The sequence below is a fragment of the Astyanax mexicanus genome, chromosome 5, assembly GCF_023375975.1.
Source record: "Astyanax mexicanus isolate ESR-SI-001 chromosome 5, AstMex3_surface, whole genome shotgun sequence".
Taxonomy (NCBI): Eukaryota; Metazoa; Chordata; class Actinopteri; order Characiformes; family Acestrorhamphidae; genus Astyanax; species Astyanax mexicanus.
The window spans coordinates 8,109,012-8,253,190 of NC_064412.1; the positions used below are offsets into that span (position 1 = coordinate 8,109,012).

General features: G+C 37.0%; 2 protein-coding genes across 6 annotated transcripts in view; one reads left to right on the forward strand and one right to left on the reverse strand.

Moving 5' to 3' along the window:
- Positions 1-477: 477 nt before the first annotated feature.
- necab3 (N-terminal EF-hand calcium binding protein 3) lies at positions 478-85,990 on the forward strand. The gene is made up of 13 exons (XM_049479500.1): positions 478-812; positions 11,443-11,467; positions 41,413-41,521; positions 48,073-48,098; positions 50,941-51,038; positions 67,227-67,363; positions 73,284-73,405; positions 77,867-77,946; positions 78,917-78,970; positions 79,270-79,382; positions 81,218-81,295; positions 83,059-83,150; positions 85,053-85,990. Exons 1-13 carry the CDS (start codon positions 696-698, stop codon positions 85,079-85,081), a joined length of 1,080 nt encoding a protein of 359 aa, XP_049335457.1. The 5' UTR covers positions 478-695; the 3' UTR covers positions 85,082-85,990.
- Positions 85,991-111,604: 25,614 nt separating this feature from the next.
- Positions 111,605-144,179, reverse strand: part of cbfa2t2 (CBFA2/RUNX1 partner transcriptional co-repressor 2) — a 49,139-nt gene continuing 16,564 nt past the window's right edge. Inside the window, exons 1-11 of one of the 5 annotated variants that reach the window (XM_049479528.1) lie at positions 141,706-142,252; positions 128,635-128,778; positions 127,906-128,147; positions 127,055-127,144; positions 123,062-123,243; positions 122,098-122,345; positions 120,250-120,335; positions 118,942-119,149; positions 117,357-117,428; positions 115,832-116,022; positions 111,605-114,418 (exon numbers count right to left, since the gene is read on the reverse strand). In XM_049479528.1, coding sequence (XP_049335485.1) covers positions 114,131-114,418; positions 115,832-116,022; positions 117,357-117,428; positions 118,942-119,149; positions 120,250-120,335; positions 122,098-122,345; positions 123,062-123,243; positions 127,055-127,144; positions 127,906-128,147; positions 128,635-128,752 — 1,725 coding nt within the window. In that variant the 5' untranslated portion in view covers positions 128,753-128,778; positions 141,706-142,252 and the 3' untranslated portion in view covers positions 111,605-114,130. Of the gene's footprint in view, positions 114,419-115,831; positions 116,023-117,356; positions 117,429-118,941; positions 119,150-120,249; positions 120,336-122,097; positions 122,346-123,061; positions 123,244-127,054; positions 127,145-127,905; positions 128,148-128,634; positions 128,779-141,705; positions 142,253-144,179 lie in introns of those variants that run through there. The other 4 variants (XM_049479527.1, XM_049479526.1, XM_022675619.2 and 1 more) reach the window with 4 other exon arrangements.

Below are 144,179 nucleotides of genomic sequence, written 5' to 3' on the forward strand. Positions count from 1 at the left end.
ACAATCAAGAAAAACTGTAAAATGCTCTTACAATTTTCACAAATGACACGTTGAAGAATGAGCATTTATAATTTCTGCTTGAACATTGACACACACTATTTAACAATGACTCAAAGGCCATTGTTTTTATGAATGGTCCTGATTCAAATCAGGAATGGCTTATGAATTCATAATAAATCTATAATAATAAATGAGACCCCTTGTAGCATGGGAAAGACCCCTGAAAGGGGCAGGTCAGGGTATCTCTAGGGGCAGGATACATAATCACCGGGGGAGGCTGAGCAGTTATGCTTTTTAATTGGATGCTCTGATGTGGTTAAGAAACGCTGCGAGCGCCTTAATGAGGCCGACTCACATCACAGCGTGGCTTTCTATTGGACGAGCCGAGCTGCTGGGTCGGGCTGGGGTCCAATCAGCGAGCAGAAGGGGCGGTGCTTCAGCTCCATGAAAGTTCCCCAGTAGCCTGGCGTTGGCTGAGAGGAGGAGGGAGCGACAGCAGCAGCAGCTTCAGCAGCAGCAGCATCATTTCAGTACAGTATCTGTAACACAGCCTGTGCAGCATCAGCACCACCAGTCTGAGATTGAGAAAGCAGTTTCAGACAGCACAAAGAAAAGGCTCCTGCCCGCCGAATCTGACCAATTACATTACCCTCTGCTTCTCAGACTCCTCAGTAATCTTCCAGATCCTCCTGAAGATGCTGGCCTGCACAGAGATGATCACTATGTGTCTCCAGTCGGCGAAGCGAGAGCATCTGCGCTCCAAGCAACAACAGCAGCTGCAGCAGAACCATGGACTTTCCATTTTTCACGACGTGAGTACCACACACACACACACACACACACACACACACATATATATACACACACATATACACACACATGTGCTTTGTTCTAGCTTTATTTTCCCACAGTCTTTACTTTGCCATTTAAAAAAATGACTGAATTTATTAATAATATAACAATATAATATTATAATATAATGACAAATATGCCCAGAACTGCCCCCTACAAATGTACAGCCTGTTCTGGGCAGGTGCAATCACCTACCATCCCATTAACTGAATGCTTTACATGGGCAGTAAGGGTTTAATGCACGCACGGGCTGTTTGTTGATGTCAGGCTGTTGTGGGGTTAATAACTTGGTAGAAGAGGATAATCAATGATTATTGATCTCTGAAACCACTTAGAGTACCTTGAAAAACAAAAATACTAAGATTTTTTTATTCTGGAAAGGTTTCTCGTCATGTGGTTATGGTTGTTCCTGTGTTATTGTGTTACTTGAGTTATTGATTTAGCACTTTGCATAAATAGATTTACAGATATACTGTATAGGATACATGCTTAAATAAAAAAAAAGATAGATAGATAAACAAGGTAACAAAATGCATTTTGCATCTACCAGAAGTACAATTATTATTATTCTTATTGTGCAAAAAATAGATGCTATTAACAGAAGTACAAGAAATTAGAATGGCCTAAAATACTGGTTTTGCATTGATATTGCAGTGTACACAAATGCAATGGTCACTTCACAATGTGCAAATATTGTCAAATACACATTTTTCTAAATGTTTCTGCTCTTTAATACAATGAAAAGTTCACTCTTATCCACATTTCCTGACAATATCTACCTGATTATTGATTATATCTAGGTAATACAAGTTATTTTACTCTAATTATTGATGCACAGATTGCAATATTAATAATTTGCATATTGCAATGTATATAAACATATATTGCAGATTATTGATTTTTCCAATATTGTGCAGCCCTACAAGGAATATGAATATATACAGTGCCTTCCAAAAGTATTGGAACAGTGAGGCCAATTCAATTTTGTTTCTGCTGTAGCCTAAGAAACACTTTGGATTCGATATTAAAAGATGAACATAAGACAAAAGATTAAAATTTCAGCATTTCCAGGTTTTTGCATCTGGATCTGATATACAGTTTAACCAACCCAATGTTTTTTTTTCTCTTTTAATCAAAAGTATTGAAACATGTGACTATCAGGTGTGTTATTTTGCCCAGATATATTGGTTATTCAAACAGTAATTTGCACTAAATGGCTATGTTCAGTTTCAGATTTGGGTTTTGCCTGTGCGGACTGGGCATTTACAATTAATAGATTAACCAACATGGGTGAAAAACAATCAATTGTGAAAATGAGAGAAGATGGAAAATATTGTCCATAGCCATTACAACCTCTAGGATAAAAATGGTATATATATGTGTATATATATATATATATATATATATATATATATATATATATATATATATATATATATATATATATATATATATATATATATATTATATTATTGCACTTTAAAATGATATATATATATATATATATATATATATATATATATATATATATATATATATATATATATATATATATATATATTATTGCACTTGCCATATTTGGCCTATACAGTTGCTGCCACTGCGGAGCAAAATGATGTGGTGTATGATAGAGTGTGTGTGCATGTGTGTTTAAATATAGCATGTGGCTGTATTATATATTAAATATGGTTCCAGTTAAACCCCTTCCTGCCTCTGGATATAGAATGGTGCACAGTGAACCGTGGCACAGGGGCTCCAGCAGCAGATTGGGAAGATATGCAGATGTTCTCTCTGCATGGCTAAATAAGCTCCCATAGAGGGGGTCTGACAACTGCACGGCAGAGAGTGTGTGTCAGCCCAACTGATTTGGGAAGAAGGGATGTGAAGGATGAGTGTGTGAGAGGGATGCACATGCTATATGCACTGATTTATGAAAATCCTTATTTCTGCAGTTCTGTCCTTCTGCAGCTGAAGCCCTTTGTTCTACTCTACTCATGCAAGCTTGTTAAACTCAGATAGAGAACAGATTACAGCGAGAGTGAGAAAGACAGGAATGTCTTTATCATCATTTAAGCTTAATAACACTTAAATGGAATCTTTTTGATGAGTCAGAGTGGCTCTGCATCTGCAATACATACATTTTGTGGCTCAGTGCAGTGCTGTGGGAGAAACTGTATACAGTTAATCCCTTTTAGCCCAGGAAAATTCATTCTGCTGAAGCAGGCAGAACAGGCTGACTAAGCATATACATATGGAATTACTATATAGAGCTGTTTAGCATTAGAGGAGAATGATATGTAAAGCTGTTTATTTGAGTTGGGTTATCTGAAAGCATCTTAACACATCAGTGTTTCTTAAATGGTGGAGCGTTTAATATCTATCACAATCTAACAGTCTTCCAGTCAAGATAGTCACAATGCTAAGGTGGTTTTGAGAAACCTTTGAAGGTTCTTCATATGTTTACATCCCTATTACAAAAGTAATAGCTCAATATATTAGGCTCTACACTATTAAAAATAAAGGTGTCTCAGAGGGTTATTTGAACAGATCTTTTGGTTTCACATTCAACCTTATTTGTGATGGAGATGTGTCATTGGGAAAAACCTTTACATCAAAAAACACATCTCTGTTACAATCTTTGGTTGTTAAAAAAAGTATTTTTCTAAATGTAAAAATATGGTTTTGGGGTTAGTCCCGATATTCCTAAAAAATAAAGCCTCTATCATAGGATATATAAGAATGTATTGGACAACAGACGTTGAAGTGTGATAAATGTGAAGCCAAAACATGGTTGGAGTAGAACCTTAATTCGCATCCAATTTTTTGCCAGTTGTGTCCTGTTAACACATTTTATAAGAGCTATTTGGTGATATTTAAAAAGGGGTTAACATAAGGTGACAGCTTTGCTGACAAGTTATTGAAAAGCTAATACTGGTCTTAGGAATTTCATGGGATTTTAAGAATAAATATCGATAAAGATTTGGTGTGCAGTTGATTGAGATATTTATACAACATTATATACAATCTATGGGTGCTTTCTTGGAGAACCATGTTGAATGACTCATTAAAATAAAGGTGATATATGTGATTCTTTCAGTGATGCACAAAATGAAGCACCTTTGGTTAAGTTAAAAATGTGATGAAAATGAGTGATGAACCTTTAATTTCAGTTGAAAACCTTAGGAAAGTACAGTAAACAGGGATTATTCAGTAGGCCTAAATATAAATATAAAGTGAATAGAAGTTTTCTTACAGTTCTTTTTTCGTCTGTATGTCAGTGGTTGACTCTGGTATGTCTCTGGTTGTCCTCATTGGCCCCCCTCTTGTCAAAGCCCACGAGGGCGAGCTTGGATCATAGCGATGAATTTCTTATTTATACATCCATCTTCAGTAGATAGAATTATACATGATGATTCTCAATAATGCAGGGAGTCTATCTGCCGTCCTCCCTTATCGTCCTGTGCACCCCATTTCCATAACAAACCTCAGATTTATACACCTGCTCCCCCGCGGAACGCAGCCAAATCAAGATTGCATGTGAAGCGGCTAATCGGGATTATGAACAGAAAATCGATTTCACCCAACCCGTTTGGAGAGAATCGAAGAACAAGTTCTGCTAATGAAAAAAATTCGAATTTAATTAGGTGGGCAGTTGTTTTGTCCTCTATATCTTCAGGGCTAAAGCTTGAAGATGTTGGTGGCGAGTGCTGGTGCTTATTGCTTTTTGTGGAGGAGGGAGCTGCTGTTTGTGGGAGTTATTACTTTGAGCTCTGCTGCACGCTTTGAGGCTCATAATCAGCGGCTCCATCTGGGTCTATATTTTCAAATCTGTAGAGCCCACTGACACGGCTGAGAGTCCTGGAGAGCTGTTTAAGATCTCGTGGCTCTTGTTAGAAGTAATACTTGTTTAATGGTAATGAAATATTAGCGCTAGGAGAGAAAAGGCTTAGTGTAACTAATGCTCTCTGTTCTGTAGAAATTCCAGTTCATCGTTACCTCTGTCCGTTCTCTTTGTTCCAACCATTCAATTCTTGTGTGCTCATTGCCCATGAGCACACTGGGCAATATTCAACCTTACTTACAAGATATTACCTCACAACTTATACTGTACATGTGTGGGTTGTTTTTCCAAACCATCTCCTGAGGTAACACTATATAATCAACAAATCTGTAGAGCCGACTGACACGGCTGAGAGTCCTGGAGAGCTGTTTAAGATCTCGTGGCTCTTGTTAGAAGAAATACTTGTTTAATGGTAATGGAATATTAGCGCTAGGAGAGAAAAGGCTTAATGTAACTAATGCTCTCTGTTCTGTAGAAATTCCAGTTCATCTCTCCCTCTTTTCCGCCTTTTTTCTATGTTCCATCCATCCAATTCCAATTCCAATTGTTCTTTCTCTTTGTTCCAACCATTCAATTCTTGTCACCTTGCCTTGAGCACACTGGCCAGTATTCAACCTCACTCACAAGATATTACCTCACAACTTATAATGTACATGTGTGGGTTGTTTTCCCCAAACCATCTCCTGAGGTAACACTATATAATCAACAAATCTGTTGAGCAAACTGACTCAGCTGAGAGTCCTGGAGAGCTGTTTAAGATCTTGTGGCTCTTGTTAGAAGAAATACTTGTTTAATGGTAATGAAATATTAGCGCTAGGAGAGAAAAGGCTTAGTGTAACTAATGCTCTCTGTTCTGTAGAAATTCCAGTTCATCGTTCCCTCTGTCCTTTCTCTTTGTTCCAACCATTCAATTCTTGTGTGCTCATTGCCCATGAGCACACTGGGCAATATTCAACCTTACTTACAAGATATTACCTCACAACTTATACTGTACATGTGTGGGTTTTCCCAAACCATCTCACTGCTGTCCCATGACTTGAAAGCTAAATAATGCAGTCACATTCTTTTATAAAGAACATTAAATATTTGATTAATAATAGTTGTATTACTGGCAATAATAAAAAAAAATAGGTTATGTTGGCTCCAGTTAGGTCAATATTTACAGTATTTACAATATTGTATTTACAAAATTTACAATATTACAATCTTTAGAGACGACTGACACGACTAAGAGTCTTGTAGAGCTGTTTAAGATCTCGTGGCTTTTGTTAGAAGAAAAACTTGTTTAATGGGAATAAAATATTAGCACTAGGAGAGAAAAGGCTTAGTGTAACCGATGCTTTCTGATGTGGATAAACTCCAGTTTATCTCTCCCTCTGTCTTTTCTCTATGCTCCATCCATCCAATTCTTGTCACCTTGCCATGAGCACACTGTCCAGTATTCAACCCCACTCACAAGATATTACCTTACAACTGTCTCCTGAGGTAACACTTCATAATCAACATACACACTGGTGTCCCATGACTTTTGGAATGTCAATGTCAAAGCTAAATAATGCAGTCACATGTTTTGTGTAAAAGAGCATTGAATATTTGATTAATAATAGTTTTATTACTGGCAATAATAAAAAAATAGATTTTGTTGGGTCTATCTAGGTCCATATTAACAAATCTGTAGAGCCGACTGACGCGGCTGGGAATCCTGGAGAGCTGTTTAAGAAATACTTGTTTAATGGTAATGAAATATTAGCGCTGGGAGATAAAAGGTTTAGGTTAACTGGCCAGTATTCAACATAATCAACATACACACTGCTGTCCCATGACTTTTTTCCTAAATAATGCAGTCACACCTTTTTTTTAATGCAATGAATATTTGATTAATAATAGTTTGGAAGATGTTTTATTAATGGCAATAAAAACAAATAGGTTATATTTACTCCATCTGGGTCTATATTTTCAAATCTGTAGAGCCAGCTGACTCTGCTGAGAGTCCTGTTGAGATGTTTAAGATCTCGTGGCTCTTGTTAGAAGAAATATGTAATGTTATGGTTATGGTAATGAAATATTAGCGCTGGGAGAGATAAAGCTTAGATTAACTAATGCTCTCTGTTCTGTATAAACCCCAGTTCATCTGACCCACTGCTACCTCATCCTCCCCCTCTGTCTCTCTCTCTATCACTCTCTCTGGCTTTCTTCCTCCCTCTCTCTATGAGGAAAAGAGTCAGTGGGACCTGGGTATCCCCACTGTCTCAACACCTGCCAGAGAGCTATCACAGGCAATATCTCTCTCTGGGAAGCTCATGATGACCTTTAAAGCAAATTGTTAATGATGCATTATCCTGCACTTAGCTTCTAAAATGCATTTACTGCTAACCAGAGAAGCGACAGTATGACATGATGTCTCATTATATGTATCGGTGACTTAAAATGACCACATTCTGCAGTGATAAAATAAGAACTGTCAGCATTGATTGTTTTAGATATTGATTATTTTGGAACTGTCCCATTTTTTAACAAAAAGCATGGGCAGTAATGAACAATGTGTATAACCTTTTAAAGAAGGACAATAAGAATAGAGAAAGGTTTAGTTTTTTTTATATATATAATATGACCCCATCTGCCCTCTATCTCTCTTCCCACTTCCTGCTCCCATTCCATCTCCTCATATTGTGCAACTAAAAAATTTCAATCTAATTCAGTGCTTCTCAGACTGTGCTACATGTACAGCTGTTGGTATGAGAAGCATCCCAAAGTGGTGCAAAAAATAACCTCAGAAAAAAGTCTTAACTACAGTAATATAATTAACTGGAGCCTTATACATTCTGTATAATGTGGATGTGACTTATCTTCACACAGACAATTCTGGTTAGTGTTCAACCTCACTTACAAGATAGCACCTCACAGCTTATACAGGTGTGGGCATTCCCAAACTGTCTGCTAAGGTAACACTTTTGCAATGTCATTGTAAATGTAAAATAATTGCAATTGGAATTACACTGTTTTTAACAAGTTTTGATGGACAGTTTTTAAGTTCTATCAAATGTTTAAAGGATGTTTTTAAATGTGTCTAATCTGTGTTTATGGAGTAAGACTGGAGTAAGACTGGGCAACACATATCAGCCATACATTGATACATCAATAGATCCCAGCTAGGGATGGGAGATTTGGCCCCTAAAATAGTATCATGATATTTCATGGTTTCAGGTGTTTTATTTTTAGATTTACAACAAAACATTGAGATTTAAAAAAACTGATTTCAAGAATTTACTAGTAGCACATTGCTCTCCGTGTCACTCCTTGTCTCCGTCCTTGTCTCCCGTGCTCCCACCTGTGTTCATTTGTAGCTCCACCCCCTCATTACTTGTGCCCAGGTGTTTCCACTTTTCTGTTCCTTCTATGTATGTTTAAGCCCCTGTGTTTTCAGTGTTAGTTTCTCTGGTCTTGTGCATGTTACACGTCAGTCAGTTTGCTGGTTTTTTTTTGGTTTTCTGTCTGTAGTTTATTCTGTATTTATTCTTGTAGTCCTTTCTGTTCTTGAATCTTGTTTTGAGTTTAGTTTTGGTTTAGTGTTTGTTTTCTTGTAAATAAATTACCTGCATTTACATCCACCTTGCATCCTCCATGCTGAACTGCTGACACTACGGCAACAAAATAATTGCTATAGTTTTATTTGTTTCATACACTAATATAAATGTTAAAAAACACATATAAATGCTTGTCTGTTTCAAAAAAAAAAAAAATATATATATATAATTATAGTGTAACCAAAGAAAAAATTAAATTAAAATAGTAATATTACAACAAAAAAAATCGACCACAAACTAAAGTACAGAATATTTATTGCACATATGTAAATTGCAAATGACCAGTTAAATGTAAAAATAATAAATAGGAAAATTAATACAAAATACACTGCTTTTAAGAATATTGCTTTATCATGATAGGGAGTTTTAATTGGGTGATATAATTGGATATGATACGATGCGGCACACCTCTCATCCCAGCCATACTTCAGCACCATGATTAGCGTAATGAGAAATCCCATTTATGCGGTGGTCAGTGGCCTGTATCATCATTAATAATCTCTCTGTTTGGGCCAAAATCGAATCAACCTCCAGTTTGAGGTTATGCCTTTGGTCAGTTACTTCATTTTTAGTGGAAAGCCATAACCTGGGTTTGTTAGAGCGTTTAAAGCTGATATCTGAGGACCATAGTGGCAGAAAGGGGCGGTTCAGCACAGTCTCTGCTTGGTTGTTAGGATATTTAAATGGCAGTTCTGACTCACAGCTGCTATATCAGTATCAGTATTAATGTCAGTAACCTGAGTCATTGCTGCTCACCTATTAGCTTTAAGCAAGGACTATTATATTATTATATTATTATTATATTATATTATTATTATACTATTACTACTATATAGTTCTTATACTGCATATATTACAGCAGTCTGTGTTATTATGGGGTGTCTGTTTAGTGGCTGTTTACAGTTTTGGCATGGTTTGTTCTGGGCTGGGCGTCTGCAGTTGGCCGATACACGTTCACACACGGCGCTGTGTTAGCAGGGTACACATAGGATAATCACCTGGCAGCTGAGGCCTGAGCTACAGGCACCGTCTGTCCTTGAGAATGTGGCTATAGTTTTCCCTAGCTGTGGGGCGCATCAAAATGTGGGATTGCGTAAGACTTTTGCGTGTGTGTGTGTGTGTGTGTGTGTGTGTCCTTTGTAGATGCTCAGATGCATTAGGTACATCTGATCAAGGACAGCTGCAGTGATTTATCTCACACTAAAAACCTCTGATTTGATAAAAAACAAGTAGAAAAAGAAATCTGACGATGGCCTTGAAGCATTGGTCAAACACCATGTATTCAATTAAATAAAGACGTTTATTTATGGTACAGAACAAGAGTTACGCCATTCTTTATGTAGAGGCTATTAGAAAAAAGTTTTAGCACAGTGTGGTATGAGTTGTCTCTTAGATATACTGTACATAAAAAGAAATCGGTGGTGCAAATTCAATGGTACTGAAGAATTTTGTTAGTTAGTTGCCCATATTTGAAGACAAGGTACAAATAAATATCATGAGTTGTTTTTTATTTGCATTTCATATTATTCAACATTTGCTCAAGTGAGGAAAATGTGGCCTCATCTAGGGAAGAGTCGGAAGATAAATTGCTAGAAAATATTTGCCTCTAAATGGCTAAACATTCGAAATTTGCCCCCAAATCATTAAGCTCTTGTTCAAGTCACAGACCTCAGTGGTATCAAGTGTGTAATAACAACTTATGTTTAAAGAAAATACATTTTATAGATTTTCTTTTCAATATTTTAAGTTAATTAAAATTGTTCATAGATCAAATTGCTCATTGTAAAGAGACAAAAGATTTCTTTAGAATGCAAGTATAGAGCTTGCCTATTCCTTACCACCATTTATATATATAAAAAAAATATTAAAAAAAAACTAATTTGGCAATGTATTAATAACCATTCTGCGTAAATTATTTTCTCTAAAACAAGGCCTTTCATTTCTAACCTTTTCAAAGAATTAACTTTGCTTCCATCTTAAAAAAATTGTTTTTCAGCTTCTAGTGAAGCCTCAGTACTTTTGTTCATGAAGTTTTCAAACAGTTTTCAACCCCCTCTGGAGGGGTTGTTACTGATATCAATAACAGTTGTATTAGGGTTTAATATTTCTGTCATCAACTGCTGTGGTTTCCCTTGGTCTGCCTGTTCAACATCTATTACTTAGTACACCAGTGATGACTTTCTTCTTCAGGACATTCCAAACGGATACACTGGCTAGCAATGGCATCTTGTACAAATAAAATAACCAAAAACAGCTCTCTGGTTTTCAGGTTTGTTACTCTATAAATGTTGGTACACTATAAATACACAGTCTGCACAGATAAAACCCAAATCTGAAACTGATACAGGCTATTTAGCACTATTTATTTTTTTTAATAATCAGATTATTATTATCAGGTTAGGTAGGTGGGTGGGTGAGTAGGTAGGTAGGTAGGTACTTCATTGATCCCAAAGGAAATTTCTGTGCATTAGGACACACCTGGGCACAGACACACCTGATAGTCACATGTTTCAGTTCTTCACATGCTCACAAATAAAATGGGTGCGTTCAGACAGAAGGTATTACCTTCTGAACTGTGTATCTGATCCAGATGTAAATACCTGGAAATAAAAAGTAAAATGTTGATTTTTTTGTTGTATGTTTATCTTTCAATTTTAGACCCAAATATTTTTAATCTACAGCAGAAATGTAGGGATTTGCCACACTGTTTCAATACTTGGAGAAAGAGAGAGAGAGAAAGAAATCAGTGGTGTAAATTCAATGTTACTGACAAATTTTGATTTTGAAGTTAGTTGCCCATATTTTAAGACAAGGTACAAATAAATATCATGAGTTGTGATTTTATTTGCATTTCATAATATTCAACATTTGTTTAGGTATAAGTGAGGAAAACGTGGCCTCATCTATGGAAAAATCTAAAGCTAAATTGCTAGAAAATATTTGCATTTAAATGGCTAAATAACTTGTTGTATGTTTATCTTTTAATTTTAAACCCAAACATTTTCAGTCTACAGCAGAAATGTAGGGATTGGCCTCACTGTTTCAATATTTGGAGAAAGAGAGAGAGAGAGAGAGAGAGAGAGAGAGGTTAAAGAGAAAGAGAGAAAATGTGAAGCCCCTAACTGTCTCACTGACTGTCTGCTTTCTCTTTTTATCTCTCCGCAGATTTTCCGGCGTGCAGACAAAAACGGTAAGTCTGACTGAATTCTTCTATTAAAATATTTAGTTTCTCAGAATGTAAGAGATTTACATGGACTTCCAAACATTTCAGCTGCCTGGTGTTTAAAGTTTGTTTTTTTCAGTGTCTGTCGCACAGCGGTTTGGAAAGGTTCCCTGATTGGGTTCGCTTCAGATTTAATGTAAGAAAAAGAAAGCAAACGGATTTTCGGAACTTTTTATTTTCTCTTTTGTTCTCGTCTGTTTTGCTCAGCCACCACGAGCGAGCAATTTGCATATTACTTCACAGAGACGGGCTGATTCACCACTCAAATGTGTCTCAAGGGGAGCACATGAATATCAGCGCCTGCATTTAACAGTTTGATTAATTAACTAAGTCATTAGTCAGTAAACAACAGTGTTCAGTGCTGTTTACAGGCATTAGAATATTCGTTTTCCCTGATTTTCAGCAAGAACAAACAGAAGCCATCAGAGATTTTGAAGACAGATGACATACTTTGTGAGCTTGTTCAACAAAAGAAAAACAACAATAGAGAAAGATGTGTTGTGCACACTGTATATGCAAAACGTCCCAGGCTGCTCAAACAACATGATCTTTTTTACCCTCCCATTACATCATACTGATCATCTACCAAATATATTAATATACCAGTTTTACACGTCAATGGAAATGTATTCAATTAGGTCACTTAGTACTGGATATGTGTTAATGCTGGCTTGCTAACAGCCAATTGTGCCTTTTAAAATAATTCACATTCACTTTTTATAATACATTTCTTAACAATTTTAATAATTAACCCTTGTGTGGTGTTCGGGTCTGTGGGACCCGTTTTAATTTTTCATCGAATGATACAAAAAATATTTTTTTTCTAACTCAAACTCATTGGCATTGGCTCATTTTTTGTGAAAAACACATTTTCAAAACACATTTTCGATAAACACACACACACATTTATATTACATACAGTATGTTTGGCCAAGGGCTAATAAACATTGCTTCATTTGTAAATTTGAAACTAAACAAATTTTCTACTCATATCTTGAGTTTAATTCATTTTCTTTTACATTTTATTAAAAAACTAATAAAAAAAGAGTAGCACTTTTTGAAAGAAATGTAACATAAGAAAGGTAAAGGGCAAATATTAACCATGTAAGCTGTTTATATTGCTTGCAATTTAGGTGAAGTAAGCATGTGTAAAGCATTTTAATGTAAAATTGCTTAATTGTGCTGAATTAAATACAAGTAACAAAGTAAACGAGTAACAAAAATATGAACACCACACAAGGGTTAAAGCAATATAACAATATGACAAAATCACAGCTGGGAACAGAACTGGCTTAAATCCCCAATAATTTAGGCCTCATTAGATATTAAACTTCCTTACAAAACATAATTCAATAATGCATATAATTCTACTGAAATACTGCTCTGCAAAAAATAAGAGACCACTTAAAAAGGATGAGTTAGTTTGATTTTACCAAATTGAAAACCTCTGAATTATAATCAAGAGGAAGATGAATGATTATAAGCCATCAAACCAAGCTGAACTGCTTGAATTTTTGCACCAGGAGTAAAGGCATAAAGTTATCCAAAAGCAGTGTGTAAGACTGGTGGAGGAGAACATGTCAAGATACATGAAAACTGTGATTAAAAACCAGGGTTATTCCACCAAATATTGATTTCTGAACTCTTAAAACAATATGAATATGAACTTGTTTTCTTTGCATTATTTTATGTTGTTTCAGCCATTTCTCATTTTCTGCAAATAAATGCTCTATTATTTTGTATTTATTAAAGGGAATAGCAAGTGACAGAAACACACCTATGATTAGTTAAGTACTTTAATACATTGTAGCATGTTTTGAGCTGCGCAAGGTGTACTTTTCCCATTGTTACAATAGCAAAGACACACCGACACGCTGCATGGTGACGGCTCGCCCTAGGACTTCTGTTAAAAAAGACCTTCAGAGATCTTCATTAGGTGTCTTCATTGTATGATTACAGGCATTTTTATAGTTTTAATAACTCTAAAAATGTGAATGATGTGTTTAATGTAATTGCTTGACAACACCCTTTGATTAAGGGATAAAAAGAGAACGAGAGCGACGGAGAGAGAGAGAGAGAGAGAGAGAGAGAGAGAAGTAAAAACAATCCGCTGTCCAAACAAATCGGAAAGGAAAGCCTGTCGCCGGGGCAACAGCGTCTTCCCCGTGGTCTTAATCACCTCACCAAAAACAACAGTTACCTTTCCACTCCAATCATCCCTTCATCGCAGCGAGGATGGAGGAGGGCTGAGAGAGAGGAGGAAAGAGAGAGAGCGAGAGAGAAAGAGGGGGAGTCTGAACGCTATTTACTTGCTAATTTGAACAAAGTCCACTTTAACACCTTTGACTGGCTGTGGGAAGGCAGTGAGTGGCAGATTGGTTAGTGTCTGACACATATGCACTCTCAACTTTAACTAGAGCATGGTTGCTAAGTAGAACATGGAGTGTAAAAAGAGCGTGTTAGATGTGAGAAGTTGGCGTGCAGTCTCCTCCTGAGACTGGGTCTAGGCTTTAGTTGGGTTTTAGCCCCTCCTCTGAGAGCTGCATGCAGGGCTCTAAAAGTCGAGACAAGTTTATTTAAAGAGGTTTTGAAACTGGATACTGGAAAAAGTCACCAAATAGGAACTGACTATGTTCAAAGTCTGTCCTAATTCACTTAAATCAAACTAGTATGATCTGTTGGGCTTTCGCTTGAGTTCTATATTTAGAGTTGTTAGGATGTAGAAAGGCCTACAGAGCTTCTCCTTTTTATTAAGAGGGGTATGAACCTATTCGGTCAGCCCGAGTAGGATGGGTTCCTCTGACTGAGTCTTGGTTCCTTCCAAGGTTTCTTCCTCTTAAAGGGAGTTTTTTCTTGCCACTGTGTCACCATAAAAACTGGCATCTCTGTGGTGCTGCTCATAAGAGGCGTGGACCTGATTTTCTCTGTAAAGCTGCTTTGTGACAACTTTTGTTGTAAAAAGCACTATAAAAATTAAATTGAATTAAATTGAATTTAACATAAGAGCAAACTGGGTTTGCTAAGGGGTGGCACAGCGCCATTTACTTACCCAGAACTATAGATGGGCTGCCGATGGGTGGCCAATGGACTACTGAAACCCATTAGAGAAGCAATGATTTGGAAAACTGCTCTAACAGTCAGAAATTTGGCTGCACAGAATATGGTTTCAGGATCACTATCGCATTGTGAGAATGCATAGTAGTCACATTGCAGGATGTACAAAGACATCTCTTGACACTTTCTGCTTGGTACAAGAGGAAAATTCACAAATTACTCATTATCCATGATTATATTATATTCCAATATTCAACATACGTATATACATACATATATATATATATATATGCATACATTTTTTCATACTATTCAGTACATCTTCACTATATATATATATATATATATATATATATATATATATATATATATATATATATATATATATTTTCAATTCCCAATAGTCCTAATTTAAAAACAGCAGCAATAGTAAAGATGTACTGAACAGTATGAAAACAGAAAGAAAGAGTAATACATTGACTGGAATTAGAAAGAGGGTTATTTAAAATGCATCTCACATATTTTAATAATGCTAAATGAGACAGATTGCCACAACATTTATTTGTTTATTTATTTATTTATATATATATATATTTTTTTTAAATGTCTTTTAAGTCATATTGTGCTTGGTTGGTATGTCTGCTGGGAAGTGTTCAAAGTATTTTTAAGTTATAGTTTTGTAATTGCATTTTCTTTTAAAAGCAAGACAAAAGTACATTTATAATTAGTTTATAATATTGCAAAAGATGACAGCAGTGCAGAGCAATCACATTATCTTAATTTCCTTTATTTTTCAAAGCAGTGAAATCACAGAATAGAGTTGAACGCGTGCCAAGTTCAGTGGGCGGCACAGTCACTGAATGACCTTTAATAAATGCAGCATAAAATGTCACAAAACGCAGAGTAAACCCGAAAGGAAACTCCCACATGGTTCCCGCTCTTCACATTTGCAGACTTTACCCAAATCAAATATATTTAATAGAAAATTAAATAACCTTTTTTATTGAGTGCAAGACTGTGTATATGGATAAGAGGGTTAGCATAAGGATTTGTAAATTCCAAATCAACGGCAGGAAATCCTATTAGAGAAATACATGTTTGGTATAAATTAGCCATCCAATGATTGAAGGCTAATAGCTAATCCAGTGCACTATTATGGCCACAAATTAGCACTCTGCAAACTGCACACCTACATTATCATCACTGTAATACTGTATTCACCTTGAGTTTGTTTCTTTTTTATCTTCATGTTAGAATTTCCGTCCAATTCATATCAATTTTTTATTAGTCATATTGAAAGTTGGGATTTAGCTAGTTGTGGTATAGATAACACAACTACAAAGATAACAACAGGCTAGCTAGCTTTCCAACACAACTTAATTTAAAAATGTTGTAGCATTGTGGGGCACCATAACTTATCCACCACCTTCCAGAAAAGAACAACTGCATCTATTTGAGAAGCTGAAACATTTACAATATCCACAAAAAGTCCAAACATTTGCTCTTTATTAGAGGATAAATCCGCTAATCAGGAAAAAGGCTGTCAGGAAAGTCATTAGCTAAAGAGCTAAAGTAACAGCCACACAAGGTCCAGACAAATCTGCTTTAACAAAACTATTTAACTGAGCTGTTTCTCTGGGTACGGGTGTTCTAGTGTTGGTTTGTCCTCCACAAAATATTTGGGAGATTTGGGTTCTTTTTGTGTGCTTTTGTATTTCCACTTGGGTCTCGACTGCCCCTATAAACACTCCAAGCAGGAAAAAAATCCACCTGTTTTCTATGAATCTGAAGCTGAAAGAGTTTGATGTTAGAAATCATATGCTTCTATAAGATTTTTGAATTTGTACGTAGAACCAACCTGGCAACCGATCATTCCCCACCAGAGTCCACCCACTAGATCAGTTGAAGAATTGCCATATTGGCTAAGGAACCTTAGAACAAAGCAGGATAAGCCAGCAGACTTCGTCTGAGGGAGGGATCTGTACCTACTGTCCAAGGCAAGTCAGCAGATGAGGGAGTACTTTTAAATAATGAGTTTTGTGCTTCTATCACAGATAAGCATGAACTAATTTGTTCGTGTTTTGACACTTACCACAAGCTAACACTAATGTGTAGTAAATGCTAAGCATATAAGGGGCGTGGCCAGCAACCACTAATTTGCATAAAAGTGACAGAGCCCTTAAACGACTCAGTATGAAAGGGACAGAAACTGGCAAGAATAGAACTAGTGAGATCTCTTGTGAGTGTTTTGTGCTGCAAAGAACTTCATGAATATGTTTGGTATGGTCTGTAGACCAATTCTCACTTTAATGGTCTGTGTGACCCAGCTTCTTTATACTGGAAGGTGGTGGAAATGAGTGATATGGTGTCCCACAATGCTTCAGTCTTCTTTAACACTCTTCGTGTTCATAACACTGTTGCTGAAGTGAAATCTCCCTCTTATTCCTTTTATTGTGATATTCTCTATGTAATTATATCATGCTACTCATTTTGTATGTTTATTATCGCTGTTCAGAGTCTATATTTAACAGAGTTTTTTGGGTTTTATGAATCAATATGTCATATATACAATAAGCCAGACAAGCAGTAGCCAGTTTTCACCAGTAGCGTGGGAAAATGCTGCAGGTGTATTTAGCAGAATATATATATATATATATAGACCCAAAGATTAGGGCTTAATATAGCCAACACACTATCCTATATAATAAGCTGGAATTGGATTTGACTCTGATCCAGGCTTCTCTAATAGTCTCTAAGTCTCTCCCCCCCCCCCCCTTTTTCCTCTGCGTGTAGTGCATTCTTCAGTGCAAATCTGAAAAAACAAGAACAAACGTGTCTTGGCACATGGTTGTCAGACTGTGTTTGAGGGCTGTGCGGATGGACACGGCACTGCAGATGTGAGAAGTTGGCGTGCAGTCTCCTCCTGAGACTGGGTCTAGGCTTTAGTTGGGTTTTAGCCCCTCCTCTGAGAGCTGCATGCAGGGCTCTAAAAGTCGAGACAAGTTTATTTAAAGAGGTTTTGAAACTGGATACTGGAAAAAGTCACCAAATAGGAACTGACTATGTTCAAAGTCTGTCCTAATTCACTTAAATCAAACTAGTATGATCTGTTGGGCTTTCGCTTGAGTTCTATATTTAGAGTTGTTAGGATGTAGAAAGGCCTACAGAGCTTCTCCTTTTTATTAAGAGGGGTATGAACCTATTCGGTCAGCCCGAGTAGGATGGGTTCCTCTGACTGAGTCTTGGTTCCTTCCAAGGTTTCTTCCTCTTAAAGGGAGTTTTTTCTTGCCACTGTGTCACCATAAAAACTGGCATCTCTGTGGTGCTGCTCATAAGAGGCGTGGACCTGATTTTCTCTGTAAAGCTGCTTTGTGACAACTTTTGTTGTAAAAAGCACTATAAAAATTAAATTGAATTAAATTGAATTTAACATAAGAGCAAACTGGGTTTGCTAAGGGGTGGCACAGCGCCATTTACTTACCCAGAACTATAGATGGGCTGCCGATGGGTGGCCAATGGACTACTGAAACCCATTAGAGAAGCAATGATTTGGAAAACTGCTCTAACAGTCAGAAATTTGGCTGCACAGAATATGGTTTCAGGATCACTATCGCATTGTGAGAATGCATAGTAGTCACATTGCAGGATGTACAAAGACATCTCTTGACACTTTCTGCTTGGTACAAGAGGAAAATTCACAAATTACTCATTATCCATGATTATATTATATTCCAATATTCAACATACGTATATACATACATATATATATATATATATATATGCATACATTTTTTCATACTATTCAGTACATCTTCACTATATATATATATATATATATATATATATATATATATATATATATATATATATATATATATATATATATATATATATATATATTTTCAATTCCCAATAGTCCTAATTTAAAAACAGCAGCAATAGTAAAGATGTACTGAACAGTATGAAAACAGAAAGAAAGAGTAATACATTGACTGGAATTAGAAAGAGGGTTATTTAAAATGCATCTCACATATTTTAATAATGCTAAATGAGACAGATTGCCACAACATTTATTTGTTTATTTATTTATTTATATATATATATATTTTTTTTAAATGTCTTTTAAGTCATATTGTGCTTGGTTGGTATGTCTGCTGGGAAGTGTTCAAAGTATTTTTAAGTTATAGTTTTGTAATTGCATTTTCTTTTAAAAGCAAGACAAAAGTACATTTATAATTAGTTTATAATATTGCAAAAGATGACAGCAGTGCAGAGCAATCACATTATCTTAATTTCCTTTATTTTTCAAAGCAGTGAAATCACAGAATAGAGTTGAACGCGTGCCAAGTTCAGTGGGCGGCACAGTCACTGAATGACCTTTAATAAATGCAGCATAAAATGTCACAAAACGCAGAGTAAACCCGAAAGGAAACTCCCACATGGTTCCCGCTCTTCACATTTGCAGACTTTACCCAAATCAAATATATTTAATAGAAAATTAAATAACCTTTTTTATTGAGTGCAAGACTGTGTATATGGATAAGAGGGTTAGCATAAGGATTTGTAAATTCCAAATCAACGGCAGGAAATCCTATTAGAGAAATACATGTTTGGTATAAATTAGCCATCCAATGATTGAAGGCTAATAGCTAATCCAGTGCACTATTATGGCCACAAATTAGCACTCTGCAAACTGCACACCTACATTATCATCACTGTAATACTGTATTCACCTTGAGTTTGTTTCTTTTTTATCTTCATGTTAGAATTTCCGTCCAATTCATATCAATTTTTTATTAGTCATATTGAAAGTTGGGATTTAGCTAGTTGTGGTATAGATAACACAACTACAAAGATAACAACAGGCTAGCTAGCTTTCCAACACAACTTAATTTAAAAATGTTGTAGCATTGTGGGGCACCATAACTTATCCACCACCTTCCAGAAAAGAACAACTGCATCTATTTGAGAAGCTGAAACATTTACAATATCCACAAAAAGTCCAAACATTTGCTCTTTATTAGAGGATAAATCCGCTAATCAGGAAAAAGGCTGTCAGGAAAGTCATTAGCTAAAGAGCTAAAGTAACAGCCACACAAGGTCCAGACAAATCTGCTTTAACAAAACTATTTAACTGAGCTGTTTCTCTGGGTACGGGTGTTCTAGTGTTGGTTTGTCCTCCACAAAATATTTGGGAGATTTGGGTTCTTTTTGTGTGCTTTTGTATTTCCACTTGGGTCTCGACTGCCCCTATAAACACTCCAAGCAGGAAAAAAATCCACCTGTTTTCTATGAATCTGAAGCTGAAAGAGTTTGATGTTAGAAATCATATGCTTCTATAAGATTTTTGAATTTGTACGTAGAACCAACCTGGCAACCGATCATTCCCCACCAGAGTCCACCCACTAGATCAGTTGAAGAATTGCCATATTGGCTAAGGAACCTTAGAACAAAGCAGGATAAGCCAGCAGACTTCGTCTGAGGGAGGGATCTGTACCTACTGTCCAAGGCAAGTCAGCAGATGAGGGAGTACTTTTAAATAATGAGTTTTGTGCTTCTATCACAGATAAGCATGAACTAATTTGTTCGTGTTTTGACACTTACCACAAGCTAACACTAATGTGTAGTAAATGCTAAGCATATAAGGGGCGTGGCCAGCAACCACTAATTTGCATAAAAGTGACAGAGCCCTTAAACGACTCAGTATGAAAGGGACAGAAACTGGCAAGAATAGAACTAGTGAGATCTCTTGTGAGTGTTTTGTGCTGCAAAGAACTTCATGAATATGTTTGGTATGGTCTGTAGACCAATTCTCACTTTAATGGTCTGTGTGACCCAGCTTCTTTATACTGGAAGGTGGTGGAAATGAGTGATATGGTGTCCCACAATGCTTCAGTCTTCTTTAACACTCTTCGTGTTCATAACACTGTTGCTGAAGTGAAATCTCCCTCTTATTCCTTTTATTGTGATATTCTCTATGTAATTATATCATGCTACTCATTTTGTATGTTTATTATCGCTGTTCAGAGTCTATATTTAACAGAGTTTTTTGGGTTTTATGAATCAATATGTCATATATACAATAAGCCAGACAAGCAGTAGCCAGTTTTCACCAGTAGCGTGGGAAAATGCTGCAGGTGTATTTAGCAGAATATATATATATATATATAGACCCAAAGATTAGGGCTTAATATAGCCAACACACTATCCTATATAATAAGCTGGAATTGGATTTGACTCTGATCCAGGCTTCTCTAATAGTCTCTAAGTCTCTCCCCCCCCCCCCTTTTTCCTCTGCGTGTAGTGCATTCTTCAGTGCAAATCTGAAAAAACAAGAACAAACGTGTCTTGGCACATGGTTGTCAGACTGTGTTTGAGGGCTGTGCGGATGGACACGGCACTGCAGAGCTGCAATTGAGCATTCTACCTCATTTAACACACCTGATTCATCTCCCCAGCTAATTAGCAGGAACCCCAGCAGTGTGGGACTTCACTGTGTCCTGCTCTCTGCTGATTAGCTGCATTTAGAGAAAGAGAAAGATTAGATTTTTGACTGCACTATCTCTTTAACATCTGGCCGCTGAAGAGTTGCTGAAGCTCTGCCCTAATTCTCTTGTTGGAGATGTTCAGTGTCACCCTATGGTTTCTTCACTTACATAACTGAGCCATTGTGCCAGAAAGAAGGTCAGCTTCAGCCTCAGCCCAGCACCGCTGGCCAATCAAATGACAAACAGCGCGTCAAGCACGTCCGACAGCCCTCTGTGCATGTCATCCTCTGCTTCTGCTCAAGGGGCCAAAGCCAAAAATACTGGGGTGTTCAGAGCACAGGAAAAAGAGAGAGAGAGAGAGGGACAGAAGGAGAGAGATAGAGGGGAAGAGATCCAGAGGGATGTTGTGATCCCAGGGATCTCGGGGATTTACTGGCGGAGATTTAAAGGAATACTCCAGTGTTTCTCAACCTAATCTTTCTTCTGTCTGCTGTATCGGCTCAATACACTGCTTCAATACAGCTGTACAATAATGGGGTCTTTGTCAGTAGTGTTTCATAGCCTGCACTGGATGGAACTGGGTCTGGATGATATGTGGTAGAAATGTTATATCACAGTCTTTAAAAATAAGTCAATTTAAGTGTTAATTTAACCAGTGGCATGCAGTTAATATAGTGAGTACCCCTTCTGCAACACTCCTCCCCACCCCTTGGTGAAAACCATGATTCTGATTGGTTAGACTGTCCTACGACTGCTAATAGACTCATTACTACAACCTTCTCATAATCAGGAGAAGGGTCATGCAGACACAAGGGGGCAGAAGCCATTTTAAAAGCTTTGATTGGTTAATACCGCTGTCAGTCAGTAGCAACTGAAAAACACAAACTAATGCTTTTCTAATGCAGTTGCTGTTTTTTATTTTAGTTAATTTATAAAATAAATGCTTACACATTGCAATAACTATAATATATATTTCCTGATTAAATATTATGTAATGATTTACATGCACATATTGTCACCCCTTCTCTGAAGGGTAAGAAGGGCCACAATGCACACCACTGAATTTAACGTTTACACAATACACACAATAACAATACACACGATTACTTACACTAAAGACATACTGGCATATGGTATTACGTACGGAAATACGTTAAGTATGATTGAATGTATACATATACAATGTTATATACAGTAGATGTGCAAATTTCCGCCGTTATATCAAAAAACAACTGCAAACCACTAGAGGGAGGTAAAAGTAGTAACCATCCACTTATTTAGGATAGTCCTTTAATTTTATAGTGTAAAATAATGTATTTTGTCAAAAAAAAAAAATCTCAAAACATCTCAAAAGCAGCAACTTTACAGGAGAGAGAGATAAAAACATCTTAACCTGCAATGAAAAAGTCAATGTAAAAAGTCCATTAGTAAAATAGTTTTGAAAGTGTGTGTGTTCAAATTACCTAAAAATATAAAACACAAATTTAGATATTTGTTTTTTATTAGACAGAGACAAAATAAAATATACCTGTTTATTTCATTTTTCGTACAGTAAATGTGTTTAAGCCAGTAAAGATGGTGCATTACTGCTACTGGGTGCTGACTGGTTGCCTAGATGTTGCCAGGTGGTTGCTAAGGTGTTGCCATGGTATCCATGGTGGTTGCTATGGTGTTGCTTAGTGGTTGCTAGGTCACTGCTAAGGTGTTCATCTCCTGCCTTTATAGTGAACATCCATATACAGTACAATCTGAACATGCAGGTGTATTTATATGACATTTAAATGTTAAAATATTAGGTGTCAGAATGTTTAACTATTTTGCTGTATTGCTATATTATGCCCTGTAACCCCCCCAGTTCAGATACAACAGAACACCTTCAAGGGTACAGTATTGTGAGGAGCATGCCTCAGTAAGTCACAGCTGTTTTGGTGGCATGAGGGGGATCTACTGTACACAGTATTAAACAGCTGGCTTGTATGTTATGATTGATCAGTGTGTATTTCTGCATATAATTATGTATAATTATGTGGGCGGAGATGCATCTGCTGAATGTTGGTAAGGAGGTGAGAAGGTGAGAGGATAATCGTTCTCCAGTGTAGATGATCTGCAGCCTGTTTTAAACAGTTCTCCCAGTATTTGACAGCCTATAATTACCCTGGTAGAAGAAGGTGAGAAACCATGTTTACAGTAGGATATCGTACTGCAAGTAAACCAGAAGGCTTATATGTTAAACTATGAAATAAAATATATGGTTCAGTTTTCCAGAAAGACATTAAGCCTATCAATAGACTGCATTTTTCTATATGTCTATTAAAATTCTGTGTAGTCCAAGACTAGGTATCATGATATAGGGCTTACGATTCAGTATATTTTGTGATATATTGAGATACTGTAAACAAGGCTATATACTGGAAACATATCATGGATCATGGATTTTTATCAAATCATAACAGTGGACTTAGAATACAACATAGATTTAAACACAGCACACAATAAGCCACTGTTTAACACCAATCTCTGTATATATACTATTGATGTGAAAATCTAAGCATTGTTTTGAGAATCAGCACATTATTGGATATCAATAAGGGTACATAAAGTAACAGTACTTACGACAGTAATGAACACTCTTAAAAAGGTTAAGTAAGTAGTTGTGGACAGTACAGTATATTGTCAAAGAAATTATTGCAATAAACAATATTATTGTCATTTTAAGACCATTAAATGCCACTGACATAATAATAATAGAATAGCATAACAAACCATGGCGTGACAGTCAATGTTAAATGTTATATATGTATGTAAAAAAAACATGCAAATATACATAATAGACAATGTCACGATTATCAAATATTATTGAGGTCATGTTCATTTATTGATAATTACATTAAGATGGCAGATATATTTTAAAAACTTTATAAGAGAAGGTTTGGGCACAGAGAGTAGTCAAAATGAGCAAGGTCACTACCGGTAAACAGCAGCAACAGGGAGTAAACATACCAGATTCAAAAATACAGAAAATACAGTCCAAAGTTTATACACGGCAAGGCATTGTCAGAGGCCAGACAAAAACTAGGGTCGGAGAATACAAAAATAAGGTCAAAACAAGAGAGCGAACACGAGCAAAGAGAAAACGCTTTGTATGAGGATAAACCATAAATACTCAGCAGGAAGTAAGTCAAGTGAGCGTGTCTATATAGTTTGTGTAACAGGTGAAATCAATATTCAGGTGATTTGCTTCCACGTGGTGGTGGTGCCACGTGCAGTGACATTTGATTAAGAATGGGGTGGTGATGTCAGTGTGTGGTGCATTCTGGGTATTGTAGTCCTGGGACTGAAGATTGCAGGTAGTAGAGCTGAGTGTGGGAAAGACAGAAGTGCTTTTAGAACCAGACGTGAGAATAAAACATTTTGTAATGATTGAATACGTCTTAATATCTAGTGTCAATTAATAATTAGTTGAAACATCCTCTCATAAAGATTGTTAATGAATGTACCCTTACTGTAAAGTGTTACCCAGTGTTGTATAATACTGCAGCACTTCATTATACTTATTTTTTTTGAACATCCCTAGTTCTGTAGCTTGTGTAATTTGTCTAATGTGCTTTATGGTGAAAGCCACTAAACTAATTGCCCATGATAACTCGCTGTTCACTACAGGTGTAGTAAAAAAAAAAAGAATATTAGGTTTGAAACCACAGGAGTATTCCTTTAAGAAAGCGAAGTATAATCAGATAGAGTAATGGTGTGACTGTCTCCCTACGGTTCTTTCCTTTCTCCCTCTGTTCTTTTGTCTGCTTTCTCCCTCGCTTTGCCAATGTTCCCTGTCTGCTCGTGTCTGCCTCAGCTTGCTGCCGTTTTTTTTTTTTGTTTTCTTCCTCCTTTTCTCTCTCTCTCTCTCTCTCTCTCTCTCTTTCTCTCTCTTTCTCTCTCTCTGTATTTCTTTGAAGCAGGCGGGCAGATTGTGAAGAGGCTTGTGAATGTCTGCTCAGATGGCGTCTGCTGACTTAATCTGACAGCCCTAATGGCCAAGTTTAGACAGACTCCTCAGTAAACTGAGGATTAGCAAGGAAAAATAAGCCAAAAACACGAGTTTAGAGAGACGTGGGAGGGAGACTGAGTGAGGAAAAGAGGGGAGAAAAAGAAATGAGAGGAAACTAGAGGAAACTAGAGGAAACGAGAGGCGAGGCGGTGGAGAATGGAGATGGATAGATGTCACAAAGGCACAGCAGTGAGAAACTGGAAACAGGCGGAGTGAGCAAAAACCAACCCGTGGGCAGATGGGAGGGATGGAAAGACCAGATCTGATCTGATTTGAGATTCACGTCTCTATTTATTGAGTACATAAAAGCCACTGTTCAATAATTAATGCCTCTAGCTTGAGTATAGTTTTTTTTCTGCCTTTCAGTAAGTTTTTTTTTTTTTTTATGCAAAGAAATAAAGAGAGAGAAATACAATTTATTTGGTATGGAATTGTGATTTTAAGAAAGACAATTATTTAAAAATAATTAAATAAAATATAGAACAGAACTACTCAGGTAAAAATTCTAAATCTAAATTATACATATATATATATATATATATATATATATATATATATATATATATATATATATATAAAGTAATAGGCTAGTGTAAGTAGTATAGTCTGATAATATTTGCTGCAATTAACATACATATGTTTTTTGTTGTTATTAATGATTACTAGGGCTAGTAGGTGTGAATAACTGCAGTTTAAGCACATTGCAATTAAAAAAGCCTTTAAAAACCCATTTAAACAATACATATGCATGCAGAGTGAATTTAAGAACATTTTTTTTTTAACTGAGGAGGAACATGACAACTACATTTATACAAGTTACTACAATGAGATTAAATATCAGAATTTCACAAAATAAATAAGGCCACCAAATTGGATATTTCACTTCTCTGCATATTTCTGCATTCATAGAACATATTAAGATATGAAAGACGAGTACAAAATTAGATAAGCATTATTTTTATTTTATTTTATTATTATTTTTTAAATGTATTTATTTTTTCCCGCCCAGAACGTGTCCGTGACCCACTTTTGGGTCCTGACCCATTTGAGTCAGTTTAGAATTTCTTATTTACAGCATCTAAGTGGTTTTATTCTCGTTTGTTCTCGTTAAATAGCTATTTTTTTAGTTACAATCAAAAACTATACTAAAATTTAAAGTTATTCTTATGCTGTATCTTAATGCTTGCCTTCCATAGCCTTTTGTGATATTAGTGTTATGAAAGATTACAATGATTAATACAATGACAAACAGTGATTTGAGTAGTGTTTGGAGTAAACATTTAGTTTACTCCAATTATTGATACACAGATTATATTTTTAATATTTTTATAAATATAAATGTTGGATCGTTGATGTCAAAAAAAAATATATTTTTATTTTATTATTATTATTTTTGTTTATAATTTTATTTCTAACGTGTTTTTTTCATTTTCTCCCCTATTTACTCGGCCAAATGCCCAATACACTCATTAGGAGGGTGAAGTTAGCCACCGCCCCTTTTCAAACTGCTGCTGATGCTCTCTCAGGGCTCTGGTAGCTGATGGCAAACTACATAACCAGGATTCGAACCATAGTGGCAGTGCTTAGCCCACTGGACCACTCAGAGCCCCTACATTTTTAGTTTTCCATAGACTGTGTATAGCTGGACAGAGCATTGTCTCTCAAAAGTGAAGCCACCACAGGTCGGGCGCCCCCTGCTGTTCGGTTTCAGAAACCTGTGTAACCCGACCCATCCCAATAGGTTTCAATGGCAAAACAGACAACTTTCAATCACGTTTTTATCCAATATACTGTAAAGGCAGCCCTCAGGGGCGGGTTTATTTAAATAAGTAGGCTGTCTCTCTACAGTCTTTCTCTCTCCTCTGGTCTCTACTGCGCAGACTCGGATATCAGGATCGCCAACATGGCGGAAGATTTTGGCTTCATTTTCGTTGAATGAATGGGAACGGTGACACGGCGTCCATCTTTTTTACAGTCTCTGGTTTTATCCAATATTGGGCATCCCTAGTATACAGCACCTCAACAGCTGTTTTTGTATACTTGTGAGTTTGTTCCTGCAAGGTAACAAGGTAAAGAAATGTTCTTCCCAAAAATATAAAACTCGAAACTGAGAAAAAACAAGTCATCGGCTACAAAAAAAAAATTCTATGCTTTTCTTTATCACTCCTCAGTACTAAATTGATGAGAGGCTGTGTAAAAGTGATAAAAATACCGTGTAGACTTCTCTGAAGAAGCATCCAATATATTCTGATCTCTTCCTGGCCCTTCAATGATTCACCTTCCTCTCTGAAATATGGGAGCTCAATCAAAAGACCATAAATTGTTAAGGAACAGAGTGACCAGAAGCGAAGGCCAGCGCTGGGGAACGCTCTATAGCTGCCTTGGGGTTACGATGACAATATAACAGAATAGCACATCAGGTTTAGACAGAGCTCAATACGACAGAGCGGCAGAGCGGCAGAGTGGACAGAGCAGAGCCGAACCGTGGGGAATTAAATGTACTCTCAGGGTCTCCATCAAGCACCATGTCCACGACAGCTGAGTGCAGATGGGAGCTCTTACACCATCGCTGGAACTTTCAGCTGGCAGCCAGCCTCCACTGTGGAGACCTCTTAGGCCTGACCTCGCAGTAATAATGCATGAGCGTGCGTCCCCGCGGGTGAGCCTTTCATTCTTTGTGGTCTTACCTTTGTTCTGTTTTTTTTTTGTACCTTAGAATGAGATTTTCAAGTATCAGAAACATGAAGAAGGAACGTAAAGTGATAGTTTTGTAAAAAAAAAATAATTTTAAAGCAAATTGTTTGTCTAAATGCTGCATTAACTTACATTAGGGGAGTAGGGGTGGATGGTGAAGGAGTCGCTTGGCTGAAAAAAATGATATCAATGATGTAGGGAAATCAACGCTGAGATTCTGACGTCAAGCTAAGTTTAAGGGTTAACTTTACCTAGCACTCAGTGCTGTATATTTACAACTAAAGCTGTATCTCTGAAAACATTTTGTCCTTTTTTTTAGCGTTTTAGAGCTGTAAATTTGACTGTGGGGGAAGGAAGGTAGCTGTTCCCTTCTGCAATGCTGTTAGCCAATCAGAGGTGATATATTTGCATGTATGAACATTTATGAGCAAGAGTAAAATCCTGTCTTTCTTCAGAGACCTCTAATCCAGTGATCTAAAGCAAGGCTAGATAGAAACACCTGAGCCGTTTTTTTTTTCACAAAAAAAAACAGCTCACATGGCATTCCTTCATACTAGAGACCACAACTAGACATTTTAAAATGAATGAAAAAAACGATGAAATGACACTTTAAGGACAAAATGTGAATTTTATGAACGATATGCAGGCTTCCTTTTTTAAAATTAGTAATAAGCATACATTTTACAGAGTTTAACACACACATCACAAATTTACATTAACTGCATTAATTCTAAATACACTTACAAATAAAAATATTTCATAAGTCAAAGTATCTTTGAAAAGCGTGTTTAAAGTTCTGTCTCTTTGTTCAGTTTTAATTTATTTTTTTGTCTGAAAACAAACTGCTGGCCGAAAGTCTTCCTGCATCTTGTTTTTCAAAGTTTAGACTTTACAACATTTAAAACCCACCATTAAAATTTGTGTTTGTTATTGTGCATCTGATTATCAAATATACCATACATTCCACTTCAGTCCACTTCAGTTTCTGAATCAGTTTCTCTGATTTTGCTATTTATAGGTTTATGTTTGAGTAAAATAAACACTCGTTTTATTCTATAAACTACAGACAACATTTCTCCCAAATTTCAAATAAAAATATTCTCATTATTTAATTCATAACAAAAAAGACGCAGAGCTTTCAGACCTCAAATAATGCAGTGAAAACAAGTTCATATTCATAAAGTTGTAAGAGTTCAGAAATCTATATTTGGTGGAATAATCCTTGTTTTTAATCACAGTTTTCATGTATCTTGGCATGTTCTCCTCCACCAGTTTTACACACTGCTTTTGGATAACTTTATGCCTTTAATCCTGGTGCAAAAATTCAAGCAGTTCAGTTTGATTTGATGGTTTGTGATCATCCATCTTCCTCTTGATTATATTTCAGAGTTTTTCGATTTGGTAAAATAAAAAAAACTCATCATTTTTAAGGGTTCTCTTATTTATTTTGAGAGCTGTATATTTACCTTTAAACCTTCCCACTCCCTGGAATTTCTTGGCTCTTTTCACATGCAGTAGTTGACATGGGATTGCTAAGTGATTGCTTGGTGGTTACTTTTGTGTTGCTAGGAGGTTGCAATGGTGTTTCTAACCATTTAAATAAGTAATTTATTTACAGTGAGAGTCAGCAACTACCAACGACTTTCAGCAATGTAGTTTATTGCCTAGTTGGTTACAAGAGTATGCATGCTGGGTTTTGGGTTCAAGTCCCTACCTGGGTGAAGTTTCCATATTATCTCTGTATCTGCGTAAGTTTCCTCCAGGGACTCTTTGGTTTCTTCCCAAAGTCCAAAAACTCTAAATGCAGTTCTGTATACCCAGGTGTGAATTGGCACTTCATCTTGGGTCAATCTCCTTAGTGCCCAATGGAGTCCTCCATTGGTTGGTCGTTTCCAGTTTGACAGTATACTGTTTTTAATTGACTGCTACTTTTTGCTGGTGTGTGTTGGTTGAGTGCTAAGTGTGTTGAACTGTGTTAAGTATTGATTGTACTGCTAACTTTGGTTAATTCAAAGGTGATATTTAAGTGTAATTTTATTCATTTTTGTTCATGTTCCTCTTTGTGACACTTAAACTTTGCACAAACGGTTGTTATATCATCTATAGTGTATGGCACCGTAACTGCTGTGGTATTTCACTTGGTAGCCATGATATTGCTTAGTGGTTACTATGCTGTTGCTAAGGTATTTCTATGCAGTTGCTATGCGGTTGATTGATGTTACTTCTGCAACCCTTTCATTTTTTTGTTATAAAAAATATGCTAAAAAAACTGTTGCTACACAAACTATTAATCTGATTAAAAAAACGCAACCATGCCCAAACCACTTGATCAAATGGAAGAATTTCAGTTGAAACAGTGCCAATATTTCAATTATGGAATTAGTTCTTCTGTATTATGGGACCATAATATAAAACTGTACATCTGAGGAGTGACTATCCCATAACATTAAATCTGTTATTCTATAAATGTCTGACTTTTTAATTGGTAAACCTAAACATATATTTTATTTTAACATATTTTAACACTGATGTTGACTTCACTGCCCTTACCCTAAATATAACCAGTCACCAAACACATGTTTGACCTAAGTTATCACACACTTTTTTTTTATACATTTTGACACATGGTGTCAGAAAGCATGTATGTAATGGCAGTTAGAATGATGTTAATTTGTGATTACAAGCCTTCTTTTTACTAATTAACTACAGTCCACTGTCAAAGGTTTTGGCATTCCTTGAAATGCCAAATAATGCAAATAATAGCATTAACATTTTCATTTTTGTTGTTGTTGTTGTTTATTAAGAAGTACTAAACTCAGCTTCTATCTAATAATTAAACATAATACGCCATTTTTAGAAAATCTGTAGAAAAAATACACCTACTTACTTCATCAATAATTTGGACACCCTAAGGGTTAAGTCAGAATTTGATTCAGCAGACAATTCCCTAATTACAGTCAGTGACAAGGACTTATACATTGATTAGCAAACCAGGCCTCAGGCATGTCACCAATTATAATTAGGAACTCTTCAATAGATCAGTTCTATTGATAAAAAGTCCAGTGGCAACCATATATAAGCAGGGCTTTAAATGTAGAAAAAATCCTGCAAATTTGATTGGTCAAATCAGTGTTTGATGTAGGCCCTCTATTGGCCCAGGCCTCATAGCATTTAGACCCTTGCAGATTGTGTTGTAAGTAGAAGGCAGGGTAAATCGTCAGCTTTTCAAAGCAAGGAGACAGGTATGATTAGACATCTTTTAAAGAGAGGTGGAAGCTGGTGATTGGTCAAAGTAAGAAGACATAGCATTGTAGTCTCCTGGCAGAACAATACTGACTCTTCAAATCTGGTTTTTACACTCTTAAAACTTCTCTTAAAACTTCTCTTAAAAGTCTTCTCTATGCAGATATCGAAAGATCTGAAAGTGGTAATGATAGCCATGTCTTGAAAAGTCTGTATAAAAAATGGCTTGCAAATTGTACAGTTTACATCTTCATTGGGGAATGGCAGTTCAGGGGAACTGTGGAGGTCTGGAAGACATAAAAACTCATAGGCTATGTTCACACTACCAGGCTGATGTGACTCAAATCTGATTTTTTGCTCAATGTGGCTCAGATCTAATTTTCTTTATGGCTGTGAGAACTTGCCGATTTTGATTTTTTCAAATCAGATCTGAGCAACTTCCATATGTGGTCCTAAATTAGATCTGATCCAATATGGACATGCGACATAAATGTGATCGATCAAATCGGAATTCATGTATTTTTTTGCTTTTACGCATGCGCTACATGCTTCTCTCTCGTACCCACACATCTCTTGGTGCAGCTGTTCAGCTATAGCTGCAAAAACAGCAAAAGCAAACCGCCTGGCCTTTTTTCTCCCTCTCGACCTAAGCATGAACTTCAGACCATGTGAGGCATTTTAGAGACAGATTCGTTCACATTACACACAGATACAGCTCACTTCTATTTGTGAATGTAAACCGTCAAGATAGGCAAATCCGATCTAAGCAAAAAATCGGATTTGAGCAATGTGGCTTGTAATGTGAAAGTAGCCTTCAAGAGAACTGCTCACCTCAGAATCTCCACCATGGATTACCTAAAAAACACAACTGAAGGTTTTGGATTGGTATACACAGACTCCTTTTACACCTGCTCACTTTATGTGTCTTAAATATCTGGATTATATTTGGATATATGGTCAAACCACATGAAATGGCTATAATCCAGATATTAACCACATAAATCACTAGAACTGCGACCCAGTTTGATAAAATCTGGTGATATGATATGTATCATGACACAGTGGTTTTGATTTACTGTTTATCCAATCAGAACAGTGGAATATGAAGGACGATCTATCAGGACAATTGGTTCTAAATTAACCTAAATTATCTCTGTCAGCAAATATTTGCTTATAAACCCTTTAATAAAATTCCACACTGTGTTTTTGAGAATAAGTATAGTATTGCAAAACAAAATATTGCTATACTTTTCCAAGCAGTTGCTAGCTGGGGTTGTGCCAGTGTGGGTGTCCTGACTCTATAAGTTGCTGAAGCTTGTGCACTGGGCATATTATTCTTTTTTTCTTAAATTTTTCCAAAATGTCAGGGTTTGTTTGAGCTTTTAAATGAAAGTATTGCATGTATATTGGCCAGACCTTTGCCCAAGACAGTGTGTTAGCCTCGCATCACTAGTTCAAAGCTAAAGGAGAAAACATCAGACACTCCACAGATGATTAACGAGCACAGGGATAAGAAAAAAACACTGTGTAAATTTGAGATTTTGTCCTGAAGTGTCCTTTTAAACAATCATGGCCCTCCAGGATGACTAAGACCACACATGTTTTAAAAATCTACTGATAATATTTATCAGTGGCTCCTTCAATTTTAGCTGAATAAATGCCGCAGTGATAATACATACGCCCCAGGCGAATAAAGAACTTAGAAAGTTCTGTTATTTTGTATTCCAGATAAGCGGATTTGGGACCAAGACGTATCAGCGCTGTTCTGTCTTCCTTTTCTCCCCTTAAATGTAAATTGGCTGTGTTTCTTATGGGGTTTAATCTCTTTAAAGATAGAGGCAGATGGTGTCTGAAACTTTTTATAGAGCTATATGAGTCTGAGATTAAAGATTAAAGATTCTGATCAGTGATATGTGCTGCAGTGAAGCCGTTAGGGACCAGATGGCTGCCAAAATTTGCCCTTGAAACAGCTGAAGAGGGGCAGAGTTTTGGATGTTGTCCTGACATGCTACAATATGTCCCTTGTCAGCCTTCTGGGTAATTATGTCTCTGATCATTAGGGCTGTATTTCCTTCTCCTTTATAGTCACTCTTCAGAGGGACACTTTTGTACTGTGTAAAGGTGCTTTGGATGCTTCTAGAGGTGGGCATCTTAATGTAGATCAATAAAAAGACATTAAACAATTAAGGGACACATGGAATGACAATCCTCTGATCTAAACCTGATGAACTGAGATGGTGATTTGAGGTGATTTAATTGGGATGAGCTGGAGCTTCACAGTGTGAAGGAAAAGCAGCAACTATTGTTCAGCACCTCCAGAAACTCCTTCCTTCAAGATGCTGAGAAAACTATTCCAGGTGACTCTTCCTCATGAAGATACTGAGATTAAAATACCAAGAGTCTGCAGATCTGTCCTCAAAGATATATGTGATACTACTTATAGATATATAGAAGAATCTAAGGTATAAAACATATTCTGTTTTGTTTTTTTCTACACTTTTTGTTTAGAGAATAATTCTGCATGTGTCCCTTTAATATCATTTTATTTCTAATTTCTTTCCCATTTTCTTCGCAATTTACAAGGCCAATTACCCAACCCATTAATTAGGACTCCCACTATCACTAGTGATGCTCATGCTTCCTCCGATACATGTGAAATCAGACTCTTGTTGAACTGCTGCTGATGCAGCATTGCCAAGTAACATCACAGCACACTCTGAGAAAAGCAGAGCGACTCGGTTCCGATACATCAGCTCACAGATGCAGCCTTGTGCTGATCTACAGCACCCGAGAAGTGATGAGAGGAAAGAGCGCCATCTACCCACCCAGAGAGAGCAAAGCCAATTGTGCTCTCTCAGGGCTCCGGTAGCCGATGGCAAGCTACATGAACAGGATTCAAACAGGCGATCACCACCTGATCATAGTGGCAGTGCTTAGCCCACTGGCCCACTCGGAGCCCTGTATAGTTTAAATATTATACATATTCCTGTATAGCTTCAATATTACATTTGAGGCTGTTAGATCTCTTCCTGTACCATACCTTTTTAATGCTGTCCTCATAAAAGTATGCCTTTATTTGTATTTGTTTTGAAGGAAATACCAATTACACTTATGTAACAACCTGTGGAACAACAAAATATTGCTTTGTCAGTTTTTTAAATGCTTTCTGTTTACTCCTAAATGTGTACCACTAATATAGCCACTGAGTTCTGTACTGTTTCTGGTTATTCACTAGACTTAAAGTGCCTAGAAGTCCAAAAAAACTAGGGTTGTTCCAAAATTTAGTATAGTTAGTTCAGTACTGAACTTCACTGATAGTGAAGTTCAGTATTTTTTTCCCTTCTGTGTCCCTGTTATGACTTAAATGAAGTACAGCAAGAAAGAAGAACACTAAACTGGGAGCCTAAAACCCAGATAAGAGCTACTGGCTTATTAAAGCAAATGAACTGAAAAAAGCCATTAATGGCCGGATCTGCTGATTACGTTCTGTTTTTAAAATGATGGGATGCCATTTGCCAGTAGTGAGCCAATTATATTTGATTTACAAACCAAATGAGAAACTATTCCAACATTAATTACCTTCAGTGAATTGATTATGGAACCACAGGGACAGTCTGCTTTTATTCAGGTTTGTAGGCTTGTTCTCTGTAGGCTAAAATGTTTCTACCCCAATTGACCATTCTGCATTTTCACGAGTATCATTCTCACATTGAAATTCATTCTTCATCCATTCAGGTTCACTTTGCCACCTTTTTTTTCTACAACACATTTATAGAGCGGGGTCACACAGGCAGACTTTCCTGAGATAAATCAGATTGCCTCTAGTCTGATTCGTCTTGCTGACTCAATCTCCGTCTCCCTCAGCAGTCTATCTCTCGGCAGTCTCGGCCTGATTTATGGCCGAAACTTTTCTCAGCTCCAATAAGGCGGTCAACAGGGGCAGGCTGCTGAGCCACTTCATATTTCACCACCACTGAGGTAGCTCAGAAACCTAGCCCAGGAGCATTTCTTCCCATGACGTCTGAACTGCAATTGATTGTTGCCTTAGAGGAAGCTCTACTCCGGTTCTCCTGATGCCAAAGTTGTGACTCTGCATTTAAAATCCATTTCATAAAGGGAAACAAATGGAATCAGGCTCAAGTTTTTCATGCTAGCTCATAATCGCTGGAAATCGTGATTGATGAGCATAAATGAAGCTCTTGGGGCAACCAAGGGGCATCTTCAAGAGAGCTTGAAGTAACCCCGAGGAGACAAATACTCAATGATGCTTGGAGCTGCTGTGATTTAGGTCATGTGTCAGAACCAATCTGCACACAGAGGACTCAAAATGGTGATTTCATACTCAAGTTCCTCCCCTGGCTAAGCTCCATTAGGCTCCTTGGCGAAATGATTGATGACAGAAGTTCTAAGTTCTGCACAATCAGAGATCCCAGGGCACCAAACCCAGATGGTGCTTCATGTATCAGAAATGATCAATGAGACTCTTCATGTGAGTGATGAGTGTGGAAGACATCACAGCTCGTACTGAAACATGCAATATGAAGTGTGAAATATGTCCTGCAAATTAGATTCATTTAACAAAAGTATTTACCAAAAGCAGGTGGTAATAAAGTTGTTACAAAAGGGTTATATGAGCGATTACATAGAATAAAAAAACTATTTTGGTCCTGTGAAGAACCATATTTGGAAAAGATTTGAGAGTGTGACAAAACTCCTAAAGTTGTCATAATTTATAAGGTCCTTATATTCTATTATAAAAATGGTTGTTTGGGGAGCAAAATGTGGTATCACTTAAAAACCTTTAGCACCAGCACCTTTTATTTTTAAGCGTAATGTTTCCACTATGTAGACTTAAAGGTATTGTCTGGCCAAAGGTTACTATTCCAAGGTAGAAACAATGTAAATTAACCTTTAATGCAAAAAAAAACATTGTCTTTAAAGCCCAGTTGAGTACCTTAAATCTGAGCAGAACACTCAGATCATAAGGGATTGGTCAGTTAGTGCCGCCTAAGGTAAAAGCTACACATGGAGAGGGAGCCTTTAGCTACTATGCTGCTCTTAAATGGAACTAGTTGACAGAGAAAGTTAGAAGAGCCCCAATTTTAAATCGAGACTGGAAACCTTCATATTTGAGCAGGCCCAGTTTTGCTAAATTTCCTTCGGGATCAATAAAGTATCTATCTATCTATCTATCTATCTATCTATCTATCTATCTATCTATCTATCTATCTATCTATCTATCTATCTATCTATCTATCTATCTATCTATCTATCTATCTATCTATCTAGCTATCTATCTATCTATCTATCTATCTATCTATCTATCTATCTATCTATCTATCTATCTAAAACTCTGCAGCTCCACACACACTTGTATTCTGTAATGGCACTGCAATGGTTAATTTTACTTCTTTTAAATGTTTTAATCATGTTTCCTTTTATTATTCATGCTTTATTCTTATAGTATTTTTATTTCTATTTGTATTGTTATTCTCTTACATGTCTCCTTGCTTTCTTTGTATTTTCTAATTTGTAAAGCACTTTGAATGACCTTTGTATATGAAAGGTGCTATATAAATAAACTCGCCTTGCCTGGCTTTGCCTTAAATGACCTTTAAATGTGCATTCCATTCACTTTCCCCAGAAAAGGGCATATTTGCACTGTTTTATAAATAAACTACTTCTCGTACAACAGTAAAATAGAATACCTGAGGTCAAGACAAGGTGTAAGGAGTCAGCATATCCTAAATTTAAATTTAAAACTTAAAAATGATGCAGTCTAGTCTGAATATTGTGAACACCTCCTTGGTTTTACACTCTACACTGTCTATTTTATTATTATCTCCACTGATTATATAGGAGCACATTGTAGCTCTACATTATAATAATTACAGACTGTAGTCCTGTATCTGTTTCTTAGCATAATTAAGTATTATTCCCCTTTCTTCCTGTTCTTTAATGTTCAGGGCTTCACAGAAGAGAAAACCACCACAGAGCAGCTATTATTATCTGGGTGGTGGGTGTTTGTATTATTCTCAGCACTGCAGTGATTAGCACTGATTAGCATGATGGTGGTGTATGAGGTGTTAGTGTGTGTGTTGTGCTGTGGTACAGTGAGTGGATCAGATACAGCAGCAGTGCTGCTGGAGGTTTTTAACACTGTGTTTAATCATCACTCACTGTCCTCCACTCTATTACACACTCCTACCTACAGCTGAAACACCTTGTAGATAAAGTAAAGTCAGAGACAGAAGCTCTGAATCTGTTGCTGCACAGTTTGTGTCTCCCATACTCTAGAACAGGGGTCGGCAATTAAGTTTGGCTGCGGGCCAGATATTATTATTTTTTTAAGCCATTACAATGCCACAAATAAAAAAAAATGTCTGTTTTGTAAAATGAAGTGTAATGGAATGGAGTGCTACAGACTAGTAGCTCTCCAGCCCAGAGGGTTGTTGAACCCAATTGCAGAACAATTGATCTCAAAGCAGGTAAACCCAAGAATAAAGGACAAAATAAATTGAACCCGTGTCATCAGGGTCATGGTCCAATACACTACTGCTGGCCCAACTAGTAGATTTGGACACGGGTGGGAAAAAACGCCCTTATAAGGAGATAGGAAGCCCAAGAACGGGTGGGGAGTAAACTAAAGGGCTGTTCTTAGTTCAACAGTGTAGGGGTTTGCCATATCGTATCAAACGTGATATCATCGCCAACATTTTTGAATATCGCGAAAGATATTATACCTTAAAATATCGTGCCATATCACCCACCCCTAATCATCACATTAGGGTACTACTTTTTTTGTACTTTTTTGTTCAAATTGTTCTCATTTCCTGTTATATATCTACTAGAGACATATTATATCTGTCCAGTATCATTTATTTTACTTTAATCATGGATATATGGAGATATTTGGAGTGCATTATTAGTATCATGACATTCTGGATCATTAAGTTCTGTAACAAATCTAATAAAATTCTTGGATTTTTTAATATCTCAGTTAGGGGTGTGCGATATCATACCGTATGCAATAATAAACTGTAATTTTCATTTTTTTAGAGTGGTGTATTCTTGATTTTTTACATTTTTATTCAGTGTTCAGTCCTATCGCCAAGAGTATCATTATCACGAAAATACCATGAAATATCGTAATATTATTTTAGGTCCATATCGCCCACCCCTACAACAGTGACACTGAAGTGTTTAAAAACTCCAGCAGCACTGCTGTCTCTGAACACACTATGGTTGTGCACATCCTCAGAAGTGAACATAATGCCTATACAAGGTGTAGTACACAGAAAAATACTAGGGGCAGTATAGATACCTTGCAACATCAGTGTAGCATAAAGTTTGGTAGAACGGCCAGACAGTATGTACAGTATGATCTGTCTCTGCTTCCGTGGCCAGTGGAAACCTCCAGTGGAACCATTAGTAAAACGCCCAGAGCATGGTCAAGTAACTTTTTGATGCAACAGCCAGTCTTAGGGTTTGGGTTGGGTAAATACCCATTGTGACACATCTTTAAAAAAAATCTTTACTCTCGTTTCCTCTTACATTAAGCTCCGTTTGCAGAAAGTTTAAATACACTAAGCCCATTCAATCCCCAATCAAAGATTATTCAATAAGGTCAGAAACAGAACACACACATATTGTGGCTTTAGTATAAAGGTTAGAAAAGGCAAAAGGATCTTACTTATTCAGTCTGTTGAGGTTATTGAATAAGGCAAGTGAATCTTAGATATTCTGCTGGAATACTCTGAATATAAAGTCTAACAGAAAACCTCCCTTATATTTCAGAATCTGATTATGATTCTTTATATCACACAGCCATATCTCAAGAGGAATGTAGGAGGATACTTATTTTTAATTCTCATAGAAAGGCAGGAAAGAGATTCCAATAATTCTCACACAGTAGTAATACATTTTCTGGCTGCAAAAAGTGTTTTGATGGTGGATTGAAGATGTTGTTACGTTTGATAGAGGGTAATATTTTCCGTTTATCAAATTTATGTGTATTTATTTATGTTTCAACATTGATTAGTTGTTGCTGTATTTGTTTTTTTTTTTACAAAGGGGATTACATCTGTGTCTTTAAGTTAAAATCTGTAGCTCTTATTCTGCATTAAATGATAGTATAGTATAGGTTGATTTTTTAGGGCTAATCTAATTTCTCATTGCCAAAAGCATGCAGGAAGGACATACATCCAGGTCAGGTAAAGAGAAGGAAGATTATAGAAGCTTGGTATTTTCAAAAACCCACACAGAAGCACATGACCTGGCCATGTGCAATACTGTGCCAACCCAGAAATGCTTTTTTTTTGTGCTTTTCTTTGATGTAGCACTCCCTGCTTTGATGTATCCATTTAGACACTCAAACATGTAGGATTATATATTACCAAAAGTATGTGGACAAATACTTTTATGTTTGGCCAAAATCAACGATATAAAAAATTTAATATTTTTAGAAATGTGTCTCTTTCAGCGCTTTTCCAACAAAAGAGCTCTGGCTCTTGAACCAGTTCCTTCCAGGCTCATAAGAACAATGATGCTTTTCAGCGAACCTTCCTGCGTTACCACTAGTTTTAGTGGAAACAGAGGGTGTTACACAACGATAGTGAACAGAAGCGGTTACGGATCGCGCTGAAGAATCTAGTATTCTTCGGATTCTTCTTAAAACGATTGTTCTTGGTTCTGGAACCTACTTTTGTTCTTGTAAATGCAGAAAACGGTTCAAAATTAGGTTTGCAAACACAAACGGAAAAGCGCTATGTGGGAACTGTGTACTGTGTATATGTGTACTGTGTGTATGTCCATGTTTTTTTTTTATCAATATGTACTCTTTGTTTCTTTGTTTAAGTTTTTGGTTTATTGTTTGTTAATTTTTTGTCATTTATTAATTCTTTACTTGCAATTGTGTCCGCCTCCGCTTCTCCCTCTTGCTGTGCGGTCCTGACATTTTGTTGCAGTAGTATATGCTTGAAACTAATTTTTAGAAATTCAATGTTTTGTCATATGACCAAGGACCAATATCATAATATTATTTTAGGGCCAGTTGAACTTTACTTCAACTTTTCCCCAAAGGTATTGGATGAAGATCTCATGCTCCAGAGAACACAACTACACTGATCCACAGCTCAGTACTAGACTGGCTTTATTTCCCTCCAGCTGATGCTTGGCACAGTTGATTGCCACTGGGCATGGTGTCCTCAGGCTCATGTGCAGCAGCTCCAGAAGGTCTTGTTTCGTTGCCAGTGCTTTCCTATGGAGATAATAGACTTTGCACACAACTGTGCATCCACTAATTAAATGGTATATTTTCTTTCTTTTTTATTTCTAATTTTCTAATCTCCCATTTTTCTCCCAATTTAGCTAGACCAAGTGTCCCACCCATTCAGCTGCTACTCAGCTGTATATCCCCCCATCACTAGTGATGCCACAACACAAGGAGGGTGAAGATTAGCACATGCCTCCTCCGACACATGTGAAGCCAATCACCACCTCTTTTCCAACTGCTGCTGCTGATGCAGCATTACCGAGTAGCATTACAGCACAGTGCACTCGGAGGAAAGCGTAGCGACTCAGTTCTGATACATCAGCTCACAGACGCAGCCTTATGCTGATCGACATCACCCTAGGAGAGATGATGGGAGAGCAAGGCCAATTGTTCTCTCTCATGGCTCCGGCAGCAATGGCCAGCTGCATAACCGGGATGATCACTCAGACAACTCTTGCCACACTCGCACCTGTTGTTTTCTTTTTTTGAATGATTTTTTTACATTGTAAATTTTATATTGAAGACTATATTAAAGCTATACATAAGTGTTATTCAAACCAGAATCTGTGTTATACTTTAGATTCTTCTGAGTACCACATTTACTGCACACTCTTGGTATTTTAATCTCAGTGTCTTCATGAGCGAGAGTCACCTGGAATAGTTTTCTCAGTGTCTTGAAGAAAGGAGTTCCTGGAGGTGCTCAACAATATTTGCTGCTTTTCTCCAGCTCATCCCAATTAAATCATCTCAAATCACCATCTCAGTTCATCAGGTTTAGATCAGGGGATTAATATGGAGGACTAACACTTTTTTTTTACTGTTTACTACGTAATTCCATATGTGTCAATTAATTGTTTTCATGGCTTTAATATTAATCTACAATGTAGAAAATTAACATTAAATATAGAAATAAAGAAATACATTGAATGAGAAGGTATGTTAAGCTTTTGACTGGTACTGTACTCCTATTGAGCCTAAGGCAGTTTAATTCTTTAAGTCCATTCACAGTGAAGTTATAATGTCTCAGCGTTTTTGTGCAATGCAGCACGATTTAGGAATGCACAGATTTTGTCAACTAAATCCGGCACTTTCTTCTCCTCTCTTTTTTTTGTTGCAGATGACGGAAAGCTCTCATTTGAAGAGTTCAAAGCATACTTTGCTGACGGGATTCTGACAACCGATGAGCTCCAGGAGCTGTTCTATTCCATTGACGGCCGACAGGCAAAGTATGTACCCCCCCTCCACCCTCTATCCCAGCATCGATTTAACATCTCGTTGCTGCCTATACGGGCTTCATTTCGGTGGCTGTGCTTTTTTGGAGACACCTGCCTGGTTCCCCTTAATTGCTGTTCACAGCTTGACATGCGGCACAGCTTGCCTTTGGAAGCATTTGCGAAAAAAAATAAAATAAAATAAATAAATAAATAAGTGAACAGTTGAAAGTGAACATGGTAAAAGATCAAGGCGGTGGCGGAGACGAGATGTATGATTCAAGGAAAGGAAATTTCTGTAGCCGGAGGCCTCGGCGCCGACCGAATAAAGGAGCGACTCGCGATTTAAGCCTCACAAAAGCCCCGCTCTGCAGGACGGTATCTGGGCATGGGATTGATTTTGGATTTCGAAATGTTCCCTCCGCGTCTCAAAACACTTCACAGGCTCGTTCTAAAGGGGAGCACAATCTGCAATCAGGGAGACTGATCTCTTAGTAATTACAATATTCAAAAGCCTACAGTAAATTAGAGTTTCATAGGCCTGGAATAAAGACCTGTTCCATGCACAGCATGCGTCTCGCTCGCTCCAGCAGCAACAACAGCAGCCCAACTCCCCCGTACTCATTAAAACATTAATCCAGCCAGCTGAAGTGCAGAGGCTGGTGCATTATTCAGGCTAGTTAATGTTCCTCCTCTGTAAACAGACTTTAGGGCCGGAGCAGCTCTATTATATGTCTTGCATCATTATATAGAAAGATTTGATTACATATCACTGCCTTTACTGTGTGACCTAACCAATATAAATGTTTTAATCATTATACAGTATTTCAAAGAATGTTCTTAAATGTGTTTTTGAGGCAAGTCAAAACAAAAAGGTGTCAAGCAGGAAGGTGGAGTAGATGGACGTAAGTGCAGATATATTAACTTTAATAATATAAAACAGAAAACTACAGCAAATAAAACAGAAAACAAACACGAGAAAATGCAAAACAAGAATACAAGACTGAAATAACTAAAACAACAAAGATTAGATCAAAGAATAAACAAGACCAAGACAACAACATTACTAGAATCAAAACCCAACCTGACACATACACAGCAAGGTATCACACAAAAGACTCCACGAGGAACACTGAAACAGAGGGGCTTATATGCACAAGGAGGGTGAGGAACACCTGGGCCAAGATAATGAGGGGGCGGGCTTACAAATAAGACACAAGGTGAGATCACTAAGGTGAGATCGCTAGATCGGGGCTAGGGCAGGGCTAGGGTGGGGCTATGGGGCTAGGGCAGGGTGGGGCTAGGGCAGGGATAGGGTGGGGCTAGGGCAGGGATAGGGTGGGGCTAGGGCAGGGATAGGGCGGGGCTAGGGTGGAGACAGAACAACAACAAAACAATACCATGTGCTCAAAAAAGCACATGGCTGGGAACACAATACAGGAAAACAGAGGGCAGAAGCACATAGAACCAAAAGAGGAAAAACACAGGACACAGGCTAATATGTGACAAAAGGAGTCTGATTCAGATTTTATATATACTCTTATTTTTTTTTACATATATTCATATATACTCTTATAGATAGATAGATAGATAGATAGATAGATAGATAGATAGATAGATAGATAGATAGACAGAAAGATAGATAGATAGATAGATAGATAGATAGATAGATAGATAGATAGATAGATAGATAGATAGATAGATAGATAGATAGACAAACAGACAGATAGATACTTAATTTATCCCGAAGGAAATTTAGGAATAATAATGAATAATAACCATCATTATAATAATGATGGTTGTTATTGTTCTTATTAACCCTTTCAGACCCTGCATTCGTTACAATAGACATCATGTATTTTCTTTATTTTAAATGTTTTGTTGTCCCATTAACAGACCAATAAACAAGTTTATAAACCAATAAAAAAATATATATATGTTTTTAATTTCATGTGATTTTAAACATTTTTAATCATGTTGTTTTACTCTCTGGGGATGGTTTATGAAATATAAAGGTCAATTTATAATATAAAATATTACACACAGGCTTCCAGTGCAATGGAAATATTTTTTTTTGTTTAAATATTTTAGTTAATTTGATTTATGTGCTATAGATATTTTATAGTTATATATTTGAGGCTTCCTTTTTGTGCATTACAGACAGAAAACAGCATTTTTACATTCATTTTTTTCCATCACTGGAGATAGTTCAGGTCTGAAAGGGTTAAATGGAGTTTATAATTATAAAAAATATATATCTGCAGACCATACTATAGATGATACTCTGGATTTTTAAATAAATTACTGAGATCATCTGATCTCTAGAAAGCATGAAGTGAATTAAGAATGAATTATTGATGATTCACGAATCAACTATAACTTTGGCAGCCCAAATAGACCTCTCAAGAGTCCTCAGATAACTTTCTCCAAGGTCTCAGAGCTTAATTAGCTTGTTAATGCTGTGGCTTCTACAGAGCCCTTGTTAGAAAAGACCAGGTGATGCAAATTTCAAAGCTTTACAAAAAACTCTGACTGCTCAAACCTTGAGCTAAGCATCTGCCTCCACTCTAACAATTAAAATAATTGAGACTCACAAAGCAGAAGAAGACTATAGAAAATAATAGATAGCAGAGTGTTTTTAGTGAGCTTGTTGTCTTAGTTCATAATATAAATAAAAAATGGCTTGTAGGATTTCTAGAAGGACTAAAAAAAACCTTTAAGGAAGATTATGCACATGCTGAAGTGGTGGTGCACTGTTTTACTATGCAGCGATACCTGCACAAATATAACAGTCTATAGAAGTCTATATTCTATTCTAATCTTCTGGACTGATTACAGTCCAAATACTGTATGTATATTTATAAAAGAAACAGGGTGCAGACTTAATTAATTTAAATACATACAATAAATGTATAAACAATAAACAAACTACACAAGCTACATGTGCCAATAGTTACAGAAAGCATCCCATACTCTCACAGCTACTCTTATATAATTAAATGAAAGTGAGAAAGGCCCATACAATAGTCCCAGTAGGTGGTACTATTTTTCAAATAAAAATATTATTCATAATAGCCTTCAAAACCCCTTTTACTCATGTATGCAAAGTGAATTTAAGAGCATTTTTTAAGAAACTGAGGAGAAGGAACATGACAACTACATGTATAAACTAAAACTGTAAATGTTAAAATATATATAATAATGAAAAGAAGATTTGTTATTAACATCTAATACACAGAAGAAAACTATAAAAATAAGTTAAGAGTGAAAAATAAAATTAAATGTAATAAAATGTAGGGGAAAAAAAATAAAAGTAGAGAAACTCATGGTGTGGCAACCATCCTCCCCTGACCTCAACCCAATAGAGAATCCAGTAGGTGGTACTATTTTTCAAAATGTATTAAAAAATATTATTCAAAATACAAAACGCCATTTACACATACACATGTATGCAAAGTGAATTTAAGAGCATTTTTTAAGAAACTGAGGAGGAGGAACTTGACAACTACATGTATAAACGTTCCTACAATAAAATAAAATATATCAAAACTGCACAAAATAAATAAAGCCCCAAGATGAGATATTTCTCTTCTCTTTATATCTCTGCATTCAGAGAAACAGAGAAACTCTTTCTGTCTATTTTCTTCCCCCGATATAAAAGATGAGTACAAAATCAGATGAGCTTTAATTATTTTTAGTATATATATATATATAAATATATATATATATATATATATATATATATATATATATATATATATATATATATATATATATATATATATATATTTAAATCTTCAAATTTCCCCATTGTGGGATTAATAAAGGATTATCGTATCTTATTTATTTTTTTCAAGCTGTCCACTTTTGGGTCCTGACCCACCAGTTAGATCTGGAATCGCTGGTCTAGGCTAAATGCACACTTATAAAATTCCAACAGTAATAACTTCAGATTTATCTTTGTCAAACAGTAAAGAGTGGAGATGATATGACCCTGTCTCCGCACCCTTTCAGGTATAAAGAGATTATAAATAGAAAATGCTTACAGTCTCCCCACAGGAGCTGGCGGTCAGTGACTGTCCCTGTAACCTTGGCCAGGCAAGGTCACACCGAGGCTCCATTTTGCAGTGTGAAAGTGTGACAGTGTGCCCATTTGGACAGAGCCTGTGTGTGTTTGTGTGTGTGTGTGTGCTTTTCAATTACTCAAACCGTTAAACAGATCCATTTCTGATTTTAATAAAACCCTCTGAGTCTTATGTCTATTAAAAGTCCATTAATGCCTCCAGACAAGTCTAGGCAATTATTTAGCCTGAACTCCACAGCTCCAGATGGATTTCGCTTTCAGCTGTGGTTTGATGCGTCGGTCACGTTAGGGGGTGAGCATATTTTAGACGGCACCAGAGCATGATATAAATGTTAAGTGCATTTGCATTATTTGCTTAGTTAACTGTGGCCCATTTAGTTTATGTTCAAGTAAATTAATTAAAATAAAATGAATGAAGATGTACGTAGTTTTCCAATATCGTCACTGTATATACATTTATTTTAGTTTTTTCTCCTTTAAACAGAAAGAATGTATATGTATATTTCTACTGTACCATCAGTTTTCAGATGTTTTGCTTCAGACAGTGATGATATGTTACTTTTCATTTGTCAGTTTTTATGGTTATTTTTATCCCGGTGTTGTGTCCAGAAAAGCGTGGGGTTGGGGTGTTTTGGAGGTTAGATAATATTGCTAATAGGTAGTTTGTTATCATTTTGTTGGTATGGAGAGCATGACCAGCAGGATGTTTAAAGATACTGTCTTTATAAAACTATGTAAAATTCAGCATTGTTATTTTATTCTAAAATATATAGAACAAAGAACAAACCTTTTGTTCTTAAACTTGGACATTTTTCCTGTTATCTGTACAAGATGCAGAAAAAAATAAATAAAATGTGGCTGGTGTGGCCCAGTGGATAACACCACTACCTGCTAGTGAGCTACCACACCATGTGGGAGACTAGGGTTCAATTCCCGGTCTGGGTGATTAAATGCTGCGCTACACCAAGGGCAAATCCTTGTGCAAGACTCCTTAAACATTACATTGGTCCACCTTTGAAACAGGAATAACCTTGTAAGTCACTTTGGATAAAAGTGCCACCTAAATACCGTAAATGGTAAATGGTAAATAGTAAAATATATACAGCTCTGGAAAAAAAAGAGACCACTAAAAAACTAAGAGTTTGTTTGGATTTTCGAAATTGAAAACCTCTGGAGTATAATCAAGAAAAAGATGGATGATCACAAGCTATCAAACCAAGCTAAACTGCTTGTATTTTTGCACCAGGAGTGGCAAAAAGTTATCAAAAAGCAGTGTGTAAGACTGGTGGAGGAGAACATGCCAAAATGCATGAAAAAACGCATGTGATTAAAAACCAGGGTTATTTCTGCATCTTGATTGTTATTTCAGCCATTTCTAATTTTCTGCAAATAAATGCTCTAAATGACAAAGTTTTTATTTGGAGTTTGGGAGAAATGTTGTCCATAGTTTATGGTATAAAACGACAATGTCCATTTTCTCAAACATAAACCAATAAATAGCAAAATCAAAGAAACTGATTCAGAAACTGAAGATTAGAGAGCTTAATAATAATAAAAAGAAAATGTTTAGCTAACATTTAACAAACAGAAGAAAAATATGAAACTAAGCTAGGAGTGCAAAATAAAATCAAATGTAATAAAATAAGCTTTAAATGAGAGAAACCTGTGGCATCCTCCCCTAATCTCAACCTTTTTCTCAATAATGAGAACCTTTGGAGTATCCTCAAGGTAAAGATCTATAAGGGTGGGAGGCAGTTTACATCAAAACAGCAGCTCTGGGAGGTTATTCTAACAAGAAATTCAAGCAGAACCTGTATAAAAACGCACAAGTTCAGTGGATAGAAGTGATAGAAAAGAAAGAGTCCTATGTTAACATATAACTTGGCCTGTTAAGATGCTTTTGATTTTAGTAAATGTGACCACTTAATGTCCATTTGCATAATAATTTGGAACAGTGCATTTTGAGTTTTTTATAAAAAAAAAATAATTGGGATGTTTATTCAATAAAATTGGATTTATATATAACGGGTCATGACTTGAAATTATACTGACTGCCATTTGCATTGACCATTTAGAAAAATCTGAGAAATATATCACATCATACACAAATAATTGTTTAAATATATAAATATTCATTTTAATTATAACTTTTCTTTATGTATATTGAAAGTTTACATCAATTTCCAATCAGAATAATGCTTTGGGCTTTTGCCTCCCCAGCTCCCCCGAGACCCTCCACTTTTTTATCTCTTTTAGACAAAAATTCCTTTACTTTAATGTTAGATGATTATCATATTAAGTTATTTTGTAATTTGTAAGAAAATGTAAAAATGTTAAAAAATCTGTTCTGAAGATTCTGCTAACACTGTCAGAACCCGACACTCTGCTCACCAATAACAGCTCCTTTTCTAATAACTGACTCTCCTCAAATTCAATTACCTTTTTTCTGTCTTTCATTTTCTCCCTCGCTTTTCCATTCCAGCAATCTCGACACAGACAAGCTGTCAGGTAGGATCATTTCCTTCTGTTTACCTTTCATTATTTCATGTAATAGAGTAATGTGTGTTTTTTATAATGTTCTGGAATTCAAATATTATGAGGTCATTAATGATGATCACTGTATTCAAATGATACTGTTTCTAATATTAATACATGGATGTGGAATACTAAAATAGGAAACCTCCTATTTATAGTTTGATGTAGATTTATTCGCCTAAAATTTACAAATTATTTATAGTAGGTGGTCAAATATGTCAGAGGTTATTTTCAGCAGATTCTGAACTAATCAAATATTTCTTAAAGAATACCTATAAAGACTTATCTGGACGGGATTAGTTTCTCAGGGGGTCCTGGGGTAATTTTCTCTTTTATGGGGTGTCCTCTGAGATTTCTGGAACGACCATGTATGTGTTTCTCTTAGACATCCTCTGGGAAAATTACAGGCTGAATTATCTACAGTTTTTCACAGTGTTTTGTCACTTAGCTATTTGTCCACTGCTGCGCACTGTAAGTACACTTTGGGTGCTCGTTTCCACGGAGATCCATGTAAACACAACAGTGGGTGGAAATGGAGGAGCTACTGAACGTGATGTTACGTGACGAAGAAAGCCAAAAAAACTCACTGGTCCTCCTGTTTTTTTTTCAATTGCAGTTCGGATGCAAGAGTTTTATCACTGAGTAGAAGTGTGAAATATTTTTCACAAGCAGACAGGGCTTAAGATGTGTTTTACAGTAATAGGTGAAATGTGTTGCTGTGTAATAATAGTAAAACATACCAGCCCTGTTTAAAATGCCTAAAAGTGTGCTTAATATATGTATATATATATATATATATATATATATATATATATATATATATATATATATATATATATATATATATATATTTTAATATACATCTTATCATTAATACAATCTGTATTTAGGACTCAAGTCTCTTATTATGAAGCAAAAGCGGATAATGGATAATGGCTAACTGTCACGTCTTAGCCCTGTCTCATGTCTCTGTGTGTCTTCCCCACGTGACCTGTGCCTCTCTGTGTCTCCTGTCAGTAGATTTCCACCATGTGTTTCTCATTTGTAGCTCCGCCCCTTCCCCAGGTGTTTCCAATTCTAGTGTGTTTTATGTTACTATAAATAGCCCTCCTCTGCCACCTTGTCCTCCGTCGGTCTTTGCACCTTCCCATGTCGTTTTGTCTCTCAGCGTTTCTCTGTGTTTTCATATCCCGTTTCCTAGTTCAGTGTTTATCTCGTTTTACTTCTAGCTCCTTGTTTATTTTGCTTCTTTTCTCCCTTGCCCAGTTTAGTTAATCCTGTCTTGTTTTAGTTCCTTGTTTGTTAGTATTTGGTTTATTTTATTATTTGGTTATCCTTGTTCTGTTTAGTTATTTTAGTCTTGTTTCAGTTACTCGTTTGTTTCTTTAGTCTCCCTGTTTTGTTATCGTTAACCCCTTATTTGTTTTGGTTATTGGTTATTTGTGTATCTTTGTTTCATGTTACTTGTTCCTTGTTTTCTTGTTATTTATTTATTAAATTATTATTTATTTTCACCCTACCTGCACTTGTGTCCGCCTCCTCGTCTCCCTGCCTGGGTCATCCGTGACACTAACTGGCAATATCAAGTAGTTTCCAAGCTGGATTAATCACTAATGTTTGATAACAGAACACCGGCATGTATCTGTCAGCTCAGTGATAATTGAGCAGTAGGCTTGGAGCATGTTAGCCCCATGCTAATTGTGTTAAATTAATTATCTGAGCTGAATTAAGTAAAAATTACCTGTTGTTGGATATAATATGTGTATGATATCTGTATCTTACTCTGATCTTCAGGTGGAAACATCCAGCACCAGTTCTGAGAAGTAATATTGAAATAACAAGAATTTAGTACCAAACAATATGTCTCACATACAGTATATCATATCAAACAGCAGAACTTACCATTTGTATACAGAACAGTAGCATCTAGCATCTGTTATCAATGATCAAGGATAAATCCAGATCAACAGGGCCAGCATGCTCCATATATACTAAGTTAGGCTGCATTATGACTAAATTATGTCAGTTTCCTTTGCTAAAAAACTTTGGAAGCGTCCAGGTAGCTGCGCCCCTGAAATAGCAATCCGGCAGGGTCAAGAGTGCACCTGGCTTTTAAAGGGAGCAGCAAGAGTCACACTGATTGGTTTATTTCAGTTTATAGCCAAATCACACCCATAATTAATTAACAGAGTCAGTACATGCCGTTTGCACATTTTGAGCTGCACAAGGCATACTTTTCCCGTCGTTACGATAGCAAAGACACACCGACATGCACTAAATAGCATTCTTTAGCTGTGCAGCAACACCTAAACAAATCTACATTTTCAGTAGATAATCTTTCCTGCATCCTCACCACAGCATCAAATTCAGCATCAAAAGTTTACAAATCACATTTCTAAGGTAAATGAGAAGAAGTAGGGCATTATATGGAACCTAGAAACCTGGATTATTTTCTGAGGGTAAATTGCCTTTAAAAAATCTATTGGGGCACGAGTCAATATTGACACCAAGCAGGAGAGCAATAGTCTCATTTATTAAAGTGCAGACTCCAGTCAGTCCACTAATCTTGGCTGCAGTTTACCTTCAGAATTGTGTGGGTTTAAGCGAAACAGAAAGAGAGGCAGAGCAAGATATAGACATTCAGAGGTTTAGTGGTAAAAAAATAGCTCCTAAAGCTTCTTTATTTCAGACGTTAGCAATTTCCGTCTTTCCAACCCTAGATAATAAATGCACATTTCCTCTGCTGTCCAACACATTCTGTATTCCATCTCTTGCTTTCCCTCTTTTGTTCACTCCTTCTCTCCCTTCCTTTCAGACTACTTTTCTCAGCATCTCGGGGAGTATCTGAACGTCCTCTCGGCTCTAGAGAAGCTCAATGTTGCCATCCTGAAAGCAATGGACAAAACTAAAGAGGTAAGATAACAAAAGAGGAGCTTCACAAAAGCCTGAGAAAGCAGGTAGGTAGGTAAGCAGACAGACAGACAGACAGACAGACAGATACATTATTGATTTAGGTATATAGATAGACAGACAGACAGAAAGACAGACAGATACATTACTGATTCTGATAGGTAGGTTGGTAGGTAAATAGACAGACAGACAGAGAGACAGAAAAATTATTGGTTTAGATAGATAGAGAGAGAGAGATACAGAAAGACAGACAGATACATTATTGATTGAGATAGACAGACAGATACAGTTTTGATTCTGATAGGTAGGTAGGTAGGTAGGTAGGTAAGTAGGTAGGTAGGTAGGTAGGAAAATAGGCTGATAGACAGACAGACATACAGACAGATAAATTATTGACTTAGATAGACAGAGAGATAGACAGAAAGACACATAGATACATTATTAATTCAGATAGACAGAAAAATACATTATTGATTCCGATAGATAGGTAGGTAGGTGAATAGACAGACAGATAATTATTATTAATTTAGATAGATAGAGAGATAAACAGAAAAACAGACATATACATTATTGATTCTGATTGGTAGGTAGGTAGGTAGGTAAATAGACAGATACTGTAGACAGACATAGAGTTATTGATTATATATTAATTAGGTAGGTAATTAGACAGATAGACAGTCAGACAGATATATTATTGATTTAGATAGATAGAGAGAAAGACAGAAAGACAGACAGATACATTATTGATAGTATTGATTCCGATAGATTGGTAGGTAGGTAAACAGACAGACAGACAGACAGGAAAATTATTAATTTAGATAGATAGAGAAATAGATACAAAAACAGACAGATACATTATTGATTCTGATAGGTAGGTAGGTAGGTAAATAGACAGACAGACAGATACATTATTGATTCTGATAGGTAGGTAGGTAGGTAGGTAGGTAGGTAAATAGACAGACAGACAGATACATTATTGATTCTGATAGGTAGGTAGGTAGGTAAATAGACAGACAGACAGATACATTATTGATTCTGATAGGTAGGTAAGTAGGTAAATAGACAGACAGACAGATACATTATTGATTCTGATAGGTAGGTAAGTAGGTAAATAGACAGACATACAGACAGAGAAATTATTGATTTAGATAGACAGAGAGATAGACAGAAAGACACATAGATACATTATTAATTCAGATAGACAGAAAAATACATTATTTATTGCGATAGGTAGGTAGGTGGATAAGCAGATAGACAGACAGATAAATGATTAATTTAGATAGGTAGGTAGGTAAGTAGGTAGGTAGATAAATAGACAGATACTGTAGACAGACATACAGTTACATTATTGATTTAGAAAGAGAGACAGACAGAAAGACAGACAGATACATAATTGTTTCTGATAGGTAAGTAGGCAGGTAGGTGGGTAGGTAGGTAAATAGACAGATAAACAGACAGACAGATCATGTATTTATTTAGATAGAGAGACAGATACATTATTGATTCTGGTAGGTAGGTAGGTAGGTAGGTAGGTAAAAAGACAGATAGATAGACAGACAGACAGACAGACAAATAAATTATTGATTTAGATAGATAGAGAGATAGACAGAATGACAGATAGATACATTATTGATTCAGATAGGTAGATAGATATACCGGTAGTTGTTTTTACCTTATTTTAATGGCCACAGTTGGACCTGAAGGCTCATGTTGTACTTCTGATCGTATTATGCATTATGATTATGATTATATTAATGTCAAAATCACTCTTAAAATGACAATAATATTATTTATCACAATAAACTCTGGGACAATATATTGTTCAAGCAAAAACTGTTATAGTGACAGGCTTATATGTATAAATATCACATTTTTTGTAAGCGTATTAAGATATAAGTTTTTAGTCATATCTCCCAGCCCTATAATAATGTTAATTTAACTCTGGAAAATTTGCTGTTCTGAAAACCAGTGAGGATCAGTTCTGCTGTGAAGAAGCTCCACATACGGAAACTTCATTACACTGAAGTGAACGGCTGTTTTTAGCAATAAACATCACTCTGTGTAGATTTAAGCCCACCTGCTTGCATGAATTAGCATGCTGGAGTGCTCATGCGCTGCTGTGAGCTGTGTTGTGATGTTGTGAAGAAGCAGAAGATGGCTCTAGGTGGAGCTGGGTTGGTGCTTCGGTAGCAGTTAATCAGCAGGGTGGGACAGGCCTCTAGGGGATATACTGCTTGTATGTGTGGCTGGAATTTTAGAAATTCTTTCATTCAGTGAATTTCTTGTTAGCTTAGACATGGAGCATGTCAAACAGCATGTCTGATGAGGCAAACTGAATGTAAAAGTGGAATTGAGGTTACAGTGTGCTAAATTATTTACTAGTGCTGTGAAGCTTGGTCTTTGGGAGCTGGCTGAAAGAAACAGTATTATTTGCAAATCTGTGCTAGCATACAGACCTAAGATTGGAGGTTTACATACTCTAATTATAGCCATAATGAGTCTTATTTTAAGAATCGATACATTATTATATTGTGATTCTTCAATATATCAATATTTTCGGTAACTCTTTCTATGAATGTCATCTCTATAAGACTCTATAAACATACTCATAACACATTATAATGCATTCATAAAGCATTATAAACATGGGTATAAATATTTATAAAACTCTATAATTCATCATAGCTGTCATGGTTTGCACAGAATTGCAGACACGTGCAGATACTGATAAAAATATATGTTTATTATAAAATAAACAGATGTAAACGTAGTCGATACAGAAACAATGGGTAATCACCAGTAAACAGAGCAATGAAGGCAAAACCATACCATAAATGAGAAACAGTCCAGAGTTCATACACGAGAGATCCAATGTCAGAGGTAATCCAAGAGGCAGTAGTGAAAACACAGTCCAGGTAATACACAAACAATCCAGTATCAGAGGCAAAGGCAATAATCGGAGTCGAGAAAACAAAAGCAAGGTCATACACAAGATAAACTGAAGACAAGACATATAAAATGCTTTGTAATGAGGAGAACCTACAATACGCAGCGTGGGTGTTTGTCTGGCGTGCACCTTTATAGTGCCAGTAATCAGTATTCAGGACTTCCAGGAGGAAGCAGGTGAGGTGTCACGTGATCAGGTGAGTGCGTGATGTCAGCGGGTGGTGCATTCTGGGTAGTGTAGTTGTTGACCTGAGAACCTCCGTTAGAGCTTGGTGTGGAAGGGACAGAGGAGCTGACAGCACCAGACGTGACAATAGCCATGTTTATTATGCATTATGAACTGTGATTATAATGCATTAATAGCTGTGTTTATAACATATTATACATCAATACCAAGGAACTCAGTCCCAGCTTGTAGACTTGTATCATGACTAAAAAAGCTTCCAACTTATAAACACACCCTCAGTAATCCTATAAATATATTTTAACCACTTATAAAGTATTCTTGTCTTGAATATAATATTAGTTATTGTCAATTATAATGTATTATAACAGGTCTTTGTGCGCTCTAAGTAAAGTGACATACTTTCATTTTGGGACTAGATTATTAACGATAGCTATATACTATTTTAACATATATATTATAAGCATAGCTTATAATGTATTATGATCACAAGTTATAATGCTTAATAAACATGGCTATAATGGGTTATGCATTTTTATAAATATTTATTGCCATGTTTATAATGTCTTTTGAATGCATTATAATATGTTATGAATGTGGTTATACAGTCTAATAGAGATGACATTCATAGAAAGTGTTACCATATTTTCTTACACCCCCACTATAAAGTGTATTTTTTTGGTACATACAGAGCCAGACCTATACATGCAGGGTCAGAAATATGCATATACTCTACTAATATTTGGTTAAATGTTTTTTAGCAAGCTGAAACATGTCCAAACATATTTGGAATCCATCCGAAAGCCACTGACAGATTCTGCAATCTGTTCCTCAGCTTCCTTTGGTGTGTGATCAGGGTTGTGGGTCATTGTCCTGTGTTAACACCCAGACATATCCATCTAAGGGTTTGAGTTTTTCCTATGTGTTCAATCTAGTGAAAAATTACTCATCTATCTATCCACTTACTAATCTATCAGCCATGCATCCTTACATTCATCCTCTCATCCGTCCATTTATCCATCATTCATCAACTGATCCATTAACTGATCTATCTACACCTTCATTCATCCGTTCATGTACACATTCATCCATCCACCCACCCAACCATTTATGCCCTCACGTTCACATTTTTTTTTTCTCACTTACTAATCCATTTACTTATTCACCCATCCTGTGTCCTGTCATTTACCCATTCACCCACAAATATCCATCCATCCATTCATCCATCCATCCACACATCAATCCTTAGCCCACACATGTACCAATCTTTCCAGTTGCTCACTAATCCAGTTACTCATCCATCTATCATGTATCCTTGCATTCATCCATTAGTTTGTCACTGATTATTCCATCCCTTTATCTCCCCACCCTATTGCACATTTCTAGCTTTTTTTAGTAGTATTTCTAGTAATTGCACTGTTTTTCATGATTTTCATCTGGTTTGAAAGTTGGCTAGCAGCTACTGTTATACTCTGTACCTGAGTACCAGTCACTGTTCTGGCAGCTGATTGGATACAATTTTTCAATACATATACTGTAGTTTTTTACTCTAGAAGGTGCACCGGATCATAAGGCACATTATGAGACACTAGTAAGGAACAGAGGTGTCGCCATGTTTTCCTTCTATCTTTATAGCAGGTCTCACCGCTGGTTGGCGAGACCTGTAAAGCTAAGCTAAATTAAGTAAACAAAACTATAATTCTTAAAATGAAAATGAGCACTGGAGGTTAATCTACACAGATTTCTCTCCTAAAAACTGTTTATTTGGGTGAGTAAAATGTTTCCATTTATTTACACTAAACTTAGATTACACAGCATTACACTGAGGAACCCTGAGTGTTCTAGTAAGACAGGTAGGTCGATATTAGCTAGTGGTTAGTGCTGTTAGTGCGTAATGCTAATGCTGCTCCAGCGGTGCTAGCCGGGGTTAGCAGCAGGCTAGAGGCCAATAAAACTCACCTCTGGATGTAGAAAGTGCAAAATATACAGTACTATACAGTACTTTTCTTTAATCTTTAATAACTAATTAGGAACTCAAAGATCACAGAGAGTGTACCAGTGGATAAAATTCTGCCTGAAGTGCTCTAAACTGCTTTGTCACCATCAATTACCGGTGTGCTACTGCTTACATTATTAGTAGGTGACCCAGCGGGAACTGATTCGAAATTGCACATAATTACGCCCATTTACATTAACCTCATGCATGGGCAGATTTTTGCAGGAAAACAAATTATGCCGATATCCATTTACCCCCGCCGCAAATGTTTTCCTGCTGCAGCAGAAAGCTCCCGCGCTGCTTGAATCTGGCAGAGAGGCAGAATGGAATGGACACAATTACCCCGTGACTGCCAGGTAGCTGAGGCAGGACCTGACCAGAATTACTGAAGGACCAGGAGAAGGCTTTTTCATTTGCATAAATGATAAGACCTGCAACAGCACACCATTAGAATATACTGTAAGCTCATACATGTTTTAAAACCTGACACAAAAACCCGTAAAAAACAAAGATGCAAGGCAAATAAATCATTTACAGTTGAGTGAACAGAAATGTGGCCCATATGTCAGACTCCACTTGAAGGCGTTTCAAACTGACATGCAGTGGAAACGATCTGTTGTGTATCAGCTGACAGCCGCTGAAAGACATCAGAGGAGTTTTTGAGGAGATTTCTGCAGTGCTGGTGGAAAAGCTCGGTGCCAGACTCAGATAAAAGCCTGCTGTTTTCTTCTGGGCCCACGCTTTGGTTCCTTACTCTCATAATTACATAACTTACATATCAGATTAATTGTAGCTACTGGAAAACAAGCCTGCAAGAGTTCGTCCTCTAAACTCTTTTAACATTTTGGTTGATAAACAAAGTTGGAACAGTATGAAAAATGCAAACTTACTTGCATTTTCATTTGATTACAGCCAGTGTGAACTCAAGCTATTTCATGTTTCATCTGCTTACTTTCATTTCATTAACAATTTACAGTACATCCATTCCTGCATTCAGCTCTGCTATACATTACAAAACAAAAGAAATTGGGCTCATAAAACATGTAGCACTTTGTAATGTTGTAATTCCTTCTCACAACAACTAAAAAAAGTTTAGGCACAGAGAATAACAAGTGTTTCAGGCAGAGACTGTAAAAAAGATGGACGTCGTGTCTCCGTTCCCATTCATTTAGTGAAAATGGAGCCAAAATCTTCCTCCATGTTGGTGATCCTGAAACCCGAGTTTGCGCAGTAGAGACCAGAGGAGGGAGAACGACTGTGGAGAGACAACCTACTCATTTAAATAATCCCGTCCCTGAGGGCTGCCTCGCAGTCACAGACTGCAGAGCGGGGCGGAGCGGAGCTGACGGTCTGTTATTGGTCCCGCCCATAACCAGCCCTTTTACAATAACCACACCTTTTTTGAATAGAGCTGAATAACGTTTTAAAAAAAAAAAAACAATATAAGCAGAGGTTACACTAGCTTTCACATTTAAATAATGAAGGTAGAATTACAGTATATTGGAAAAAAACGTGATTGAAAGTTGTCTGTTTTGCCATTGAAACCTATGGGGATGGGTGGGGTTACACAGCTTTCTGCAACCGAACAGCAGGGGGCGCCCGACCTGTGGTGGCTTCACTTTGGAGAGACTCTGGACTCTGTCCAGCAATACACAGTCTATGGTTTCAGGTGTTTTTTTTTTTTTTCTCATTCTTCCTGCAATCTAGTCTTGGGGTCGTTATTGCATGTTGCAAATTGCCATTCAAAAGTGCTGCGTAGTCCAAGTCTAGTTTTAGGCTTAATCTCTGTTTGGTAACACTGCCACATATTATCCTACCTTTTCTACATTATAGGAACTAGTTACATTTTATTCAATTTTTAAATACATGACAGCAAAGCCAAAATTTCACACTTTCTAAAAATAGTTGTGGAATAATAAAAAAAATGTTGTTTTTCTACACATAAACATATGTTTCAGTTTTTCACTGTTTTCCAGCCATAACCGCACACATGTAGAGGACCCTATACATGCTTTTATTGTGGTCATTTCCACCTCTGTAGCGCTGTCTAAGGTTCAACTGTGCTATAGGCTCAGCCAATCAGCTCAGTCCTGTCCCGCCCCTAAACCCATACATCATTATGTTTCCCTCCCAACATTTTTTAGCCTTTTTCAAATGTGAGCTGAGGGTGGAGTCAGCAAAACTCAGGGGGATTAATGTCCCTTTAAGACCCAGGTGCACTCTGACCTTGGTGGATTGCTATTTTAATGGTGCAGGGCTTCTGTGCTTTTCAGCAGAGGAAACTGACCTACTCGTTCACACTGTAAAGGTGCGTGAGCATGTGATTTATGGGAACAGCCATTTTTTTTGTATTCTATTCATTGTCGATGTTGTGTAAAGTTGGGTTAGTGCACTGCTGAATGTCCTTGTGTGTGTGTGTGTAAGGAGCGTGGCTGTTCGTGCATTGAGCGTGCACGGCGCAACTGCGGTTGCCAAGATAGCAATGAACGTCTGAATGTTGAGTGTTGTCTATGTTGTTTTCAGTCAGTGGAGCACCTGTTTTTTTGTTGCCAAGATAGCAGTATGCCAGAAATTTACCTGAACTCACTTCCTTTGCAGACCACACCCATCGTTGTAAATATATTCCTTAACTCTGACGCTATTTTAATGGCATTCAAAAAGGTGTTATGTAATAAAACTCAACAAAAGAAACCATTTTTTAAAAATCAGTTACTGTGAAACAACCAACTGTCCACAAAAACTGTAACAGTCTACAAGCTAGCAACCTTAAGTGCAAAATATATATAATACTGCTGCTTAAAATGGCCAAAAGGACACACATGAACACGAAACACACATCACATCAGAGAGCGCAATCTGAGAAACAGATAAACGAAGACAGAAACCCAATAAACTTTACAGGTTTCACTCATTTTCACCAAAATTGTCAAATAAAGTAGGAAATGGACACTAGGGGTGTGCCATATCGTATCGTACGTGATAATATTGCCAAAAAAAAATTATATTGTGAACGATATTATACCCTGAAATATTGTGCCATATCACACACCCCTTATTACCTAATTATCACATCAGAGTACTACTTTTTTGCCGTTTTTAGCAAATGAAAATGAAAAATATCTCTCCAGTATCATTTATTTCATTTATGATATATGGAAATATTTGGAGTGCATTACAAGTATCATGATATTCTGAATTATTATTGACTACTGTTACAAATCTGGTAAAATTATTTTTTTTAATATCTCAGTTAGCCATATCATATGGCATACAACAATAACATTCTAAATAATTTTTATAATTCAGTGTTTTGTCGTTATCGTGAAAAGTATCGTTATCGTGAAAATACCATGAAGTATCGTGATATTATTTTAGAGCCATATCGCCCACCCCTAATGGACACACAGCACTAGATACATATACAGCTATTTACCATATCAGTGCAGAACTAACTATACTATACCTCACATATATAACATCATTAACATTTCTATCAGTTTCCGTTTCCATTATTTTGGTCATTTTTGTTGACGATAATGACCTTGATAAAGACTGTTGACGGGGTGTAAGATAGCAATGAGCATCGTGACACACCTTGTGCAGTGTGTAAGATAGAGCCCAGAGACATACTTGTACTTGTGTGCACATACTTTCGCTCGCTGTCACACATCCGTGCTCACAGGAGCTGTCGGATCAGATGGTGTGATCTGACAGCAGAGTGGAGCAGCGCTGAACGGTAGTTTAATGCAGATTGATCAAGAAATGTGCTGAGCCTCATTTGTCATGCTGAGCTTGTGTGACCAATACACACTGAAGGACTAAATGAGACTTCATTATAAGATTTAGCTCAGCGAGATATCTTCCCAAGAACACTGGAGGGCAAGGAGATCGTATCAGTTATTAGTCACAGGCCTGGGCTGATTGCAGAACACTTTCATCTAATACATAAAATACATAGAGAAACTATTTTTATCTTCTGTAGCAGGTTTGACTTGCCTTAAAAAAACAAAAATGCACATTTTCCTCAGAGCTGGAATAGCAAAAAAAGAAAAAAATAAACATATTGTTTAGTGTTAAGCACTTAATCCCATATGGCAAGCAAGACATGCATGTCTTTCCCTCCCACAATGCTATAGAGCTGAAAAATAGCATGAAACGCTTGCTAAAAATGGACCTAATGTGGATTAAGAAAAGGATGTTATGTGAATGAGTATGTGTATAAAAATATACTGCATTTTATTTGATGTTTACCTTCAGCTGCTGTAGCTGTGGAACTGTAGTGTAAGATTGTGGTGCACAAGTCAGGTAAAGTCAAGTCAAGTCCAGTCAAGTGTATCATCAAATACTGTATGTTCACAATATTGCACAATGCACATACCATAATAGCAAAAGCATCAAAGCACACAGACAGTATGTAGTGAAACAAATGAATTCTTTCAGTTTTACAATGTTTTCCAGCCTTAACCACACATAGACACACACTTGTACTTGTGTGCACATACTTTCACTCTGTCACACATCTGTGCTCACAGGATCTGTCAGACTGGAGGGTGTGAACAGCACTGAACAGTAATTCAATGTTCACTACCGTGAAATGAATTGGTCCAGGGATGTGGTAAAATGGCATATTACAGTGTAGAATAAAGTATATAGCATGGTATCATACCTTGTGTAAAATAATAATAATTTCTAAAACATGGTTGTGTATCTTAGGGGAATAAAATGTTAATAAAATTGAAACACCAGACAGATAGGGGTGACGCTTGCCGAATAAAAGGTAAAGACTGGTTTATTTACAGAGCCGTAAACAGGATAACACAACCAGATAACAGATTGAACAGAACTCACAGTATAAACAGAAGACGTAGTACAGGAAACAGTCCAAGAATCGAAGCCAGAGAGACAGTCCGATAATACAACAAATCCGATAAGGGCAAAGACAAAAAATAACAAAATAGTCAGTGTCTGTTAGCACAAAGAACCTGATTTCCTCAGAGTGTAGGGCACTGACGTTCATCTTGACTGGAAGGGTGGTGTGGGAGATGGTTCCCTGTCCAATTGCTGTCCCATCCACCGCAGACATTTTCACAGGCTTATCCAGGGGTTCTACTGGAATCTGGAGTTGTGGAACCAGCTGCTCATTAATAAAGTTGCCCTCGGCACCGGAGTCTATTAGTGCTGGAAACACAGAAGGAGAAACTGACTGGCAGAGCAGAACAACAGAAATAAAAATAGATTTGGAAATCATGTCAGAGCAGTGACCGCTTACCCCTTTAGCGTGTGGAGAAGATTCCACACGCTTTCCCGAGTATTCAGCAGGTGGCTCGTATGGACGGTCCGGGTTGCCATGGAAACCATGGGATAGCCCACCGCGGGACAAGCCAGAAGTGTTATTGTTATTATTCAATACTCGGGGGGGCCGAATCTGACAATTTCGGAGCATATGTCCAGTTCCACCACAATATAAACATAAACCAGCCTGAATGCGTTGTTGTCGTTCCTCTCTTGACAATCGAGTAGTGTCAACTTGCATGGGTTCCTCACGGGTCGATGAAGTGGCAGCTGGGTAAAGTGAGGTGGAGAACCGAGGAGTAAATCCAGCAGAGCGAGGAGTAGCCAAGTGAGCAGCTGTAGCAGTATTCTTATGATCTCCTGACAAATTTCGTTTAAGCTGATCCAGTCTTATAGCCAGAAGAAATCAAGTCATTTAGGGGAAGACCATCATCCTTGCAGGCTAACTCAGCTAAAATGTCCGACCGTAAACCCTTACGGAACATGACACGCAGAGCTGGCTCATTCCATCCGCTACCCGCCGCTAGGGTACGGAAATCCAGCGCGTAATCTGGTACAGAACGATTCCCCTGGTGTAAACGGACCAATAACTCCCCCTGAGATTGTCCTTGATGGGGATGATCGAAAACAAGCTGAAATTCGCCCAAAAATCGTTCATAGGTGCCGTTCTCCACCATAGGCCAGATAGCAGTAGCCCAGTCCAAAGCTTTACCGGTCAAATGTGAAACAAAAAACGAAATGCGAGCTCTATCAGTGGTAGATGGCATGTTGGCAAAATATAACGACATCTGGAGCAAAAAACCTCTACACAGATCCGGAGAACCGTCATATTTATCCGGTTTACTCACAGAAAAAACAGTCGCTGCCGGAGATGTATGAGCTAAGCTAACCGGGGCCTGGCTAGCGGGAGCTAAGCTAGCCGGGGTGGCTACGCTCAGCTGGGCTAACTGAGCTGAGATACCCTGGAGACTAGCGGTTATCTGGGCTAGCTGGGAGTGTTGCTCGGTTTGCTGGGCGGTGAGAGAGCTAACAGAGTGAGTTAGACCCTCGAACAGCTGGCTATGCTGCCCGAGCATTCTCCTCTGGTTATCAACAGCCTGCTGTAAATCCTTAAATTCGGCCATCACAGCTTTCGGCGAGGTATTATGAAACACCAGACAGGGGTGACGCTTGCCGAATAAAAGGTAAAGACTGGTTTATTTACAGAGCCGTAAACAGGATAACACAACCAGATAACAGATTGAACAGAACTCACAATATAAACAGAAGACGTAGTACAGGAAACAGTCCAAGAATCGAAGCCAGAGAGACAGTCCGATAATACAACAAATCCGATAAGGGCAAAGACAAAAGGCAAAATCCGTAATACAGGAAAAAGGGTCATAACAAAAGGGCAGTCAGAAAATGGTTTGGAAAAACGCTCAGTACGCAACATGAGTCGGCAATACCTCGCAAGGAACCTATGCTAACAGAACCCTATACAGTTGTGGTCAAAAGTTTACATACACTTGTAAAAAAACATAATGTTATGGCTGTCTTGAGTTTTCAATAAGTTCTACAACTCTTATTTTTCTGTGATAGAGTGATCGGAACACATACATGTTTGTCACAAAAAACAGTCATAAAATTTGGTTCTTTCATAAATTTATTATGGGTCTGCTGAAAATGTCACCAAATCTGCTGGGTCAAAAATATACATACAGCAACAAAATTTGTCAATTTTGGTGATGTAGCGAGTTGTGTCAATCAAATTAGCTTCATGTCATGGCCTCTTCACTTCTTGTAAGTGATTCTGATTGACTACAGCTGTTGACTTCTCATGAGCCCATTTAAATAGGGCTCATTTGACCCAGTGATTAGACTCAGCTACAAAAGCTACAATGGGAAAGTCAAAGGAACTCTTTGACCTGAAACTCTTTGATCTGAAAAAGCGAATTATTGACTTGAACAAGTCAGGGAAGTCACTTGGAGCCATTTCAAAGCAGCTACAGGTCCCAAGAGCAACTGTGCAGACAATTATACGCAAGTATAAAGTGCATGGAACAGTTGTGTCACTGCCACGATCAGAAAGAAAACGCAAGCTATCACATGCTGCCGAGAGGAGATTGGTCAGGATGGTCAAGAGTCAACCAAGAATCACCAAGAAGCAGGTCTGCAAGGATTTGGAAGCTGATGGAACACAGGTGTCAGTCTCCACAGTCAAGCGTGTTCTACATCGCCATGGACTGAGAGGCTGCCGTGCAAGAAAGAAGCCCTTGCTCCAGAAAAGGCACCTTAAGACTCGGCTGAAGTTTGCTGCTGATCACATGGACAAAGATAAAACCTTCTGGAGGAAAAATTGAGCTGTTTGGCCACAACACCCAGCAATATGTTTGGAGGAGAAAAGGTGAGGCCTTTAATCCCAGGAACACCATGCCTACTGTCAAGCATGGTGGTGGTAGTATTATGCTCTGGGGATGTTTTGCTGCCAGTGGAACTGGTTCTTTGCAGAAAGTAAATGGGATAATGAAGAAGGAGGATTACCTCCAAATTCTGCAGGAAAACTTAAAACCATCAGCCCGAAGGTTGGGTCTTGGGCGCAGTTGGGTGTTCCAACAAGACAATGACCCAAAACACACATCAAAAGTGGTAAAGGAATGGCTAAACCAGGCTAGAATTAAGGTTTTAGAATGGCCTTCCCAAAGTCCTGACTTAAACCCCATTGAGAACATGTGGACAGTGCTAAAGAAACGGGTTCATGCAAGAAAACCATCACATTTAGCTGAACTGCACCAATTCTGTCAAGAAGAGTGGTCAAACATTCGACCTGAAGCTTGCCAGGAGCTTGTGGATGGCTACCAAAAGCGCCTAGTTGCCGTGAAAATGGCCAAGGGACATGTAACCAAATACTAATGTTGCTGTATGTATATTTTTGACCCAGCAGATTTGGTGACATTTTCAGCAGACCCATAATAAATTTATGAAAGAACCAAATTTTATGACTGTTTTTTGTGACAAACATGTATGTGTTCCGATCACTCTATCACAGAAAAATAAGAGTTGTAGAACTTATTGAAAACTCAAGACAGCCATAACATTATGTTTTTTTACAAGTGTATGTAAACTTTTGACCACAACTGTATATACAAAACATAGAATTACTATGAACCAGAACAACTTAGAACACAGGTGAGTCTGAACGAGGGAGCGTGACGCGATTGGGTGAAGGTGAGCGGGTGACAGTGACGTCATCACCAGTGGGTTCATGGGAAATGGAGTTCGGGAGTGTGAAAGGAGAGACTGGAGACGTAACGAAAATGACTTCATGCACAAATTAAAAGCAGCTGGGCTCGCCAATAATCCGTCAAAATTACCTAAGAGATCTAAGAAAATTACCTAATGATCCATGGACATCAACATGTGCACATTTTATGTACACTACCGATCAAAAGTTTTAGGACATCCCTATTTTTTTCTGTTTATTTTTGGCATTTAACCTCTTCAGGTCCAGTAAATAATGGAATAACCTGAAGTGGTACAAAATTCAGTCAAATATATGGTACAAATTTTTTTTTCTGTAAACTACCTGAGATTTTAAGGGAAAAACAAGTACATTCAAAACTAAAAATGACTAATTTTAGAATTTTTAACAATTCTGTGGGTAACAACTAACAGCTGGTCTGCTAGCAATGGAAATAAACTGAGCTTTGGAAGAAAATGCAAAAAAAAAAAAGTTAATTTACAAAGCGTTTGTATGTAGTAAAGCAGTGCTGGATAAACAGATGGTATAAACTCTAAAACCTGCAGGGCAGTGCTTCTCTGCGCTAATTAAAGCATGTTTAAAGCATGAAGCTACAGATGCATCTCAAGAAATTAGAATATTATTGACAAGTTACTTTTAGTTCAGTAATTCAGATCAAAATTAAAATTATATATTATATAGAAGTATTACACACAGAGTATTTTAATTGTTCTTTTTTATTGTTAATAATTATAGCGTACAGCCAATGAAAACCTCAAAATCAGTGTCTCGGAAAATTGGACTATTATATACTGTAAGACCAATTGGTACTTTTGGCAGTGTGGGCAGTGTGCCAAGTCCTGCTGGAAAATGAAATCTGCGTCACCATAAAAGTTGTCAGAAGAGGGAAGAAGCATGTAGTGCTGTAAGTATTTGTGGGAAAACAAAACTGCACTGACTTTAGAATTGATGATAAAACACAGTGGATCAACACCAGCAGATGACATGTCTCTCCAAACCATCACTGATTGGTGGAAACTTCACACTAGACCTCAAGCAGCTTGAACTGTGTGTCTCTCCACTCTTCCTCCAGACTCTGCTAGGGTAAATGTCTATTCACTCTGGTACAGTGCTTTATCTATCTGCCTTTTAAACTGATTAAGGTGCTTAGCAAACCTGCAGTTTATAACAGTAGGTTCTTTTATACTTACCTTGTTTATCCTGAACCAAAACTGCTGGTATGAAAGTTGCCTCAGACCATGATCTGGAACAAAAGAGGTGATTATGGTCTGGATAAAACTGGGCCATGGATTGTTCGTTTTCAGTAGGAAAACACTTTTGAATGGTTCAGACACTTCTGGGCTAATTACAGGAAGTCGAAGCAGGCTATTGCCACCCACTAAACAACAGAGGGAAGAAAGAAGCACACTGGGACAATTATATCTGTCAGCAAGAGTGTAATCGTTGCATAACGAGGATGTTCTTTTGTCAAATTGGAACGGATCTCCAGTCACACAGTTAAAGTTTCTCATAATATGGGCAGTTTAGTGGAAGTAAACCAATCTGTCCAGTTATTTCTTCTGGGAAAGCTGATCCATCTTATTGACAAAACCCAGAGTACCAAGTATAGGGAGATGCAGCCATGCAGTGTAAATTAAAAAAAAATAAAAATGAGATTTGCCTTTAGTTACACTGCAAAATATTTTAATAAAAGTAGGTTGAATGACAGTTGTAATGAAGTTGATTAAGAAAAAGCCTTAACAGAAGTCTGAGCTAGGGCTGGGCGATATGGCTCAAAAACCATATAATGATATTTTATGGTATATTTGTGATACCGATAGTCTTGGCAATATGACAGTACATTGAATTTATAAAAATAGTAATATGAAGACTATACTACTGTAACAAAAATATTTTGTTTTATTTAGTATAAATGTAATTGTTTCATACATAGAAACATAAAAAATCTATGAATGTTTGTCTATTTTGTAACCAGTAACTTACCTCAAACATGATTTTCTATAAAATAATATTATGGTAACAAAATTAAAATGTAGCAAAGAAATCTACCACAAAATTAAAGTGCAGGATATATAGTTGTTTAATTTAAGCAAACAATACATTGCAGATAAAATATAACAATTGTAAAAAAAAAAAGTAAATAAACAAGAATAAATAGCAAAACAAATACAAAAGCTTTTAAGAATAAAAAAAAAACACTTTTTTATCATGTTAATTTTTTGGGTCAATATTATTTTGTATGATATGATATGCACACCCCTAATCTGGGTATCAATCAATATTTTTGTGGAAATGTGGTAACAAGTTGTACTTGTCAGTCATAGAAAGCAAAAATCATAGAAAGCAAAAATCATAGAAAGCAAAAATCATTGAAATCAAAAATCATAGAAATCATAGAAACAGTATCTACCTTCCTGCATGAAAGTGAGGGAATTCTGAGAAATATTGATGTAATTATGTGATGTTTAACATGTAGTGTCCCTCAAGCCTCGATCTGCTGTGACAAATCTCTCTCTGTCTCTCTTCCTGCAGGAGTACCAGGGCTCCTCTGTGTTAGGGCAGTTCGTGACACGCTTCATGTTGAAGGAGACGTCCAGCCAACTGCTGTCTCTTCAGATGTCTCTGCAGTGTGCCATGGAGGCCGTGGAGGAGCAGAGTAGCCCTGCACCGTGAGAAACACACACCCACACAAACACACACACACACACACACACACACACGCATTATTACTGCAGATCTTTTTATGAGTCTTGGATGCATTCATAACTGCATTTTTATCTGGCTTGGCTACCTGGATTTAAGTAAGTAAATGATGTGGGGTTGGTTGATGCTGCAGTTGGTCTGCAGGTTTAGGTTCAGCAACAGTATGTGCTGAAAGAATGAGGTCAGCTGACTTCCTGAATATACTGAATATAGACCAGGTTATTCCATCAATGGATTAGATTTGTTCTTCCCTGATGATCACGGCCATATTCCAAGATGATAATGTCAGTATACATGGTGCTGGAATTGTGAAAGAGTGATTCAGGGTGCATGAGATCATCATTTTCACACATGAATTGAGAGAGTTCACCACAGAGTCCAGACCTTGGAGTTGCTTGAACACAGAAACTCATTCCATGAGTCTCTCTACTGTTCTCTACTGTTGTTGATCTAATCTGAAGCTACATGAAGTTTGGAGGTGTGTAGTGATGAACTCTGAAGCTACATGAAGTTTGGAGGTGTGTAGTGATGAACTCTGAAGCTACATGAAGTTTGGAGGTGTGTTGTGATGTAGTGACTCTGCAGAAAGTTGGTGCACTATGTCGCTGTCGTTCTCAGTCTCTTCCACTGTGTTATAATATCACTGACAGTTGGCTGTGGAATATTTAGTAGTGAGTAGTGAAATTTCACGACTGGACTTGTTGCACAGGTGCTACATCCTATCACGGTACCACTGAGCTCCTGAGAGCCTGAGACTCATTTGTTCACTAATGTTTGTAGAAGCAGTCCCAGCATGACTAGCTGCTGCTTTTATTATTATACACCTGTGGACATAAAATTGATTGGAAACTGAATTCCTATTTATTTTTGGCAATATCTCGATTTTCACATTTTTTGTTCTTGTGTAAATGTAAAAAGACTACAAAATCTTTTTATACTAACTCTCAGTGAGATTTAAGCTTTTTTCTTCTTGCTGTAAAGTTGACATTATAGAGATATAACTCCATTTGCTTTAGCAGTGATGATTTGCAAGTGTCTACAGTATAAGTAATAATCATTTTGGAAGTCTGACCCTAAAGCTCATCCTAGCGTTAACCTCCGGAAACAAAAAGAAATGTTTTAAGTCCGATTCTGAGTCAGAACTTGGCAGGTCTGCTCCTCAGTCCTCCAGCCTACCACAGCAAGTTAAAGGGTTGTGTAACGTGGGAGGTGTGGAGGTGGGACACAAGTGCTAGTGTTGTTTGTGAAAGTCCATGGTGACAAAAGGAATTGTACTTCTACAAGGAAACGAACAGACAGACAGACTTCTAGAGGCCCTAGAAAACTATAAAACACACAGGAAGACACAAACATGGTGTACATTACACTCTAAAAAACAGAGGTACGATATGAGTACTTTTTTGTACTTAAAGGTACACTCTTCATAATTGTATCCTCAAAGGTACAATATTGGTCTTTACAGGGTCAGATTTGTTCCCTCTGAAGTACAAAGTAATTTCTAACAGCAATAAGTACAAATTTGTACCATTTAACCAGACAAAGGGTACATTCAGTATTCTGTATCACTGTACTAATAAACTATATATATTTTAATTGCACATTTTTTTTTATTTGAAAGCCAGACAATTTTGGATCATCAAGTTTTTGAGCCATATTTAGTTGATGATAATGTTTATAATCTTTATAATCTTTACTGGCACAAAAACCATAGGTACAAAAAAGGACTTTCACTGAAAGATACTTTTTTACCTCAACATAAGGTACAGCCCCAGCGACAAGCTTTGTACTCTTTTAGGTACAAATCTGTACTTACTTTTCTTAATGTGTATATAACAGTGATGTTTTTGGTCACAACATCTAATGAATGCATTTAGCTTATTTAAGTTGCACTCATTGCTGACTTAGATGTGCAAATGTACACACAGCTTATTTAGGCCCAGTCGATAAGTGTGGTCAATAGAATAGGACTCTATGGAGCAGATAAACATGAACCTATTGACACCCATGAGCTACAGTATAGAAGTATAAATCCCCCCAATATTGAACTGTGGAGCAGTGGAGCAATAATGGTGTTCTCTGGAATGCTGAAGCTTTATTCAATACTTTTGTGTTTTGAGTTGGGGAGTTGGGAGGAGTCTAGTAGAAGACCTTCCTTCCATTGACAGTAGAGACAGTGACTTCAACAAAAGAAGAATAAACTATTTTTTAATAACCTTGATTGCAGAAAAAAATTATAGATTGTATAAGCAGGTGTCCCTATTCCCTTGTCCATATAGTGTGCATTCTATAGACCCAAATCCAGGAACAAATTAGGTACATAACTATAAGAAACGGATGTAGACAAGACATAGGTTTAGGACAAGAGCTAAGGTTGAGACAGAAACCCAAAGAAAAGTTGGAATAAATGGATTCAGAGATATCTGAATGTTTGACACAGAGGAATAGCCTTCTTTTAAAACCAAAAGTGATGAAAATAGACATTTTTAAGATAAGATAAAATAATCCTTTATTAATCCCACAATGAGGAAATTTGCAATGTTACAGCAGTACAGGGGAAAGGACAGAGAAACAGGTCAGGAAAAAATATAAGAAATAATAATACAACTATATATACAAAACATTACAGGAAATATATATAAAAAAAATAAATAAAGGAAAAAACATATACATCTAGTGCAGCTAAGATAAGGTCAGAGTAGATATGATTACAGTAGGCTGTGGCCAGTATTATTGCACAAAGAGTATCAGTGAATAAATAGCAAATAAAAAGTAGAAAAAAAGGTCAGAAAAAAATTTGACCTTTAAATATATTGCATAAATGGTGATAAAGAGATCACAGTAAATTGGATATTGCATACAATAAAGCATTACAGCTATACTAAGTATGTAAGTTTTGCATGAAGTACTAAAATAGTAATTTAGTGTTTACTGAGAGCATTGTGTGTTTAATTCTCTGTAGAATCACCTGAAATAAGATCCATTCTTCTCAGTGGAATCTCAACAAGGTTTATAATGAGCTTCAGGACCATTTAGTGTGTAGGTGTCTTTTACTATTGACATTATCCTGCACATACCTAAAACAAAATGCAATATTTGATCGTTTCTATTCATAAACAGTATCTTGGCTTCTCTGTCTTTCTGGTGCCCACCTTTTTTCTAAATATTTCCTACCTGTCTATGCTAATTTTATTGATACAGCGTTGCCTGTCTTGCCTTTTGGCATCTTCTACAGGGTTGCCAGAGCAACTGGGTACATGGTGGTGACAGCTGTAAAGAAAAATGGGCAACACTTCACTGACAAGCAGCAATCTTAAGGCTTAGAGTCATGTGAAAAAAATTATAACACCCCCTGGAAACCTTTGAATCTTGGAACCTTTTTAACCCTTTCAGACCTGGATTATGTTCTGAAAGGTGGTTCTTAAGTGTTGAAAGAAGATGCTGTTTCTAGATTCATTAAATAAATTAATAAAATAATTAATAAATTAATTAATTTATATATACTTTTATCTACTTTTTTATTTAAAAAATCATCCCTATGCAGTAAAACTAAATACATGATGTTTTACTTTCATTGTGCAGATTTAAAATTTCCAGTGCAGTGGGTGGGGCTAATGTGCTGTTTGATTGGCCGATAAATGTATATTCTGATGGACAACACAATCTGCATTAAAGTGCAAGAATATACAAGAATGAAGATAAGGGTTAAAACATATTTATATTTGCTCATCATTTAAACAATATTAAGATATGAAGGTTATAAAAATATATGTAAAAAAGTAATAGAATCATTTAATAATCATACAGTTATACTAGTAAGTTTAAGGTTTGGCTACTTTCACTGCCTACATCGAGAATCATGTGTATCACAAATGTAATAAGAAATCAGTCATTCACTCCACCATCCATAAAAAAAAAAAATCACAAGTGAAACAACTGCCAGTTCAGCCCAAGAGCAGACTGCAGAATGTGCAAAGAAATGTCAGAGGCAAAATACGGGACAGATGCTTGCAGAGAAGCAAACGTCACTCTGAGGAATGAAGCTAGAGCGACCAAAACACAGACATGAACAGAGCTAAGATGCCAAAACAGGGCCATAAGCCACTAAAGAAGTCAAGCCAATACAACAAATCCCAAAAGAGCTGAGCTAAGGCAGATAAATGGTAAACAGGGAAAGATAGATGAGAGATGAGACAAAGCATAGGAGATACAGTGTGCAACAGAGAAGTTGGCAATACTTTGCAAAGGAGTGGGCCAAACAGACAGGTATTTACTGTATACACCAGGGGTGTCCAAACTACGGCCCGTGGGCCATATGCGGCCCGTTTCCATTTTTGGAACGGCCCGCAAGGTATTTTAGTTGGCCCGCTGTTAAGCAGGTTTTTATAATGTGAGATTCAAAGTTTGAACATTAGGTGTCAGAAAAGGGCCAAAGAGTCTAAAAGCGGAGAGGGTGCTCAGTTGTAGCGCAGAAAAACGGGCCAAAGAGTCTAGAAGCAGAGAGGCGGCGCAGTTATAGCGCAGAAAAACGGGCCAAAGAGTCTAGAAGCAGAGAGGCGGCGCAGTTATAGCGCAGAAAAACGGGCCAAAGAGTCTAAATGCGGAGAGAGTGCGCAGTTGTAGCGCAGAAAAACGGGCCAAAGAGTCTAGAAGCAGAGAGGCGGCGCAGTTGTAGCGCAGAAAAACGGGCCAAAGAGTCTAAAAGTTGTCGTAATTAAGGAGTTTAATATTAAGAGACATCATGAAATGAAACATCAATTTGAAAAATCTTAGTTTAAACAACACTGTCAAAGATAGATAAAGATAGTAAGTCAAATAAAATGGTGTGTAAATGAAAGTAATCAGGAAAATGTATTATTTAAAGTGGTATATTTCATTATTTGTTTTATTATAGTCTGTGACCCGTGACTTCAAATATATTTTCCATCTGGCCCCCAACAAAAAAAGTTTGGACACCCCTGGTATACACAGAATAAATGACCAATAGGTGTAAATGTGTGTAACGTAGGAACTGCCCATGATTGGCAGGAAGTATAGGCACATGACAGAAGGCTTAGAAGACGTGTTGTGTTGTGGGAATGGTTGTCAATAAGAGCGCAAAAAGAACGTCATCACAGGACCTATAAAAGTCCTGTGAATAGGACCTAATAGCTAGTTAATGAAATGAATTACATTTCATGAAAATCACCCAAACTAGAGACTTTTATTCTGTTCATTTACTTTTCTTTCTTCTTATTCTTCTTTCTTTCTTTCTTTTTAGAGATTTACAGTGGAGGGTCCTTAGCCACTAATAAATATGTTGCTCACTTGAACCCCCTTGTTGATGATGACTGTCCTTTTTGTGGGAGGCCTGAGACTGTAGAACACGTGTTTGCTGGGTGTGTGCATTTGGGACCCTTGCTTTGATTTGTTGGTAGGATTGTGTGAAGCATTGGGTGTTACTTTTGCTATGGATTTGTTTATTCTGGGTCCACGCTACTCCTACTCTCAGCGTCAGACGTCCTGCCTGCTGAACTTTCTATTTGGACAAGCAAAACTAATGATCTGGCTCACAAGGCGTAATAACCTTCTAGATGAAGGTGTAACGGACCCTGAGTTGCTGTTTAAAGTCAAATCCCTGGTCAAATCACGCATTAAAGTGGAGTTCCCATATTATAAACTGATAAACGATGTGCTGAAGTTTCAGACTGTATGGTGTGTTAGGGACGCGGTGTGCAGAGTGGTTGATGGTGAATTGATTATTGGTGTAGGAATTGTATTATTTTTGTGTTTTTATTTTTTAGAATTGGGTTGGGTTTTTATGGTGTAACACTTTTCTGATATATTAAAGTTCATGTAAAAGTCTTTCTTTCTTTCTTTCTTTCTTTCTTTCTTTCTTTCTTTTTTCAGGGCCGAGGTGAAGGTACCAGAGCATCTGTCGGTACAGAAGAATAACAGGAGATGTGGACGCAAAGTGCAGAAAAACATGTGTCTGTCTCCTACAGACCCGTACTCTGGAATCCTCACTACAGGTAACAGTGTGCACTAAGATGTATCTGTGACCTTAAAATGTTATTATTTTATTGAATTAGGCTGATCTAGAGTAGAAGTCTGCATGTCCCACAGTCCAGTATGAATTGAATTGATTAATTACTTGAATTTCTTGCCTCTTAATATGTTTGAGAGCATCAGTTGTAAAGTTGTGAATAGGTAGAGTTAGTGGTATACAGTAAATAGCTCTATTTGAGTAATGTTCTAATCCAGATTATGACAAGAACTACTAAACTAAGTAAAGAAAATAAAACAGGCCAGTCAATCCTAAAGAAGTCTCAAAGACTATCAAATATTGATTAAACTGGCTCTCATCAGGACCGCACCAGGAGAGGAACAGCAAGAGTTACCTCTGTTGCGCCAGTTCCCTTGCCTCAGAAACTGCAAGTTTGTCTAAATGCTTTACAGAGTATTTTTTGGTTTGTTAAACCCTTTATGTTACCATTTGTTTCCTTATGTGTTCCATCATAGTCTCAATTAATTCAGCATTCATTTACAATGTGGGAAAATAAAATATAATAAGAAGGTGTGTCCAAACAGGTACTATATGTATTGTGAGTTGTATATATTTTTAGCATGATGCTAAAGTGAAAGTTGCATATGCTGTATGCATTGTAACAATCCAGAATCAATGCTCAATCAATGCAATTGAATTTCCACCTTGAATCATCAATAAAATCAGTGAACTGATGCATTTGCAGACAGCATTGTGGACATAATACACACATACATGCTCTTTACTCTGAATAATAATACAAATGCCTGAAAAACATCACATTCTCAGTCGCAGTCTCTGATGCCTTCTGATGTCTCAGTAATGTGAAAACCCATCCACACTTCTAATTAGTGCAGTGTCACTGTTTAATGGTAGCAGAGGCTGGAATCTCAGCTGCCGATGTGTTTCTGCAGCGATGCATTTGCTTCTCGCTCCGGCCTGGCAGTCGTTATCTGTTCCGCAATTACTGTCAAAGCGGCGTTAGCTTTGTGTTATGAGCCCTGCCACGGTGTCACTTTGACAGCATAAAATTAGCCTGAGTGGTGGAGCTTGTCCTTGAAAGCTTGGGTTCGGGGTCAGGGGCTGGTGGATGTGGCTGGGTCTTTGTCTCAAGAGCTGTAGGCTTGATTACATCTGATATGAACACACACACACACACTTTATATTCACACTAGCACTGTTTATTTAACACTAAAATTTAATTAATGAATATATAAATGCTTGCATGTAGCAATTACACAGTTTATACCAGTATACTGTTATGCTATGAATGTAAGGATTTCAGCCAAATGTGCATGAATATTTAACCTTTTAGATCGTTTTTTTTATTGTTTTTTTTGTTTGTTTTACATTTTATAATTTTGCTATGTTTTAACCCTTTCAGACCTGAATTATGTGCCGGTGTTTAAAAAATACTATTATTATTATTATTATTATTATTATTATTATTATTATTATTATTATTATTATTATTATTATTATAATTATTATTATTAGTAGTAGTAGTAGTAGTAGTAGTAGTAGTAATAATAATAATAATGTTGTTTTTGTCTGCAATGCACACAAAGGAAGCCACTAAAATATAATATAAAATCTATATTAACATTAAATCCAATTACCTAAAATAAGTAATAAGTCGATTTTATTGATATTGACCTTTTTGTTCACAAACCATCCTTAAACTAAACTAAAATAAACATTAAAAAATGTGTTCTAAATTATATACTAGTAAAAATTATATTAGTAAAAATTATATTAGTAAAAATTAGCTCTTTAAATTTGCATCTTTGGCTTTAGTGCTGCTTTTTTTCCAGTGCAGTGGGCGGGGCTAAGCTATTGTTTCATTGTCTTATAAAGTTTCTCTTTTGCTCGTTTACAGTCTATTCTGATTAAAAACAGGTCTCAATTGGTGTTATGTGCAACAAAACATTTGAAAAAAAAAGAGAAAATTCATGATGTCCATTGTAATGGACATATGATCTGAAAGGGTGAATTGAAACACTTGACTTAAAGGGCCACTAAACCCCCTGATTTTGGCTGACTCCACCCTCAGCTCAAATTTGAAAATAGCTCAAAAACTGGGAGAGGTAGTTTGGGAGGGGCACTGGGTGATGTATGGGTTTAGAGGCTGAGCTGCAGCTGTAGCAGTGTGCCTCTGATAGCAGTGAGACCCAGAGGGTTGGAGAACAGGGTGTGGTATTATTGATTGACTGATCTGCAATACAGCCTGTGTTTTTATGCAGTTCCACCTGAGGGCCCAAAGATCACCAGCATTCAATATGGACTTTGCCTCTTGCACACAGGGATTTCTCCAGATTCTCTGAATCTTTTGATGATATTATGAACTGTAGATGTTGGGATATCCAAAGTCTTCACTATTTTATGATGAGAAACATTTTTTTACAAAAATTGTTCCACATTTGTAGATGCTATTTTAGATGCTAGGCGCCTCATGATACTCATTGCTACCTTACACCCCATCAGCAGTCTATTTTCACACCCTGTGCCTGCACTGTTAAATTAGCACCATTCAGGTACATTTCTGGCGTGCTTCTATTTTGGCGGCAGAAAACACAGGAGCTCCACTGACTGAAATAAACATAGACAACAGTCAATCACCAGAATTCCTTTCTATAGTTACGCAAACCCGACTTTAAACTCAACAATAAACAGAATAAAGAATAATAATAAGAATTTGGCGCCACGGTGGCTTAGTGGTTAGCATGTTCGCCTCCCAGCACTGGGGTCTTGGGTTCCCTATCTGGGTGGAGTTTCCATGTTCTCCCTCTGTCTGCGTGGGTTTCCTCCGGGGACTCCGGTTTCCTCCCACAGTCCAAAAACATGGAGATCAGGTAAATTGGATACTCTAAATTGCCCCGAAAAATTGAATACTCTAAATTGATCTGGTGTGTATGTGTGGTATGTATGTAAGTTGTGTGTGTGTAAGTGTGGGTGTAAATGTGTGTATGATTGTGCCCAGATATGGATTGGCACTCTGTCCTGGGTTATTGCTGTAGTGCCCGATGCAGTCCTCCAGGTGGACGGTCGTTTGCGGTTGAGAGTACGCTGTGCGCTATTGGCTGCCGCTTCTCACCAGTGTGTGGATGTAATGTGCTTGTGTGTAAAAAAAACATGGAAATTGTAAAGCGTCCTTGGGTTTCTAGAAAGGCGCTATATAAGTTGAACTTCATTCATTCAATAAAATATAATTACAGTTCCCTTAAATGAGCTGCTGACGCACCTTCAAAGCTTTAACAAGCAGGTCAATATCCTCTGCTGAGATGCACAAAAGCGCTGCACTATTAAGATATGAACGTGCCAAAGTCAGAGCTCACCTGCCTCTTAAAGGGAATGATGACTGGCAGACTAATTGGTTAATTTCACATTACTCCCAAAACACACCCGTGGTTAATTAAGATAATTAGTACAACACGCCCTAAATCTAGCAATTGACCAATTGTGCACTATAGATTGCTAAAATAGGGCTCTCTGACTCTCTATAATACCCATAAAATGTGGTTGCAGATTTCTGCTATTGCAGCTGCAAAGCTAGATAGATAGATAGATAGATAGATAGATAGATAGATAGATAGATAGATAGATAGATAGATAGATAGATAGATAGATAGATAGATAGATAGATAGATAGATAGATAGATAGATTTTTTATTGATCCCTTGGGAGGTTCCCTCAGGGAAATTAGGGCTCCAGTAGCAGCATCAATACAGTACACACAGATAGAAACAAAGAGTAGGTGTATATAAAGTGTATATAAACAATATAAAGTGCAAAGCAAGTAGACAAAAGTATAAAACAGCAAATATAATTAGTATAACTATAAATATAAATATGCAGTGAATGTATTTGAATAGAATTTTTATTGCACTTATTCCGTATGTGTTATTTTATTGCACTTAGTCCATTTGAGCTTTACAGAAAGTGAAAGTGGAACATAGCACGATGCTTAATCAGCGAGTGTGAGATAACAAAACAGCAGAGGAGAGCTATCCTTCCCTCCCACTGAGAGAAATATAGCTGTTTCTCAGTAGAACAGCAGGAGCCCAAAGACTTGTCTGTTTTTTGAGCACACTTTAAAAGATGAATACCTTTTGAATGTAGGCAGTATACTGTATGTAATTTTAGACATATCGAGCCAATTATTATAATTACAATAAAAGGATACTTAAATTATTTCTAGACATGCCAGCTCTCCTTACTTTAACTAATGTTATCAAGTTCAATAAGTACGCTGGAGACTGGAGGAGAATATTACCTATTTCAAGAAATAAAACTAAATGAAATTCACTTTCTGCCGCTGCAATGAGATCATTTTTCTTCGTTAGTTACAGTAAGTAAAACCACCTGTATGTAGAAGATTCTCAGTATGGATAAGTAGATAAGATATATTGAATTTCCAATTTTAAAAGTTTTACTTTCTGTATTCCAGGTGTTAGTGTGGATACAGATGATCACTGGTCTTCTCAGATCAACAGACTCCAGCAGCTCATTGACAAACTGGAATGCCAGGTGAATCCGATTATCCGTCCATCTATCCATTCATGCATCCATCCATCCGTCTATCCATTCTTTATATATATTCTCTATATCTACTGTTCATAACTCATTCGTTTCTTTGTTCATTTTTTTTTATTCACCCAATTGATCATTATCTGTCCATCATAGTATTCATACACTACAGAACTCATCAGTATATTCATCTTTCAGAAAGACATCCTTCAATACATACTTTCTTCATCCGTCCTTCCATTCATCCTTAATTCTTCCATCCATCCATCTATCTATCCATCATACATGCATCCATGCTCCCTCCAACAATACATTCTTCTTCCTTCCTTCCTTCCTTCCACCCATCCATCCGTCCATCCACCATACATGCATCCATTCACCCTTCATTAATGCATTCCTCTTACATCCATCCATCCTTACATTCTTCTTCCATCCATCCATCCATCCTTCCACCCTTCATGTATTCTTCTTCCATACATCCATCCATCATACATGCATCCATTCACGCTCCATCCATACATTTTTCTTCCGTCCATCCATACATACGTTCTTCTTCCAACCATCATACATGCATCCATTCACCCTAAATCCATACATTCTTCTCCCACCCAACCATCCAATCTTAATCCATCTATCCATCTATCATACATGCATCCATTCACCCTCCATCCATCCATTTTTCCATCCATCAGTCATCCATTAATACATTCTTAATCTATCTATCCATCTATTCATCTTTCTGCTTATAGAGAAAAACATTAACCCATCTTTATATGAATTTATTCATTCATTTATTCCTCTCTTATGCATCTGTCTACACATCAACTTATTTTTCCATTATGAAGATCCTCCTGCTCATCTATCTCCCTTTACACAACCACTTAGCAAGCTGTTTGGTGTAAGATGAGATCAGTTTCAGGCAGTTTTTTATTATTACTAAATCCTTTTTTCTACTTTGTCCGTTTCTCAGAGTCCAAAGCTGGAGCCCCTGAAAGAAGACCCTCTGGCCAGCACGTATAAATCAGTGAGTGTTTGCATCTTGTCCAAAAGCTACTGCAACATCTCATATACTGAAGTAGCTGTTTGGATACTGATATTTTGGCCAGTCGTGTCGTCTGTGCTGAAGCAGAGCGAAAGCTGAGGATGCAGCTTCACTCATCTAATCGATACGCTCTAATCGAGAGAGTCTGGCTTTGTTCTTTAGATGTATTTATCTTCCCTCAGCACTCTCTCTCTTACACATTCACTTCCTCTGTCTATGCTATAACTACTCGCTGAGTCTTTCTGTGTGTGCGCCTGTGTGTGTGTCTGTCCTCTATCTAGAACATTCTGTTGGTGCAGAGGCAGATGGCAGTGACAGAGGAAAATCTTGAAGAGTTCCAAAAGGCCCTGAAAAGCTATGCTGATTCCACCACCAATCAGAGTGACAACCTTCAGTGAGGATTTACACACACACACACACACACACACACACAAATGTGTGCTAGAGATACAGTTGTAAGAAAAAGTGGCTGAACACTAGTGAAGGACACAGGAGGGGCAGAAGTTTAAAAATATACAATTTTCAGGTGCTAAATTTAGAAAATTATACCTATACTGAATGCAAATATCTCGGTAACAATTTTTATGAATGTCTTGTCTATTAGACCATATAAACATATTTATAACACAATATAATGCATTTATATGGCATTATAAACATGGTTGTCAATATTTATAAAGTGTTTAAATGTTTATTATGCATAATGAATTGTGATCATAATGCATCATCATCTGTGTTTATAAGATGTTCTATGTCAATACCAAGAACCTCAGCAGAGCTGCCTTAATACAACTGCTTATGAATTATACTTATGTTAAATATTATAATAATTTATAATGTTGGTAACACTTTGTATGAATGTAATATTTCATAACACATTGTAATGCATTCATAAGACATTATATACTTATACATATAAGACAATATATAACTGTATATATTTATAAAAATGTACAGTATACCCATTATAGCCATGTTTATTATACATTATGACTTGTTTATAGTGTTTATAACACCAAGACCAAGAAATCAAGTTCTAGCTTGCAGAATGAATTATGACTAAAAAATTTCCAACCCATGAACACTCCCATAATAATGCTCAAAATAAATATTTTAACCACTCGTGAATTGAAAACTTCACTTATGATGTATTATAACAGGTCTTTGTGCGGTCTTTGTGTAAAGTGACATACTTTCATTGTGGGACTAGATCATTAATGATTGATATACAGTATTCTATTTTAACATGCATATTATAAGCACAGCTTATAATTAATTATGATTACAATTCATAATGCATAATAAAGATAGCTATAACGGGTTATGGATTTTTAAAACTATTTATAGTCATGTTTATAATGCCTTGTGGTGCATTATAATATGATATGAATGTATTTATAGAGTCTAATAGAGATGACATTCGGGTTACCATAAAGTAAAGTGATTGATCTCCATAATGAGAATATACTGTACTATGGTAACAGAAACATGACATTTTTTTCCAGATATGTAACATGTGATGCATCATAATCACAATTTCATGATGCATAATAATAAATGTGGCTATAATGTGTTGTTCATTGTTATAAATATGCATAACCAGGTTTATATATTGCTTAAGGGATGCATTATAGTGTGTTATGAGTATATTTATAGGGTCTAATAGACCCTTTAAAGAAAGGGTTACTAGAATCTCTTGAAACTTTATGAATATGAACTTGTTTTCCTTGCATTATTTCATCTTTTTTTGTTATTTCAGCCATTTCTCATTTTCTGCAAATAAATGCCATAAATGACAATATTTCTATTTGGAATTTGGGAGAAATGTTGTCTGTAGTTTATAGAATAAAACAACAATGTTAATTTTACTCAAACATAAACCTATAAATAGCAAAATCAGAGAAACTGATTCAGAAACTGAAGTGGTCTCTTATTTTTTTCCAGGGCTTTTATTTACAATTTAAGTAGAACTCATGACACATCCCCTAAGGAAATGCAGTTATAATTGATGATTGGTTTATCTAATGGGCTTTTTTTCCCCTGGGAGGAATGCTACAAGCTCAGAACATCAGCAGTAGTAGTGCATCACCAAGCAGGAAATAAGTGCTTGAAATAAAGAAATGAAATTTAGTCTTTTGTCGCAGCAGGAACAAATATATATAATAAAAAAGAATTTGGTGCAGCCACTCGACACTCATCACCACCCCTCCCACTTCTCTCTTCTTACAGTGTGTCCATCCAGAAGCTGCCTGAGAAGAGCTGCTACATAATATATGAGTTCTGGCAGGATCGCATCTCCTGGATGAGGTATGAGTCTGAATAGAATAGAATAGAATAGAATAGAATAGAATAGAATAGAATAGAATAGAATATGTGTACATGTTATATGTAATTTTAGCTGTTTGCATTGTAATGATACCAGGAGGTAGTTTAATTCACAGTAATAACAGTAGCAGTGTATGGATTACAGCACAATGCATGAATCTTAAAGCTTCACTCTCATTGGCTATCCAAAATGTCATTTACTGTCAGTATGTATTTCCCCTTAAAAAGCTTTAAATCTCAATGGACGTTTGTTCTTCATTTGGAGATGGAGGTAATATAACTAAAATATAATTGTAAAAAAAAAAATATCTTAAATGTAAAATAAATTAAATTGAAATAAAATATTGTTGTCAGGAACAAATTAGAACTTCCTGCCCACATTTATTACTATGTAAAATTTGTAAAATTAAAATCAAATGCAGAATATCAGCTGCAGATGATCAGAACATGGCTAGAGAGGATGTTGGTCTTGTATAAAATATATTTAAGATATTTAGCTTGATTTGACCATTAAAGTAGAATGTACAGTAGATCTGCATGAGTTTGAGAAGTTATTTAAAATATAGTCAAAAGTTTCATATTTAATTTAAATGTAATTAAATACTTTTTTTTTTTCCTACATTGTAAATGAATACTGAAGTCATCCAGACTATGAAGGAACACATAAGAAAATCATGTAGTAACTTAAAAGTGTTAAACAAACCAAAATACTCTGTGAAGAAGCATTAAGGTGCTCTTATCTGGGGGGCTGTCAACTTGAGGCTGAGGCTCTGAAGCTGGTAACTCTGATGAACTTATCCTGTGCAACAGAGGGAACTCTTGCTCTTCCATTCCTGGGGCAGTTCTGATGAGAGCCAGTTTCATCATAATATTTTTGATGGTCTTTGCGTTTGCACTTGAGGATCCTTTCAAAGTTCTTGACATTTTTACAGATTTACTGACCTTCATATCTTTATTTAGTTACTTATTTTTTACTCAAATAGTGCTATTCACTGTATACCAACCCTACTTCTTCACAACACACCTGATGCTCTCAAACACATTCAAAGAATTTAAAATTAAAATATATTCTGGTTTGTATAACATATATAAATTATTTCAGGATTTTGTAATAGTTTGGATGACTTTAGTATTAATCTACAATGCAGATCATTTAAAATAGGGACAAAACACTGACATTAAGATTCGTCCAAATTTTTTCACATTCATACATTTTTAAAGGGTCTAGATCCAATATTTTGATTGATGTTCATGTTGGTTTATGTGTAATGACTTTTTCTTTGTATTTTTTGTGTTTTTCAATTTTTTTATCTTATTAAAAAATATATTTTCTATTTTGACACTCTACTTTTGTAAGCGACCTTGGTTATGTTCTGTGTTATGCAAGAAAAAGTTATTTTTTAATTTCAATTTCAGTGTAAAAAAGCTAACCATGGCCTGTAACTGTAAAATATTTTAAAGAAAGCAGGTCAATGTGTGTGTGTGTGTGTTCCCCTATGATTTCTTGTACCCTGCCAGATTCAGAAGTCTTAAGAGACACAGTTTGCTGAAGAGCAGATTGTGCATCTCCTTGGAGATACTGCCCTCCCACCCCCTCCCTCCCTCACACACAGACCTGCTTTCTTACCCAGGCCTTGGGTTGATGTTTAGTTGTGGAAAGTTGTGTTTCTACTGATTATCAGTGGAAGTCAGTAGATTTAAAGATAAATTATCTGTCTGTCTGTCTGTGATTTGCTGTCTTCCAGTTATCTGCAGTCTGAGGCCAGTAAGACTTTCCAGCGCTGTATCATAGACATGCTGGAGGATCCTGAACTCATCTCTACGATGCTTATGCCTGGTACATACGTGTGTTTTTGAGTGTATGTGTTTGTTGGGAGTGTATATACACACTTAAAAAATATATATATATACATTTCAGAATTAATTCTCTGCCCTGAGGGAAAAAAAACAAGTGCTTACATAAATGCTACATTACGCCATTATGCATGGAATAAGAAATGGAAATGAATCACTGCTTTTCATTTCAATATATGCATTTTCATTTACTCATGTTGTTTTTCTCATGTTGTTTCTTTCTCTCTCTTTCTCTGGGCTCTTGTTACACTGTAAAAAATGTACAACCAGGCCAACTAAGAATGATAAATGAACTGATTGCACAGCATTTATTGAATTGGTTCATTCAAACTTCACCTTACTGATATTCTTTACTTCTAAATCTTAGCTTTGGTCAAAATTGTAATATGAATTATTATGTAAGATGTTGAATGTGTGTTCCTCTCCCTCCTCATTTACAGTATTTTACTGTTTATTCCCATCTACAGGTTACAACTTCCTGAACCCTTACTGAGATTTTTGCTTTTAATCCTGCACTCAATAAGCAGCAGTTAGACTGTTGTGCCACTCTTGAGCTGTGAAATTAACCCCTTAACAGGCCAGGAATTTTGACCATTTTCTACATGACCCCCCCTAAATCTTGAGGGTTTTTATTCAAGCATTACGTAAAAAGCTTTCATGTTTGATAAGGAACGTCGCTGAAAATCATAATTGTAATTGTAATAGAAAATATAGAAAACAATATTTAAGTAAATCAGCAACTGTCAAAATATGATGAATAAAATCGTAAAATTAGATTTTTCCTGAACTTCATACTAAAATCTATATTTTCCTAAAAATACAACTCAAGGAGTTCATGTCCTTTAATCCTGTCGTTTCATTATGTTTGTCTAGTTTTTACGTCTCTTTTCAAACATGCATAATTTGGGTTGATTCCTGTTACTGATCTGAAATTTCAAAGCCCTCAGATTTTCAGAGTGCAAATAGGTTATTTTACTGAAAAATACAGCCCTGTGTACATTTATATTTTACCTTTTTACTGAATGTAGAATTGTACAGGTTTTGCAGCTGTAGGGTGGAGCAACTGTCTAACTGCCTGCTGTTCAATCAACACCACAGTTTTTTGTGGTCTGAGAAAAGTAGGACCTCTGCTCATTTGACAGTAAGAATTATGACCTGTAGATATTTAGAAATAGCAAACAAATTAACGAGGAGAAAAAAACACAGAAAAAAGCTTTTTAACTTTTTTTTTTTAAAACTGAGATACAGAGGTGAAAACTGTGAGTATCTGTTATCAGATACTGTATTATTTTATGATGATCTGACTTTACATATTTTACAGTGAATTGTTTGATCTGTAGATCTCTGTAACTTCTCATTCTTTATAATTTATAATAATAACTTCCATTAATTCCATTAATATATCATGATTAATAACTGTTATTTTTCACATTTTAAGAAACTAAAAAGTAGCTAGCACATTTGTAAACACTAATAAATGCATTGGCAACATGAACTGCAATTGATAAACATTTGCCCGGTTTAAAAATTGTATTTACTAGCAATTTATTAATGTTCAAATTCTGATGAGCTAATGATTTGCTAACATTTTAATATGAATGTCCATGCTGATAAATTGATAAATACAGTCAGTGTCATGTGAGCATGTGCAAATATGTATAAATTCTGAACTACTAAACTACTGCTTTGTTCACATCTACTGATTGATCATTAGTTAAAAATGTATTAATGAAAGTTATTATAAAGTGTTACCCATAACTGTAATTATAATCACAATAATACTTTTCATGATAGGTAGCAAGCTTGTGAGATCATCTCTCTTTTCTCTCTCTCTCTCTCTCTCTCTCTCTCTCTCTCTTTCTCTCTCTCTCTCTCTCTCTCTCAGCATCCTGGTGGATCATGACAAACAATTAACTCCCGAAAGAGCAGTGTGCTGTGCCTCCACCCCTCCAAAACAACCACAATCTGAAAGCGATCCTGCGTGTGTTCGCCTCTCCCCGAGCTAGAGAACAGCGTACTCATCTCCTCCTCACTTGACTGTACCTCATGGCTTCGTTTTTGTGTTCCTTCAACAATCCTTCTGTACAAAAAAAGAGTAAAAAAAAAAAAAGAAAACAGCAGCCAGGCATGGTTCTAATCTCTCTAGCATGTATAGAAAATTAAAGTGAGTTTTTTTTTGCTCCGTGCACAGGCAGGCCAGTGGCGAAGCTTTTGAAGCTGACGCGGCTTTGATGTGGCAACCGCTCACGGATTAGAAAAGTGAAGAACTTTCCTAAAAAACGTAATGAAACACAAGGGAAAGCGGAAAGAAAGGAATACCACTACTTGCTTTGACGTCTTCGACTAGGTGTTTACTACCCGGGGTGCGATTTACGAAAAAATAAATAAGAAAAATAGCTGTTTAAGATTGCATGCATGTTAAAACTTTAGTTTCAGACATAGCTGACTTAAAGCCATCCTTGCAACTCCATGCTTGCTCAAGGACACTATTTCTAATGATAAGATCAATCTGTGTGATTATGTGGATAGAATAGTCCTTATGTGGAACTTAGCTGTTCTTCTGCCTTGTGGTTCCTCAGTCGATATGTTAATTTTCCCGAATCCCGACGATTCTGTTTGATTTAAGCTGTACGTATGCCGATTCACTGAATCAATTTTTGCTTTTTCTTATCATTTTCCGAACATGGAACTCTGTATATGGTGTGTTAAACTGCTTGACGTAAAGAAATATGCTGAGATTTATTAATGGATTTATTTATTTGAGGTTTATCTAATGTATTTAAGCATATAAGAAGAAATAAACCTAAGAATATCATTTGTGTACCACCTTGTTCCCATCATTCGTTTTTTTTTTTTTTTTTTAACTTTTGTGATGCCAGTGAATAGTTTTCTTGAGGTTTTTCTTTCAGTGGAAGGTTTAAAAAGAAACTTGTGCTTCAAACACATCTGTGGTCCAGAGGCATTTTTTTGCATTTGCGTCCCTTGAAAGATTTAGTCTGGGAAAATCTTTACGGTATGCTCTTGCAGCATGCATATCAAAGAACTGCGGCAAAGTAGCGATCTCTCAAGAGTGCATAGATCCTCAGCCGGAAGAAATATGAACGTTCCTTTTGAGTTTGAAGAAAAAAGCTAAGCTTCACTTGATGAAATTGACTGAGCTCTTTTGTCTGCGTGAAGCACTTTCACCACTGCTCTTCACCATCAGCAGTCTCATTAGGGCTTTATACTGTAGTTGCACATAAATCCAACTATCTGTAGTCTGTAGTAGTGAGTTTTCAGGCATAGAAACAAGAGTAATTAGGTGTCATAGATGTTTAGCTCTGTGTCAGTAAGGCTAATTGGTGCCCTCGAGAAACCGCAGCCAGCTAATGCGCTTCTATAGCACAAAAACCTGTGACAGTAGCCTACATCCAAACAGCCTCCATAGCAAGGTGCTCCTTCTGTCTCCAAAACAAACAGGATGAGTCCTATTGTTCACAATGCTCTTTGCTATCTTACACCCCGTCAACAGTCTATTTTCACACTTTGTGTTAAAATAGCACCAGAGTTTAGGAATACATCTACACTGATGGTCTGGTGTGGTGGTCTGGAAGTGAGGTGTGTTCAAGTCAATTTCTGGAGTGTTTCTGTATATTTTGGTGGTGGAAAACACAGGAGCTCCACTGACTGATTAAAACCCTGACAACATTCAATCATCAGAGTTCATTAGTTCTATAGGTGCACCCAGCGCTCGTACACCACCACTCGTTAAACACACACACACACACACACACAGATGCACTGCAGAGCACAAACCCGACTTAAACCTTTAACTCTACAATAAACAGAATAAAGAGTAAAATAACACTACTGTTCCCTTAAATGAGCTGCTGGTGTGTCTTTACAGCGTGAACGTGCAGGTCAGTATGTATTCTCTGTTGAGACGCACAAAAGCACTGTGCTGTTAAGATACAAACGTGCCAAAGTCAGAGCTCACATGCCTCTTAAAGGGAATGGCAACTGGCACACTGACACACCCTAAATCCAGCTGCGTGATCCACAATTGACCGGTGCACTATAGATCACTGAAATAGGCTTGGATGCATTAATATGGATAATAAGAGAACTTATAGAATTTTGTAAGACAAGCCAAATATTTATTTTCCAATGGGACTGAATACAACTGACATATTCTGTCAGTGCTAGTTGACTGTAAAAAAAGACATGCATGAAAAAAATATTTTACTATTTTTTAGTTTGTCTTAGAAACCATGGCCCAGTTTCTCCAAAGCATTTTAGCAGTCAAAGATCTTATTTCATGTTTTTTTGAGGCGGTCTCTAGTATGAATGAAGCCATGTAAACCTATATCTGCATTTAATCAGTTAAATGTTGAGGTTCTGTTGAGGTTTTAGGTGTATTTTCTGTACAATAAGTGAGTCTTTTAAAACCACCAAAATAATCAACATAATAGGACAGCAGTCTATGTGGTCAGTCATGAAATATCTAATCTTTTGTTTTCATTATTTGCAGAGAATTTGCCTTAACAATATGAGAAGATCAAAATATCAAAATTATTTAGATTATATTTGAGTTAAATGAACACTATTGCTTTATTCTAGAAACTACAGACAATATTTCTCCCATATTGCAAATAAAAATATTGTCATTTACAGCATTTATTTGCAGAAAATAAAAATTGCTGAAATAACAAAAAAGATGTAGAGCTTTTAGACTTTAAATAATGCAAAGAAATGCAAACTTCATATCTATAAATGTTTAAGAGTTCAGAAATCAATATTTGGTTAAATAACCCTGGTAACTCTGCTCATCTCAGCTATTTTCTCACTTGGACTAAATTGGACAAAATGTCAGTAACACCTCTGGAAAATGTGAAATTTTAAAGATGACAGTTTTGTCAGTCATAGACAGTGCTGAAAGTTTTAATGTCTTGGGAAACAGTGTCAAATTCATGTCGGGTTTCTGATTAAGGAGATGTATATTCAACAGGTGGGAATTGGTGACTGACGCTGGGAGAAAAAACGCGAGAAAGATATCGCCTCAGGTGAGGTTATTAGTGGTTAAATCTCAGTGGCAGGTCAGAGCATCGCTGATTTTGACAAAAACTCTAATACCAGAACACAAAACTTTTAGATAAACTTTACTTTAGTGAAAGTATGGCAAAATCTTACTTAATTAAAAGTGTACTGAGTACCAAACATATTACAAATGACATAGCTTATTTATTTTATGACAAACCAATCTGCTTCTGAACTAAACTTTTTTTGCTTCTAAACTTAACGCCCTACATCAGAAATTGGTATTTTTTTAGCAGATTATTATTAAAGTACTAAACCCTTTTCCAATTAATGAAGTAATACAATAATTTGTTATGTTACTTAAGTAGAAATGCTGGTTATCTATACTTACTACTGGAGTAATTATTTTTTAAAATTATTTTTACTTCTACTCCTTACATTTTTACACAATTATCTGAACCTTCTACTCCTTACATCTTAAAAACAGCCTTGTTACTCCTATTTCATTTCAGCTGGTTTTCATTCCGGCTTCTCATCATTCAATAAAACCCCTATCCAGATAAATCTCTTCATCCAGATAGAGTGAATCTAATTGTGATTGGATGTAGAGAAGTATAAACATATACCATTCCGACTCCTTATTGGTTTATACTGTGGTTCATCACACCTGCACATCACGACACCCCCCCCCCCACACACACACACACACTGCAGCAAGAACATAGCAGACGTATGTAGCCTAGTATGAAGATGATCCGTGCAGAGGCTCACATTACTTTTACTTTTATACTTTTGAATTCAGTACTTTTACACTTTTACTTGAGTAAAAAGCTTGAGTTGATACTTCCACTTCTACCGAAGTATTTTAAACTCATATACTTCTACTTCTATACTGTTTAAGCCCATATACTTCTACTTCTATACTATTTAAACCCATATATTTCTACTTCTATACTGTTTAAGCCCATATATTTCTACATATATACTATTTAAACCAATATACTTCTACTTCTATACTATTTAAACCCATATACTTCTACTTCTATACTGTTTAAGCCCATATACTTCTACTTCTATACTATTTAAACCCATATATTTCTACACATATACTATTTAAACCCATATACTTCTACTTCTATACTATTTAAACCCATATACTTCTACTTCTATAATATTTAAACCCATATACTTCTACTTCTATACTATTTAAACCCATATACTTCTACTTCTATACTATTTAAACCCATATACTTCTACTTCTATACTGTTTAAGCCCATATACTTCTACTTCTATACTATTTAAACCCATATACTTCTACTTCTATACTATTTAAACCCATATATGTCTACTTTTATACTATTTAAACCCATATATTTCTACACATATACTATTTAAACCCATATACTTCTACTTCTATACTATTTAAACCCATATACTTCTACTTCTATACTATTTAAACCCATATACTTCTACTTCTATACTATTTAAACCCATATACTTCTACTTCTATACTATTTAAACCCATATACTTCTACTTCTATACTATTTAAACCCATATACTTCTACTTCTATACTATTTAAACCCATATACTTCTACTTCTATACTATTTAAACCCACATACTTCTACTTCTATACTACTTAAACCCATGTACTTCTACTTCTATACTATTTAAACCCATATACTTCTACTTCTATACTATTTAAACCCATATACTTCTACTTCTATACTATTTAAACCCATATACGTCTACTTCTATACTATTTAAAATACTTTCACACCTTCAGGTTGGTGTCGGTTCAGTTTCATGATTCACTCGTTTTTCTGTCTAATTTTTTTTGGCTAATGCAGGAAATGGGAGTAGAAGAACAGTTTCATGTGCAGCATGTATATGCAAATCAGAGAGAGATCTATTGTTCTAGTTAAGAGAAGAAAGTGCAAGTATTAAGTGGTTTCTAACCAAATGTCACCTTTAAGGACATCTTAACCCATAAAAACCCAAGCCTGTTTCTGAATATTGATACTAATTTCAACACCGAATCAGATAAATTCTGTAAGCAGAATCAGAAACAGAGAAAACCTCCTGTCTAAGTTAAAAGGTAAGGTAAAAGGTTTATTTTTAATAATAATTGTGTAAAGTTTCAGGTATCCAAGTTTAATCAAGGACATATTTATTATTTTAGCATAGTTTAGTGCTAATTTAGTACAGTAAAAAAGTTGAGTTGCTCCAGTATTTCCCTCAGTGCTGAGCACAGCAGCCTTAGACTTCACCTCCAAATTTCTGGTTAATGAGCCCAACTGTGCACTCTGGTCTTATGAGAGTTTTCTTACTTCTTTTTTTCTATTGAAAGTTTTTATTTTGAGAAAAGTGCAAAGCATGACTTCCAAACCTTGAAATGTTTTCCTGAGCTGTTAGTTCAATTATACACTAACATGAACTCAGCACAGCTGCATTCTGAAAAGAACTAAAGCGAAAAGAAGAAGAAAAAAAACTGGAGCTTTAAGTGGAGGCGTTGGGTTAGTGAAAAGTGGATGAAGAGTGGCTGGTTAAGACTGCATTCTTGTTAAAACTTTAGTTTCAGACATAGCTGACTAAAAGCCTCCTCCATGAGTGCTCAAGGACACTATTTCTAAAGATAAGAGCTGTGCTATTCTGTAGATATAGTCTGTGTTCTGGGATTTAGAGTGTCAAGAAAGTGGCAAGTAAGTGAACCCTGTAACATGGTGGAGGCAGGATGCAAATGCAGGTCTCGTTTATTTTTATAGGGAAGTAAAACAAACACTAAGGCTACTGAAATAAAGACTATAAAACAAAGAATTAACCATAAGACACAGAAACAGAAACTAAACTTACACAAAATAGGAGGATAGAAATTCAAACAAAGAGAAATCAAAGAAAAGACTAGATCTACTAAGACAGGGACAAAATACTAAGAATGAAACTGACATAAAGACAGAGGGTCAAACACAAAAAGCATGACAAAGAACAAAGCTGTGGAGGTAACGAGGGGGCGGGGTTACAAATGAGACAAGAAGGATTACAGATGGCAGGGCGGGGCTAAGGCACAAGACAGACACAGGCTAAGGTGTGACATACCCTTTGGAATTGCATGTTTTTTGTTGCATAAATTTGTCATAAAATGTGATCTGATCTTCATTCAAGTCTAGAATCTGGACAAATATAATGTAGCTAAAATAATTACACAGACACATTTTTGTAACTGATGCCTTCAGTAAGAAGATAAAATATAATAATCATAAAAACATCATAGAGCTCATGGAAAATGTATGTAAACCCTTGTGTTAATGACCTCAAACAATTCAAGTTAAAACAGAGTCAAGAATACTTGGAGTCATACTTGCTAAACTGTTTGAGGTTGCTCCACACAAGAAAGATACATGTATGTGGGCCATGCCATGCAAAAAAGAGCTTTCAGTAGACCTATAGTCAACATTTTTTGATTTTCATAAAGCTGGGAAGGGTTACAAAAAGTGATCTCCAAGACTTTAAAAACTCACCAGTCAAACAATCTATAAATGGAGACAATTTGAGACTGTGGCTACTCTGCAAAGAAGTGAGCACCCAGTCAAAGTTACCCCAAGAGCACAAGGAGACTCATCAATGAGGTAAAAAAAACAATCCAAAGTGACACACTAAGATTTAAAAGCATCACTGGTACAGGCTGTGTTGAACATCTGTGTTCATGAGTCTACAGTCTGTAAAATCTTGAATAATCAACGAGCCTATGGCAGGACACCATAAAGAAAGCCTCTGGTTACTAAAAGAACATTATTGCACGGCTGAAGTTTGTGAAAAGAGCACATTTACTCTCACAACGTTACTGACACAATGTTTTGTGGACAGATGACACTGAGATTGAACTACAGCTGTTTTAAAAAAGACACTGCACATCACTATTATCATCTAATATCATCCAAACCATAAAATACAGTGGAGGGAACATCCTGGTTCAACCAGCGATTGATTCACTATAAGTATTGAATGGTTGTGTTCAATATAGAGCACAACATAGGCACATTATATTTGATCAGATCTCATTTTATGACAAATGCATGCATAAAACCGTAAAATACCAAAGGATTCACATACTTTTTTTTTCTTTTCACTGTAGCTATTCTATCTTATGGTTAAAATGTGAACATTCTTAATTCTTATTTAATTGAATCTTTGTTAACTAAAGCAACATCAAGAAATTGAGAAAGTTGAATCTATTATTGGAAAACTGCCACCAAATTAAACACCATCATATGCATAAAATCAGTTTTTTTTATCCAATCAGATTAACTGATGATCAGAATTTAAATGAGCCACTGTCTGACACCGATCTTTACATGTAAACTAATCATTAGAAAACGACAGTACTTTTGATTATCGACACAGTATTGCAAAACATACTATCACAATACTTGGATATACATTAAGTAATTGTAATTAGGTAATATTGTATGCAGAAATTAAGTAAAGTTTACTAAAAGAAAGGATGGATTTAGCAAAAATAAATTAAGTATAGTTTACTAAAAGAAAGGATTGATTCAGCAAAAATAAATTAAGTAAAGTTTACTAAAAGAAAGGATTGATTCAGTAAAAATAAATTAAGTAAAGTTTACTAAAAGAAAGGATTGATTGAGCAAAAATAAATTAAGTAAAGTTTACTAAAAGAAAGGATTAATTCAGCAAAAATAAATTAAGTAAAGTTTAATAAAAGAAAGGATTGATTCAGTAAAAATAAATTAAGTAAAGCTTACTAAAAGAAAGGATTGATTCAGCAAAAATAAATTAAGTAAAGTTTACTAAAAGAAAGGATTGATTCAGCAAAAATAAATTAAGTAAAGTTTACTAAAAGAAAGGATTGATTCAGTAAAAATAAATTAAGTAAAGTTTACTAAAAGAAAGGATTAATTCAGCAAAAATAAATTAAGTAAAGTTTAATAAAAGAAAGGATTGATTCAGCAAAAATAAATTAAGTAAAGTTTACTAAAAGAAAGGATTAATTCAGCAAAAATAAATTAAGTAAAGTTTAATAAAAGAAAGGATTGATTCAGTAAAAATAAATTAAGTAAAGTTTACTAAAAGAAAGGATTGATTCAGCAAAAATAAATTAAGTAAAGTTTACTAAAAGAAAGGATTGATTCAGCAAAAATAAATTAAGTAAAGTTTACTAAAAGAAAGGATTGATTCAGCAAAAATAAATTAAGTAAAGTTTACTAAAAGAAAGGATTGATTCAGCAAAAATAAATGAAGTAAAGTTTACTAAAATAAAGGATTGACTGAAGTTCAGTTATCTTATTTATTCTGTGTAACATTTAAGTCTTGAAATCGAGTTAAAGTTACTTAAATTTACATGAAATTAAATTTACTTAAAAAAAAGCAAATGCAGAAAGTAAATTTTACACATTTTTTTAGTGTACAGCACCCTCTATAATTATTTGCACCCCTGGTTAAGAATTGTTCTTTTTTTTATAATATATGACAACAATGCAAAAAAAGAGAACATCTAAGCTTTAATTCAAATGCCTTTATCTGGTGAGAAAAAAAAACACACATTAAGAATTAAATCTTTTAAATGAAATCATGTGTGCCACAATTATTGGCATAACACCCTGGTGTTAGTACTTTGTACGACCGCATTTTGTCACCAAGACATCACCTAATCATCTCCTATAACTCTTCACAAGATGGAAGAATACAGAAAGAGGGATCTTCAGCCATTTCTCTTTACACAACCTCTCTAAATCATCCAGAGTCCTGGGTCTTCTCCTCTGCACTCTCCTTGTCAGCTCACCCCACAGCTTTGCTATTGGGTTGAGGTCTGTGGACTGAGATGGAACAGGAAGTGATGAACTACTAATTAAAGGTTCCCTGATAATTTGATCCACCTTATAAACTACAGAAGAAATGACATAAATCAGGGGTTCTTAACCTGGGGGTCGGGACCCCCCTGGGGGTCGCGACATACTTCCAGGGGGGTCGCGTTTTTTCAGCTAAATTTGCGACGAATCAGATTTGGGCGTCAAACTAAAAGTAGATAAAAAAAAGAGTAAATACAACTCATTGATTCAACTCATGATTCAAGGTACCGCATGCGTAAAATAGGTCACTTTTTTCTTTTCACTGATTCAAACTGACTCATTCGCCGCTGTACTCGACTCTTCGATCTCAATCTTGATTCAGGTTCACACATGCGCACCGTGGCTCTGCAAGTCCAGGCTGGATTAAAATGGAGCGGTTTTTAGAAGGTCGAGGTGGAGAGGCAAAACGCCCGCTTCCAGAAACTTCAAAAAAGACTAAGAAAGCGAGAAAATATGACGAAAAGTACATAGAATATGGATTTACGCAGACAAGCGAAGGAGAGGATGCACGGCCGCAGTGTGTGGTTTGTGGCGAAGTGCTAGCCAAGGAAAGTCTCAAGCCGTCCAAGTTGCTACGCCATTTGCAGACGAAGCACTCAGCGTTGCAGTCAAAACCTGTGGAGTTTTTTGAACGTAAACTGCAGGAGCTAAGAGGCCAGAAACTTTTACTCCAAAAAGCCACAACTGTTAACCAAAAGGCTCTGAAGGCTTCTTTTGTAATATCACACTGGATTGCAAAGACTGGGAAGCCCCACACACTAGGTGAGACTTTTTTCTTACCGTGTGCTAAAGAAACGGTTTCAATAATGTGTGGAAAAAGTGCTGCAGACCAGCTAGCATTAATACCAGTCTCAAATGATACAGTGGCTAACCGAATTGGCCGTATGGCAAAAGATGTCGAGGAGCAGGTTATCAGCAAGATAAAGTCAAGTGTGTACTTTGCTTTGCAGCTTGATGAAACTACAGATGTGTCTGGAGAGGCACAATTGCTTGTTTATGCCAGATTTGTCGAAGAAAATGAAATTGGCGAGGATTTTCTGTTTTGTCGCCCCCTTCCCGGACGAGCCACTGGCGAACAGATTTTTGTTTTGCTGGATACTTACGTACGTGACCATGACATTAACTGGAGCAAGTGTGTGGGAATATGCTCAGATGGCGCACGAGCAATGACTGGCAAACACAGTGGGCTAGTCACAAAAGTCCGGGCTGTTGCCCCGCTTGCATTGTGGACACACTGTATGATTCACAGACAAGCTCTCGCAGCTAAAAGAATGCCCGCTGATCTCAAACTGGTAATGGATGAATCTGTTCGTGCTGTGAATTCCATCAAGGCAAGTGCAACAAGTGGACGACTTTTCAAAATTCTCTGTCAAGAAATGGGATCAGAGCACCACCAGCTGCTGTACCATAGCGAGGTACGATGGCTGTCCAGGGGTAACGTACTAAGTCGCCTTTACGAGCTCCGCGATGAGGTGAGGGCATTTTTATTGGAGAAAGGCTCTCCTCTAGCTGCTAAGTTTTCTGAAGAAAAATGGCTTGCACAGTTAGCTTATCTGGCTGACGTTTTCAGACGGCTCAATGAGTTAAATGCAGGACTGCAGGGGAAAAACACATCAGTTTTCACGCTTTCTGACAAACTTGAGGCTTGGATCAGAAAACTGTGCTTGTGGAAATCTCGTCTGGAAAACGAAAACTTTGAGGCATTTCCTGCTCTAGAGGAGTTTTTGAACAACAGCACAGTTGCTAAGGCTGAGATATGTGTGGTCATTCAGGCTCATCTTGATGGAATGACGACACAGTTTCGCGAGTACTTTCCTGAAAACGGTGCAGTGTCAGCAAGAGATGAATGGATACGGAATCCTTTCTCTGCAAAGAACGCAGGATTGTCTCTTGAAGCAGAAGAGTCACTGATTGATCTGGCCACAGACACAGCCCTGAAACAGAGGTTCACAGAACGCTCTCTGCCCGATTTCTGGATTTCCCTGTTTACGGAGTTCCCATCACTGAGTTCAATGGCGTTGAAAAAACTCCTCCCCTTTGGATCAACATTTCTGTGTGAATCTGGATTTTCTGCACTTACATTCCTAAAAAACAAATACAGAGCCCGTCTCAACGTGGAAGATGATTTACGACTGTTCCTGAGCCCTACTAAGCCACGCACGGAACATCTTTGTGCTTCAATGCAGGCGCAACCATCACATTAAGTAAGAAAACTTAGCTTGTAATAACTTGTTATTTGTGCTGCCAAAGATTGTATGTGTGTATCTGTGTTTCGGGGGTGTTTTTTTTTGGGGGGGGTCGTGAAATTTTCTGGAGCCTATAAGGGGGGTCACACAGTAAAAAAGGTTAAGAATCCCTGACATAAATGGTTCAAATACATCTATTTCCAAGAAACTGTTAAGGGTGCCAATAATTGTGGAACAGGTAAATTTTATGAAAAAAAAAAAAATTTCTTAGTCAGGATTTTTTTATTCACCTGTGTTGAAGGTTGTGAGTGAGATTCTGAGTGAGATTATGCTTCTACAACAAAAAAAATGCATTTATTTTAAGGTTTTTAACACATTTTATTTAGGGATGCCAAATAATTTTTCACACTGCTACTGAAGATGGAAATGAGCAGTAAATAAACAGAACCTGAGAAACATTTAAAACACTAAACATCTTTCACCTTATCGAATCAGTTTTATCATTCAGCTCATTTTCTAATGTTTTTAGGCTCAACTTAATAAATATTGTTGATCAAACTGAGATACAGAAAATAAAATATTAAATATGTGACTAAGCTTAGCTGAATTAACTCAAATCACTTTGTAATCAGTTACTTTATCATCCATTTGATCTGAGTTTTGATCTTTACGCTGAATTTAGTGATGCTCTGTCAGTGTGTTTTTGAGCCCAGATAAGCAATTTAACTAGTATCTGTAGAAACTGTGAGTCATACGCACTTTTTTGAGGCTCTGGCTCCTGCGTTCAGAGATTAAGAAAGGACTTAATGTGTGTTTGGACCAAAGCAATGTTCCAGAGGATTAAATCAAACCCAATCCTGTCACCTCCTGCTGTCTTTATGTAATATATATTTATGTGTAGGAGTGTGACTAAGTGAGAGGAGATATTAAGGCAGTGAATAGCCTTAATGTTAGACAGATGAGCACTGAGGAGTATGTGTTTATATGGATGGATGGATGGGTGTGTGTGTGTGTGTGTGTGTGTGTGTGTGTGTGTGTGTGTGTGTGTGTGTGTGTGTGTGTGTGTGTGTGTGTGTGTGTGTGTGTGTGCTTGTGAATGTAGGTGGGTGCAAGCTTTATCAGGCTACAGGGTTCTTGAGCACTTTAATATGCCTCAGATAACCTTAAATATGAATGGTTTGTTTGGTCAATACAAAATTATTATCTTATTATGCAGTCTTTAAACTTTAGTCTCTTGTGTAGTTGGAGCCAGAACGAGCACAGAAGAAAAGTAAGGAACACATTAGCTATCCACTTACATACAGCTCTGATTTTACCTAATTGAAAACCTCTGGAATATAATAAAGAGGAAGATGGATGATCAAAAGCCATCAAACCAAGCTGAACTGCTTGAATGTTTGCACCAGGAGTGCAGGCATACAGTTATCCAAAAGCAGTGTGTAAGACTGATGGAGGAGAACATGCATTGTATGAAGATGCATGAAAACTGTGATTAAAAACCAGGGTTATTCCACCAAATATTGAATTCTGAACTCTTAATACTTTATGATTATGAATTTGTTTTCTTTGCATTATTTGAGGTCTGAAAGCTCTGCATCTTCATTGTTATTTCAGACATTTCTCAATTTCTGCAAATAAATGCTTTAAATGACAATATTTTTATTTGGAATTTGGGAGAAATGTCGCCGTAGTTTATAGAATAAAACAACAATGTTCATTTTACTCAAACATAAACTGTACCTATAAATAGATTTAAATTAGAGAAACTGATTCAGAAACTGTTTATATATATATATATATATATATATATATATATATATATATATATATATATATATATATATATATATATATATATATTAGAGTATACGTATACATAGATTACTTGTTTACTTATATGGCATTGCACAGGGTTAAATATTGTTCTGCTACTAGGCATTAACATTTCATGCAGTACACACTTATAAACAGTCTGTTTAAAAATGTGCACCATTATCTCAAACTGCTTTAAATAACAAGCTAAAGCTAAAGTCTTTTGTCTAGGATAGGCAAATGGGCAAAGTTAATACTGTGTGTGTGTGAGTGTGTGTGTGTGTGTGTGTTTTAGACTTATGAATGGGGCACTCAAAAGTTTTTCCACTTTTGTCGTGAGCTGACACTGCCATTTCTCTCTCAGCAGAAACACACAGAGGAACTAACTGAAACCAGAACTCTCTTATCCACCCCAGCCTCGTCTGTCTCACTCTTTTCCTATACACATATTGTGCCCATGAACAATGCTCCTATGCTGCTTGGCACTTTTGGCAGTGTGGGCAGTGTGCCAAGTCCTGCTGGAAAATGAAAGCTGCATATCCATAAAAGTTGTCAGCAGAGGGAAGCATGAAGTGCACTGACTTTGGACTTGATACACAGTGGACCAACACCAGCAGATGACATGACTCTCCAAACCATCACTGATCATCAGTAAATTTTACATTTCATTAGTAAATCAAGGGATCAGAGTCTGGAGGAAGAGTGGAGAGACACACAGTCCAAGCTGCTTAAGATCTAGTGTTACGTTTCCACAACCAGTGTTTGCAGGATCTACAGGACCAGCTACAACATCTGTAGGTAGGCTAAATGTGCTGCAGAATGCTGCACGGAACCTGTATGTCCTTATGCCTGACCGTATCTCATCTTGTATCCAGTTTAGGGGCTCCAACAGGGTGCTTAAGCCTCCTTTCAATTCAGTTTCAATTAAGGTTTTCTTCAATAAACCTATTTTTTTTTTCTTTTTGCAATACTGTAATTACTTACATATGTCATCATTACATTCAAACATATAAAGTTTCATAACCTTGGAACACCTTCTTCTTTTCTTTTCTTTTCTTTTCTTTTCTTTTCTTACACCCTCTGTTACCAGTCACCCCTTTTTTTAGAGGTGACTGGGGTTTATATAGAGTGCTGCACAGGTGTGGCTGGTTGCCACTGATCACTGCTGGGAATTCTGGGAATTGGAGTTTCGGGACCCAACTCCACTTATTTCTCCCCTCTTTTGCCCAGCTCCCCTGTCTGCCTTTCTTTCTTAGTCTTTTTTATCTCTCTCTCTCCCTCACTTCTCTCTCTCTTCCTCACATCTCTCTCTCTCTCATTCTATCACGCCGTAACAGATGTTAAAGACCTATACATCTCCCCCCTCCTCCTGTTCTCGGGGTGAGCGGAAGCTGTTTATGTGGAAATTATGCATCTCTCCATGACTCACTCTCCATTCTGCTCCACTGCCTTTATGCTCTTGCTGATTTGGACATGGACACACACTGACACTCACACTGTGACATACACATACATACACACTCCCATGTCCTGTATCTTAGAGTATCTTGTAGCCTGATTTGTATTCTCTGTCAGAGCCCAAATATATGGTGTATCTTCAGTTCTGTAGAGAGATGGTGATGACGGATATGCAGTATAGGTGTATATAGATGGTGACATTATAAGTGACATTTATTCTTGGACAAAATGAGTGCGTGTGTGATTAAGGGAGTGAAAGGAAAAAGAGATGTAGGGATGTAGAGATCCCTTACTGCTGGGAAACAGACACATATTAGAGACAGTCTTCTTTATCACCCCATTAACTGGAAACATTTGGTTTAAAATATCATCACAGCAGTGAGGAGTGCATCATATCATTCATTGTGGGTGATTTTTCAGCACCATCACTTCATAGAAAATCAAACCACAGCACAAATTACCATATAAAAATAAATGCAGTATATAATGCAGTCCACAACAGCAGCTGTATTCTCCACGATATGGACCAATATAAATAATTTAAAGAAAAAAAGACAACTCAAAATGTACAGACAACTCTACTTTTAGCCCGTTTAGGGGATCTATCATTATAGCTAACAGCTTACGTACCTGGGTGTCAGGTCTTAGCCCTGTCTCGTGTCTCTGTGTGTCTTCCCCACGTGACCTGTGCTCCCCTGTGTCTCCCGTCTTAGTAGATTTCCACCTGTGTCTCATTTGTAGCTCCGCCCCTTCCCCAGGTGTTTCCAATTCTAGAGTGTTTCTTGTTTCCTTATATAGATCCCCTGTGCCACTTTGTCTCTGTCGGTCTTTGCACTAACCCCTGTTGTTTTGTCTCTCCGTGTTTCGTAGTTTCTCCGTTTTTCATAGCCTCTGTTCCTTGTTATTTTCCCTGTTTATTGCCCTGCTCAGTTTAGTCTTCCTAGTCCTGTTTATTTCTAGTTTCCCTTGTTATTCTCTTGTATATACCCCTGCTTTGTGTTTATTTTCTAGTTTTGCTCCCTGTATATATTCCCTGTTTGTTTATCATTATTATCATCACTCGTTTGTTATTGGTTATTTGTGTTTCTTTGTTACATGTTTACTTGTTCCTCGTTTCCTTGTTTCTTTGTTATTTATTTAATAAATTATTTATTTATATCGCCCTTACCTGCACCTGTGTCCGCCTCCTCGTCTCCCTGCCTGGGTCACTTCGTGACACTGGGAGTGATTTCTCCAAAGGTTTGGTACATTTGGTCAAGCTGATTTTAAGCCTGGAAGTGAGTCCAGAGTCATTTTATAAACTACAGAAAACATTTCTCCCAAATTTCAAATAAAAATATCATAATTTAGAGACTTTATTTGCAGAAAATGAGTAAGGGCTGAAATAACAAAAAAGATTTAGAGCTTTTAGACCTCAAATCATGCAAAGAAATTAAGTTCACATTCATAAAGTTTTAAAAGTTTAGAAATCAATATTTGGTGGAATAATCCTGGTTTTAATCACAGTTTTCATGCATCTTGGCATGTTCTCCTCCACCAGTCTTACACACTGCTTTTGAATAACTTCAACTGCTTTTTGTCACTCCTGGTGCAAAAATTCAAGCAGTTCAGCTTGGTTTCATGGCTTGTGATCATCCATCTTCCTCTTGATTATACTCTAGAGGTTTTTAATTCGGTAAAATCAAGGAAAAAACACCATCATTAGCTGGTCTCTTTTTTCCAGAGCTGTATTATATAGATTCAGTACACACAGAATAATCCATTTTAAACTTTAATTTCTTTTACTTATTGACGATTGTGGCTCACAGCTAATGAAAACCCAAAAATCAGTATCTCAGAACATTTGAATATCATATAAGATCAGTTTTTACTTTTGAAACATAATTTTCTGTCTTTTTCTGGCTACTGCACTTGCACAGATCTCCATAGTGAGGATGGCTTCCCTGTTAGCATGCTGACCCTCTTTCCCTCACATCGTAAGCAGAAAGCTGATTGGCTCTTTTTGATTAAGGGCGGGACTCATCCATGAAGGAACGTTGGTTTGACTGTTATATGAGCTACCAGTAATAATTCAATCTGTGGTTGATCTCCTTAATAATAAGCTCTCTGGTACAGTGGTTTAATGAAGGCTAAACCTATACTCATCATCCATGAACCAGGCAGGGGTCAAACAAAGGCATGCAGGCAACACAAACCACTGGAGCCTGAAAGATCCATTCACTGATTGGAGAGTCTAAGCAGAGTCTCCACAGAGGAGGAGACTCTGTGACAACATGATACATGAGCCTAAGGTCACCTTGCCCTTGGCCCAGTGTCAGCTATGTGGTTATAAATCCTCCCAGCATTGGTCTGTGGAGCAGTGGAACTGCATTCTCTACAGTGATGGAGTTCCATCCAATACCCTGATGATCAGCTAATTTGACGCTTGTGATCTGGAGTAAATAATGCAATATTAGTAGCTTACCACACTGATGGTCTTGTGGCCATCAGAAACGATTTTCGATTCTGGAACGATTTTTCCATTCAAATAGCCTATACATTTTGTTTGAATTACGTGAGAAGATAAAAAGATGAAAGGACAATTTAAACAAATAGATCATTTATTTAAAACAATAAACTTAGGTTCCTTACAAGGGGTGGGCAATATTATATCGTATACAATATATCGTGACACAGAAATATCATGATATTAAAAATCCATATCGTGATAATAGGGCTGTTCGGTCTTAAAAGTAGTCTATTATTATTTACTGTGAAGCTTTAGGTGTATTTATTGTATAATTGTTTTAGTTTGCAGTTTATATGCATGCACTAAATGTTCTGCAATATTTTTGCTGCATTATATTATTTTATGCTGTATTATTTATTTTGCCACATTATGATTATTCTGTTATACTATTATACTATATTCCTGAAATGAATAAATTGTTTTAGTTTTCCTATATCGCCAAGTATATCGTTATCGCAAAAATACCCTGAAATATCGTGATATAATTTTAGAGCCATATCGCCCACCCCTATTCCTTACTGTATTAAATATTTTTGCAACATAGTGACAGTGCCACAATAATTAATGGCTAATTTTTAGCATGGTTAACTAATCCTGAATTTATTTCTAAAAGGAAGACCTTGTTAAAACTGGAAAACACTCATCAATGTAACACCGCCACAAGGTCAAGAGTGGAACGTTAGATAAATGTCCAATATCTATATATAAAAAGTATAAAAACTGGACAACAAGATTGACAATGATCGAATGGACAGTTTTAGTGAAAATTGGCAAACATTTTGAATTGTTCATGCTGTTCTTGTTCTTGTTCTATTTCAAAGATACTTTTTTATTTTCTGTAATTATTTTAATTGCTTTGGGATTTTACCACAACAGGGTGGACAGTATGAGCTTTACCTCAGTAGACAATTTAAGAAATATGAGGTGAAATTAATATTATTCTTCAGTCTCTTAGAAAGAGACCTGTATTATATATTGTATGAAAAAAGACTCATTGTGTCTCTTTCTCTCTCTCTTTCTTTCCCTTTCTCTCTCTTTCTTTTTCCCTTTCCCTTTCACTCACCTGCTCTTTCTCTCTCTCTTGCTATCCCTCAATCTTTTCCCCTCTCTCTCTCTCTCTCTCTCTCTCTATCTTTTTTTCTCTTTCCCGCTCTCTCTCTCTCTTTGCTTTATGTCGGATTCCAGTCTTCCGATCCTCTGGGGTATAGAGTGTGCGTGTTTGCTGGATTAAAAGCTACAGTAAATAGGATTTTCTTTGGCCTTGGCAGAACCAACACAGGTGGAAATGTCAGAGGCTGAAGCCTGAAAGAGTCTGATCTATTTCCCCACTTCTTTCTGTCTTTTGTGAATTTACACTCATTAAAGTAAGCCTTCTAATAAATGCATCCGGCTAGTCCTTGTAAAAAAGCTGTGCCAATATAGCCAGTAGAGCACGGCTCAAAAGGGCGTTATAATCTTTTGTCTATGTTCGGCATTAGACATGGTGCCAACAGTCAAGCAAACAGCTAGACAAGCAACTTTAGTAGGAGGCATGTCCACAAACATTTGCACTCTGGTGGTACTGGTAGAGTATGATGTGTCAACCCACCTGAGCCTCAGGTGCCAACAGTCCGGTTGCCGAGTATAATATGAGAATTGGCCAAAGCCATCCGATGTAGCCATACATCAGCCGATCTTGGGCCGATTCCTTATGCTATCTTGTTTATTTTGTAAAATATTAGCTAATAATTTGATACTGACATTTACTGTGATAGAAAATATATATATATAAATTGGCCAATGGTGCCAATTGTGAGCTACATAGTCATTGGCCATCTCTGTTAACCAATTTAGCATTGAGTCAATAACTGTATGCTGATATTGTTAGGTTAACAGGATCAACAACTGGACAACATCCAGCACAAAGTTGCATATAAACAGCTCTGGAAAAAAAGACCATTTAAAAATTATGAGTTTCTTTGATTTCACCAAATTGAAAACCTCTGGAATATAATCAAGAGGAAGATGGATGATTACAACCACTAAACCCAGTTGAACTGCTTGAATGTTTGCACCAGGAGTGGCATAAAGTTATCCAAAAGCAGTGTGTAAGACTGGTGGAGGAGGACATGCCAAGATGCATGAAAACTGTGATTAAAAACCGCTTTATTCCACTGAACCCTTAAAACTTTTTTTAAAAATATGAATTTGTTTTCTTTGCATTATTTAAGGTCTGAAAGCTCTGCATCTTTTTCTGTTATTTGAGCATTTTTTATTTTCTGCAAATAAATGCTTTAAATTACAATATTTGTATTTGGAATTTGTAAGAAATATTGTCTGTAGTCACAATGTTATTTTTACTCAAACACATACCTACAAATAGCTAAATCAGAGAAACTGATTCGGGAACTGAAGAGGAGCTTCCAGAGCTGTCTATATTTACTTACTCTAAAAAGATCTAGTGTACACTGTAAGACAATCTATGCACTGAGTTACACAAACCATTATTATGTTTTTTGCCTTAAAGGGCGTTTATAATATAGCAGGTCTAAAGTGATAACATTAGCAGGGCGGTGGGTGTGATTCAGAGTAACCCCGTGAGATATAAACTCCTAAAAAGGTTAATTAAATAGACAATGATATAAGCTGGTCCCTGTGAAGCGAAATAAGCGCTGCTGTTGTGACCTGCCTTAAAACCTTCCGCTCCGCTCACTGTGGCATTAACTGTGGGAAGCAGCCTCGCGGGGTAATTATGCAACAGTACAGGATGATGAGTCATGTGCAAACAAGAGTTAAGATCAGCCGCGCGGGTCAATAACACATTCCTTAATGATTCCAGCATTTTCTGAGCACGCCATATGTTCATTCAGCTCTACCATCAAATCAGCTTTTAATTGCTGGACTTCTCCACCTATACCTGCTCTGATGCAGAACTCAGCAGCATGTGAGACGCTGCCTGGTGGTGAATCATTCTGTGTCTGTATTGTTTGACCACTAGAGAGGTCTTTGCAGGATATAGTCTAAAGCCTCTCGGATACAGCCTAAAGCCCTTGTTTTCTGAGTGAATCTTCCACATTATCAGATGGATGTTGAGGTGGTTTGTGATTCTCTTTGATCTGCAATATGACAGCAGTCTCACTCCTCAAACAAGGAGCACAGTGCTCTTCAATTTTTCACTAAAAGAAAAGGAACTATTTTTAGCAGACTTTTGGGACCAATAAGAGTCTGCAAAATGTAGAAGTACATGTAGTCCTTGTTCTCCTCCAGTGGGTTTCTTCTACACTGTATACTGTATCTGCAGAAAGTTCACTAATAGAGTGCAGCAGTGCGAGCTTCTGTTTGAATATTAGTAATTACCTGGAGCTCTTCTAAAACTTCTCCACAACCCGTGACCTCTCTTTCTCAAAAGTGTTTAATTACCAGCGGAATCAAATTTAATTGGTTTTATTTAGCGAGGCACTTCACAGAGTTATGTTTGTAAGGCTTTTAATGGTATAATATACAGTATTGTGTAAAAGTTTTAGGCACCTGTGGGAATTTTAAGTAAAGAAAAAGCTTCTTATCTGTGAAGTAAGTGTTTATTAGCATTACAATAAATACAAACAGCAAATTTACACAAAGCAGAGCTTTAACAGCCCTACTTTCCTTAAAACAGCTCCAAATCTCTCCTCATCTGAGTTTAATAGAGTTATTTCTAGTTCTCCTCATATCAACACCTGTTAAATCAAATCTTGCTGATTTAAAAAAAAAAAGGTGAGCTGCTGATGGAACTAAACATGCACATGCTGGCTGAGAGCATCCAGAAGAAATCTGGAGCTACACTTTGTTCTACCGTTTTGAAAATGAGAATTATTTGTTATGTTTTACTGTATTTATGTTTATTTGCATGTGTTCAAATAATATGTGGTGCTTTTTTCAGGCAAAAACACTCGTTTTACTAAGATAAATGAATTAGTGTAATTTGCTTAGGTGCCTAAAACTTTTGCACAGTACTGTATCTGTAATATTTACACACACACACACAAACACACACAACACTATAGAAATTAAACTTGGATCTACTTAGATATACTGTATTTTTCGGACTATTAGGAGCAATAAAATCCTTTCATTTTCCCCAAAATCGACAGTGGCCTTCTAATCTAGTGCACCTTATGTATGAATTCTACCAGTCAGGTACTAAGAAGCAGTAAAGCCACTCCACTGAAGTACAGCGCTATGGGTTATGTGAGTTTTCAGTGAAGTTTCTCCAGCACTAAGGCTGGGAGCAGCAGCATTAGCATCAGCCGCTAACCACAGCACTAGCTCTTTTGCCATTCAAGACCAGTACAGTTTATTGGACTGTAGTTTGTGTGTTTGCCCTGTTAAAATAAGCTACGTGGGAAGAACCGCTAGCTGAAAGCACAATGGGTTATCAGCAGTGTTGGGCACGTTACTTTGAAAAAGTAATTAGCTATAGTTACTCGTTACTTCTCCAAAAAAGTAACTGAGTTACTAACGGAGTTACTCCACTATAAAAGTAATTAGTTACCAGTAAAAGTAACTATCGCGTTACTTTTTATTATTCGCCCGTCAAAAAAAGGAAATCAATTATGCATTTACTATTATTATTAGAAAAATAACAAAAAATAACAAACGAAAATAAACCCAAAATGTTGACAAAAATATAATCTAACGAATTTCAAAAAAATAAAACGAAATTCTCCACACAACCAAAGAAAATTACTAAAACTTGTAATACTGAAAAAAGCGGAAAAACGCGTCTGGGGATGAAATTTAACAAACCAAGCCACACTCAAAAGAAATATGTATATATAAAACAAAATAATGGACAAAAACAACAATTTAATGCCCGTTAAAATGGTATTAATATAACAGCTTCACCAAAAGAGAATAGAGCTTAGATCGTGCCCAAAAAATCCGACCCAGCCGGAGCCCGTGCACGTTCTGCCCAAGCCCGAACCATAAACTGTCATTATGAGCCTGACCCGATCCGCCCCATAAACTGTCTGTTTTCGGGCTGATTGAATGAGCGAAATATAATCAGAATTATGTTAATTAACACTGTAACATAGAAGCATAGAACTTTTATTTAATTTAAATGATTTTTAAGAACAGCTACACACAATGCTGCAAGTCAAACGCGGAGGCGTTCACGTGCGCCCAGAGCTACGTGATTACAGTTTTCATTTTTATTATAGTTTAATTTAATTTTGTTTTTATTTTTTCTGTTCATTTTAGGGTGGGCTTGCTAGCGCGAGCGCTTTACACAAGAACTAACAGGACCACGAGGTGCCGCGCGCTCGGCACAACAACTCCCGCTGTACAACTCCGCTGTACAACAGCGCTTATAAATAAATTAAACACAAAAAATGAGGGTATTCTATCAGTAATTTCAGTTCGTTTTAGTTAGTTTTATAAACACAAAATACAGTTCGAGATAGTTATGTTTTTCCTTTTAATTACCGTTTTTATTAGATTCAGTTAACACAAATGTTTTTCACTTTAAATTTTCGCTATTTCGTTCGCTTTAGTGAACAATAATAATTGGTTACTTAGCAACATTGTGATTATCACACCAGAGCTTTATATAAAATAAAAATAGGAGCCTGATTTCGGGTCGGTCCTCAGGTCAGGTGGGATTCGGGCAGAGAATCTAAGCTCTAAAATAGAAAGCAGCAGCACCACAAAAACCGGAGCAGCTAAAAAGAGCTTAACGTCCTTAATTCGGAACTTGGCCTGTCCACAGCAATCACTGAATTGATTAGAGCACGCAAATCGTCACAATTGTGCCTCACTTCACCACGCCAAACCACAGGCACAGCGGCCAGAAGCTCAAGTTCACCGGACAGAGGAGGGGTTAACCAGGGCAAAGCGAAATAAAAAAAAAGTTCATAGAGCTGCTAAAGTAACGTGCAGTAACAGGGTGTCGGAAATGGTAACGGCGTTATAGTTACAGTCATAGTAATTAGTTAGATTACTCGTTACTGAAAAAAAGTAACGGCGTTAGTAACGCCGTTAGTTTTAACGCCGTTACTCCCAACACTGGTTATCAGAACAGTCTAGTGCTATCAGGTGGCATTTTAATCCCGCTTAGACAAAATATTGGAAATCTAAGCTTACTATAAATAACCGGAAGCGGTTTCCTCACCCAAATAAATGGTTTTCAGGAGAGAAATCTGTGTAGATTAAATCCAGTGCATTTGACTTTGAAAGATTTTTTTTTTAAGAATTACAGTTTTGTTTACTTAGGCACTTTCTCCAGCTTACCCATTAGAAGGAAAACATGGCGACACCCTTAATCACTTCGATGTAGCATCCTTACTAGTGTGGCTTAATGCACCTTATAAACTGGTTCGCCTCATGTATGAAAATATTTTCAGAGGACAGTAAATCTTTACTGCTAAGCTATATGATATCAACTTTAAGTTAGTGTTGTCCCATGAAAAGATGTAATAAAATATTTGCAGAAAAAGGGGGTCATGGGTGTACTAACTTTTGTTACTGTATATCTGTGTGTAGGATTTTCAGATTTGTGTTACACAGGCATTTAGAAGAATTGCATAAGCAGAGTTCGATTTTGGTTTTAACTCAAAAGTCAGCTGAAATAAAGGCAACTGATGACCTCCTCTCTGAAGTCACCTGAAGCGTAAACAAATTATTTTGAAAGTTTTTAAGCTATGGACAGCTGAATAAAGTATCCATCCATCCATCCATCCATCCCCCATCCATCCATCCATCCATCCATCCATCCATCCATCCATCCATCCCCCATCCATCCATCCATCCATCCATCCATCCATCCATCCATCCATCCATCCATCTACTGAAAGCATTCAGACACTTTAAGCGGTACCCATTATGCTAGTCTAGTCCCTGTACAGAAGGTTTCCCAATAGAATAGGAGGACTTTCTGGAGCAGATAAACATGAACTTATTGGTGCTGTCAGAACAGCACACACATTCATTTGTTACTTATTCAGATCCACTAGAGGGCAGTGCTTTAACACAATCAGTGATGTCTCTCTCTCTCTCTCTCTCTCTCTCTCTCTCTCTCTCTCTTTCTCTCTATTACCCTGTCTGTCTCTATGGGCCCTATTTTAGCGATCTATAGCACAACTGGATTTAGGGTGTTTTGGTGTGTCTTTGGTATTTTAAGGGCGCAAAAAATACACCTTGCGCAGTTCGAAACTTGCAAAAGGCTTTCACTAATTCTCTTAATTAATCATGGGTGAGTTTTGGGCGTAACGTGAAATTAACCAATCAGTGTGCCAGTTGTCATTCCCTTTAAGAGGCAGGTGCACTCTGACTTTGGTGCGGTCGTATCTTGACGGCACAGTGTTTTGTGTGTCTCAGCAGAGGATACTGAACTGTGTGTTCAAGCTTTGAAGATATACCAACAGCTCATTTAAGGGAACAGCATGTTATTTTATTCTTTATTCTGCTTATTGTTGAGTTGTTGAGTCGGGTTTGTGCTCTGCAGTGTGTGTGTGTGTGTGTGTGTGTGTTTAACGAGCAGTTTGTATGCAGTGCGCTGGGAGCACCTATAGGAATGGACTCTGATGATTGGCTGTTGTCTAGGTTTATTTCAGTCAGTGGAGCTCCTGTGTTTTCCACTGCCAAAATATATAGTAACACACCAGAAATTTACCTGAACACACCTCACTTCCAGACCACCACACCAGACCATCAGTGTAGATTTATTCCTAAACTCTGACGCTATTTTAACGATGCAGGCGCACCATTAAACCTCTGAATATTACTATGACTTTCAATGTGTGTAACTTTTTTGCAGACTGGCAGAAAATGATGCTGCAGTTGCTTTTACAAAACGTACAAAAAGTAGTGAATTGGACAAAAATCTAAAGTAAGGTCAACTTAAAATAGTCATTAATAAAGGTAATTCAAGTCAACAGTTCTTCCAAAGCAGTTTTTTTAGGAGCAGTGAGAAGTGCATTGCTGCCACCTGGTGCCTAGAATTGGCATTACTAGCAGTGGGTTATGCTCTTACTTTCAAAACCAATTGGATATTTCCATTCTTTTCTGTGAGCAAGTCTGAGATATGAATTATAGCTCTCATTTAGAATTACTTTTGAGAATAATAATTAAAAACTTGAAGAGAACCAAGAGTTTCACTCATGACAAATGTGAGCTTTTCTCACATTTCTGCTTTTTTTGGAAAGAAAAATCATTAGATCTAAATTTAGAGCTAATTTGTGGTCTGTGTTTTTAGAATACATGTGTCCTTTAAATCTAATGTTACTTTTAATCTCAGTGACAGTCTGTATGTTTTTGCTAAGAATGTATAATTGCACTGAACATGCTTAAAAGTACCTTTTAAAACGTGAATTGTGGTGCAGTCTCTTTTCAGAATGGGTAATATTTTGGTGATGTTAGCGAGAGTTCTGTTGTGCTCTCTTTTATCTTGCCAGTTTTCTTCAGTACAAATTCTGCATTTCATAGGTTTAACAATTTACTGTGTAAATGAGCAGATGAAGACTGTTTGAGAGTTTGCTCTTCTGATATAACAAGCTGGGACCAGCTACCTACTATCTAGCTATCTTTAAAAAACTCCTGAAAAGCAACTGCTTTCCTAACACCTCTAACAAGCTAACTTTTTCTAACCTCATTTCCTGTTCTCCCTCCTTTCCTTCTTTATCACACCATTTTCCATTGACCTTCTTTAGGTCCGGTCTAAAATGTTTTGCCTTGAATTTCTATGTCTTTTATTGCTAAACGTACATCATTATTTGTATGCTGCTTTGCATGAAAGCGTCCGCTAATTGTAATGTAATGTAATGTTTATATCCATGTTTGCAGTAGCTCTGCTGTATCAGAGCCATTAGCAGCAACATGATTGTTCAGGTAACCAGTAAATGCACAATATTTCTAATCCCAGGCACTACAGAAGGCCTTTGAGACTGCACAACTTTTATATTTTTATCGGGTTTATGACACTCGACAAACATCTTATTTTAATCTCTTGAGACCAAAATATTGGTGGGTTCATTTTCTGTTTCAAAAACATTGTATATCACTGACTTTGAGCGTTTGTAAGCATCAATGCTCAAAGTGGGATTTTTATTTTTGGCTTTTTGGATCTCAGCATTGAGGAGGGCTTTCCAAACTAGTGCCTAGAACTAGCATTACTAGCAGTGGATATTGGATTAATGGATATTTACAGTCTGTTTCGTGAACAAGCCTATATTATGAATTATAACTATCATTATAACTATCAAAATTACTTTTAATAATAACAATTGAAAAATTGATGAGAACAAAGAGGGGCACTCATGACAAATGTAAGCTTTCCTCACATTTCTGCTTCTTTTGTAGGATATTTACTGTTTAGTAATGTATTTACTGTGGCAAGTCAATCCTACTCCTTGCTCCTTCTCTTTTAATCTGATTGGCTCATTTTGTTAAAGAGCGAAGACTTCATCTGTAAACAAACCCCAGGTTTAGTGTTTTGTGAAATTCCATTCCCATTTCAATCAGAGGCCCTATATAATAATAATTGGACAAATAAAAATTGTTCAAGATGATATATCAAGATGAAATATCAAAATACTGTCTTCAATATAGTAAAGAGAAAATTCACTTAAATTCTGTTTATTTCTTTATTTCATGTTGCCTACATACCAAGATTATCTTTGTGTCTCGTGAGAAAACAAAATGAAACGTGGCTCACAAAATACAGATTTCTTTTCCTCATAATCATATTTGTTTTTTTTACAGATAGGTCATTTCATAATGAAAAAATAATGGAATTCATTCTGTTACATATCACGTGAATAGAAGGTAGTTGATGAGAGATATAAAGGTGAGAAAAAAACAAAAGTTTAAACTTTACCCTCTCTAAATGTGACAAGGAAATAAACATATATACATACAATATGCTCCTGAGATTTAGATAGTTTGAGTTGCAACACCTACAGGCAAATACCAGAAAAAATAACAACAGAATTTCACAGAGCTGGACCCAAACCTGGCACTGAAGAAGGCTCATTTTACCCAAAGTTCTGCATGTTGAAGAGGTTATAATACTACATTATGGCATTCTGCAGCAGTGATGATCTGTTTTAAATCATATCAAGAGATTCTGACACAGTCCAACAAAAAAATATCACTATTAAGAGTGTTCCATGTGACATATGACTCTGAAGTTTAATTTATTCTGTACTCAGAGATTAACAAAGGAGTTTTTTTTAGCTCTGTGGCACAGATTTGGACCAAAGTTTGTCTCAGTAATGTTAAAATGCATTTAGAAATAATGAAATTATTTATATCAGTAAATATTTCTTCGGAAATCAAGGATATTAGGACAGAGGTTATAGAGTTTGGCCTCTTTATCTGCAGGGGCTAAATATGCCCCATATCATCCATTCTAAAGCATGTTTGAACAAAGTGTAAAAAATTACTGGGTCTCGGAAAGCTGTGGGCTATTCAACAAAGTACTCTTTATTATGTTTTACCACACAAATTGACTACAAGTCCATTTTTACATTGAAGTTTAATATAAGTGACAGTCTGAAAGGTTTTTTGAAAGAATGTGTAGCTGCACCTAGCATGCTAAAAAGTACTTTTAAAACGTGAATTGTGGTGCAGACTCTTTTCAGAATGGATGATTTTGGCGATGTTAACGAGAATTTTTGCCAGCACTCTTTAGTAATAATTCTGCTTTTCATAGGCTTAACAATTGTCTGTGTTTAGTTTTATGATTAATTTCACTAAAAGTTAAGGTTTCTCTCTTTTTTGCTATTTTGGAGATTTTCAAGATTTTCAATTCAATTCAGTGTAAACCAAGATGAAAAGGCCTAACATATTTCTGAAAATTTAGCTGCCTGTTATTTTTGTATTTTGCATTTTAGCATTTTACACTTCTACTTCCCGTTTGGTCCAAATCTGAAGCCTACTGCTGAATTTAAATGGACAACTTAGGTCCAATAATTAACCTGAATGGGAGTTTAAAGAAAATATTAATCCAAAAAATGTTTCACTTACGTACTTTGAACATAATCAATCAATCAATCAAAAGAAATACTCGCTTCTTTAGTTTCAGGTTGCAGCTACAACATATGGCAACACATTTATCAAATAAAAAAATATTTTAGTATCTGCATTTTCATAACTCCCATCAGAAAAAAAAAATCCAAAAATATTGTGGAAATTAATTAGTTCATTTTACTGTTTACCTTCTTTTTTAAGCCTCGGGGAGCGTAACATGTTTTTTCTCTATATATCATACCATCAGACTGTCTTCCCCACAGCATCCATACACTGCTTAAAAAAATAAACAAAAAATACAGCTGAACACTTGGATATACAGTTGTCCTTCTAGTGCCAGTTTGGTATCCATGCTCAACGATGAGAGACAGCGAGTCCATAGTCCATGCAGTCAGTTGTTGATGTCGTACCGTTGTCCTGTTTTTCATTTGTACTCCCATTTTCATTTTTCTATTTATTTTTTTTGTTGCATCTCTTGGATAATGACTCAAAATATACAAACGCAGTCTTTCTGCTGACTTTTTGCTGACACCTGGCATCTCCTCTCTATATTGCTCTGACGATGTACAGACACTTGAATAGATCCTTAACACATGCAGTGGGAACATATGCATATATTCACGCTCACGGAAACGACCGACAAGAACACATCTGTACGGGAGGAGAAGGCGGATCCTTAATGAACGGCAGGCAGGAAAGAACGACAGTCAGTCAGTCCGTCACTCGGCAGTCGACACTCATTAGCTCATTGGACATTAGAGTCTCGTCCAAAGCTTTACAGAGTGTTTTTAGACTGGAGAAGGTGAGAAAGTGCTGCTGTAGTTCATACTCAAGGAGACAAAGCCATATTTCATTCATCTCAGCTCTTCTCAACTGTTTTCTTAGTTCTTTCTTTCCCTCTATTCAACAAAGCTCCTGCATGTGTGTGTAGTTCTCTGTAAACTGTAAAAAGTTACACTTCTCCGTAAACCGATGAATCGTCAAATCGTCAAATCATCAAACTCTCAAGCTGCTGCTTCCTGTTCAGTGGGTGTGGTGTTGTGTTGGTGTCCTCAGTTGTTTTCGTATATATATATTTATATATATATCTCGATAAAGTCCGATACAGGCGTCTCTCTCAGCTCTCTAGTGTGTGTTGGTGTCCGGGGTGGAGGCGGAGGCGGACGCAGGCGTCGGCGGAGTGGAGGCTCTAGAGGTGCTGGACGTTTTCTCCAGGCTGGGGCTCTCTGGAGCTTTGGGCAGGCTGCGGGCGTTCAGGCCGGACTGGGAGGGTTTGGGCTGGGCCTGCAGGCCGGGGCTGCAGATGAGGTGATGGCGCTCCCAGTCTTTGTGTTGGCAGAAGGAGCCGCAGTAGCGAGCTGCGTTGCAGCCGCTGCACGTCTCGCTCGCTTTCCTACCACAGTTCCAGCAGCACTGAGAGGAGGAGAGCAAGAGAAGAGAGAGAAATTAGTTATAAGCATTATTAATTGTGAGTTTAGGGGTGGTCTATATATTGCCCTGAAAAATATATCACAATATTTCACAGTATTTGTCGGATATGAAAAAAACAAAAAAAAAACATATGTATATGTCATATTTTGTGCTCTATAAAGCACAAGAAAAATTCTTTGATTGTCCCAAAAATTGACAGTGTGCCTTATATAATCCAGTGTGCCTTTTGTATGATTTCTACCAGTCAGGTATTAAGGAGCAGTAAAGCCACTCTTTACACTGAAGTACAGCATTATAAGGGTGAGTTTCTCAAGCACTGAGGCTGGAGCAGTATTAGCATTAGTCGCTAACCGCAGAGCTAGCTCTTTCGTCATTCAAAGGTAAGTATATCGGACAGTAGTCTGCGTGTTTAGCATGTTAAAACAAGCTACGTGGGACGGACCGCTAGCTCATAGCGCCCTGGCTTACTAAAACACCCAGGGTTCCTCTGTATAGCGCTGTCGGCAGCATCGCGCTAACCATGTCTAGAGCTGCTGCTAACTGCGCTGTTGTAACTAAACAGAAGCGCTTTACTCACCTAAATAAACAGTTTTCAGGAGAGAAATCTGTTTAGATTAACATCCAGTGCTCATTTGACTTCCCCATTAAAAGGGAAACATGGTGACGTCCTTGTTTCTTACTAGTGTCACTTAAAATGCGCCTTTATAATATAAAAATAGACCAGGAAAGACGAGTTCATTGACAGTGTGCCTTATAATATGTAGTCCGTTATATACGGTACATATAACATACATTCAGCAGAAACAAACAAACAAAAAAAAAAACTATAAAGAGTTGGCCTATTTAATAAAGCTAAATTTAATTTAATTTAATTTAATTTTAAGACCCTGATTTTGTAAATTAACAATATTTATATTAATAACGGTATCACAATATGATTTTTTTTGTTGTTGTTTCAGAATTGTTTGCGATATTTTTGCATACGAGAAGATTTGTCACACCCCTTACGTAAGTTATTAAATAATTCGATTTCCAGGAATACAGTTCCTCTGTAGAGAAGTAGAAAGAGTGCTTAAAGAATAGGAATAGGATGAACCTATTGACACCATGCCTTCTACTTCTCTACAATAACTAAACAAGCTGTATGCATGCATCTGCACATCTGTGTCAGCAATGGGACAGTATAGCAAAACACTGCATCAGTATACAAAATATATAGGGCTTTTTATAATGCTTTTAAACCCAATATTATTAATTTTTAAGATTTTTATGTGTACTGGAACATTCTAAAAAAAAGCTGCCTGTGTGCACGAGTATAAATGTGTATATTTAGAGAGACACACAGACACAGGTATGCAGACAGATGGATGGACAGGTGAGCAGACACACACTCACCTCGCTGGAGTCCTCCTGTTCGTTGATGACCTGGATGGCGTCCTCTGTGGCTTTCCTCTTGGCCTCGGCGAGGGTTTTCTCCATCTTGGCTCTCTCTGCTGCAATCATCTCAAAAGCCTTCTGCTCTGCCTCAGCCACAGCCTTCTGCACCTCGTCCATCGCCTGCCGCTTCACCTCGTTCACCGCTTCCTCTGTAGGGGGTCATACAGGGGGCAAGCGGCAAAGGTTATGCTCCGAGGCATGTGCTCACTGTCATGATTTTTTTTGTTTTACACCATTTAAAACCACTACTGTGTGAACATGTCAGGGTGAATAGAACATTTTAATCAATCAGATTAAAATACACTTGGAGCTATAGCACCAAAAATGGATGAATTTGTGCTTTATTAATCATAGTTTGGGTAATGTGTGTATGGAGTCAGTTATTGAAGCCCTGACTGGTTATTATTCGATGACTTTTCACATATACAACAGTGAACAGTATTTTTGCCAAACTTATAAATAAAGCCAATAAATGATATTACCATTATCAAATATTATCGAGTGCATGTCCATTTGTTGTATGATAAGCCAATGCCAATAATGTTATTATGGTGACAGGCTTAATTGCACCCATTGACCACTGCCATGATGATAATCAATTGTTGTAGATGACCCTTTTTAATCCTATTTAATTTTTCAAGTAGAGTCAATGTTAAAAGATTTTTCCAAGTTATTAATTTTGATGCTTTTCTACTGGTCTACTTCCTCACTATTGTGTGTGTATTTGAGCTTAGATCGGGCCCAAAACATCAGGCCCGACCCGGCCTGAGACCATGTAAAAGTTCTGCCCGAGCCCAACACAGCATATACACTGTTATTATGATTTTTTTAAACCTGACATTTTTTTTAGTAAGCAGAGCGTTAAAACTAAGCTTTAAAAAAAAAATTTGGGATATTTGAGCAAAATCTGTTCTGAATCATTTTAATTAACATTGCAACACTGAAGAAGCATAGACCATAGACATTATTTAAGAAAAATGTTTATTAAGAACAGATCTCTGAAAGATTAAAAAACGAACAATGGGACCAATGATGTCTGAACGACTTTCCTCTGATCTAATATAATTTAACGTGGTTTAAGAATATAAAATGATTTTTAAACAAACTAATTTTTTTTATTGAGCTTATAGTCTAAGTGTAATAACACAAAAAAACAATAATAAGGCTATGCACTGCACTGCACCATGCTGCAAGTCAAATGCGTAATACGGACAAGTGAAGTGTGCAACTTTTTTTTAAAAACACAGTTTGATTTATTCCTTTGCTATATTGTGATTATCAGGCCTTAGCTTTATATAAAACAAAAATTGCACTGAAAAACAGATGCCTACGAGGATATAGAGATCCTACGCTAGCTTTGAAGCAACAGTGGTAAAGAGAGGGAAATGCTTATAGAGATGTAATATGACTGAAAGTGAGGAACAGGTGTATGGCAGGGTTAGTAAACAGGTTTCCCAGGGTGCATCTGGGTTGCCGCCCTTACCAGCTTTTCTCCAGATCTCATCAGGCACATAGCCAGGAGCAGCACGCAGAGAGAGCTCCCGCTGAGGATCTGCTATAGAGAGAGAGAGAGAGAAAGAGAGAAAGAGAGATGATAAACATACAAGTAACAAGATCTAAACAATTAAAATGATCATTACAATTAATAGAACCTGTTAAATTGATTTTTTATTCTTTTTTTGTATGCTTACTGTTTTAAAGCATAGCATATTTCAAAAAAGCCTTAAGAGATTAAAAGAGAGAGCAACATAGATGATGGAGAGATGATTAAGAGATAACTGAGAGGTCAGCAGTGATCTGCAGTAGTAAAGAAGACGATGGCGACGGACGCAGAGGGTGCAGAAGAAGAAGAAGAAGAAGAAGAAGAAGAAGAAGAAGAAGAAGAAGAAGGAGAAGGAGGACGGTTGGTTTTGGGCAGGGACTGATCACAGATGGCAGTAGTGAGTGGGAGCCAGAGTTGCACTATCTAACAAACGCACACTCCTACTGTAGCAGCCTGGACACGAGCGTGCAACACCTGCTCACTCAGCAGGCATGCGGGCCGGCACACACGCGCGCACACATGCACACACCCTTGTGGCCATTAGTCAGAGCCACCAGGCTGTGGGACCACTTGTGCAATACCCCTGATCACCTAAAGGGGGAGTTTAATGCACTTGAATCACCATTCACCATTAACCCAGTTCATAATGTGAAACTCATATATTATATAGATGTATTACACAGTGATCTATTTTAAGCATTTACTTATTTTATGGTTGATTATGGCTTAAATCAGTGTATCAGAAAATTTGTATATATATATATATATATATATATATATATTTTTTTTTTTTATTGACATAATATACAGTACCAGTCAAACATTTCATGTTTTTATATATTTTTCCTAAGCTGTAAATTAATACTTAAGTTAACTTGTGACTTTTGACGCTGGTTACTCTGATGAACTTATTCTGTACAACAGAGGTAACTCTTGGTCTACTTTTCTTGGGGCAGTCCTGATGAGAGCCAGTTTCATCATCATAACGTTTATGATGGTCTTTGCGACTGTACTTTAGGATACTTTCAAAGTTCTTGAAATTCTTCTTTTCAGATTGACTGCCCTTCATTTTGCTCTTAAAGTATTTTTTTCTTTACAAAGTTGAGTATTTCTTGTCATAATATGAATTGGAATATTACTCAAATGGAGCTTTTATTCACTGTATACCTGTAACTCTACCTCTTCACAACTTTACAACTGATGCTCTTAAACACATTAAGAGGCAAGAAATTCAAGTAATTAACTCTTGACCAGTTCAGCACAGCTGTTAACTGAAAGCCATTCTAGATGATTCTGAGAAAAAAACTTCCATTTTGGAGATAAAAACATTTGTAACAGCCATGTTATTATCATTTATTATTACCTGTACCTGTATAACTCAGTCAGAATCATTTTCTACTTTAACCGTTATCTTCTGAAGACTGTGCTCCACACATATGAATGGTAATATAAAGTGAAGGAAGCAGTGAACAGTGGAATGAATGTTGGCTCCTCTGTGAGTGAATGAGCGAGGCGGCTGACTCACCGGAGCTGACTCCCTCAGCAGACAGAGGGCTGTGTGTTTTGGAGAAAGGCGCGCTGGTTGGAGCTGTCGTGCATTTGCGTGCTCCGTCCTGCTGGCTAGAGCGCCGTCTCCAGTAATTCAGCTCCTCTCGGTCCGATTCCTGACAGCGGCGCAGGACGCTCACCGAGCGCCTCGTCTTCTCCACCATGTCCACAATGCAGTTCAGCACCTAGAATCAGCATACAGTTATCTAAAGGAAAATTTAGACTTGCTCTTTTATTCTGATCAGTTTTTAAAACTTGGATTAAAGATGGGTGATAGGATGTTAGATTTCTCTGAAGTGCCAATGTGTGTATACAGCTTTGGAAAAAAAATAAGAGACCACTTATAAATGATGAGTTTCTTTGATTTTATCAAATTGAAAACCTCTGAAATATAATCAAGAGGAAGATGGATGATCACAAGCCATCAAACCAAGCTGAACTGCTTGAATTTTTGCACCAGGAGTGGCATAAAATTATTAAAAAGCAGTGTGTAAGACTGGTGGAGGAGAACATGAAAAGATGCATGAAAACTGATTAAAAACCAGGGTTGCTCCACCAAATATTGATTTCTGAACTTGTGTTCTTTGCATTATTTGAGCTCTAAAAGCTTTTTTATCTTATTTGTTATTTCAGCCATTTTTCATTTTCTGCAAATAAATGCTCTAAATCATAGAAAATGATTCAGAAACTGAAGTGGTCTCTTCATCTTCTCCAGAGCTGTATACAGCCAAAAAATGGGTAACTTATATAATGAAGGTTAGACTTCACTAGGGGTGGGGCAATATATCGATATTGCAATATATCATATCATTTTGATCAAATCATATAATACAGAATTGTCTTGCGATATATCGAGTATCATGATAATATCGTATTGTGGGATGCCCCAAGATTCCCAATCCTAGAAACCACAGTTACATCAGTATACATCAGACAAAACTATGTATATCCATTTTAACTGTTTTTCACTTTATATTGTATTAGGATCTTATTATGGATGGACCAATAGAAATATAAAGTTATCTAAAAGGTAACATTTCGGACATACACTGTTTTATGTTGTGACCTCAACATAATATGTGCAGTATGAATCTCCTTAAAGAAGTAAACCAGTTAATCCCAGTATGAGCACTGTTGAGGTGTTGCATTCCAGCTCTGTACAGACTGAGTAATGAGCAGCTGGTGTTCAGAGAGATGAGTCTTTATGTTTAGACTTTACTGAATTACTGATCAAAGTGCAGCAGAAGACCCAAGTGTGCTTTATTAGCTGCTAAGTAGTTCTTACATGGTCCAGGTGTCTCCATTCATCAGCCCACTCTCTCTCCGTCAGCCTGTGGTCCACTGGCTCCTCGTGGTAGCCACCATTACTGCCTGAACACAAAACACAGGATAATTTATAATCTATTAGATACAACCACACTATTATAAATATGAGAGAGAAAGAGAGTGCAAGGGAGGAAGTGAGAGCAACAGACAGACACAGGGAGACAGAGACAGCACAAGAGACTAATAAAACTGTTAAGACAAGAGACAGAGAGAAAGACCTTACAAAAAGAGAGAGACAAACAGGAAGACAGATAGAGATAGAGAGATAAATAAAAACATTTTGAGATACAGAGAAATTAAAACGAGAGAACTGGCGAGAATCGGGAACGCTGGTGACTGTGTGGACATTTGCATATATTTTGGGGATGCCCAAAATTAAGGCTTATTGGTCAGATTTGCATGATACATTACAAAAAATATTGGGTTTAGAAATTAACCCGAGAAAAAAAAGCCTTACAAAGAGATGGCGTATACCTGATCCCCCAGTAATGGAAAAATGGATGAATATAAATCAATTAAATATATGTAATGGAAAAAAATACATTTTCCATTAGGCTGCAGATTTGCTCAACTATGGGCAAAATGGAAGATTTACACAAAGAATAAAAAAGACCAGATTTAATTGAAACACAAACAGAATAAACTATATACATATGTATATTTTATTCCTTCTCTGTCGGTTTTATTTAATTTTTATTGCACAATAATTTAAGGCATCCTCCGTGTTAATAGTTCCTTGTTCTTTATACGTTTTTAATGTTAAAGGCGATAATTGTGATATCGAAATGGATAAAAAAAAATACATTAAAAATGAGAGACAAAAGAAAGAGAGAGACAAAGAGAGAGAGAGAGAGAGAAAGAGCATGAAAGAAATATAGAGACAGACAGATGTAGATAGAGACAGAGTTAGAACAAGGGAGAAATAAAAAAGTGAGACAAAAGAAATAGACAGAGAGAGACAGCAGAGAGAGAGAGAGAGAGAGAGAGAGAGAGACCGAGAGAAAGAGAGACAGAGAGAGAGAGAGAGAGACCGAGAGAAAGAGAGACAGAGAGAGAGAGAGAGAGAGAGAGACAGACAGATCCTCTGATTGAAAACAGACTGCAAACGGACCACAACACACACAAACCACATCTGGATCTCAGCTGTCAGAATGTGCTCTCCACCCCAGAGTGCGCACACACACACACACACACATTCTTTCAGGGAGCCGCTCTGGCTGAGCGGAGTAGGCCACTTCTAAACAAAGTGAGGCTTGGCTATAAGGGTCTAACAACATACTAGAACGAGCGCACACACACACACACACACATAAAGAGAGAACGAGGCCACCATCAGCGCTGGGATGTTTCTCGTCCTAATAGAGTTCAAAAAGCTCTCAGATGACTGGAGTGAAGGTCGAGTGCAGTGCAGATGGAACTGGCTGGAGCTCAGAGCTCCTCAGCACTGAACATATAAGAGCCGTGATTTACCTCATGCCTGTGTCACCCCACTTAAACAACACACCACTTAACTCTCAGCTCCGCCTCTGGAGCTGCTTTGAATCGGGGAGGTTTACTTGGTTGACTCACTATCCATCAGAAAAACTCCAAACTAAAAACGCCATTCCTTTAATTCCTTCAATCCATCCATTCACCAGTCTGCTCACATTATCCCCCCGCTTATTCATCTCTTAAGCTCAACATCTTTTACAAACATCACAGATGGGTTTAGGAGTTTAGGACTTTATGAGATGCTCCAGCCACCAATGATAAATTGCAGCCTCAGTTGTTGTTTGAGGGGTCAGTGATGTACTGCGCTGATGTTTACCTGGCAACCGTGGTCGGTCCTTCAGCTCTCTCAGCTCCAGGATGCGATGCGGCTCTCTGTACAGGTGAGGAGTTGTGATGTCATCCAGGGCGTAGTGCTGGAGCGGGGGCGGGGTCGGGTGAATCTGGGCGGGAAGTGGCAGGGGATGGGCGGGGCTGTGTCTGGGGGCGGGGCTGATGGTGCAGATCCGTTTGGCTGGAGGTTCGAGAGGGGCGGGAGGTCGCTCGTGGAAGCCGTTTTCTTTGCCCCTGATGGGAGAAAAATTGTATGATGAAAGTGAGATAATTATGTTATAAGGTCAAGTAGAGTAATTTGGGCCACATATAACTCTGCCACTCACACATATATCCCTGTGATAATAATTACTGGATCCAAGTCTAGCTGAACATGCAGAATTTTAGCTATTAGAGTAAAAATATCAGTCCAGTATTTTACCAATTTTGGGCTTAAAACAAAGCTATGTAGTAAAGTATCTTTAGCTGTTCCACAAAACTGATGTAGTTTTACTCTACAGTAGTGTAATCGATGTAAAATGTTGAATATTTGAATTTAATTAAACAGTGTTTTCTAAAAGTCTGTCTAATTTATTAATGTTTACGGTTTCATAGTTTGTGGAAGATCCCTAAAAAAGTGGTATTTGATGACCCAATTTTTTCACGTAGTTGCTGAGAAGATGCAAAGACCCCGTTTATGTATAAGTCTAATATATTTTATACCATGGCTAGTCCATAATTCAAAGGATTTATCTCAAGTCGATGGTACAAATGATGGGTCAACTGTAACAGGTGTTAAAAAAAAAGACAGTTCAGAACAATGAAAGAACTGCTTTACTTGATTCCAGATATGAATAGTGCTGCTTACAATAGAGTTAAATTTGTAAAAGGATTTGTGGAGAAAGTGAGATAATTATGATGATCTGATATTACTGATATTACTAGTAGTGATGTTTAGGTTAGGTGTGTACCTGTTTGGGCTGTGTCTCTTGCTGTTGTCGCTGGGCTCCAGCAGAAGTTCGGTGGAGTCTGCAGGTGATGGGGCGGCCGTACTGAGAAGCAGGTGCTCATGTTGGGATAGATACTGGGCTGGGGTCTGCTTTGCTGCTCGGGCACAGTGCAGAAGTTCTCTCTGCAGCAGTGGCAGGTTTGCCTGCAACACAAAACACAGGAAACCTTAAGTATTCTTCAAGTACCACACTTCAGCTTTGAATGACACAATAATTCAATAGTAATTGCTAGTGATTCATCAAATCTGCCTATTATTTAGAGTTACTACAACATATAGCGCATCCCAAAAAATGCAGGAGTTTTCCAATCCACCTTAAACAGTGCTCTTATAGATCTGTGTCTGCACCAATGGTAAAATAACATAATTCACTCTGGGAAGACTGTTAGGAGTAGCTGATTTTTGAGACAATTAAGCAAGTATTCACCACTCCAACTGTATATGTACACATATGTTACATGCAATAGAATAGGAACTAGTATTGTTTCACGACTTTTGTCATGTCCCATGAAAGCTAAATAACGCTGCACGGACCCATAGGATGTGATTTGTACAGGAATCACTTGTCTGTTGGCATGGACAATACTTGCCAGATGCAGAATTGTGGTAATAGTGGTAAGTAATGGCTTCTATGGACAAATATCCCATCCTTCTAGCAGGATTCATATACTTTTTAACCAATAAACTTCCATTTACGATTTTCCCATGACTTTGTCATGCTTTCAAAGTATATTTTCATGACTTTCATGACATGATATTTTCATGACATGATTTTCAAAACATCAGTGCAGACATGGACAATAAAAGCAAAAATCAACTAAAACTATAATCAAAATTGATTATATTAGGCCTGAATAAATCCTGACACAATTTTTTATAATAAATGTGTGTCAGATCCTGAGAGCTCCATTGTGTAGGGCTAAGTTACTGAATAACTCTGAGCTTAAAATAGATTTTCTTCATTGATAAACGGAAACACAAAGATTTGTAGACCAAAGTTCCATGACTTTTCCAAAACTTTCCAGGAATTTTTATTTTTCCAAAACTTATACAGGCCTGGAAATTGCTACTTTCAAATTCCATGACTTTTTCAGGTTTTTCATGACCGTACAAACCCTGCTCTAGCTCTTACTATCAGGCCTGGCCTAAACAATGATTGGCAGATATTTCATTACATGTAGCTACAGTCTTACACTAAATCTGGAAATTTTTGGGTAATTAAATCAGCAAAAACTGCATCTAAAATATAGAGAGAAAACAAAGAAATGTTTTCAAGTTGTCCTCGCATAGCTTCCAGTTTCTGAAAACAGAAAAACAGGCGTTTTCTTCTAAACTGGCCCAACGTTCCTCCAGGCCTGCAATCAGTTTGGTCTTCATCTTCATGATGGTTCGGATTAGCCACTTTAAACACAAACACACACGCTGGTCCTGAATCAGGACTTCAGATCAATCTCTCTGCTTGGAGAAAAACCTCAAAGCAGCCTCCGTGTCTGGGCCTGTGGCGTCTGGATGCAGCCTTTGATTGATGGGGGGTCTGCTGAGCGTTACAAAACGCTCCGCTCGCATTACACTCCCCTCCAGACTGCTGTTGGCACCGACGGCTCCAGACAAAATACGCACTAAATCTGCCATGTGAAAACGCCACAGAGAGGAGGGGAGGAGAAAAGCAGCATGGAGTTGTCAGGATGAGACGAAACAGACCCAAAACATTCCTGGTGCAGGAGTGGTATGTGGACGGAGTTATCGGAACGGACACGCTGATTGCAGTGAAGCTGGTTTGTGTCAGTGCTGATGCGTCTATTAGATAAGAGAAAACAGACAAACTACTGTGCTTTCAGGGGACATGACTGTGTTTAGGGATACAGAGAACATGCTGAATCTGAGTTAATCCAATTTTTAACAGTTGACCCTACAGTTGAACCTTGTATGAAGCCAAACAGCAACTTTATAGGAGAAGGAGCAATTTTATTGGTTCAATCTCTAAATTTTGATGCAGTTTAATGTGTCAAACTACACTATGTGAACACAAGTTCTGGGTCACTTTCTCATTCATTGTTTAATCAAAAATCAAGTGTAAAGTTAAAAATAGGGCTGCAACTAATGATCATTTTGGTAGTCGACTAATCTGATGATTATTTTTTTCGATTAGTCGACTAGTCAATGATTATTTCTGCTGTGTTCTCCATCTCTAAAAATTATAGAAACAGATGAACATGAGATTTAAATGGCATTTAAATGTGAAGATGTTGTTTAAACATGACAATTACTGATATTTAGTGAGTAAATACGTAATCTGTTGAGTTTGAGCACTTTTGGAGACACAGTCTAGGTTGAGTGTAAACTGTGTAAGTGAGCCATTTACCCATCTCCCATTGCACTTCTGTTCCCAGCAGTTTGTGTAAATAATTTAACGATTATGAAATGACAATGAAAATTTGTAGTCGACAAAATTAAATGATCGTCATTGTCGATTATATCGACTAATCGTTGCAGCCCTAATTAAAAAATCCTCCATTCTCCTCCATCATCATCAATATCATCATCATCATCATCATCATCATCATCATCATCATCATCATCATCATCATCATAATTCCAGAACACACAGTTCCTCTGCTCCACAGCTCAATGCATGGTCAATCATCTGCTCCAAAGAGAGAACTATTCTATTGGCAATGCTACTCCTCAGGGACTAAACATGTGGCCATGTGTGAGCATTTACACAAAACAATCTGTATCAGTAACTGCTACATGGATGTATAATCATGCAACTACTAAATACTGTATTTAAAAGCTTCTGGAAAAGTGATAACTCTAAACTTCTAAGGGTTAGAGGTTAAAGAAGAACAACCCCTGACCTGGCCTTAACTTAGCCTCGCAAAACAACCCAGAAGTCAGTTAAATGTTACTCGATGCATTTTCTCGCTCCTTTTCTCCCTTTAATTAGGACCATACTGTGCATAATCACCCTCTACTTCCTCTCTCTCCCTCTCCCTCTTGTGCTCTCCTGCCACTACACATGCTGCCTATCATTTAGACGTTTTTTTTTTTTTTTCCAGGGCAGGCCGATGCTCTGGACGCCCGTGTTAATCTAAGCTGGAGTCCATATGTCGCGCAGGCCCCATAAAAGGAGCCGAAACGCTTTATAGCGGTGTTTCACACTTCCGAACGCTCTGGATTTGTCTTAGAACACAGACATAAATCAAAGAAACCCGAGATGAAATCTTTCTCTCTTTATTTCCTTCTTTCCCTCAGACCAACAAATGAAACTTCAGCAGGACATGCCTACCCCATGATACTTCAGACTGAAGCTCAATCTGTAACCATAATGAAGCCAGACACGAAACGAAATTGGGCACAACGTCCAAACAAAACCATTCCATCTGAGGAAGTGCTACGTCCAATTCTGCAACCGAAGACCTCGGCGGCCTCCCGAAAGGGATAAAAAAAAAAAAAGCCATTATTCTCAAATCATTCCCCCTTTGCCTAGTTTCTCAGTGCTGATTAAAAATTGTTCCCTCTGAAATCCCGAACTTCAATGCTACAAAAGCGTCAACGGCTCCTTGAGTTCCTTTTTCCCTTTCCTTTTTCATCCACAGGATTAAACGTTTGTTCTCAAGGACTCATTCAGGGCCACTGCTGACAGTTTTCACAAGGTTTTATCTTTAGTCACGCTGAGATATAGAGGACACCAAGCAGAGCGGGGACAGATGGCTTCAAACATTATTATTCAGATTTGGCTTCCAGGACATGGATGCTGTGCGCTTTTCCACGGTCAACAGGCTACACTCCAGAGCTGCGGCTGGCAAAACTGCCACTGAACTTCCAACACATGCGTAAGTATACAATCAGTCAATGCTGAATGGAAATCTGGTGAACAAAAAAAACACAGAGGAGCAGAGAAAGGAAAAAGCTAAAAGGAAGAACTAGAGCAGACGCTCAGGCAGACGATTACCTTTAGGAATGGAATGACAAACGGCCTCAAAGGGAAATTGGTGGCCTCCTGTAGTCTGGAATGAAATTCCTCAATAGTGACTGTGGAATTCTGTTAGAGAAAGAGAGAGAGAGAGAGAGAGAATGCCAGAAGAATCAGTTTACACACTTTACACAAAGACAACAAACAAACAAACAAACAAACAAACAAAGAGAATGTGCTTCCTCTCACACACACACACTAATAAACTCAGTGTACACCAGGGGTGTCCAAACTGCGGCCTGTTTCCTTTTTTGGAGCGGCCCGCGAGGTATTTTAGAAATAGAATGAAAGTTGGCCCGCTGTTAAGCATGTTTTTATAATGTGAGATTCAAAGTTTGAATGCTAGGTGTCAGAAACTGGCCAAAGAGCCTAAAAGCGGAGAGAGTGCACAGTTGTAGCACAGAAAAACGGGCTAAAGAGTCTAAAAGTGGCGAGAGTGTTCCGTTGTAGTGCAGAAAAACGGCCCAAGGAGTCTAAAAGCAGAGAGAGTGCTCAGTTGTAGCGCAGAAAAAGGGCAAAAGAGTCTAAAAGTTGTCGTAATTAAGGAGTTTAATATTAAGAGACATCATGAAATAAAACATTAATTTGAAAAATCTTAGTTTACACAACACTGTCAAAGAAAGATAAAGATAGTGAGTCAAGTAAAATGGTGTGTACATAAAAATAATCAGGAAAATGATTTATTTAAAGAGGTATATTTCATTATTTGTTTTATTACAGAGTCTGTGGCCCGTGACTTCAAATATATTTCTCCTTCTGACCCCCAACAAAAAAAGTTTGGACACCCCTGGTGTACACACATACACACACTGAGTATATACACTACATACCACTAGTGCCAGGACCAAGCTCCGCACACTCTCTCCGATCTCAGGTGAGATGTCATTGCCGAACTGTTGCAACGTAGTGAGGAACCGCTTCAACTTGCTAAGTTGCCTGGCACCACATGTGGCTGGAAGCTGCTGATTGGCCAACGAGGACGAAGAAGACGAGGATGGTCCATTGCTGTAGCGCTGGGGTGGTGAAGGGACAGCGTTGAGGGTGGGTGGGGAATGATTCATCCCATTGGTCACTGTAGAAATTAAAAAACAAACATGTTATCATTAATGAGTACTATATTATATAATTGGTATACATGTTATTTTAAGGGCATTTATCCAATTAAGGATAGAGAAGTCAAGGTGTATATGTATATGCATATTACTGATCTTAATCCAGTCCTAATCAATTATTTAGTAATTATTAATATATATATAGAGAGAGCATTATAAGCATAATAGAGCATTGTGTGGGGTCCAGCAGGGTTCTGTTGCAGGGTTCTGTTTTAGGGTTGGTAAAAAATTGTTGCCAGTTGTAAAGGTAATGCAGTAAGGAAGTGAAGGGAGGGTTTAACGTTTAAAGGGTTAAAGCCTGGCAGATGTGAGTGTGCTGACAAACTGTGGAACACACACAGGTGTACTCCAGAGAAAGTGTGTGCCTAACAACAGATGCGAAACAGGGGAAAGCTGTATGCCAGGTCTTTAGTATGCTCTCTCTGTGTGTGTGTGTGTAACACTCACAAGCTGTGGAAGAGAAGGCAGCAGGCCGGGGCCCGCTGGGGTTGACTGAGGGTAGAGGGGGCATGGCGGACACGGCCGGTCTGGAATGAGTCTTTACATCCACTGGAGAACCGGGCATGGCAGGAACCTTCTTCTCTCCACTGTCTGAAGAAAGGAGAGATGTGATTACTTTATGAGTTTTATTATATTATATACACAATTTAAATCAAAAACACAAAAACAGTCTGTATAAAATATGGTCCACTGATTGAGAAAAGTTTAATTTATCTCTTTTTTGAGTGTATAAAGATTTTTTCAGTTCATATCGAAATAATTTATGATGAATTTAAGCTTGAATACGTGGACTACACCACTTCCCTACCTAGATTAGAACGGAAACTGCTGTAAAAATGCATACACTGAAATGCAATTCTTTGTGGGAAGCCATACATTAAGAGAAGCCTAATCGAAACAATAGAACAAACTGCCAACAAAATGTTCCATTCTGCAAAATAGAACTGCTGAAATGACATAAAAGCTAAGACTATTTCTGGAACTAGCTTAGCCTTGCAATAGAAACCTAAGCAATAAATGTTATTGCACTGTCATCACACTGTTTACTAAGCAATCATGTTTTGTTAAAAATACCAAATACCAAACTCTGGCTATACCTAAAGAAATTGTTCTACTTCAACAATGACCATGAATTTCCACTTAGCAATGCTAATACTACTAATAAATACTAACACTCAATGTTCATCCAGTTTAGTTGTAATCTTATATATATATATATATATATATATATATATATATATATATATATATATATATATATATATATATATATATATATATATAAAAAAGACGTGACATGGTTTGAAAGGGTTAAGATAAATATGAAGGCATGCATTTAAAAGGAAAGATTTGGGTGACTACAGATTTATGATGCTCATTAATCAACTAAAACACTTCCAACCCCAGTGCAAAAACAAAGCTAATAAAGCCTTGTTAAACCTAATTTGAAATACAAACATGTACTGGCTCTTCAGCTACATCTTGGGTAAGCTACTCTTGGGTAAGCGCAACAACTGTACTCATTCTTGGCAGAATCGCTGCTTGTTTAAAGCAATGTTGCTAAGAACAAGAACTCAAATGTTGCCAGCTGAACTCGTAGCATGCTTGCCTGAAGTTTAGCTTAGCCCTTCTCCCTCAGGACCAAAGTATAAAGAAAAACTTAAGTGTCTTGAGGAACCCCTCTCTCTTTCGCTCAAAGCTGGTGGACACCAGATGTCTTCTGCTCCGTCTTAAGAACCGTGGAGGCCCCACAGCTGAGGTGCAAATGAACCAGGCTTTGTCCCGGAGAAGAATGGACCATCATTGAGCCCTCAGTAAGAAAAGAGCGGCTAGGCTATTTCACGCTCGCTAACTAGCCTTCACAAAAGCCATTGAGGGCTCGGCGAATACTTTCTGCCTTTGAATGGACCACCAGGCTCAGCAGTCGTAGATTAGAGGAACCATTGTTCTAGAAAGAGCCGTGAGAGGAGCGATCAGCTCCATTCCGAGTATATCAGATGACGAGAATGCTTTTAGAATAGCGGCTAATAGACAAGCACCGATCGAGCTGTCAGAGGTCATGAAACGCTTCTTATGAGACAACGTTGCGGAGATTGATGGGCTTTTTCTCAGTGAAAAGGCCATTTTGTTCAATGTTTATTCATTGGGACTAATGGGGTGAATGCACGTCTATGAGGGGGATCAATGCTGTATGGTTTTAAAGAAGCACTGTCTGCTTAGCAATGGAGAGTAAAGCCATATTTAACGCAATTGTCAGCTTCTCACCCATACGTTTTACTCCAGTCCCAGTGAACAAAGATAACTCATTGAGCGATTAGGGCACGCTGTAGAAAAGTATGGCAGTAAGACTGTGTGAATAATAATAAAGGGCGAGTCTATTGTAAAAAACAAGAGAGAACAGCCAAATAAAATTATCTTAACCCAGTGAACTGAACCACCATAGTCACAGGTGTGACATATTTAAACACACCCCCTCCACACACACACTCTCTCTGCCCTCTGTCCGCGAGGCAAAAACGCCTCACACCTGAGCCCTGCTTTGAATCCTTCAAACTGTCTCAAAGGCTCTCAAGGCTGTCCATCTTTATGCCTGACTGGAAATAGCAATTTTTCCCCTTCCATATGCCCACCTGTTTTCTTCCCAGGAGGCAGGAAGGAAAGAAAGGAGGAAGGAGAGAAAGAGAACATGAGTGAAAGGGATTGAGAGAGGATGCCAAGTGGTTTGGTTATGTGCCACGCCGTGGGACACTCATATGAACACACCCATTCTCTTCAGTAAGGAAAAGCTAATTAATAAAGCTTTAAAACATGACATTCTGTTAATATCAATTACATTCAAATCCCGAATGTCAAATGTCCCGAAGACTGAGTATTTACATTATTCTGCATACAGCAGTTTAACTCCAACTCTTAAGATCGAAGCTATACAAATGAGTGTTTCAGTCTTGAACACATTTTAAATGAGGTGTATTATGTAAGATTTTTTTTTTGTTGCTCCTTGTACCCTTCAGTTTCTGAATTAGTTTCTCTGATTTTGCTATTTAAAGGTATATGTTTGAGTAAAATGAACATTGTTGTTTAATTCTATAAACTATGAAAAACATTTCATAGTTATAAAGGTTTAGTTTAGTTCAGAAATCAATATTTGGTGGAATGACCCTGGTTTATAATCTCAGTTTTCATGCATCTTGGCATCATGTTCTCCTCCACCAGTCTTACACACTGCTTTTGGATAACTTTATGCTGCTTTACTCCTGGTGCAAAAATTCAAGCAGTTCTGCTTGGTTTGAAGGCTTGTGATCATCCATCTTCCTCTTGATTATATTCCAGAGGTTTTCAATTTGGTAAAGATCAAACAAACTCTTCATTTTTAGACAGTCAAGATGCTGTATATTATATCAACATATGTTTAGATTGGCGGAAAAATAAGACTCTTAACAAAAGCTAGAATAAGAGCCTGGCTGACTTTAATTTAAACAGTTACAATAAGGCACCAAACTTTGAGAGCCTCCACAATAATGAATTCTCCTACTATTACTTTATTCTCTTTTAGAGACATGGTCTTTAAAAACAGCCTTAAGAAGAAGTCTGAAATTCGCCCAGAAGGAAACATCTTTGCTGTGCACCTGAGACTGGCGCATTTGGGAGATGAGCACGCTATATTAAACACACACACACACACACACACAGCAGCTGGGTTATGGTTTTATCAGGGCAGTGAGGTGTGCTGAACAACAGGCAGGAACACACAGTGCTGTTAAACACAGAATAGCTTTATCTCATCAGTTCAATATTGATTCACCAACAACGAACAGAGGAAGTGCTGCTTTCCCTGAGCACCAACTGTTACTGCATATGACAATGCTTACTACTGTCTAAGAGTCAGAGAGAGAGAGAGAGAGAGAGAGAGAGAGAGAGAGAGAGAGAGAGAGAGAGAGAGAGAGACAGATGGACAGCAGTGAGACCGAGCACATCTGTATGGTATGCCTGGATGATAAGGACTACATTCCATATTGTATTAATACCGTATATATTCTGACTGTGGCGTAGCTTACAAAATTAGAAATGAGCGCTAATCTTAGTAAATTATAGGTAAAGTACCTGAAAATTTAATGTATTAATCTAGAAAAATAAATATAAAAAAGTTCCCATACTGGGCCAAATATATTATTTTTTCTAATTACTTAAATTGTATTATCTAATAGACTTTTTATGGATGTGCTTATTTTTTTTTAACCTGTATTTGCATTTATGTTCTTATTCTTCTTATTCACACTTTATTTCCATTGTTTATTGTTGTGTATTTGTTAAGCACATTAAATTGCAATTTCTAATTGGAAAAGTGGACTATGATATATATTTTTTGTTTGTTTGTCTTGTTTTATTGACTTTTGTAAAAGCCTTGATTCATCAAAACATTCACAAACATATCTAGCCTAGCGCCAATGATTTTTACCATGGAGTGCATGCTTAAAAATGAAGGTTTACATAGCGTTCTCTGACATAATAACCACTTTTAATTTCATTAAGAAATATTTTCATTAAAGGGTGAGATTGCAAGCCTTTAAATTAGTAAAGAATGTGTACATGCGCTTCTTTAAGTTTTTAAGAAGTCTTCATAATCACTTCTTTTTAAACAATAAAGGCAGTTCTTGGATGGCAACATTCAAAAAACCATATGTAGGGTGTGACCTTGTGAGCATTACCTGCGTAGCACTGTGTTTGTGTATGTATGTGTGTGTGTGTGTGTGTGTGTGTGTGTGAGACAGAGAGAGAGAAATGCACCAAGATCTAGAGATGATATAAACAGGTATTTGAGATATATAAATGGTATCAGAGCCAGGAAAGCTTTAACCAGCTGCAGAGGACTCGCACAAGGCGCTCACGTTTGTGGAGCAGCACTTTTTTACAGGCGCAGGTGTGCACTTTTGTTATGCAAAGCAAGCAGCACTGCTTTCACCTGTCTTTTGTTATTTAAATCTGCTTGTTTAGCTGCGTCAGTCCTCTGAGGGAAGACGAGCCCATAAGCACATCTGCACGTGGGGCCATGAATTGCAAAGTTCCACTGTGTGACCTCAAAGCAAAGCTCAGAGATCTGTTCAGCTCCCCCACAGACCATTCACATATCAACACATCAAAAAAGCTCTAAAAATCTAATTAACAAACACATTAAAATGAAAGGAACCATTAAAGAACCAGCCATTACGGAAATCTGATATACAGCAAAAATGATAAAAGATAATTATTGTATTAAAAGGAATTTAGTGACGTTTTTTCGTGCATTTACAGTACCAGCCAAAAGTTTGGACACCCCTCTTCTCATTTAATGTATTTTCTTTCTTTTTATCCATTTTTTGTACGTTGTAAATTTAATATTGAAGACATAATATGACATATAATCAAGAGGAAGATGGATGATCACTAATCACAAGCCATCAAATCAAGCTGAACTGCTTGAATTTTTACACCAGGAGTAAAGGCATAAAGTTTTCCAAAAGCAGTGTGTAAGACTGGTGGAGGTCAAAAGCCAAGATGCATAAAAACTGTGATTAAAAACCAGGGTTATTCCACCAAATATTGATTTCTGAACTCTTAAAACCCTATGAATATGAAATGCTCTAAATGACAACATTTCTTGTTAATATTTTGTTTTTGTTTATGTTGTTATTTATAGAACAAAACAACATTGTTCATTTTACTTAAACATATACCTATAAATAGCAAAATCAGAGAAACTGATTCAGAAACTGAAGTGGTCTCTTAATTGTTTTCCAGAGCTGTATATGTATAAATTCATAACCTGTGGCTCCTGGTAGTAATGAGTTTTTATTTATGGCTCTTTGTGTTTAAAAGATTGGCACTGTTTTATACTTTATAATCTTCTAAGTATTACATTTATCTTTGAGGACAGATCTGCACACTTTTGGTATTTTAATCTCAGTGTCTTGAAGGAGTTCCTGGGGGTGCTTAACAATAGTTGCTGCTTTTTCTTCATTACACCCATCACCCATCTTAGTTCATCAGGTTTAGATTAGGAGATTGTGGAGGACAAAAACAAGTTTTTTACTGTTTTCTACTAAATTCCATATGTGTCCCTTAATTGTTTTCATGCCTTTCATGTAAATCTACAATGTAGAAAATCAATTATATGAAGAAATAAAGACTGGCACTGTATAATTGGGCCTTAGATCAGATTTCTGTTTGGGTCAAAAAGTTCAGAGCACATTAGTCCACAGCTTCACCGAAAGCAGGTGCTTTCACACCCCAAACCCGCGATCCTCAATGCTGAGCTGGACATAAAAGCGTGAGCGAGTGAGCGAGTGCACTGTGCACTGCTGAGCGTAACCAAGTCCATCAGCATGAATAAGTGAATGAATAAGTATAGATATTTACTCCCCCCGACACTGGCTAAAGAGCTTAACATTGGCACAACTCGCACAAAGAGCTGATTTAAAAAGGCCCGCTCTGCCTTTGTTTAAAATGATATACGGATTTCCATTAAAAGCACTTGAGCGCTTCCAGACTGGAAAATCATTTAAACACACGACGACAAAAGAGTGAAAAGCCTAGTACCGCCTCCGGGCACCCAGCACGCACATAAACCCCACACTGGGGTGCTGGGGGGCTTCAAAACAGAGCCTGGAGCCATGGATACAAAAGGGTTAAGCTATCACTTCTTTGGGGAGTGTGTGTGTGTGTGTGTGTGTGTTCTCCCCACCTACCCCCTCCCCCTTTTCTCCTGCATCTCTACCATATGGACCTAATGGGGCAGCATGTTGGCAGCTGGAGCCTCTAACAGTCACCTGTGTCCCAGCAGAAGGGGAGGGGGGCGAGAGAGAGAGAGCGAGAGAGAGAGAGAGCGAGAGAGAGAGAGAGAGAGATGGGGATGGGAGGGCAGTGGAGACAAAGGCGAGGAAAACAAAGGCTGCACCTGGTGTCTGTCAGTCCACACACACGCACCGACAATGCTCACACATCTGTTCCTCTCCAGCAATGTAGGCGGCCATGTGTGTGTGTGTGTGTGTGTGTGTGTGTGTGTGTGTGTGTGTGTGACAGAGAGAGAGAGAGAGCTCTGCAACAGGTTCTAGCCTTTTTCCATCTTTTTCTCTGTGTGTGTGTGTGTGTGTGTGTGTGTGTGGTGTGCTCTGTTAATTACACCAAAGCACTGCCCCTCTTGACCCCACACTTTTCAACATTATTGAGATGAACTTTACGTATATAGTCAGTAAAAGGTCAGGGCTTCATATCCATTAAGAACCTCTACAATAAATTAAACAACTAATTTGACAGAAAATTGGGTCAAATGAGGATACACACGGTTGGGTTTTACCATAAATGCAATGATTCAATCCTGTAGCAAATCAGGGCAGAAACAATCAACAAACAAATTTATTGTTTATATGGATCTTAGTTGTATGCTTTTTTCCCCCTGTGAGCCATTCAAATGTCATTTAAGTAGTTTAAACATGATGGCCAATATCTTCTTACATGGTACACAACTTGAAGGTGGAAATTCAAGCCTCAGTAGACTAGGGCTGCATCTATTAACTATGATTATTTTGGTAGTTGACTAATCTGATGATTATTTTTTTCGAATAGTTTCTAATAGTAGATTAGTTAGTAGATCAACTAATAGTAGATTAGTTGATTAGTCAACGATTACTTCTGCCATGTCCTTCATCTCTAAAAATGATAGAAAAACAGCTGAACATGAGATTTAAAAGGCATTTAAATGTCTGGATGTTGTTTAAACTTGGAAAGTACTGATATTTAGTCTGTAAATATGTAATCTGTTGTGTTTGAGCACTTTTGGAGACACTGATTAAGTTAAGTATAAACTGTGTGATTGAGACATTTACCCATCTCCCATAGCGCTTCTGTCCCCATCACTTTGTGTAATGTGGTACTGTTAAAATTTTAAATAATCAACATAGCAGATTATATCGACTAATCGTTGCAGCTCTACAGTGGACCAACCACAGTGGCTGCTATCTGCTTCGCCACAACATCTATGGCATAGAGTATGTGTGTGGTCTATGGTTCAACACAGATTCAACACTTTGGCATTTAGATGCTTTGATCCTATGTGAGAATTTTGTATATATCTTCCTTTTAGGCTTCTCCAACATCCAGGAAATGAGCCATCATCCCTAAATGATGCTCTTTTCTGGGTAAGCTGAGAGACGCAGAAAAGTGCAAGAAGCATGTGGACTGAGGCGGTAGAATAATATTACATGATTTTTCACACATATCCTCACTTTCATGTTAAGAGATTTTGCCTGGTTTACCAAGTTACATAGTACAGTTAGTAGTAAGAACAGCACAGATATAGGTCAGGGCGATTGATTAAAAATGACCTAAAACGGACACTCAGAGCTTCTAACTGACCATCTGCTTTTTCTAAAGCTATTTTTATTATATGCTTACTAATCACACTGTGTTCAAATAACAGCTCCTAAAAATATATTACTATATGTATAGACATAGACACCCTGTCCAATTTACGACAGCGAAGCCACATAGAGGTGAGCTAAAACAGTAGCTTTTACCAAAGAAAAAATATTATATTATAAATATAACACATCTGGTGTTCCTTATAATAAATCATCCGTCATCATCATAAAGGTAAAAATGTCCAATTAATCATCAAACAAATTTCAGGTCGTATCACCCAGTAGCTAGAAGCTGCTAAGGCTCAGCTCTTTAAAAAATATCTGATATGTTTCAGCCAATACTTAAGATTTCAAAATCAAAATCAGAAAATAAATTATATTTAAAAAAAGCATGTAAACCTTGGCTTGCCTTAAAACAAAGTGTGTTTAATATACAGAAGGCAAGAAATCTGGTAAAACTATTAAGTCATGTTTGTTTTTTACTTCTTGTCACATTTTGAATCTGGTAATTGTCCTTTACTTTGGGTTATTGCTCTAAAATTGCAAATTTACATTGACTTCCACTAATAAAAATAAGAAGGAGATGCATGTTTTTTTTTTTTTTTTTGCATAACTTCAACTTATTATGTTCACATAGAAAAGTAATAAAAACTCTGTTTTGACTAAAGTTTAGAGTCTGTTTACCGGGTGTACTAAGTTTACTACTCATCACAGAGACATGTGCAGGTCAGGTCCAGGTGTGAAACATGCCATTGGCTCTATGGTGTTAATCATCTCAGGTCATTTCACACTTACGGAGGAGACACTGAGTCATTATTATATTAATATATAAAGATGATTTTCTATCCATTTAAAACTAAAAACTAATAATATGAGCAAACATGTATATCTGACTAACAGGCCATTATTGTGTTTAACAGACACACAAAAGCCTCACACTCCCATAAAAACCTGACAGCTTCACTAACTCCCTCACACGCAACACCAGTGAGCGGCAGGTCAAGCCCTGGTCCTCTCGCTGTAATTGGGGGTCCAGCAGAAGATTAACTGACTGTGGAGCTCCCAGGGGGCTCTGCTGCTGAACGGAGTGGGTTAAAGTGTGGTTTGGGGTCAGTGAACACAGCACTTTGGCTACTGGTTGTGTGGTCAGGTGTAATTATTGAAACGTATTCATCATAATGTTGAAATCTTTAGTAGTTTGGAATTATGATTAAATACATTTCTTACATTTAAATAAGGATTTAAACTAAATATTTCGCCACACTTTATAGTTTATAAAAGTGTCTATAATAATTTTGCAGTTACTCAGTTAACAGTTCATGTTATAGCAATATTATGTAACTATAATAAACTTAAGTAATGTAAATGATAAACTTAAAGTACCCAAGCTGTGTCACTGTAATCCATATGTAACATATGAAAATCTTAATAGGAGTCGTTTTGAGTCCTATTCGATGTAAACACACAAAATACACAAGTGTATTTTCATGTGTATTGTCATTTAAGCAGCCGTTATAGACAAATAACTACCCTCTTATTACACATCTATTACGACATAAGACAGAATATCGCCGCTGTCCAATGAAAAACAAGTATTTCCATTTTTGTTGATATTTAGTTTACTACATAATTTAAACAGATAAACTGTCCCTTACACTGTGCCAAAATTTCTTGATGAATGGACCAATAGAAATTCTTCAAAATAACCTGAAATATTCATTTCAAACTCTTTTTACATTGACTTCTATTGGAAGTTTAGAAGTTTTTTTTCTCTCTCCTGTAAAGTTGCTGTTTTGGAGATACTTCTTTTTCATTGGACAGCAACATAATATCCTGGTACAAATATTTTGATTGCTTTACTTACTAATTACATTAGTGTAATTTTTTTAAAAAAGCTGATACATTAAGCTGTGCCCCTGTATTACATTCATAAACACAGAACACATCAACTGCAATTACATTATCTTTACTTTACATTATTGTTAATGTATAATTACACTGTTATTACACATGTAATAGTGATAAAGTCTAATATACTGGAGACAAATATAAGATTTGTGCAAATTTTCTTGTTTAATTCTAGTTAAAAGCATATCGAGTAGATTATCAGTACTAACTACATTATTATTATCAATAAATTTATGTTTCTAATATAAGAAAACAAGAAGATATGCCTTATGATTCTCCACTGAACCCTGTTGAACCCTAGAGGACCAGAGGCCACACTGGCAACTTCGAAGAGGGAATGAATGGGACAATGACCTTATTGAGCGGCGCACACACACAGCATGGTAAAGCGGCTGTTTCAGAGCTAATCGGTTGGATCAATAGCTTTTCTGATGACAGCACAACAGTTATCGCAGCTCCAGCTCGCACAACTAATCTGGTACTTCCTTCTGGCGGCTGCGCTGGTCAACAGCTGCACCATGTGTGTATGTGTGTGTGTACATGGGTGTGTATGTGTGTGTGTGTATGTATGTATATGTATGAATTGGTGGATGCGTGTGTATTTCCACACAAAAACAGTACAAATATGTATATTTCTCTTAGAAATCACACTCATTTCAGTTTTGGCCTCACTTTGGCTCACTGAAGTGTCCCCTAAACTCATAAGCATGAGAAAACAGGGGTTTAAATAAACTGTAAAATTAGGAATGCATTAGGAATGCAGGAAAACACACTAACATCACTCTCTCTTGCCTCTCGTCTCTAGTAGAAGGCTGATAAATGGTGGCCGTCCATTACACACAGCCCAAACCTCTGTAAATTTACAGGAAAGCAGACAGCCAGTCTGCAGGGAAAATAACACACACACACACACACACACACTCTCACACACAGAGAGGGCTGTCAGTCTGACAGTATGCAGCGTGTTCTGGTGTATGTCTGTCAGGGCTTGCCTGGAGATTGTGTTTGCTAAGATTACGCAGGCCTGCAGTGACAAGCAGTCTGCAACAAACACAGCCCTGAGGACTTCTTCAACTCCACGCAGCACCGCTTCCAGCTAAACTCTGCGAAACGTTGATGCTGCTAAACACACAGCTATAGGAAACCATCAGAGAAGCAAGTGAGCGTTGACATTTTAGTCCCAGGGCATTTATCTTGTCCTGTTTTGCTGTTACACTTCAATACACTTCAATAACTAGGGTTGGCAATGCAGGAAAAAATATTAAACTTAATATTATTATGATTATTACAGACATTCTGATGATGCAAGACCACCAGAATCAAAATATTCTAGCAGTACAGAGACAGTATGCACTAGTAGTATTGGCAGATTTGAAAAAAAAAGAAAAAGAAAAATCATACTAGCCAGTACTCTTACTACAATAATCTGTAATCTGTATATTTGTTGCATTAGAGGCAAACGATGCCTCTACAACGTGATGAATAATGTATTAAATTAGTTGATTAGCATTATTGTATGTAAGGCTTGAATGATTATAATGATTACATTACTGGCATAACTGTCAACAATTTCATAGGTCACATCATAGAACCTTTTGGGACCCCACAAATTATAATACACTGAACAGCTACCCAAATAATAACACAGTAGTTTCTGTATTCTGATTCAAAATGTAAAAAATAGGAATAACAAAGTAATTAATTGCTCTTAATACTGGGCTCCCAACTGATGCAACTGTCCAAGTGTCTATCTGAGACATTAGCAGTTTAATATGTCATAGGAGTCTTAAGGAATACAACTGGCATCGATTAAAAAAAAAAAAAAAAATCCATGACAGGGAGTCGTAACTACTGGGTGGGAACAGAAAATGACTAAAATTAGGATAAAATGTTACATTTCTAAGCCATTCATAAAACTAAGTTATTAATTATGCTTAATAATCTAACATAATCATTATATTGTCATGTTGTTACGTCCCTTCCTTGGCTGATTATGGCTTGGAGTATTACATTCCATTTAGAGATGGTACAATACCATAATATATACATATATATATATGTATATATATATACATATATATACATATATATATATATATATATATATATATATATATATATATATATATACATATATATATATAAACCTTGAAAATCAGATCACACTAATTTTTAATACATGGATACATCCATATAACTATATACTATAGTTTGCCTGAATCACTAAATGGGCCACCATGCCAACGCTACACAAAGCACATTTCTACACCAGAGGAAGAAATATAATGCTAACAATTTCACACCATATCGTACAGTGTGTGTGTGAGACAGTATGTGAGTTTTGCTGATCTATTTTAAAAGATGCTCTCACCACAAAGCATCTTTTACCTTTTATTAATCTCAAATTTGTGACTACAACCAATCAATCAATAAAACAGACATTAAAACATTAAAACATTAGATTCACTACTCATCTGTTGTAAGGGAAGTAAGACAGAGAAGCTATGATGCTGAGACAGATGGATACAGAGAAGGAGGAACATCTCGCTCACTCTCAGATTTCTCCAGCATGGCATTCTTCTGTGCTGGGTTCAGCATGTGCCACGTGGATTAGCAAACATGCGCCTCCAAAAATAAATAACTATATAACATTATATATATATATATATAAATATAAAACATAAAAATATATAATCTGCTTTCTTTAAACACAACTGGTTTGTGGTCAGAAACCCATGGAACAAGCCTACAACCCCAATCAAAATAGGCTTATACCAGCATGACAGTCAAAATCACATACAGCCCCTATAGAACCCTACAGTGCAGCACTGCGTAAATAAGTATAAATATGATCACCATGAAGCCATGAAGTCCTTCAGCATTCAAATCCAACCAAAGCAGACCATTCTGACAGGAGGCAGTTGTGATAAAAAAGAAGACTACCTGCAATCTGTGCACAATGCAGACCACATAAAAACATCCACACTTTGCACTTTCCTCCTACTATGCTTTGGAAGAGAGGCGTGAAAGACTCAGTAGGTTGTTGGGTTTATAAGTGAAGTATTATAAATGAAGATATACTGTAGGCAAGAGTAGAAGTAGAAGAGGAGAGCCACAGGCAGCTTTACACAAGTACACAGGCATACAAGATAGATATACTTAAAGAGAGAAAGAGAGATACAGACAGATAAACAGAGAGAAAGACACAAAAACACACCTCACCTCACCTCCTCTACAGGATGGTCCAGTTATCTCTTTCTTCCTGGCCTCAGAACAAAACAAAAAAGAAAAGAAAAGGCAAAACACAACTAAAAAAAAAACCAAAAAACAGTGGGTTCCTTGTGTTCTCGTCGTCCTACAGCTCCTTTTTCTCCGTGCCCTCGTTCCTCTCCTTCATATGTGGGGCATGTGTGCGTAAGCCCCCCACATATGTGAGCAGAGGTCCTCTCGCAGCCGGAGAAACACAGATGGAGCCCAGATGGGTGAAGAGATTCAGCAGTACTTCTTTATTCCCCCTCTCTCTCTCTTCCTCTCTCTCTCTCTCTTTCTCTCTTGCTCTCTCAGCTTCTAGCTCTCTCCGTTTCCATCTCTCCACTTTCCTCTTCCCTCCTTCTGTCGCTCTGCTCTCTCACTTTCCCTCCTCTCTCTCTTAACAACCTCAATTGCTCTCGCTCTCTCTTTCAATCTTTCTCTTTCTCTCTCTCTCACACACACACACAAACACACATACGCACACACACACCCCTCTTTCACAGTGCTCACTCACAGAGCGTCTCCTGCTGGGATAGTGACACGCCCACTTAGTGGCTCCCGGCCAATCAGCTGATAATCTATTTAATGTATTTAGTGAGGCGGGCCGGGCGATTAACATAACTAATTGTTCTGGCACTAAAAGGTCAAACAAAGTATGTGCCAGTTGCAGGAGTGGGGGAGGAAGGAGGGAGGAGGGGATGCTCAAAAAAAGAGAAAGAAAAGAAAAAACAGAGAAAAGACTGTATTCAGACCAAAAAAAAAAACAGTATAGCTCAGATATTCATATAACAGTAGCTCTTAAAATAATAAGTATTTAACACACGTTATACTGTTAAAGCAGCAATTCTTAAGATTTTTTCCTTTAAATTAAAGGTAATAGAGGTCCTGATTGGGATTTATGGGGAGAATAAATAAATAATAAATGGCATCAATGTTCTTCTAATGCCATCATTCCTGTAAACTCAGATATATTTATTTTAAAGAAAACAAGAAGAGGTGTCTGGTAGGATCCCAAAACCTCTTTCTGGTTATAACAGTTTTGCTGGCTACCTAAACAAGCAGATGCACATTGTCACAAAAACACTTATATTATTGCATATATATGATATGGTATGATATGATATATGATATGGTATGATATGGCACCCCTAACTGAGAAATAAAAAAATACAAGAATTTTATAAGAAAGTCATGATCGGACCTTAATGTGATAATTATACACTAGTGATGCACAATAATGGGCAAATGTTACACGTACTTTGTTCTGTGAGAAATATGGTAAATATTTAATAAATACCAATTAAAACATTATTTAAAGAATTAAACATTATTTCATTAATACAAAAAGGAGGTAGAATTAGTTAACATTACAACGTTGTCTTGTATACTGTTGTATGTTAGCAGTAAATAGAAAAAATAGTTTTTCTTTTTTTTTTAAACAACATTTTTTTAAATGTAAAATACACTAGATACGCTGTTAGTCTGAAATTAATGGAGATTTTGTTGATGTAACTGCTAAAAAACACACACACACACACACACACACACACACACACAAATACACACACACACACACACACACACACACACACACACAGGGTGTGTTAAAGAGCAGCAGACCATGAGGTGCTGGATGTCTCAGTTTGTAGACTGGGCTGAATGAGGTGTGAACTAACCGCTAAACACTGTGAGCGCGCTCAGTGCCTGTGAACTTCCCTAATGACTCGGTGACGGACACACACCTTCAATGACATACGGCTACTGTATATGAGGAAGTGTGTGTGTGTGTGTATGTCTGTGTGTGCGTGTGTGTGTGTGTGTGTGTGTGTGTAGGAGTCAATTCAGAGTACTCCTGCTCCGTTTCACCAGGTGCAGTTCTTCATTTCACCAGGTGCAAACACACACACACACACACACACAGTCAATCATTAAGTGAGCTAAAGTTATCATAGAGAGATCATCTGCTGAAGTTCACACACAACCTCCCTCCATCCCCATCTCAGAAAGAGAGTGAGAGAAAGAAAGAGAGAGATAGTGACAGTACAATACCTTTGAGATAGTGACAGTACAAATCTCAAAGGTACAGGTAAAAATAATAGAAACTATTACATTTATAGTCAAAATTACTGAAATGTTTATTTTCATTTAAATTTACAGTAAAGTATTGTGTGTATAGGTAGAAGTATGTATATAAAATATATACACACACATGATTCGTCTTTACTGATATTTTTCACTCCTGTTGCCACTTATTTTGTATTTATTGTTGCTTTCATTTTACTGTAATTTTGCTATTATTTGTATGGTTGTAATGTTTTGGCAATATTGTTGTCATTAGTCAAGCCAATAAAGCTTTTTTTCGTGCGAGAGAGTGTGAGACGGACACGGAATGGTCTCTATTCTCTACAGCCCTCTACGTATTCATAAATTATACTCGAT

Coding starts and splice junctions, on each gene's coding strand:
- necab3 (XM_049479500.1), top strand. CDS start 696: ATGCTGGCCTGCACAGAGATGATCACTATGTGTCTCCAGTCGGCGAAG. Junction 11,468..41,412: donor CCGGCGTGCAGACAAAAACG/GTAAGTCTGACT, acceptor TTTTTGTTGCAG/ATGACGGAAAGCTCTCATTT. Junction 83,151..85,052: donor CTCTACGATGCTTATGCCTG/GTACATACGTGT, acceptor TCTCTCTCTCAG/CATCCTGGTGGATCATGACA.